The sequence below is a fragment of the Delphinus delphis genome, chromosome 7, assembly GCF_949987515.2.
Source record: "Delphinus delphis chromosome 7, mDelDel1.2, whole genome shotgun sequence".
NCBI classification, from domain to species: domain Eukaryota; kingdom Metazoa; phylum Chordata; class Mammalia; order Artiodactyla; family Delphinidae; genus Delphinus; species Delphinus delphis.
In genome coordinates this window covers 38,425,280-38,564,464 of record NC_082689.1, presented here as the reverse complement: position 1 = coordinate 38,564,464, position 139,185 = coordinate 38,425,280, and the positions used below count along the sequence as shown (strand labels likewise).

The 139,185-nt window shown below is 38.2% G+C and overlaps 1 protein-coding gene across 1 annotated transcript; it reads left to right on the top strand.

Moving 5' to 3' along the window:
* Positions 1–27,983: 27,983 nt before the first annotated feature.
* On the top strand, positions 27,984–118,599 carry CCDC150 (coiled-coil domain containing 150). Its single transcript, XM_060015401.1, is given in 28 exon segments — positions 27,984–28,138; positions 35,411–35,574; positions 36,929–37,107; positions 37,110–37,148; positions 37,270–37,448; positions 39,273–39,341; positions 44,733–44,849; positions 46,187–46,219; positions 46,221–46,317; positions 49,093–49,134; positions 50,628–50,722; positions 52,849–52,956; positions 54,979–55,103; positions 55,354–55,531; positions 56,088–56,156; positions 78,767–78,850; positions 96,123–96,359; positions 99,747–99,875; positions 100,771–100,940; positions 101,992–102,085; positions 102,900–103,069; positions 103,982–104,108; positions 107,383–107,577; positions 108,013–108,081; positions 108,174–108,335; positions 109,044–109,130; positions 117,855–117,965; positions 118,250–118,599. Coding segments are annotated over 27 exon segments (3,240 nt in total). The 5' UTR covers positions 27,984–28,138; positions 35,411–35,416; the 3' UTR covers positions 118,367–118,599.
* The last annotated feature ends 20,586 nt before the right edge of the window (positions 118,600–139,185 follow it).

The following is a 139,185-nucleotide window of genomic DNA, read 5'->3' as shown; positions in this document are numbered from 1 at the left end:
GGCCAGAGCCTGAAGAGGGCATATATTTTGAGAGACACATCTGGGTTGCTCTCATCTCTGTCTGCCTTCTTTTCCTATGACCTGCTGGCACTGGAAGAGACATTTTTCTTTTACTTCTCCTTCCTTGTTTCTTACTTTCTTATTGTTTTCATCTTTTCAGCATCTTCCTTAATACCACCACTCCTTATAGTATTTTTAATAATATTCATATAGGAAGAGCCCCAATTTGCTTTCTTTATGAATATATCTTCACAATTTCTTGAGATGAGAGGCCAAAATGAACTTAATGATACAGAAAGAGATCTATCCCCCAGAAGGATAATATTTTGATTATGTAAGAAATGTGATGAATGCTTTAAAAATCCAAAATGTATACTATAGTTGGCATATTTCTCTTGTTGATGAACAAACATTTATCTTGGATAAACCCAGCCTTTCCACTTGGCTCAAAATTCCAACCCAAAACATGATTCTGTTGGGATAGAAGACTATGAGTGATGCTGTAGCTTTTGGCCAAAGAAAATACATCTTTCCCAGAAGCTGTAACATTGTTGAAACTTGTGCCAAGGAGCTTATATTGTGATTTAGTTCAAGGTCATGCAGAGGTAGCAGGTGATGCAGCAATTAATCAAAGAAGACTTAAAGTGAAACAGAAACATAGAAAATACATTGTGAAATTAAAATCAAGGGTGAGGTCCTAGAAAAATAATGTAAGTTTTGGGGCTTCCCTGGTGGCGCAGTGGTTGAGAGGCCGCCTGCCGATGCAAGGGACGTGGGTTCGTGCCCCGGTCCGAGAGGATCCCACATGCCGCGGAGAGGCTGGGCCCATGAGCCATGGCCGCTGGGGCTGTGCGTCCAGAGCCTGTGCTCCGCAACGGGAGAGGCCACAACAGTGAGAGGCCTGCGTACCGCAAAAAAAAAATAAAAATAATATAAATTTTATGAAAACTTTGATTATAGTGTCTTTTTTTAGTGTTATTCTTTCCCCATGTCCTGGAGTCAGTTATATACCACATACAGCTTATCCATTTATACTGGTTTTCTTTGTATGCCAAGCCACTTCCTCTGGAGACCCATGCTCCACCCTTCTCCACCCCGCTTTGTGTCCTGGAAGACTGACCCATACAGACTGCACAACAGGCTCGCTCCCTTGCTCCCTGGCATTGGAGGAGATTGGATGGTAGGACAACAGAGGGGTTGGAGTGTTTTCTCCCCAGCTCCCTCCTGGACTTGGTGATGGAGTTCCAGAGTCCCCCATTAGACAGTCCGCTTTCTACTCCTCCAGCCCTCACTGGACTACGGGACACCGTTGCCCTTTCTGCCTATGGATAAGAGCAGCTTCCCACTGTTCCTGGTCCCTAGCTGCCTCAACATTCCTGCTAGGTTTCTTAACTCTGCCGAAGCCTCTGTGAACAGAGTTTTTGTGACATTCTGTACTCCAGTCCAACTCAGCATGCGTTCTATTTTCTGCTGGGCTCTCAACTGGCATCCGTTCCCAGGATATTTATACTTTGAGAAATGATAGATTTAGACACGGTTAGAAGTACATTTAAAGTAGATGGTCTTTACAGTTCAGATCAATAGGGTTCAGGTCAATAGAGCTCAGATCAATTGCCATCAGGTAATTTCATAAGGAACTTTTGTTTTCAATTAAAAAAATTATTTTGTTTATTTATTTTTGGTTGTGTTGTGTCTTTGTTGCTGGGCGTGCGCTTTCTCTAGTTGCGGCGAGCAGGGGCTATTCTTCATTGTGGTGCACGTGCTTCTCATCGCGGTGGCTTCTCTTGTTGCGGAGCACGGGCTCTAGGCACACGGGCTTCAGTAGTTGCGGCACATGGGCTCAGTAGTTGTGGCTCACAGGTTTAGTTGCTCCGCCGCATGTAGGATCTTCCCGGACCAGGGATCGAACCGGTGTCCCCTACATTGGCAGGCAGATTCTTAACCGCTGCGCCACCAGAGAAGTCCTGCTATCAGGTTATTTCAGACCTAGATTCATTGAGAGTTTATATCTCAGTTTTGAAGGTTCAAAAACTTCAATTTTATCAACTCACCTAGAGATGACAGAACCATAGGGAATCTGTTCATGCCAAATAAACTCATAGGATACAGAGTTCTATTTCTAGACTTCTGTTTATTAACTTACAGAAGGGAATCTCTGGCACCAGAACTGTTAGACCATCAGCTCAGGGTTCTCCTTTTAGGTGGATAATATCATGTAGAGTCTCAAATTAAAAATCAGAGTTTTGCATCATGGTGAGCACAGAGTTAGAATTAGAGGCATTAGATATTTCTAAGGTCTTTTCCCATGTATTTACATCAACACAGTGAATTGCTCTTATACACTTCCGGCATTTGCCTACATGAACACAACAAAAAACAAACAGTACTCACATGGAATACTATAAAGTAATGAGAATGAACAAGTTACAACCAAATAACGATATGGATGACTCTCACAAGCATGAAGTTGAGTGAAAGAAGGCAGACACAGAAGAGCATAGATTGTATAATACATTAATTAATGCCATTTAGAAGTCAGGACAGTGGTTACCTTGGGGTGGGGTGGGAGGTTATGACAGGAAGAGAGCCTCGAGGGGGATTCTGGGAAGCTGGTGATGTACTCTTTTTTTTTTTTTTTTTTCTGTACGCGGGCCTCTCACTGTTGTGGCCTCTCCCGTTGCAGAGCACAGGCTCCGGATGCGCAGGCTCAGCAGCCATGGCTCACGGGCCCAGCCGCTCCACGGCATGTGGGATCTTCCCAGACCGGAGCACGAACCCGCGTCCCCTGCATCGGCAGGCGGAGTCTCAACCACTGCGCCACCAGGGAAGCCCTGATGTTCTCTTTTTTAATCCGGGTACTAGTGACACAACGGGATCCATTTGTGAAAATTTATCAAGTTATACATTTATAATAGGGGTGCACCTTTTTGTATTTATATTATACTTCAATAAAGTTTTTCAAAATTATCAGTACCACTCCTAGAAACGGAGCTTGCCGTCTATTGGACAATACTCTAGATCCACTGACCAACTACCACCAATTTTGCTTTTCTGATGGGGTAGTCATTGTCAGTACTAAAGCTTCTATCATGACATTATCTCAAATAATAATGTCTAACATCACAACTATTTTACATTAGCACCTCATACTTTCTGGATGTCTTCCAGATGAAACATAATGATAACTCTTTGGTTCTAGTCACAAAAAATTCTTGGAAATAATATCTTAGATTAGGCTATTTCTGGAGAGAGTTCCATTGACCTCTTTTAAAACTTTAATCTCAATTTTTATGTGCCTTCTTGATACACCAGAGCAGTGATTTGTAATCAGATGTATGCCTTGGAATCTCAACCCACACCTGTTGAATCAAAGCCTCTATAGTCTCCCACTTTCTTGTCATATGTAGTTTGAAAATGTGTCCAGGATGAATCAGATGCACTTCTCTATTTAAAAACTGCTCTCTTATTTGAACAGATATTGGCTACATCAATGTTCATAGCTACATTATTCACAATAGCCAAAAGGCAGAAACAACAAATTTCTGTGACCAGATGATTGGATAAACAAAATCTGGTATATACATGCCATGAAATATTATTCAGACTTAAAAAAGAATGGAATTCTGACACATGCTACAACGTGGATGAATCTTGAAGACATTATGCTAAGTCAGACACCAAAGGACAAATCTTGTATCATTCCACTTATATGAGGTACTTAGAGTAGTCAAATTCATAGAAACAGAAAGTGGAATGGTGATTTCCAGGAACTAGGGAGAGGCAGGATGGACAGTCAGTGTATTGGGTACAGAGTTTGTCTGGGAAGATGAAGAAGTTCTGGAGATGAATGGTGGTGATGGTTGCACAACACTGTGAATGCATTTAATGCCACTAAACTGTACACTCAAAAATGGTTAATATGGTAAATTTTATGTTACATATATTTTACCACACAAATAAAAACACTCTCCTGGAGGCTTATTTAACTTATTTTATGCCAAAACAAACTAAGGGTTCACACTATTGGAGGAAGATAATAAAATCAAACTCAAGGGCCATCTAATGGCACCAGCAGCCCCCTACTTGAAGGCCAGAGTGACCCACAGCCTTGCATGTAGATAGAGCTTTGTACGGTGCCATTTTTGTTCTTGCTTATTTGATCTGGACGTTGACTAGTGGGAGGAAGCATTAGGTGCTCAGCCTACAGACTACATATGGTTCCTCTGGCTTGTTGATTAAAAGCAGCCTCTTATCTCATTGATCTCCTTAGGAAGCTAAGCCCTACCTGGCAACAGTTGCCATGCCAGAGGGACTTTGTTTAAACAGCATTCAGAAACGTCATTCATGAGCATTAAAGAAACCCTGCAATAAAGAATTTCATTCCATTTTGCCTTGACTCCTCTAAAGAAAATATCATTTTTCTTTGAGCACTGTCATATAATTGTTTCTAATAACAATAATAGTTTATTACTTTAGGCATTTGATAATTATTTTGGTTTAGTTGTTTATAACAAGATTTATCTCACTGACCTAGCTGTCAAAAGAAACAGGATACCTTCATGGCCTTCATAAGAAGTCCCTGGCTCATGACAGCCAGACTTCCAGTGGGAGGTTTTCTAATACAATTATAGGGGCTCTAATCCACTTTTTGAAATCCAGTGGCAAATATGCTCTTTTTTGGCTAACTAAAGCTGTGGCAAATATAGGTGCTATTACTCCCCCACCCACCGTCCCACTACCAAAACCAAAACCAAAACCAAACAAAAAAAACCCTTACTTTTTACGAACTAAAGATCTGATGAAATGACAATGTGGGGACTTCTTTTCAGCTAACTATGGTTCCAAATTAAAGTACATCGACTAAGGCACTCTCTTTAGATGAGTCTGCTTTTATGATTAGAAGAATGTAACGGTAATTGTCTTGTAAACTGGCTGTACCCAAGCAGCGACAGGTTTGGGGATGCACAACTGTCCATGCGTATATTACCTCCCACTCCGGCAGAAACTGATAGAGCACATTTCCTTGGTAACAGAACACTGACTTCATCTGGAGTAGTGTATTAGTTTCTTATCATTGCTATGACAAATCACCACAAATTTAGTGCCTTAAAAAATACAAATGTATTATTTCGCAGTTCTGGAGGTCAGAAGTTTGGAATCAGTCTCACTGGACAAAAAGTCAAGGTATCATCAGGCCTACCTTCTGGAGGCTCTCGGGAAAAATCTATGTCCTTGCCTTTTCCAGCTTCTAGAGGCTGCCCGTACTCCCTGTTTTGTGACTCCCTGTTTTGTGACTCCCTCGTCCATTTTCAAGGCTCATCACTCCAACCTCTCCTTCCATTGTCCCATCTCCTTCTTCTACCTTGAACCCTCTTGCCTCCCTCTTATAAGGATCCTTGTGAATACATTAGACCCACCTGGAAAATTCAGGATAATCCTCCTGTCTCAAGATCCTTAACTTAGTCATATCAGCAAAGTACCTTTTGCAATGTAAGGCAACATGTTCACAGATTTGAGGGATTAAGGGGGCCATGATTCAGTCTACCATGGGAACCTATAGCTCCAGATAAAATATTATACTTACCAGCTTCTTTTCCAGATACAATTATAAGATTAAAATTTGGCCAATGAAATGTAATAAGTGGGCCTTCCAGAAAGAACGGTTAAAGAAAGTTGATTTAACTGGAAGGTGTACCCTTCCTTTTGTTCTTCCTCTTTTCTTCCTATCTTCTGCCTCAAATACAGATATGTTGGCTGGAGTTCAGCAGCTTCTATGGACTCCAGGGTTAACACTGGAAGCGGAATCCATGACTAGGGCAGTGAAGCAAAAAAGGTAGAATAAGCCTGAGCCTTTGCAGGGTCACTGTACCAGCTTGAAATGCCAAACTCTGGACGTATTGTCCATGAGATAATAAACTCTTGGGTACCCAAGTCACTATTTGTGTCTGTTGCTATCATCCAAATACAATTCTTGCCTGATGTGGCTCCCTGTATAATTCAGCAAATCTACCTTTTCAGTTGATCAGAGGGTATTTGTTAAGAGTCACACTGTACTATGTGCCTCTACATTAGTAGGGCTTTCAAACTAAATGTAGAAGAAAGAAAGAAAGAAAGAAAGAAACGAAGGAAGGAAGGAAGGAAGGAAGGAAGGAAGGAAGGAAGGGAGAGAGAGAGAGAGAGAAAGAAAGAAAGAAAGAAAGAAAGAAAGAAAGAAAGAAAGAAAGAAAGAAAGGAAGGAAGGAAGGAAGGAAGAGGGAGGGGGGAAGGAAGGAAAGAAGGGAGGGAGGGAGGGAAGGAGGAAGGAAAGAAAAATGTGTCAGCCCCCATAGCTTCAGTGAGGGCTGGCACCAGGCACAGCCTGACTTCAGGCCAAACTAGAACCCTAGGATCCATGTTGGCTTTGCCCCCTCAGGGCTTCATCATCAATCTGGTTCCTCTCCTGATGGTACAATGGCTGCAGCAATCCCATCTTCCTCATATCCTTAATTCCCTAAACCCAGAGGAAGAGTGAAAGCCTCTCTGTTCTTGAAGTCCCTTCAAGGTCTTATTAGGCCTCATTACTTCTGTTTAGATTACGTGCATATTCCTGAGCCAGTCGCTGTGGGGACTGAGGGTTGGGATAATCTGACTGAATTGGTTTACACCAATCAGGACCTGCCATTATGGCTGCGAGTGGGGTCCATCCCCCACATACAATATGGCTGAGAACAAGGGAGGGTATATGTTATAGAGACAATGAGTATTCAGAGGCAGTCTAGAAGACTTAATGTGTCAGCCCATCAGTTTCATCAGAGACTTCTCCAAGGCCCTAGAAGAAGAATTTGAGCCATATAGTAATTAGCAAAAAATGTTTCTAGGTTAGAAAGTGAGGATTTAAAGCAAACACCTTTAATTCCTAGTCCCCAACCATCCTCACAGTCTTCCATTCTGCTTATACTGTTGCTCATGGACTCTTTTCCTCCCCAAACCAGAAGCTGCCAGGGCCAGTAAAGATTTCTCTTTGCAGTAGCCTCAAGGTTAAATCTACTCCAAGTTTATCTGTATATACATTTTTCAGGAGATTATGTGGCCCTGAGATACTGTTTCCATGAGAACTCTAAGATGGGTAATGTCATCACTTCTCCTGGGAACAACAGGAATTTATCTTTGTTACTATGTGTATAGACTCAGCTAAGTTTTTGTGTGCAATTCAACCAGTCTAGGACCTTAAATGTTCAGGCATGGTTTTCCCTTTCCTTAGTCCATGAACACAAATCTGCATTCATGTGTACATCCAACCTGTCATACAGACTAGATTCTTTTACAAACAGGTTAAATTTAAAATAAGGTAAATTTTATTTCATTTCTTATTTTTCAAAAATACAGAAAAAAGACATCCAAGTGCCCATGACTGAGATTAAACAAGCATTAATTAATTGCCATATTTATTTTACTTTTTTGTTGTTATTGTTAAGTGTTAGCTTCAGAACTAAGACAGTTTAGAAATAGCTTAAAAACAAACAAAAACAAACAAATAAAACCCCTAACTCTCACTTTCCTCCTTCCCTCTCTTCCTCAGAAACAACCACTACCCTGAAGCTGATGTACATCATTCCCATTCTGTTTTGTTTTAAGGGGGTTGGCAACATTTTTCTCCCTGTGTATATGTCCAGAAATAAGATACGCTATGGTTAAATCAGTTAGGGTACCAGCAAGAAGGTGATGGCACATTCAAAGGAGTAATTAGAGAGAGGTTATGGAGGGTAAAAAGGGACTGTTCACGGAGGGATGGGCACTTATAAAGAAAAGCAAGACGTGGTGAAGCAACCAGGAAGTAGCAACGGTGGGAAGTCCCGACCACCTGTGCATTTGAAAGGGCAAGGGGAGGGAGTCATGTTTCCAGAACCTGGTGTGAGGTGCAGTTTGGGACAGGGGTCTGATGGGGCTTTGACCTGCAGTAGAGGAATTAGAGGATCTCAGTTGTTGCCTAAACCAAGGCCTTCTAGAGAAAATCAATACCAGGCTCTCTTTCCTCCCTCCTCTGATCACTTGCCTGTGCCTTCCATTGGCCACAATCAACTAAAAGCCAAGATAGCTTGTCTGATGCTCTCCATAAAGGTCAGTTTCCTGTGGCACAGAACAGGGAATAGAGGGGTGAAAATGCGATGTGGAAAGTCAAACAGATAACACAATGGTTCTGTATTTTAAAAGTTAACATAAAGCTATCATAAAGTACATAAATCTAATTTTTAAATGATATATAAACTGTTTCCTTCAACCATAAGTTAAAAAACCAAGTTACTAAACTACAAGTTTTATCTCTGAGCACTACAGTTATTCATCAATATGCATTTGATAATCAAAGAAAAGAAAAGAGAAAAAGAGGTTGAGGTGGAGGGAGGGAAGAGAGGGAGGATGAGAGGCGGGTAGGGAGGAGGGGTGGGACACAGAGAGGTTGGTTGATTCCAGAGTTCGTTGAAGAAAGGGGTAGATTTATTTTTCCTCTATGATGGCTTAGAGAAGCAGCAAGAGCACAGAAGTTTCTTATTTCCTGTCAACTGAGCATCTTCAGAATCACTACGGGTTCCACACTTCACCTTGGCCTAGTGAAGAATAGAGATATAGCATCTGAAAAAAGGCCATAAGCAAATAAGCACCATTGTCCCATCTTAAAAACAAAACAAACAAACAAAAAATGTTGAGATATAATACAAATACTATACAATTCACCCATTAAAATTGTGCAATTCAATTATTTTTGTATATTCACAGAGTTGTGTATCCATCATCACAACCAGGTTTAGAACATTTTCATTATCCCAAATAGAAAGTCCACACCCCTTAGCCATCACCCCAATACTTTCTCTTTTTCAACTCTTTGGTCACTTGCTGTAACACTGCAAAAAGTAATATTGTTATCTAATTTATGCAACTCCCTAACTTACACAATATACAATTTTCCTGTAAATTCTGACTCCAAATATCTAAAGAACTAGACCAGATATATTATAGTAACCTATTGAATGTACTGGAAACATCGTTAACATTCTTCCCTTGTTTATTACCTTTCAACACAGATGCCCAAATTAATTCGTCAAACCTGTCAATAACTATATGTTCCTTCTCACTCTTTAAATTACGATTAGATACGCTCTGAGGTTTTTAATTACTTTGAGGAGACTTCAATTATTTTTTGCTTCTTTCAGTATTGTCTTTGGTAAGTGAAATACCTTTTAGGATACAATAAATTATTTAAAATCTTTGAATTATATTAACGAGGACAAACAAAAAAGACATTGAAATTCCTTGGAGGTAGTTCTGCTTTGTTGGGGATTAATCATAAACTTTATTAATGCACCGCCTCTTATTTTAGTTCCTTCATTTAAGCATAACGTACAAAAACAAGTGAATGTCCAGAGGGGAACAAAGAAAATAAAGGATTATAAAAATGAGTAGGTACAGAGAAATTAGAAATGGGTGTTTGGCATTGTTTCACTCTGAAAAGAAGAAGGCTGAGGAACAACTTGGCCGTCCTCAAGTTTAGAGGATATTAATTCATCTCCATCTCCACAGACCCTTACATATACACTCTTCCTGGACAACATCATCTACTTCCATCATTTCACCTGCCATTTATATTCAACATGGATTGTGGGTTTAGAGCTCCAGCCCTAAGCTTCTCCTTTGGTTCTAGACTCACATATCCCACTGGACATCTTTACTTAGATGTTACATGAAACTCAACATGTCCAAAGTGAACTCATCTTTCCCTTCTGTGGCCCTTGATTCCAGCCTCATAGTGTTCACACCTTTGTGTAACCCTTTCCCCCTGACAGTGGGTGGGGCCTGAGACTTGCTTCTAACCAGTAGAATACGGCAAAGTTGGCGGGATGGCACTCCTGTGGCGTTAAGTTATGCTAGATTCTGTCTTGCTAGCAGACTTCCTCTAGGGACTCCTTGTTGGCTAAACAAAGTTAGTAGTCATGTTGGGAGAGTCCAAGTGGTGAGGATCTGTGGCCAGCCTCTAGAAACTGCAAGTGGCCTCAAGGAGCTGAGGGCAGCCTCCAGCTGTCATCATCAATAAGCTGGGGCCCTCAGTTGTACAATCACAGGACATGAATTTTACCAACAATCTGAGTGAGCTTAGAAGCATATACTTTCCCAGTTGACCCTCCAGATGAGAATGCAAACTTGGCCAATACCTTGACTACAGCATTGTGAGACATTAAGCAGAGGACCCAACTAAGTCATGCCCAGATTTCTGGCTCACAGAAACTGTGAGATAATGTGTTGTTTTAAGCTACTAAGTTTGTGGAAATTTGTTACACAGCAGCGATAACTAATATACCCCAGAATCTCATCCACTTCTGCTTTTCTCTGTCTCCTTATGGCTATATATTCTACCCTGTTGACCAAGCCATCCTGAAATCTTCCTTCTTCACCTCTACATTCAACCAGTCTCTGTGGGCCACCATTTCTGCCTCCTGAATAGCTTCTTAATTTAACAATTCTAAAACTCTGTTCCACGGACTGTAAGTAGATACTGCACACACAAAAATTTTTCAGTGGTATATCAAGTATGCCATATATAAATTCAGATCTTCAGAATCATTTGCCTGGATATTGCTATAGCCTTTTTTTTTTTTTTTTTTTTTTTTTTTTTTTTTTTTGCGGTACGCGGGCCTCTCACTGTTGTGGCCTCTGCTGTTGCGAAGCACAGGCTCCAGACGTGCAGGCTCAGCCACCATGGCTCACGGGCCTAGCCGCTCCATGGCATGTGGGATCCTCCCGGACCGGGGCACAAACCTGTGTCTCCTGCATCAGCAGGCGGACTCTCAACCACTGTGCCACAAGAGAAGCCCTGCTATAGCCTTTTAATAAGTTTCTCTATATCCATCCTTTCCTGTTTCCAATCTGTTCTCATAGGACTACAAATCTATCTTTCTAAAGTGTAAATCTAACCATTTCACTCCCTAGGCAAACAACTTCATATTTACTGACCAAATTCCTTAGCATAACTTTGATCCAACTACCCTTGTCTAGTTTCATTTCTCACCATTTCTGCTCTACTCACCTGCACTTTCAGTTCCCATATACATCTTACTTATTACCACAAACACACTTGCACAGACTGTTCTTCCATCCTGGAGTTCCCTTTCTGTCCTTAAGTCAACAGAACAACTCCTACTCATCTCTTTTCACTTAATCTTGGCATTATTTCCTCCAGAAAATTTTCTCAGACCTCACTACCTGGATCCATGTGAGATGTCCTCCTGAGATGCCTTTCTTATGTACTCTCTGGGCCTTATTAGGCTTGATCACAGCAGATGGGTTGTTTGCCTTTCAGTCTCTTTTATGAGATAGTGATCCCTTTGTCTTCTGGATTCTTGTCTTATTAATTTCTGTTCCCCCTGTAGTTAGCATTGTGTCTGACCCAAGCAATAAATGGTTGTTTAATTAATGAATCAATACGCTTGCACTTTTAAGATACATGAAAGTTGGCAGAGAATGCAGTTAACTACACAGTGAGAAGGTATTGACTCTTGGAGCAAGATGTGAAAGAGAAAAGTAGCCTTTCCTCTGCCCTCAGCTCAAGGTTAAGTTCCCATTTCTAAGGCATGTGCTTCACAGGCACTTCATCTTTGCAGAGAGAGCTGGCGGGGGATTGCACATGGTTCTTTAAGCTTCAGTCTTGGCTCAACACATTTCTAAGATCTTTGAGGCACTGATGGAAATAGTAGAAATCTGGAGATAGAGCAAAATGTCATCTCAGAGCTACAATCAGTCTTTGAGTATTGGAAGATATAGAGAATTGAATGCAGCTTTGATACGAGTTATTTTTAATTTGAAAAAAAGCCACGCAAGTAGAACATTTAAATATACAAAAGAAAACTGGAGCCCACATAAAACGGTATAGAATTGGAGTTCTGTGATTTTTAGTTCCGGTTTTCCCAATACCTGAAACAGAATCAGGACTTGAGTGCACGTTGTTTATTTAGGAGGTGATCCCAGGAAGCTGAAATAAAAGGGTGGAAAGACTGAAATAGAGAAAGGAGAAGAGCCAACGAAGAGTGCCTCATTGACCTGTGGGCAATTGGGGTTTGATTCCCCCTGGGAACCCTCTGAAGAACCATGTAGAATGTGCTCCAGAATCATTTTACTAAAGAACTGGAGGGCGGCTGGTTATTCTCTGACCTCCCTCCACCATTGGTTGATGGTTGCCCATAGGGCTGTTAACTGTCCCCTCCCCCAACTTTCCAGCTGAGCCTGCTTGTTCTGAGTGGCCTTCTGTGGCTTCAGAGAAAACCTTGAGCTAGAAAGTTGGAGAGATTTCACTGCCCACATTGAGACTAGGCACTGGCACTGTGCTTGGAATTGTCCACCACCTCTGTGCTGGAATCACATGAGCTAACGGGATATGACATGGGGCACCCAAGTGTCTGCTCTGTGTGTTCTGAGAAGCTGAACTGAATTTGTGATCATGGATTTGTCTCTTTGCTTGAGCCAGAACTGAATCTCTGCAATCTGTGTCCTCTTTGGAGAAAAGTTTACTGTGAGTAGATTTAAACTGCACTGTGCCTGTAGAATGTTGCTGGGTTCTGATGAGATGGCTGTGTTCTCACTTGAGTGGTTATCACAGATAAGACCCCGTAATCCTAAGAATGGCAGGAGCGTGTGCATACATTTTCATCTCACACTGGAGAAGAGGTCATAAAAGGAACTAGACTGGGTTTGACAAAGCTCATCTCAGACTGAATTGCTGCTGTCTCACGTATATTATTTAAAATATAATAACACAGGGTTGAGAAATGTTTTTAAAAATCTGTCTCTCTGCTATTTGGAAGTGGGGAATTTAAGGTTGCAATTTCTCTGCTGCTGGGAGTGCATCTCCCGTACTCATATCAGATACTGTGCATTGAGCTGTCATGTCAGGGAGGGTATTCGAGCTGTTATGAACGGTGTGATTATTGTCACTGTCAATCATCTTCAGAAGATAAAGACCTTAAATAGGGTGAGAAGGGAATTTTCCCCCCTTTTCCAGGCCTGGGTTCCAAGTACATGAAGCTATTCATAAGAGGTGAAGGAAACCAGTCTCTGCCACAGAAGCAATGTGGTAACTAGGCAGAAGAGAGGCTGTATGGATGAACCAGGGTTACAATAACAGACACACCAAGTAGCCAGTAGTCTGTACTGGGTTTCCCTTCCATACCCTCTGAGACTTCAGTCAAGTTTTTTTTTACAGCACAGAGTCTGTTCCAGAGCCATCTGGAACCATAACGTGGAGGTCCCTTTTAAGGATGGTAGTCAAGAAATGTCTAGAACCCTGGCACCAAGGAGCATCTGCCAGCCCTGAACTGTCCACCTCCTGATTTCATTTACATGACAGAGAAACAATCCCTCCCCCAACACCATCTTATTTAAGCCACTGTTATTTTCAGTTTACTGTCACTTAACGCAAAATCTAACATTAACTGAGCATCTGGGGATGTGAGCAAGTGAGTGCAGCCACGTTGATAGAAAAGGAGATGGACTGTGGTCTTAGTTGGTAACCTCAATGGAAATTCAGGTTTATGTGTTGACATTATCCTTGCTGCGTCTAGCTAGTAAAATGACTAGTTGTTGTGGACATTTGTTCACTTTGTCTGAATGCACCCCTTTCTCCTTCGGAGAATTTGTTACTTTTTCCACGTGCTTCTAGTGGGACTGCCATTTCATTACCTTCCACATAGCTGCGGGGGAGGGGTCTGCAGGTGACTCAGGCAGTTCTGGCTTACCATCATTCCCTCTTCCATTTATTGGGATAATTGGTTCAATGGTTGGGCGCCTGACCCTAGCCAAGCCAATTAAAGTCCTCCTCTGAGATCGTTCTAAATGGCTCTAGGGCATAAAGTCCCATTTGACACAGGGCTAGAAAGAGGTGAAATTGGTGCTGCTTACAGCCATGTTCCTTACCATGTGGGAAAAGCCTGTATCTGCAATAGAAATGAGGTCAAGTAGAGATAAACAGAAGGAAGAGTAAGTTGGTGGAAGTTGGGGGGGAGGGAGGGAGAGAGAGGGAGGAGTTGGGCCCTAGCCTTGCTAATAATAATTTAAGTCAATGGATCCATTTTGTGGCTGAGGTAACTGTATTAGTTTCCTATTGCTGCCATAACAAATTGCTACAAATTTAGCAGCTTAAAACAATATAATTTATTACCTTACAGTTCTGGAGGGCAGAAATCCAAAATCAGTCTCACTGGGCTAAAGTCAAGTTATTGACAGGACTTATTCCTTCTGGAGACTCTAGAGGAGAATCTGGTTCCTTGCTTTCTCCAGATTCTAGAGGCTACCTGAATTCTTTGGCTCATGGCCCTTTCCTCCATCTTCAAAGCTCTCTCTCTCTCTCTCTGACCCCCTGCTTCCATTACATCATCTTCTTCTATAATTCTGACATTCCTGCCTTCCTCTTTCCCTTATAAAGTCCCTTGTGATTACTTGGACCCAGAAAATCCAGGAGAATCTCTTCATGACAAGATCTTCGTCTGTGAAGTCCCTTTTGCCATGCAAGGTAACATACCACAGGTGCTGGGGATTAGGATGTGGACATCTTTGGGGGGGCCATTAAATCCCCCCTGGACTTGTAAAAAATTATTTTCTTCTTCTCTTCCTCTTGTCACTTGGAAATAAGAGTCCTGGCCTCACTGACTGACCACAAAACTCCTCATATTAAATCTTACAGAATAAATAGTTTGAGCCCACTTGGATTTATCATGGTCTGTAAACCTCTTCACCCAGGTCAATGAGGATTCATCATAGGAATTCATTCACCTGTTACATTCTAGTATAAATTCTCAGGATTCATGAGGATTGATGGTCTCGGGTAAATCAAACATGATATTGCCTTTTGCATATTCTGAATCCCAAGAAGTCCAAAATTTTAGAGCAAAATTATTACCAAATAGTGCTATATGGATTATTAAGATATTGCTTAGGATGTGTTTATGCCCTGGAAATCTCAACCCCTTAATTCCATGCAGGAGCTAAAACCTTATACAAATATAAACCATGGACAGTATATGAATAGCAACTACCTGGGGACTTCAGGGAGAAAAATAACAGGTGGACCATGGAGAGGACTCAAAACTTGAAGAATGGCCTGTGCAGGGGTTAATTTCCCTTTTTTCTTCTTTTTCTCTTTTATCTGCTGGTATTAACCGAAGGAAAACTCCCGTTGTGTGTAACTGTGCAGTACCATGGGCAACTATAACTCTGAGAGAAATACCATCTTTCCAGCCAGAAGACTGGGAAAAGGGGCCCTAAAAAGTTGGAGAAAATGATGGAAATATCAGAGAGGAGAGAGCTAAAGGAGATCCTTTGGTTCTGTGTATGAACCAACATAAGTCACAAGCTCACCACCGAGCTGTACACACACGGAATAGATGTAAAGTAGCATAGAAAAGCCTTCAAAAATTGAAATGATATTGGAGCCACTCCCACAGAAGTTGAGACAGAGCTTAAAGTGTGAACCTAACTAGGTTGATTTCTGTTAAATCAAAAAGTAATCAACATTCTCCAGAGGACTTTAACAGGTCCCAGAGTCTCACTATATATTATTCAAAATGTCCAGGGGCTTCCCTGGTGGCGCAGTGGTTGAGAGTCTGCCTGCCAATGCAGTTCGTGCCCTGGTCCGGGAAGATCCCACATACCGTGGAGTGGCTGGGCCCGCGAGCCATGGCCACTGAGCCTGCGCATCCGGAGCCTGTGCTCCGCAACGGGAGAGGCCACAACAGTGAGAGGCCCGCGTACCACCAAAAAAAAAAATTGTCCAGAATACAATCCAAAATTACTCAACATACAATAAACTAGGAACTTGTGGCCAATTCTTAACGGAAAAGACACTCAACAGATGCAAGCCTGAGATAACCCAGATCAGGTGCAAACTTTTTATGTAAACAGCTAAATGGAAGGAATATTTTCGGTTATTTGGGCCATATGATCTGTGTCACAACAACTCAGCTCTGTCACTGTAGTACAAAAGCAGTCACATACAATATGTAGATGAATAAGCATGGCTGTGTTCCAATAAATTTGTATTTATGGAAAGTGAAATTTTAATTTCTTGTAATTTTCACATCACAAAATATTAGCCTTTTTTTTTATTTCTTCCCCAACCATTTAAAAGTTTAGCTTTGGTTAAAACTGTAGTGTGAAAACAATTCTTTGCTCATGAACCAAACAATACCAGACAATAGGTTGGATTTGGTTTACAGGCTTTAACTTGCTGGCTCTTGATACAGATGGTGGAAACATCAGACAAAGATTCTAAAGTAGCTAGTTTAACAATACGCCATGAGGTAAAGGTAAACACTTGAAATGGATGAAAAGATAGAGATCTTCTCAACTAAGAACAGAAACTAGGGCTTCCCTGGTGGCGCAGTGGTTAAGAATCCTCCTGCCAATGCAGGGGACACGGGTTCGGGCCCTGGTCCGGGAAGATCCCACATGCCACGGGGCAACTAAGCCCGTGCGCCACAGCTACTGAGCCTGAGCTCTAGAGCCCGCGAGCCACAAGTACTGAGGCCACATGCCACAACTACTGAAGCACGTGCGCCTAGAGCCCATGCTCTGCAATGGAGAGTAGCCACTGCAACGAGAAGCCCGTGCACTGCAACGAAGAGTAGCCCCCCGCTCACCACAGCTAGAGAAAGCCTGGGTGCAGCAACGAAGACCCACTGCAGCCAAAAATAAAGAAAGAAATAAAGAAATTTATTTAAAAAAATAGAAACTATAGTAATAATAAGAAAGAACCAAATGGGAATTTTAAAACAGAAAAATTACGTATCTGAAATAAATGTCAAGAAACTCAGAAAATCCTTAAATATTATTAGGAATTCTCTGCTCTACCGAGAGACCCAACAGGATCAAAATGTATCACATAATTCTAACGGTGATTATGTGGAATGGAACAAATCATTTCTGAAGCAGAATGAAGTTTTGTAGGGGCAGGATCTAAGACCTAAATCTTCTAGGTATTAGAATTATTTTATTCTTATGTATACTGGGGAAAGGGAATGGAAAATGAGTCATCAACTAAAAAATACCTAGAAGATAAAAACATTTTTGTCATTTTCTTTTAGTATTTTTTATCTTATCTTTATCAGGTTTTTTATTACAAAAGTAATACATATTGATAAAACATTTTTTCTAATAATACAAAAGTACATAAAGCATAAAGTGGAAGGAATTTATCCCTCATCTCCCAATTCCAATCCTGAAGATACATACTAACGGTTTGTGTATCTATTCAAGCTCTTTATTGTCCATATAAAAGAAATACATGTATTCAAAGGTTTTTCTTTAAGTGAAAATAGGATCGTATGCATATCTCACAATTTGCTCTTTTCATTCAGTACTGTATTGTGTACATTTTCCATTTTAGAACATTCAGATTCACTTATCCTTTCTGATGGCTGCTTAGTATGAATACACTGTATTTAGTTAACCACTTTCCTATTGATTGTGGTAAAGTAAATTGTGGCTTCCAATTCTTCACTCTTCTATAGTACATTGAACATCCTTACCATGGCTTTGTGGTGGTCTTGGTATAATTTCCCATGTCTTGACTTCCGGCTTGGCTGTGTTACTTGCTTTGACCATTAGGATATTATCAGATGTGATACAAGCAGAGGCTAGAAACATGCTTGTGCAATTGGGCTTGCCCTCTTGTTCTTCCATCATTCCCAAGAAGAGTATGGCCAGATAGTCACTGTCCCCTTTTGCCTGGGCCCCAGAAGGGGACACATGGAGCAGAGTTTTCCCAGCCAACTTGTAGACATCACAAGTGTGAAAATAAATGCTTGACTTTATGACACTGAGTTTTAGAATGGCTGTGTTTAATGGTATTACTGTGGTGATAGCATTTTTATAGGATGGTCATTTATGTTTATTCCAATTTTTATTAAAAATTTACAATTAATATCTAGCACTTTACACATATCTCACAACTTTCAGCCTGACAGATTCCCCGAAGTATAATTGCTAGGTCAAATCTTAGTATTTTTGATGCTAAATAATGTTGATGGTGATAAATATTAATATTTGTTGAACATTTTCTACATTCCAGACTCCAAGACTGTCATATGTGTCAAAAACTGTAAAGGGTCTCAGATTTCACCCTACTTTCAAGCTAACAAGTTATCCTGCCACAGTTTCATGGATGCTGACAGAGACACGAGACTCCTGGGTAAGAGACAAAGGACTTTGTTACTCTGGAAACAGCAAGCAGCATAAGGTTCAGCATGTTTGCATTAGTTCCCTTTTCCTCAAATTACCAGAGGGGCCTCATTGCATATGAAGTGGATGGTGTTACAGGAGGGGATCCCTGAGCTTTGGGAATCCAAGTCTTTTATAATGGATGTTAAGCAAGCCTTCCCTTTGCTCCAGAGGCAGACTCTATCTCTATTTTCCCTCTAAAAATATTCTTGAAAAGAGAGTCCAGAGAAAGAGCAATCAGTGCCTTTCTTCACAAGTCATAGAGAAATGTGAGAGACCTATAGACAATTGTCTCCTGGTGGTATTATTAACTTACTTAATCCTCTCAACTTTACAAATATGGAAACTAAAGTACGGAGAGTCTAGTAACTTTCCCAAGATCATACAGCTAAAGAGTCAGGCATATTGGTTAATATTTCTAGAACAAAGATAGATTTCTGTTTAAGAAAAATCTTTAATACTGTAATTCTAGAATAAGGAATATATGAACTAAATTTCTTCATTATCATATTAAATAGTAGTCCTTTTGACTTTATTAAGCTGTTGAGTTTATATAAGGAAAAATATTATATCTTCATAGCACTGTATCTAGAGAGAATGTTTTCCACGAACAGTTATTTTAAGAAGCCAGGACGCTTTCCAGGAAGAGAATACACGGGGGTAGAAAACGAAATCAGCCAAGTTGTCAAAGGTTTCAAGAGACAGTATGCACTTCAGAGCTAATATAGAAGCTTGATTTTATCAACAATATGTTTGACTGAATTTACTATCTTCGTGGGTTTTCAGTACTGATTGTTATGGAGGAAACAAAGAAGAAAGCAATGTGAATATGGATTTTTCTATTTGTTGAGTGCCAGAGGAGAAACAGTTCTACTTTGTCACATAGTCTTATTAAATATTGTAGGGTTTTTTTTTTTTTTTTTTTTTTTTGCGGTACGCGGGCCTCCTACTGCTGTGGCCTCTCCCGTTGCGGAGTACAGGCTCCGGATGCGCAGGCTCAGCGGCCATAGTTCACGGGCCCAGCCGCTCCGCAGCACGTGGGATCCTCCCAGACCGGGGTACGAACCCGTGTCCCCTGCATCGGCAGGCAGACTCTCAACCACTGCGCCACCAGGGAAGCCCTAAATAATGTTTTATAAAGACTTAACCTTTTATCATTTGATCATTGTTTCACTGAGATATCCAAGTGATACCTTGATCTCAATTTGAATGTTTTTAGTGGAATACATATATTTATATTCTGTGGGGATTATCACTATTGTAACAAGGTGTCATCTCTGTCCAAATATAATTATGAGAGGTCTATAAAGGAATCATAGAACCTTAGCAATAATGGAACAGATTCTGAGAAATAAGATCTATAAATTGGCTGCTTAGAATTCAATGTCTGGGTAAAACATTATTTTGATTTCCACCTTTTTCACCCACCTGAAATTTCCTATATTTTAGGTGAGACACATTCCTGTTGTAATACTGACCTGTAGCTTATTCCAGAGCCTTGTGTTTTGAAGGGCTGAGTTAATCTTTGATTATTAAAAATAGGAGCATTCTTATTATTTATAGGAACACTTATCTGAATTCATTACTTACATTTAACTTATCAGATCAGTTCTTTAAGAACCTTTTTTCATTCCATAAATAAAAATTTTATCCTAGTCATATGATTTATTGACTCATGGAATTCAAGGATATACTGAATACACAATAATGCAGCTAAATTTCAGAAACAACTGAACTAAGGTCCTTGCTGCAGTTATAACATTTCACCCATTGAATTCTAAACAACCACTTTATAAATTTTATTTCTCATCAATTTTGCCATTACTGTGCAGTTTCTCTTGGCCAAAAATTATGTGGAAAAGACTCTGGCTGTGCTGGAGACATATATACGGAACAATGTATGAAAATGGAAATCCCCACAGTAACCATGGAGATGAGGCACAGGTTCTGAGGAAAAGGAACAGCGCTGAGGAAACCCTCAATGATGCCCTCTACAGGACCTCAATGACGTCCCTTTCTTTTCTCCCGATTTTCTACAGTAAGTTGCAGTTTACTCTTTCTTCATATGTAAGATGCTTCAAATAAATCAAAAAACAGGCAAAGAGGGGCTTCCTTGGTGGTGCAGTGGTTGAGAGTCCGCCTGCCGATGCAGGGAACGCAGGTTCGTGCCCCGGTCTGGGAAGATCCCGCGTGCCGCGGAGCGGCTGGGCCCGTGAGCCAAGGCTGCTGGGCCTGTGCGTCTGGAGCCTGTGCTCCGCAGCGGGAGAGGCCGCAGCGGTGAGAGGCCCGTGTACTGCAAAAAAAAAAAAAAAAAACAGGCAAAGAAAGATATAAATAATGAGAACAATATAACCAAGTCTGAGATAATAATATTCATGTCACCAAACCTGCAGGTTAGGACAGAACAAACTAATCATTCAATTCTGATACATATGTTGTAGACTTTCAGAGTTGGATATATAATTATTATCCTATTTTCTCCAATGAAACTCAGGTAATCACCAATGCTAACTAATCGACTGATTCATTCATTTATTCAACAGCATACACTGAGATCTTACTTATGCCAGATATTTAAAGAAGTACATTTATTTTTTTAATAGGTTATACATTCAAATGATTAAAAATGAAAATAATACTAAAAGGTATACACTGTAAAGTTTTATTCCCACAGAGGTTCCCAGCTACCATTTTCCCCATCCCATATATCCTATAGGTAGGGTGACCACACACCCTGGTTTTCCTGGAACATTTCCAGTTTGTGCTTTTTGTCTTGGTTTAATTATTAATAGTGCCCCCTTTTTATTCTTGAAAATGTTCTGGTTTAAATAATAAACATGAGAGAAAAAAGTCAATAAATTTGAAAACAGAAAATCAATAGAGAGAATCAATGAAACCAAAAGCTTGTTCTTTGAAAAAAAATCAATAAAATTGATAAACCTCTAGCCATATTGACCAAGAAAACAAAGACAGAAGACAAAAATTGCCAATATTAGGAATGAAAGAGGAACTATCACAACAGATCCTATAGAGAATAAAAGGATAATAAAAGAAGACTATAAACTCTATGCCTATAAATCAACTCAGATAAGAGACCAATTATTAAAAGACAAAAATTACTTAAACTCACTAAAGAACACTGCAATACCAAAAACAAAACAAAACAAAACAAAAAACCTAGTCCTATAGCTATTAAAGAAACTGAATTTGTAGTTCAAAACCTTTCAACAGAGAAAACTCCAGGCCCAAATGTTCACTGGCAAATTCTAAAAAACACTTAAGGAAGAAATAATATCAATTCTAGATAATCCATTTCAGAAAATATAAGAAGAGGAAACACTTCTCATGTATTTTATACTGCTAGGATTATCCTAATATCACAACCAAACACATTATAATAAACTGAAAATAAATACCAGTATCCCCCCACAAACATAGATACAAAAATCCTCAATAAACTATTAGCGATGAGATATGGTACATATATAAATGGAATATTACTCAGCCATAAAAACGAATGAAATAATGTCATTTGCAGCAACCTGCATGGGCTTAAAGATTATCATACTAAGTGAAGTAAGTCATACAGAGAAAGACAAATATCGTATGATATCACTTATATGTGGAATCAATCTGAAAAGATGATACAAATGAAATTATTTGCAAAACAGAAACACTCACAGACTTAGAAAACAAACTTATGGTTACCAAAGGGAAGGGGTTGCAGGGAGGGATAAATTAGGAGGCTGGTATTAACATATACACACTACTATATATAAAATAGATAATCAATAAGGACCTACTGTATAGCACAGGGAACTCTACTCAATATTCTGTAATAACCTATATGGGAAAAGAATCTGAAAAAGAATAAATATATGTATATGTATAACTGAATCACTTTGTGTACACCTGAAAGTAACACAACATTGTAAATCAACTATAGTCCAATATAAAATAAAAATTAAAAGAAAAACTATTAGCAAATCAAATCTAGGCATATGTAACAAAAATAATACAGAATGACCAAGTCGGGCAAAACCTAGGAATACAAGGTTGGTTCAACTTTTGAAAACTCAGTGTAATTCACCAGATTACCAGACTAAAGAAGAAAAAAAACAAAACAAAACATGATTATCTCAATAGCATTTGACAAAATTCAACACCTCTTCATAACAAAAACTCTCAACAAACTAGAAATGGAAGGAAAATTCCTTAACCTGATAAAGGATAACCATAAAAAACCTACAACTAATATCAAACTTAATGGGAACATGGTAAAGATAATCTCCTTTCACCACTCCTACTCAACACCACAGTGAAAGTCCTAGCCAGTGCAACAAGGTGAGAAAAATAAAGTCATTTCAGATTGTAAGGGGGGAAAATATTTACAGATGACAGGATTTTTACATAGAAAATCCCCCCAAATATAGCAAAAACAGTTCCTAAAACTAGTAAGTGAATTTACCAAAGTCACAGGATAAGAGATAAATACAAAAGTCAATTACATTTCTATAAACTAACTTGGATTAAAAAATTTTTAAAACAATATTTACAATAGCACCAAAAAAAAAAGAAAACATAGATATAAATCAACCTATGAATAGGACCTATATGCTGAAAACTACAAAATACTGATAAAATAAATCAAAGAAGACTTAAATAAGTAGAGAGGTATATCATGTTTGTGGATTGATAGACTCAATAATATTAATCCTAAATTCTCCCCAACTTGATATACAGATTCAGCATATTCCCCATCAAAACCTTAGCAGAATTTTTTGTAGGTATCAACAAGTTGATTTTTAAATTTCTAGGGAAAGGCAAAAGAATTAGAATAGCCAAAATGAAGTTGAAAAAGAAGAACAAAGTTGGAAGACTACGCTTTCTGATTTCAAGAAATACTGTAACCTACACTAACCAAAGACAGTGTTGCACTAGAAGAAAGGATGGATAATCTTTCCAACAATAGTGCTAGAATAATTGGATGCCCATAACCAAAAACAAAACAACTTATACCTCATACCTTATTTTAAAAAATAACTCTAGATCATAGACCTAAAGGTAAAACACAAAATGGTACAACTTCCAGAAGAAATAATAAGAAAAAATCTGCATGACCTAGGGTTAGGCAAGGAACTTTTAGGTATGACACCTAAAGAGCAATACATAAAAGAAAAAAAACTGGTAAGTTGGTTCTATCAAAATTAAAAACTTTTGCTCTGCAAAACACTGTTCAGAGAATGAAAAGACAAGCCACAGACTAAGAGAAAATGTTGTCAAATCACATTTTGATAAAGGACTTGTATCTCAAAAAATTTATCAGGAAAAAACCACCCCATTTTTAAAATGGGCAAAAGGTATGAACAGACACTTTATTATAAAAGATACATTCACGTCAAATAAGCAATATGAAAATATGTTCAACATCATTAGTCACTGAGGAGATGTGAATTAAGCCACAAGATATCACTACACACTTACTAGAATGGCTAAAGAAAAAAAAATACTGACACTATCAAGTGTGGACAAGGATGAGAAGCAACTGGGAACGCCATACATTGTTGATGTATATGCAAGATGGTAGAGCCACTGTGGAAAGCAGTTTGGCAGTGTCGTACAAATTTAAACATATAACTACTATATAATCCAGCAATCCCACTCCTAAGTGCTTAATCCAAGAGAAATGAAAAATTTATTTTTACACAAAAACTTCTATGCAAATATTTATAGAAGCTTTATTAACAACCACCCCCTCAAACTGGAAACAACTGAGATGTCCTTCAACTAGTGAATGAATAAGCAAACTGATATATCAATACAGTGGAATGCTAGTCAGCTATAAAAATGAATTATTGATTCATGCAACAACATGGATAAATCTTAAATGCATTTGCTAAATGAAAAATGCATTTTTCATTTAATGCATAATTATGCATTAAATGCATTTGCTAAATGAAAAAGGTCAGACCCAAAGGGTATGACTGCATTAACATGACATTTTGGAAAAGCAAAATTATGGGTATGGAAAACATGTCAGTTGTCAGAGGCTGGGAGGTGCGGGGGAGGGACTGACTATTAAGGGGTAGAATGATGGAATTTTGAGGGTGAGGAAACTTCTGTATACAACTGTGGTGGGAGATAGAAAACTCTAATAATTTGTTGAAACTCATTGAACTGTACACCACAAATAGTACATTTTACCATATGGAAATTAGATAAAACCAACAAGGATTTGGACAGAACACAAGCTGGAATGCAGACTGGGACATATAAATCTAACTGTATTACAAATAAATCAAATAGCCACCCTGAAGCAGGTGGAGAAGAAAGGAGTGACCCAAGTAACTTTGGAAAATGGTGTTTGGACTGGGTGCTATAAGGCTAAAGACAAAAAGATCTGTGCCCAAGCAACACGCTCTAGTTTTAAATGTGTTTCTTATCTGGTATGGATTAGCAATTTTTAAAACTGCTTTATATGTGTACTAGGGTTGAACAAACAAGTAGATGTACTGTGGATAATGAGAGCCAGGCTTCCCACAGTCACAGAAAGAAGTTAAAAGAAAAGGGCAAAAGTTAGAATAAACTGTGGTGCTGGATTTGAGTGGGAATATCAGTATGAACTCATGTCTTGTTTATATGTCCACACATTTACATACATGTAAAACATATATATACACAGATAGATACAGAAATATAGATATATTAAGGTATATTCATGGGGCGGTATTTATACATATATTTCCTATGTCTTCTGAGAGGAACTAGAAGCAGTGATAGCCTAGCATTCAGATTTTAAATACCATTCTTTAATTAAAAGAAACAGGGCTCCTTGCAGAAGTGGTTGAATCTAGGGCTGGGCCAGGAAAATACAAGATGAGCCTGGAAATCTTGCAATGTTAGAAAGTAGGGTAGTGCTTAAAGAAAAAAAAAATGAGACACAGTGGCTCCTTAATGGTCTCTGAATGGCCAAAGCTGGAACGATTTCAGCAATAAAAGAATAATGGTATTGAATTATAACCCAAAGAATAAAATAAATATCCATAAGCTCATACTGATGTAAATAACTGAATAAATAAATAAATGGGAGAAAACATACAACTCCTCTCTACAAAAGAACTCCAACTAGTAAATGAGGAAAATAGAAAGCCACCATTAACACACCATAAAAGCTGTTAGCAAGAAAAACCAGCTAAATTTAGTGGGTGAAAGTTTAAGGAGAAACAGGATATTTGCACAGGCTTGAAGTGTCTCTCCCCAAATACTTATTAGTTACAGAGAAGAACACAGTAAGATTACTGGAGAAATCTAACAGGCATCACCATAAGCAAGAGATGAATATTAACTGAAACAGTAATAAGGCAGGCATACCATGTACCCCCGAATATGAGGCACCAAGAAGTACACAATATCACTTCTGTGGTATTTTTCCCAAATTGCATAACCTCGATCTAGTCATAAGAAATCATGACAAACCCAAATTTAGGGACATTTTACAAAATGACTGACCAGTAGTCTTCAAAGATCCTAAGGTCATGAAAGACAAAGGCTGAGGAAGGAGACAGGACAAGTAAATGCAATGTAGGATCCTGGATTGCATCCTGAAACAGAAAAAAGACATTAGTGGGTAAACTGATGAAATCTAAATGAAGTTTGTTGTTTCATTAACTGTATCATACCAGTACTAATTTCTTAGTTTTGATCACTGTACCATGATTATATAAGATTAGTCAGGGGAGTGAGACATAGCCTCTGTAGAAGCATTCAAAATGTATTCATTAATTCATTCACTAAACAAGGACTTGCCAAGCCTCTACTGTCTGCCAGGCCTTGTGCTTGCTGCTGAAAATTTAAAAATCAAAATAAAGAGAACAAAGGTCCTGTCCTCAAGTAGCTTACAGCCTAATCAAGGGGAGGTAAGGCACACTGACAATTATGCTGTACAATAAATACTTTGGGAGGGAACAGAATGGCTCTACAGAAGAGGTTACATTTCCGTTGAATTCACCAGACTGATAAGAGGGAGGGCATCCCTGGCGGAGGGTGCAGAGCCTGCAAGCACAAAGACGTGCCTGTAGGCTTGAATTCAAGGTTCCCTTGGGGGGCCAGATGCAGATGAGGCTGGTGGATTAGGCTGAAGCCATTAGAAATTTGGGCTTCATACTGTTCAATGGAAAACTGAAAGTTCAAGTGGGGAACTATTAAATGTTTTTAAGCAAAGGAATAAGATAATCAGATTTACTCTCTCAAAAGATCATTTTAGTAGCTATATGAAGGATGCTGTGGGAAGAGTGATCAGAAAACCAGTTAGAAGGCTATCATAGTAGTCATGAGAGAGGATGGTCCTTATGGAATCCCTAGGATTTCCATGGCTGAAAAGACCTTGTTTTTGAGTGGGGTCAACAACTGTGAAACTATTTATCAATTGAAAATCAAGAGGGAAATCAGAAAAAAAAAATCAATACGTTCAGGCACTTAGAATAAAAACAGACTTTTAATATAGTAAATTCTCAGGTGTCCAGAAACCCCTTCTCTAACAGATGAATTAGTTTATTGGCGACTTCAGATTCTTTAACTCTGTAATTGCCTGACTTAAGTTCTAATGTGGTTTACCAAATGGTAGACAGAGGAAAATAAATTAAAAACACTAAATTTAATCAATTTGGCTCCCTGACTGCTGTTTAATATGGAGAGTCAAGGAGAAGGTGAAAACTCTCATTACACTGAAGTGTGCAGATTATCTACCGAGTGCATACACATATCCCCCATCTTCATCCATAAATCAGAGGTCACTGCAAGAGAAAACCTACGAGTAATTGGCTCTTTGTATTGACGCTCTAAAATACTCTCCCACTTTTCATATTAAAAGTTTATTTGGCCCCTTCACCCGAATAACGTTTGCGGTGCTCATTTCTCCTTCACCGGATGGCCCTACAGTTTGATGAATATGCCTTACAGCTGTGGTTTGGGCAGTCTCTCCATCTCACGTGAGTCTATCAGAATAAGAATTGCCAGATCAATTCAGCCAGCCACTCGCTAAGCAAAGGAGGACTCATCTCGGATCTGACTGCGTTCACTTGAGGGCTAAAGTTATTCTCAGCTGCAACCCCAGAGAGACGAGAAGAATACATTAATTGCCCTGGTGCTGGTAAAAGGTGTTCTGTCCAGCTACCTAAAGCAAAGCCGTGTTGCCTTTTCACTGTAGAAGACTTCCCGGTAAGGGCGAATTCCCGGTCTTACGGCAAAACTCAGAAACGACTGCAGTTTTATTCTCGGTGCTCTCTCTCGTTTCGCAGCTACTTACAGTCAAACGGAGAAATACCTACTCACCTGTAGACAAAGCAAGAAATAAATTATGCTGAAGAGACAAAAAATCAGGGAGCAGACATGTGTTTTACTCTCGGTCTGGCCATGATGAACGAGGATGAAGAGGGGCTTGTTTTTTTCTTCAATGAGAAGAATGTTTGAGCTCGGTATTTTTACCATTTTTTATGCTCATTAACAAAATCTTATTTTCCTGTCGTTCATAAGTTACTTGATATTTCCATCCTTCTAAAACTAAAAACATTTTCTTCTCTTGGACTCTGACCGGCTGCAGGGTATGTGTCAAATGACCCAAACGCTGCACGCTCACCGGCATGGGATGGGTAATTCCGCAAAGCGGACGCCGCAGGACCTCCGGGACGTGAGTGGGCTGAAACTACCTATCCCGGCGTGCCCCGCTCGCGAGCTCAATGGAGATCTCTAGTCGTCCGGGTCACGGGGCTGCGCGCTCAGTGCGCGCCTCCGGATAGCGGTCTGGGTCCCGCCCGGGGCGGAGGGCCCTCAAGGGCCGGGAAAACTGCGATTCCCGGCATGCCCTGCCACGGGTGCGCCTACGTACGGGAGCTACCGCGCCGGAGAGCGGGTAGGTTTAAAACGCTGTCTTAGTTCCGTAGAAACCAGCCCACCTGCTGCCGGACAGAGTCACAGGCGGACAGACGGACTGTGGGGTGAGGCTGCGGGACCCTGGGAGGTACGGAGTCCGCGGGGGCGGGTCGGCGGTTCAGATAAGGTCCCAGTCAGCTCTCCCTGCCGCCCTCTCCCCTAGCTGGCGGAGTTTACTCTTGCCCTCTGGACCTCAGGACCCTGAATTATGGCGCTTCTGCGCTGGATGCCGGTGAAAACCGTTTAGGAGCGAGGTTTGCATTGACTTGGCCCCAGCGGGGGAAGGATAGCCACCAGACAGGGCCGCGCATAAGCCCCAGTCCGACTTTTCTTTATTTATATGTTAGGTTGGCGTTATAGGTTCCTGCGAAAGCCGTTTCGTTTTCTGGTTTTGCCACCGGTTATCTTCCCTGGCCCACTCGTTAGAATGCAGGTGTCAGGAATTTACATTCGTTCATTGCTGTTTCCCCAGCTCCTACCAATTAGGCTGGAACAAAGTTAAATTTTTGTTGAACTGTACCGCTATTTGCCACCCACAAATGTCCCATATACTGTCTGGGCTCTGAAGATAGAAAATGATTAAGAATCTGACCTTACTGAGGCGAAGCTCGGGTTAGTCTGGCTTGAATGCTCCACACTGATCTTGGAGCGCCCAGGACTAGGTCCTTGAATCTTTTCTGTTCTCTGTTATCCAGTCTCCGCGGCTTTAAAAGCCATGTATATATTGACAACTTCAGAATTTATATCCCTTATTTGGAGTCAGGGGAGAAAGGTCCACTGAGTACAAATGGAGTACAAGTTTCCCACATATTTTTAATAAGATGCAGATTCCCACCTAAAATTTTTTCGTGTAATTGTCGAAATGTCATAGTTTTGCTGTTATTTCCCCAAGGTACCCAAAATGGATATAAAATGCTTACATAACCTTACAGGGTATGTGTGCGCATTCAGCCATAAAAACAAGATGGAAAACAACACAAATTAAATTGCTTCATTTTCTCAGAAAAGAGAAAGTAAGTCTATATATGTTTAGGTAAGAATTTGATTGGCATCATCACTCACACCCACCTGAACCTCATCTATACTGGAGCGTCTCAGGCTTCTGGAGAGAAAAAATACTCTCAAACAAAAAGGAATAAACTTGGCCCCCAGCCTCTGCGGGAGAGGAGGTTTATAGAAAATTCATCCTAAGGAGGGAGAGATCGAGGTGCCTGGGACACTGACTGACGGTGGGCAGAGGATAAAGCTTTTGAGTGAAATACATGGTGTTGTCCTTGAAATATCCTCTTAGTCAATCACTGAGGTTCAGGTCATCAAAGAAGTGGATTCAAAAACTAAACAAGACAATCTACCCTTTGAGGATTTATTACAAACAGGTCTCAGGGTTAGTTGAAAATTCTTCTCTACCCCCTCTCCACGTGAGGAGAAAAACAATGTCAAGGTCAGGAGAGCCCTCAGAAACAAAAATGGAAACAATGGTGACCCAGTAGCAAGAGGAGGACAGCCTTAATATCCACCAGGAAGTCCCTGAGTACCTGCGAGCCTGTTAAAGGAAGAGTAAAGTAAGAACTTGGGATCCAGTGAATCCGTTGAGTTGAGGTTTAGAGTCAGGAGAGATTCTCATTTTCGCTGCAGTTGCTCATACTCCTGCCTCTCCTCCCTTATCCGGCATGTCCAAGCAAGGGTAACAGAAACACCATGCCTCCACACACAATCCGCAGGCCACCTGGAGGCCAGTGGCCGTAACTCTATGACTTCCATGCTCAGTAGACTTACAACTCTATATGTTATTAAGAAGTTACAGGGCTTCCCTGGTGGCGCAGTGGTTGAGAGTCCGCCTGCCGATGCAGGGAACACGGGTTCGTGCCCCGGTCCGGGAAGATCCCAAGTGCTGCGGAGCGGCTGGGCCCGTGAGCCATGGCCTCTGGGCCTGCACGTCCAGAGCCTGTGCTCCGCAAAGGGAGAGGCCACAACAGTGAGAGGCCCGCGTATCGCAAAAAAAAAAAAAAAAAAGAATTTCAGACTTTCAATTCTATCTGTAACTTATGGGGATAGAAGCCATAACTCTTCTTACAAGAAGAAAACTTAGCTCTAATTGCTAATATTCCAGCAAAGAGACTATAGCTTGAACATATCTGTGCTTTGCTGTTTTTGAAAAGGAGTAAATATCATTGAATGCAGCCTTGAACCTAAGCCCTGATGCTTGATAGCAACGATAATAAAAATACTAAGATACAAGCTTTTTTTTTTTTGCAGTACGTGGGCCTCTCACTGTTGTGGCCTCTCCCTTTGCGGAGCACAGGCTCCAGACGCGCAGGCTCAGCGGCCATGGCTCACGGGCCCAGCCGCTCCGCGGCATGTGGGATCCTCCCAGACCGGGGCACAAACCCGTGTCCCCTGCATTGGCAGGCGGACTCTCAACCACTGCGCCACCAGGGAAGCCCTAAGCTTTTATTTTTAAAAAAGTTAATTCATAATACTTTCATAAATATATCATTATCAAATTAATACAGTGCTGTCTCTATGTTTAGGGAAAGTATTTCCAGAGAGCTCAGGTTACCTCACTGAAAGCATGGCATGAATAAGACAAATGTCATAAGTAATATACTAGTAAAAGCCAGGTGGCTTTGAAAAGGCAACACTTGCTTCTGTAGACACAGGCTCCATTCTTATATCTGGCAATAGCTACAACTATATGCTGTTGGTTCCAAAGTAACAGGCCAGGAACTCAGTGTTGCTTACCACAACCACTGGAAAATAATTTGGTCAGTAATATTTTCTTCATTTACTCATATGTCCAATAAACATTTCCTGAATGCCTACCATGAGCCAGAAACTGTTTTGACACCAGGGAATGCAGCAATGATCGAAAGAGACAAACTCCCTGCCCTCCTGGAGCTTATATTCCAGTTGAGGAAATAAGTAAAATATATAGTTTGTTCACTGGTGATAAGTACAATGGAGAAAAAGTAGGAAAGAGGATGGGAGGGAGGCTGTGGTGCAGGCTTCCATTTTAAACAGAGCGGTCAAAGGAAACCTCACTGAGATGATATTTAAGCAAAGACCTGTGAAGGAGGTACAGGAGTGACATCTGGATGGGACAGAAAGGTCCAGAAAGAGTGAACAGAGAGTGCAAAGACCCTAAGTCAGAAGGCCTGATGGGTCCACAAACAGTAAGGAGGTCAGTTTGGGAAGCACAAAGTGAAGGAGAGAATAGTGGGAGATAAGGTCAGAGAGTAATAACAGGACAGGTTGCTTAGAGCCTTAAATGCTATTGTAAAGGTCTGCCTTTACTTTCAGAGCTATTGGAAGGTTTAGAGTGGAGAAGTGTTGTGATCTACCTTAACTTTTAACTGGATCAGTCTGCCTAGATGGTAGCCAGGCAGAGATGGTAGAAAGACAACAGCAAAGTAGGAAGACCAGTTGTAAAGCTACTACGATAACCCAGGGGAGATGCTGCTGGCTAGCACCAGGGTACTAGCAACGGAACAGTAAGAAGTGGTCAGTCCAGACATATTTTAAAGATAGGTTTGGTTGATAGATTAGATGAGAAAGGATGCACTGGAAGCATGGTGTTGCCATTAACTGAGACAATGAAAGCCTATTAGGAAGAACAAGTTTCAGGGGGAAAGATCAAGAGTTGTTTTGGAAATGTTAAATTTAAAACAGGAAAGATGCCCAATACCTGACTGAACTTGCCCACCAAAAATGAACTTTTATATTTGTGTTAGTATTATGTGTCTGACTTGTGACATAAATTAATTAGACAGTCCTTTATATTATAACCAGCTCCCTGGGCCTAACAAGTTGCCACAGAAATTGCCCACCCCTCCCACCTCCAGCACCGCTTGTCATTTTCTTTACCTCCTCCTTCTTCCCATCTCTCTACCAACTATTATCTGGGACTACGATGTATTCCAGGACTGCTTTTGTTGCAAGCAACAGGAAAGCGTGACTAAACAAAAGTTTATATTTCTCACATAAGCAAAGTTTGGAGGTTACTAGTAAGTCAGGTTAATCTGAGCTTCTCTGGCCTTTTCCTTGTTTCTCAGATGCTGGTGATCCCAGACTCTTTGTTTACATTTAACAGTGAGGTACTGCATGGCTGACTTAAAGAGAGCGCTCAGAGCTCCGGGCATCATACAGGGGAAGGAAAGGACAGGTGCCATCATTTCTGTTCTTTTTATCAGGAAAAAAAAAGTCTTCCCAGAAGCTTCTTGCAAACTTCTGCCTAAAGTCTCACTGGCCAGGATATGTCACATGGATGTGCCAGCTGTAAGGGAGGGTGGAGACATGAACTTTTCAACTTCTTTTGGCGGGAGGACAAAGGAGCCAACTGCCTGTCACAAACCCCATTAAACACCCTTTCCGTACTTTTTCTCCCAACCCCAGGCCTGGTTTATTTCTATGTTGGCAGTAGCCAGACAGCAGGTGACAGAAAATGGAATGGAGGGTAAACCCATCTGGTGTTTCTTCACTGTTACCTCTCTGTTTTCTTCCCACCCCACACTATTGGTGGTTCCCCCAACCCTAGCCCTGCTTTCATGGCAGTAGAACAGGCCCTAAGGTTTGTCTTTGAGGTTCTTCTTTCTTTTACCTGAGGGACACTATCCTGGCCCATGTGGTAACTTGAGCAGGAAACTCCAAACCTGGCTTTTTTCAGAAATGTAGGTGAACCTTACTTCATATCTTTGTGTATCCAGAGACTCTATTAATATCTGTGTCTACTTTTGTCATTCCCTTCAAGAATGAATTGAAAGCATGAAAAGCAGTTAATAGAAGAGAACTTCTTTACCCCCGTCCTGAAGCTGATTGTTAACAGAAAATCTAAAGAATTCAAAAAGGTTATGTGTGTCAGAAGTGCATTCTGTTTTATAGAGGAGCACAAAGGAGAGAAATCTTGGTCAGGAGCATAAAATAAGAATAAAAAGAAAATTTGTACCCTTTGACCTAATCATTCCGTTTCCCCTATCTTCCAGCCCCTGGCAACCACCATTCTATTCTCTGTTTCTGTGAAATCAGATTTATTTGTTTGTTTGGTTTTTAGTGTCCATATATAAGTGATACCACACACTATTTTTTCTCTGTCCAGCTTATTTCACTTAGCATAATGCCCTCCAGGTTCATCCTGCAAATGGCAGAATTTCCTCTCATGTGGCTGAATAACATTCCATATATATATATCACATCTTTATCTGTTCATCCACTGAAGGACGTTTAGCTTGTTTCCATCTCTTGGCTATTGTGAATAACGGTGCAGTGAACATGGATATGTGGATATCTCAAGATACTGATTTTAGTTCCTTCAGGTATATACCCAGGAGTGGGGTTGCTGGATCATATGGTAGTTCAAGTTTTAATTTTTTGAGGAACCTCCATACTGTTTTCCATTATGGCTGTACCAGTTTACATTCCCACCAACAGTACATAAGGTTCCCTTTTCTCCGCATCCTTGCCAACGTTTGTTATCTCTTGTCTTTTTAAAACTAGCCATTCTAACAGGTGTGAGCTGCTATCTTGTGATTTCGATTTGCATTTCCCTGATGATTTGTGATGTTGAGCATCTTTTCATGTACCTGTTGGCCACCTGTATATTTTCTTTAGAAAAATGTCTATTCAGGCCCTCTGCCCATTTTTTAATTAGATTATTTCTTCCTTTGCTACTGAGTTGTATGAGTTCTTTATATATTTTGGATATTAATCCTTTATCAGATATATGGTTTGCAAATATTTTCTCCCATTCTGTAGGTTGCCTTTTCAAATAAGACATTCTGAGGATCAAATGTATAACATGGTGACTATAGTTAATAATATGGTATTGTATACTTGAAAGTTGCTGAGAATAGATCTTTAAGTATTCTTACCACAAAGAAAAAAAGTTACTTATGTTAACTGTGTGAGGTTGTTAATTATGTGGATGTGTTAATTATTTTGATCTTGGTAACCATTCTGCAAGGTATATGTATATAAAATCATCATGTTACACTTTAAATGTATACATTTATATTTGTCAACTATTCCTCAGTAAAGTATTTGTTTGTTTGTTTGGGGTTTGTTTTGTTTTGTTTTAAGTAAAAAGAGAGAAACAGGCCATATTCTGGGACCTGTGGGGGAAAAATAGAAGATGGTTAAAGAGCTGTCCTCAGTGGCTGTAACAGTGTTACATTGTCAAGAAGCTCAGCCTTTACGCTGGTGCCCCCTTAAATCCTGCCACCAGTTTTAAGACTTCTTTAATTCCTTCCCTGGGTCCTGGGGGCCACCTTCAGTGATTTGAACCTGAGGGAGTCCCCACTTCCATTGCCTGGGATACCTCAGGGAGGTATCTAATCACACAGCAAGTGGGAGAGGAAGGTGTATTACGAATATCCCAGGTGGGGCCTTTGTGAACACATTCCCACAGATACACTATTGCTAGTGATGCTTAAGGTTTATGGTTTGATTAGTACAGAAATGTTTGCACAGGATAGAGTTGCAGGAAAATGTCCTAAAAGTTTCCACCAATGATCTTGTCATTGAACTTTGGGCACATGATTCGTTTAAATGTTGGGACTGCTTATAAGCTGATTCTGCTTCTGTCACTAATACCTGAAAGAGTAGTCTCACTACTCCCATTTACTCTCATGTGGTCTTGCGGGAGGAGTCTGGAAATTTGATGTCAGTAGGTGTAAAAGAGTCTTTGCTATGAAGTTATGTTTGCAAGTTATTTTTAAAAGTCACTGCTTCAACTGCTCGGAGATCCAAGTACTGTAGAGTGTTGTTTTGTTTTGTTTTCAGAAAGGTTGGATGGGAATGTGTTAAAATGAAAATGGCTGGCAATGAAAAGAGGTAATAACTCCTTCAGCCAAGTCATAGGTCCTAGTGTATGTCTAATAGTAGCAGACAGGGTAGACTAGATTGTGCTGCAGTAACAAACTACCTAAGTCTGCGGCTTGTAACAACATTAGTTTCTTGCTCACTCACACTGTATGTCATGGATGGGCCATGGCTCTGCTCATGTAATCTTTACTCTGGGATCTTGGCACATGGAGCAGGCCCTATCTGGGTTGTTGCTCATCGCATGGAGAAGGGAAAAGAGATGATGAATGACAAGTTGGCTCTTAAAGCTTCTACCCACATTTAATTGACCAAAGCAGGACACATGCCATTTCCAAGCTCAACAGGACAGGGATGTATAATCCTCCACAGGAAGGGGCAGTGGCTATTTTGAACAATAATAGAACCAACTACACTAATATTGTGACTTTAATCTCAGGTGCATATGGAAACTACAATGTCCAGACCAGTCCTCTGTCCAGCCTGCATCAATGCTACAGCTTCTGAAACATTCATGGTACTTCAGCAAAGGATGAGAATAGTTGAGGAACAGACCAGTCCTCTGAGGAATGACCTAATAATGTTGGACTTTGGTGAAAAAAGGTAACAAATTAAAAAATTGTGTCACAATATCTTTGTAGGTTGAAGAATTTTGCCTCACTGGTTACTCATAAGGAGTCACAGTGTGGGTGGTTTGGCAGGTGAAATAGGTACTTAGAAAAGAATTGAGAAATAACATTAGAATATTAATTAGAAAATATTTGCAAGATAAAGAGTTGTCCTGCGGTAATGGAGCTACTACCACTATTCTAAACAGATTTTTAAAGTGTGTTAATTAGGTGCACAAACTTCGATATCCTATTCTCCCTCAATACTTGATTAAAAACAAATGTAATTTTTTATATAATTAGAAAAAAAAATTTGGTCCTTTTTTAAAAATAAGAATAGACTTTGATGTTAGTTAAGGTGAACATCTACAATTTGATTCATGCATTTATATGGTCTGTATTTTCTTTCTCCAGATTTATTGTAAATTAAAAGAGAGGTTATAAGTCTTACAAAAAATTCATAGTTTAGAATGAAGTACTCAAAAGAAGAACTGTGTTTTTCCTTTGTACTCCTGGAGAAGTTATTGCCATTAAAAGTTAGATTGTCAAAGGCCTTGAGGAATCTGGGTGCTTAAGTGGCCAATGCTGAATTTACTGGTGTGATTTTCTTTAAAATTACGTATGTATTTCCTGAATGTCTCTTATGAAGACCTAAAATTAGTATAGTTGGTATAGCACACATAGAATAAATAACTCTTCAGCAAAGATTAAATTTGTACCAGTGTTGAGTATGTTAGAACAAAATGGGAATGTTTATTATCACCTTGTTTAAAACTTTTCGAAAAAGGATGTGAAATACTGCCTCCACGCTAACTTTAATTCTTAGTTTACCATTATAGAATTAGCATTTAACATGTTTTATATATCACTTGCTTTCACATACAAAATAAGTTTACAAAATATTCCAATTAAAATAACCATTAAAAAATCAGTGGTCTTGGGCTTCCCTGGTGGCACAGTGGTTGAGAGTCCGCCTGCTGATGCAGGGGACGTGGGTTCGTGCCCCGGTCCGGGAAGATCCCACGTGCCGTGGAGGGGCTGGGCCCGTGAGCCATGGCCGTTGAGCCTGCGCGTCTGGAGCCTGTGCTCCGCAACGGGAGAGGCCAAAACAGTGAGAGGCCCGCGTACCACAAAAAAAAAAAAAAAAAAAAAAAAAAAATCAGTGGTCTTTACCCATCCCACATTGGTCTCATCCTCTTTACCTAATAGTGCTCTCTATGTTTAAATTTGCAGAGGCTATCAGATACTGGTTAACTAAAGAATATAGTTTTTATACTCAGTAGAAATGTTACATTGATTCGATGGTTGGGATTACCCTATAATATTGTTATATTGGGATCTTTGTCCAGAGGCCACTTGCAAACTCCAAAATGTTTAGAGGAGCCTGTGAGCCAGAACATCATTAGCCCTATCCAGAATGAAATAATTTGTTCAGGAAAAACAGATATTTTATGGAAGAACTGTGAGTTTCTGGTAAATCAAATGTGCCGTCTGGAAAGCCTCATCCAGTCCTTGAAGATGAACATCTTCGTCTGCAAACTGAAAAAGATTTGAACCCACAGAAAACAGGTATAGAGAGAAGAGAATCATCAGAAATTCGGTCCTATGTGGGTGCTTGATGAGTTCATGATTCCTTTCCTTTCCTGACCTTCTTTAATCTGCTTGATGACCCTCCTGTCCTGTCTGATAGATTTTCTGAAGGAAAAACTGAATACAATACAGGAGGAGCATTCCAGGGACCTGAAGCTGTTGCAACTGGAAGTGATGAATTTGCGCCAGCAACTAAGAGATGTAAAAGAGAAAGAAGACAAGGCACAAGATGAGGTGCAAAGGTTGACTGTGACTCTGCAGCTTGCCTCAGAGACAAAGGTTTGAGTCCAGAGTTCTGGAATACAAACTCACTGTTAAAGTGTTAGCTGGAGGAGGCAACAGACCCATAAAACTGACTTTTAAAAATAGGTGATGTTGGTGTGAGGATTCTTGACATCTGTAATTTATCTACATCGATAGCCTATAACATTGTGTGCTGTCAGTAATTGAGTATTTATAGATTCCTACCCTCTACATGTGACTGTGCGGATCCGAGATATGAGGGAGTCTGTGCTCTTCAAGAGCTTATATGCTATCTAGGAGAACAAGGCATAGCAGGAGAAACTAAAGAGAGAAAATAAGGGTATAAGAAATATTAAAGGACCGTATAGGACAATAAGCAAATATTGCCAACTAAGTGTTCTATTTTCAGGTGGGTTTGGGAAGGTGTGCATGTCCTGTCTAGAATAGATTAGGCTAGGCTTCAAGGAAGAGACGGGAGTTGAGATGAACCTTTAGAAGGCAAAGCAGTGAGGTGAGGACATTTAAAAGACCACACACAGAGGCAGCAAAAAATAAGACTAGGGAAAAAAACTAATGATTTTGTTTTCCCTTCACAGGCCAGGCAGTGTAACAGATGTTATTTTGTTTAAAACATGTTTTGTTTAATCTCTGCAAAACCTCAAGATGTAGGATATTGTTGTCTCTCTCTTTTTTTTTTTTTGCGGTACACGGGCCTCTCACTGTTGTGGCCTCTCCCGTTGTAGAGCACAGGCTCCGGACGCGCAGGCTCAGCGGCCATAGCTCACGGGCCCAGCCGCTCTGCGGCATGTGGGATCTTCCCGGACCGGGGCACGAACCCGTGTCCCCTGCATCGGCAGACGGACTCTCAACCACTGCGCCACCAGGGAAGCCCTATTGTCTCTATTTTACTGATAAGTGTACTGGGGATCAGAGAGAAGTCACCTCTCCGAGATCACATTTGCCTGTTTTCTTCGTGTAACTCAGATTTGAGCCTAGATCTTTCCCTTGGGTGCAGTTAGGAGGAAATGCATAAACTAGCTGGACAGGAGTGAGGATTTGTTTGTGTAAAATAAGTTGGAAATTGGCTAGGGATAACATCATAGAGGATCTCAAAATCAAGAATAATCAAGTAGTTGGGCTTGATCCTATGGGGAGTGATTAAATTTTTGATAAGAAAGTGACATAATGAAAACAAGAAAACTAATCTAGCAGTAGTGTAGAGTATCAATTATAGGAGAAGAGATTGGAGATAGGAAAACCAATTAGGAATCCATTGCCTTATTTGAGACATAGACTTTATTAGGTCTGAACTACGGTTGTGGCATTTTGAGAGGAAAGATATGTTAGAATGTGGTATTGGATAGGGGCTGAAGGTAGAGAATAAGGCAAAGACAGCTTTGAGTTTTTACATCTTAGATTGTAGTGCCATTAGTAATAATATAAAAGAATGAATAGTGAAAGCTGTGTTTTTCATCCTCAACTCCTAAGCATAGGTAATATTTGAGGCTAGAAAAAATGGAGTACTTAAAAAAATAGGAATATACCCTGTAAGAAAAACGTCTAGCAATTACTAGGTTTTCCTCTGATTATTGAATTTTACATAGGAGGTACATGTGACTAATCAATTTTTAATTATCTGAAAGGGAAAATGATAGAAGTCATGAATCAAAGTAATAAAATAACTTTAAATATCTCATTGTAATAATTACTTTAGACTCATAATAAGAAGTGTTTATAACTGTATTCAGAATAGCATTTATAGGTTGCCCCCAAAAAGTCTAGATTTGAACTGTGATATACCATAGACAGTTTCTTCTTATCATTTCAGATTATTTAGAACCTTTTCTCCTTCTATTTTAGAAGAATGCAGCCATTATTGAAGAGGAACTGAACACCACAAAATGTAAAATGAACCTTAAAATTCAGGAGGTAAGATAAAAAGGAAGCTGGGGGCTTCCCTGGTGGCGCAGTGGTTGAGAGTCCGCCTGCCGATGCAGGGGACGCGGGTTCGTGCCCCGGTCTGGGAAGATCCCACATGCCGCGGAGCGGCTGGGCCCTTGAGCCATGGCCGCTGAGCCTGCGCGTCCAGAGCCTGTGCTCCGCAACGGGAGAGGCCACAACAGTGAGAGGCCCACATACCGCAAAAAAAAAAAGAAAAAAAAAAAAAAAAAAGGAAGGTGAAGGGAACGTTGGAATTGCAGAGGGGGAAGTCAAGGAAGTGGATAGAATGAAAAGAAACCATTGAAGAAGAAAATATGTGGCTGTTTATTAGGAAGATTTTAAAAGTATGCCACATGAAGTTATACCTGCCCATATGTGACATTAAGACTTCCTTTCACCTCAATACTGCCACAAACCCAGAAATAAAAAATAAATGCTCTCTGAGCCGGGAGGGAAACAGTTACCATGAAACTCATGCAGTTGCCCATATACTAGAGTTAAGTGGACATACAAAGACCTTTTACACTAAAGTTGTGTTTAAAATAAAAAGCTTTTAATAAGTCTGCTCATCTAATTTTACCTTAAAACTTTCATTTCAGTCTAAATTTAAGTAGATAACAGATTGGAATTATGGAGTAGGTGGCTGCTAAAAGTTGTTGGACTAAAAATTTGCAGCTGAAAACAGTGGAAGAGTCAGAAGAATTACCAATTCAATACACCTTGACAGTGGCCTAAAAACCTCAATATTTCCTGACAGAATAATAGTTGACATTAGTCCAAATCAAAAGGATCAAGTTATATTTAAAATATCCTGTTATACAAAACAGAGAAATAGATATACTATTTTAAAAATTATGAATTTCAGTGTGTTTAGGGTGGTGAGTGTAGCTATCTGGGACATTCTCTCATGTAGAGTATTTTATTTGCCAATAGTTACTGATAAAAGCATGATTGTTCATTGTTAGTTGGAGTATATTGTTTCATACTTTAAAAAAATATTTTGGCTATTTTAATAGATTCTTTTTAGAGCAGTTTTAAGTTTTTATAAAAATTGCACAGAAACAGAGTTCCCATATATCCTTTCTCCCCACCCCCAGAGCTTCCTCCATTATTCACATTCTGTATTAGTCTGTGATGAACCAGTTTTGATACATGATTACTAAATTCACAGTTTAGATTAAGTTTTACTTTTTGGTCATCACAGTATACAGAATAGTTTCACTGCCCTAAAAATGCCCTGTGCTCTACATACACATCACCCCGCGCCTCCCTCCCCCACCCCTGTCTTTCCCCAAGCCCCTGGCAACCACTGATCTTTTCACTGTCTCTCTAGTTGGAATCATACAGCATGTAGCCTTTTTGGACTGGCTTCTTTCGCTTAGCATATGCATTTAATCCTCCATGTCTTTTCATGGTTTGATAGCTCATTTCTTTTTATCAATGAACAATAATCCACTGTCTGGATGTACTGTAGTTTATCCATTCACCTACTGAAGGACATCTTAGTTGCTTCCAAGTTTGGCAGTTATGAATAAAGCTGCTGTAAACATTCATATGCAGTTTTTTGTATGGACATAAGTTTTCAACTCCTTTGGATAAATACCTAGCAGTATGATTCATACTTATGATAAGCTTATGTTTAGCTTTCTAAGAAATTGCCAGCCTATTGCAGTGGCTATGCCATGTTGTGTTCCCACCAGCAGTGAATTAGAGTTCCTGTTGTTCCACATCCTCACCAGCATTTTGTGTTGTCAGTGTTTCGAATTTTTGCCAATTTTATAGGCGTGTGTATAGTATCTTGTTTTAATTTGCAGTTTTCTACAGAGTTGATGTTGAACATCTTTTCATATGCTTATTTGCCATCTGTCTATCTTCTTTCATGAGGTATCTTAGATCATTTGCCCACTTTGCAGCTGGGTTTTTTTCTTATTGTTGAGTTTTTAGAGTTCTTTTTATATTTTGGATACCAATCCTTTATCCAGTTTGTGTTTTACAAATATTTTCTCCCAATCTGTAGCTTATCTTTTCATTCTCTTAACAGTGTCTTTTGCAGAGCAGACGCTTTTAATTTTTTTTTTTTTTTTTTTTTTGCGGTACGCGGGCCTCTCACTGCTGTGGCCTCTTCCATTGCAGAGCACAGGCTCCGGACGCGCAGGCTCGGCAGCCATGGCTCATGGGCCCAGCCACTCCGCGGCATGTGGAATCTTCCCGGACTGGGGCATGAACCCGTGTCCCCTGCCTCGGCAGGTGGACTCTCAACCACTGCGCCACCAGGGAAGCCCCAGACGCTTTTAATTTTAATGAAGTACAACTTATCCATTTTTTTCATGGATTGTACTTTTGGTATTATATCTATTAATAAAATATCATTGCCAAACCCAAGGTCACCTAGATTTTTCTATGTTATGTTTTAGAAGTTTTATAGCTTTGCATTTTACATTTAGGTTTTGACTTATTTTTTGTGAAAGGTGTGAGGTCTGTATCTAGATTCTTTGGGTGAGTTTGTGTATGTGTATGTCTAGTTGTTCCAGCACCATTTGTTGAAAAGACTATCCTTTGGATTGCCACTTAACATTATTTTTTTATTGGGGAAGTCTTAATTCTTGGTGCTGTAGTAAAATATTGAATTTTTATTGAACTTGTCAAGGACCTGAAGAAGGACTGTGCTAGTCAAATAGGGACATTTTGAGGGTATGTGAAGCAGGAAGGATGTGTTAGTCTGCTGGGGCTGCCATAACAAAGTACCACAGACTGGTGGCTTAAACAACAGAAATTTATGTGTCACCATTCTGGAGGTGAAAAGTTCAAGATCAAGATATCATCAGCAGGTTTGGTTTTTTCCTGAGTCCTTTCTCCTTGGCTTGCAGATGGCTGTCTTTTTTCTGTGTCCTCACATGGTCTTTTCTCTGTGTACACATCCCTGGTGTCTCTTTGTGTACAAATTTCTTCTTATAAGGACAACAGTCATGTTGGATTAGGGCCCACCCCAGTGGCCTCATAACTTAAACAACTCTTTAAAGGCCCTATCTCCAAACACAGTCATATTTTGAGATACTGGGGTTTAGGCCTTCAACATATGGATTTCAGAGGGATGCAATTCAGCCCATAATAAAGGACTATACAGAAATAAAGTAAATGCAGTATATATCTTTCTAAGAGATAAATATATATATATATATATATATATATAAAATCTGGTTCTGATGAACATGAAATAGATTAACTGATAGCCCTTCATAATGCTTTAGGGATGAATATCTTAGTAGTATAATTATCAAATAAAGATTCCCTTTATAAGGCACTTAAATTATATCTTGAGCAAATTATACTATATAATTCGATGTAGAGTTTAGAAAAGTATATTATGCTACTCTAAATTATAAAGTGATTATAATCTGATACTAAAATAAAACCTGAAAAATATAGCCCAAAGCAAAAACTATAGCTCATTCTTAAATAAGATTCTAATATTAATATTTAACTGATTATTGGATAAGGAAGGAATTTCTAATCTTGAAAAGAAGGAACAAGATTATAAAAAGCTCGATAAGTTTGACCATATAAAAATTAAAATCTTATACATGTATAAAACAAAACTAATGAAATATAACAAAACTAGACAGTTAATAATCTTCCCTTTTAAAGAACTTAAATTGACTAAAAAAAACAGAGGGCAAAGGATAAGAACAGTTCAGAAAATATATAAAGAACTAATAACCATATTAGAAAATGTTTAATCTCACTAGGAACCAAAGAAATGAAAAAAATATTAAGGGGTTGTTTTCATTTATTAGCAAAGATTTAAGAAAGTGATAATCTGTAGTGCTGATGATATTTATTCAAATACTACTGATAAGGTAAAATTGGAAAGAGAATTACAAAATGTATCAAAAGTCTAAAAAATGTTTATACCTTTAACCTAGTGATTCCTTTTGTAGGATTTATCCCAAGGAAATAATCAGAAATTCAATGAAAGATTTATTCACAAGCATGTTCAGCAGAACAGTATTTAGAATAGCAAAACACTGGAAATATCCAAATGTTCAGTGTTAGGTGTATGGTTAAGAAAATCATAGAACATTTCCAAAACGGGCTATCTTGTAACTATTTCATGTCAACATATTTTTCATCTCATTTCACTTTTTAAAAACTTCTGAAATTGTTAAATATATCATCCTTCAAGAAAACACATAAAGTACATATGTACAATGTAGAGAAGAGTTATAAAGTGTACTCTTACATCATGTTTACTGGGGTTTAAAAATAGAATTTCTGGAACTTCCCTCATGGTGCAGTGGTTAAGAATCCACCTGCCAATGCAGGGGACATGGGTTCAAGCCCTGGTCCGGGAAGATCCCACATGCTGTGGAGCAACTAAGCCCATGCGCTACAACTACTGAAGCCCGCTCACCTAGAGCCCGTGCTCCACAACAAGAGAAGCCACCACAGCAAGAAACCCGTGCACTGCAATGAAGAATAGCCCCCACTCACCGCAACTAGAAAAAGCCCACGCACAGCAACGAAGACCCAACGCAGCCAAAAATAAATAAATAAGTAAATAAATTAAAAAAAATTCTTTCAATTTAACGTCACTTCATAAAAGGAACAGCATTTTTCAGTTCCCATTTAAATTAGAAAGGATTTCTTTACTTCATGATAAAAGAGACTCTTAACCTTCTTTTTATCTTTATCTGACTCATTTTATAGTCATTTATTGATAGAAATAAGGTCAGTGTACCCAAATTCTTGAGTGTTGTTTTTGTCTGCTGCTTGACAACTACTTCATTATTTGTTTTGATCTTTAAGTTCCAATATGGGATAAATATATATATATATATATATATATATATATGTGAATAAATCACAATACAGGAAAATAAAGAGTTAAAAAATAAAGTTAGAAAATAGAGAAATACAGAAAATACATATACTAAGACATATTAGTGTTTTTCAAACTTGACAGCAATACATTGTAAGACATATTTTACACTGCAACACCATACATACATGCATATACACAAACATTTCATGAAGCAGTACTTACCCTTCCTTACCACTTGCTATGTGCTCTGATATTTTCTTTCTATTCTTTTCTCCCCCGCCTTTTCAAGTGCTTCTTGCAACTTACTAATGCGTCTTGACCCACAGTTTGGAAAACAGACTTAACACAGTAGGAAGATGAGGGTAACAAATTTGACTCTGCATTTCCTAGAAGGTTATCCGTTAGGGAGAAACAAAAGCACGTTTCTGAGTAATCATAAATGAACGAAGAATGGGGGTGAGTTGGCATGTCTGGTAAACTTTTCATGGTGACTTTGATCTTTGTTAAACTGCTATGAAGTTCCCTTGGTCTTGCCTAACTGCAGTGTTGCTCTATAGCTAAGGAGACAACTGTCTCAAGAGAAGCACCTAAGGGAATCTGTTGAGAAACCTGGATCAGCCATGCTACTCAAAATACAAGAAATGGGATCAACAGTGGAGGTGGAACGGAAACAGGTAGAGAGATTTTCTCTCCTTGTTTATGTTGGGAAAGTGAAACCAAAAGGGAAAAGCTAATGTTTTACCTACAAACCTGTAGTTTTGCTTATTTCCTCTAGATTTATTAAATTCTTCTCTCTCTTTTTTTTTTTTTTTTTTTTTTTTGTGGTTCGTGGGCCTCTCACTGCTGTGGCCTCTCCTGTTGCGGAGCACAGGCTCCAGACGCGCAGGCTCAGCGGCCATGGCTCACGGGCCCAGCCGCTCCGCGGCATGTGGGATCTTCCTGGACCGGGGCATGAACCCATGTCCCCTGCATCGGCAGGCGGACTCAACCACTGTGCCACTAGGGAAGCCCTAAATTCTTTTCTTTAGTATTCCTTTATTAACATTCTTACTACAATTTTTAAAATTTTAGTGCAAAATAAGAAAGGACTCAGACACCATTTAGTCCAGCGCTCTTAATTTATGAATGAGGGAGCTAAGGACAGAGAGGTTATTTTGTCTCAGGCTTTACAGAAGTGAACTCTTAGTTCCTGGGAGGGAATCCTTCCCTCTACACCATATAATCTCTGTTATAAGAATTGATTTTAGAAGGCACTGACCTAGTCTCATGTTATATGTATTGTATATGATGTGCATAGAAAAGAAAGATTAAACTGAGCTGACATTTGAAGCAAGGAATAAGTCAAATAATCAGGAATGTGTTTACATTGCTGTTTTCAAGGCTCATTATTTATTTTAGCATAATATTTTTGCTTTCATCAAAGTTGTTATTTGAAATATCTATATGTAATTTAGAATATTTTAAATTCTAAGTACCAAGGCAATTAGTAGTTTCAAATCATAATACCTATTATTAGATTACATAATTTTTATTATTTTAATGAGTGCTGTCCTTCACAATGGAATTATAAAGAGGTTTCTACTTAAAGAATTTGCAAATGATCCTTTATTACTATACTTTAGAGTGCGAATATAGTAGGCACTAGCCACATGTGGCTATTTAAATAAAAATTAATTTTATTTGTTAAAATTAAACAAAATTAAAGATTCAATTCCTCACTCACTCTGGCCACATTTTGAGTGCTATTGAAGAGTGCACAGAAAGTTCTCCTGGACAGCACTGCTGTAAGACACTGCTGTAAGACACTGTTGAAGAGTGCACGGAAAGTTCTTCTGGACAGCACTGCTGTAAGACACTGCACTCTGTTGAGATCTTTAACTGTAACACATAAACACCGCTTCTTCCTCCAGGAACATTAAGATCAGAAAAATCTGCCTTACGCCTGTGCTATAAGTTAGCTTAGTAGAAATCTTTACCTTACAGAAAAGGAGTTTTTCTTATACGATTTCAGGTGCAAATTTTGCAGCAAAACTGCATTGCCCTAACGCATTTCTATTCAGACCAACCAAGAACTACTGGCACAGGAGCGACAACAGAAAGGGGAGTTGGAGACTGCTACCTCACAGCTCAAGTCTGATCTAGGTATGAAAACAGATGCTAGAAATTACACTTTTGTTAGTTTTTTGAGATTTCATGTGAAAACTCTTTAAGATTCCAAATTCTCGAAGTGGCCAGTGTTACTGGTATTTCCCACAGACCTGAATGTAAAAAGTTGCTGATTTCCTTTTTATCTGTGGCACTGAGAAAGACAGAGAATGTTGGTAATAAAATAGAATTTGACCATCTTAATTGTAAACTTATGTGGATTTTTTTCAGGTTTATTTAACTGTGGACTTGGGAACATTTGGCTTCTATAAATCTAGATTGAATATTGGATAATAGAATGCTAATAAGGAAATGAGGTCATTAATCCTTGCTCTCCTACTGATTCTAATGATTTATCATGTCAAACTCTCCATTCTTCAGGTTATCAACCTATTGTGGTCAACTTGTATTTGTAGAAATGGCTAGTTGTAAGGTACCATAAAGAGAGGTTAGATTAACTACTCGTTTGAGGAGGAAAAAACCATCTGTTTTTAAAAAAAAGAGTCCTAAAAGGTGACAGAGCTAGGAAATGGAAGTGTCTAGACTTGATCCCAGGTCGCTCAGAGACATGCTTCTTCCAGCCCAACAGCCCTTATCAGACTACTGTTTGTTAATATATAATTGTAACAGCAGTTTTCAGGTAGATCTCACTATAGAGATCACACAGAGTTCCAGTGCAGTGCTTTACGCATGAATAACACTTCATGATTTACACAGGGCTTTCACGTACATTATCTCATGTAATACACAAAACGATCTGTAATTCCTAAAGTTACAAAATGAATAAATGGTGAGGTGAGGCTCAACCTAGATCTTCTAACTCCAAACCCAATGTTCTTGCCACTGTGGCTTCCCTGCTCTGTGGCTGTAATGAGGACAGGGAATACCAAAAGGGAAATGAAAATTAAAGAAAAAAAAAAGGGTAATCCATTCAATGCTTTTACTTATTGCTTTTAGCAGAAAGTATTCTTTTTCCATATAGTTGTTGAGTAATGAATTATTCTGTGAAGTTCCCACTGATAATGCCCCTAAATAATTTTCTGCCTTCCTGTGATGGCATGCCTACAAAAATACGTTACATTTTATTGTACTACCACATTATCCCATTTGAGCCTTACAGCAAACTTGTGAGAAAGATAAGAAAATATACGCCATTCTACAAAAGGATAAAAAGATCTATAGTGAAGGACCCACAGTAAACAGAATAGCTGGGACTAAAACACAGCTCTTTCTATTATATTAGTTGTCCTTCTGATTAAGTGATTTTTTAAAATATGACTTTCTTAATGGATTAATGCTTTATTTTGGAATTTTGTAAGAATATATGGAAGACCATTAAAAACATTGAGATTAGAATAACAGTAATTCAAATTAACATTTAAAAAGGAAGCCTGTCTGAATACCAGCTATATGCTTCATATTGAATAATAGATGCTTTACATGCATGCAATTTTATTACTTTAAGGTACAACTAGTTATTCTAACTAGATTAATCAAAGGAATGCCTTTAGCTATTTGCTTCAATGAATTTTAAAGTGTACTTATTTATTAATAATTGTTTATTTTATTTATTAGCAATAAACATTATATATATATGTGTGTATATGTGTGTGTATTACACACACATTAATTAAAGTGATTAAATTGTTCTCCGAAGTAGGATAAACATTCCCCTTTTAGTCTTTCTTTGATTAGTGGAATTTTCAAAATAGATCATGTAGTTTATCTTTTTGATCCTTCATATATGTTAAATTAGAATTTATTTAAAACGAGTCTTGGACTCATTTTCAAGAAGTACAGTTTTTCTGAGTATATCATAAATAAAATGGGTTTTTATGTGTTTTATAATTTTCTGGCTTTACAATTTTTAAGTGAAACAAAACTAATAGATCTTTATGAATTTTTTATGAAGCCAAACATTAACCTCAGAAAAGTTTATATCTCTTGGCTACTAGTATACAGTGCCAAACTGTTCTCCTATTTCTGCCTTTGGTTTTATTTTCACTGTATATACGTACTCTGAGTGGTTTCAAATCTTTTTTTTTCCCACACCAAATCATCCTCCTGAGCTCCAGATGGTATTTTACTGCCAACTAATCATCTATATTTAGATGCTTTGCAGATACCTCAAAACACATGATGAAAGCTTAAGTGTTGCAGTCATTTTTACTTATTATATCCTCCAAACCTGCTCCTTGCCCTGAATTCCCTGTTAGAATCCACCAACCACCCCCACTGTCCAGGTCTGTACACTAGATATTTTCCTTGACTCTTCTACTGCCTTTACCCCACCGGTCAGTCACCAAGTCCTGACAGTTCTCCCTGCTTGCTTTTCACAAGTCTTTTCCTTCTGCATCATTACCTCAGAGCCAGCTCTCATTGTTTTACACTTGGGTTACTGCAACAGCTACTAAACTGATCTCCCTGTCTTTATTGAGCCTTGGTCAGAGTAATCTAACAAAAGGCCTTTTGATCTTTTTGACTGTGTGCCTCTCTGTCTTGAAATCCCTCAGACTCGTCATCATCTGTGCATTGAGTAAAATGTGACCTCATTTACCATTGTACGTGACTGTGGACTAGTTTCTTGATAATTTCAGGATTTAGTTTCCAGTCTATAAAAATATGATAGAAATACTTGCGTTCTCCTTATTTCTGCAAAATACAGACTAAAACAAATTTTTTTTAAATCAAAGTTTCTCAGGGAAAATACCATGTGATTTCAATGTAGTTGTAAGTTATCATCATAGTTATGTGGACTTTTTTTGTTTTTAGTTTCTAGAGATGACCTCATTTCCAAGTTGGTTGAAGAAAATAAGGGAGATTTTGAGTACAGAGGTTTTCTTTCATCTCTTCACTAAATAGTATTTCCTCACTCGTGTTGGTTTACAGTCCTTCTGATTCTCCTAAAATCTTTATTAAAAAAAGTTTCAGTGTAAATGAGTGTATATACAGAACTGTTGTCAACTGGGTATTAGGAAGTATTTCATGCAGATTATTATAGTTTGAAAAAAGGTGAATTGGCAAAACTAATGAGACTTATTTGCATTTTATACCTATTGCAAATGAATTGTTGTGAAGCTTTTTTTATGAAATGTAAGAAATAGTAACTATTTTTGGTGATGGCTTATCAACAACATGAATGTAGGTACTTACTACCACTGAATTTAACACTTAACACTTAAATAGTTTTAAGTGAACTTACTCTTAGAAATAGTTAAAATGAGTATAGTGCTATACAGTAGGCCCTTGCTGGTTATCTGTTTTATATATAGTAGTGTGTATATGTTAATCCCAACCTCCTAATTTATCCTTCCCCGCCCCTTTCCCCTACAGGGGAAAAGAATCTGAAAAAGAATACATATTATTATATGTAATTATATAATAATATAATTATATTTGTATATAATATTAATATTATTATTATATATAACTGAATCGCTGTGCTGTACACCTGAAGCTAACGCAATATTGTAAATCAACTATACTTCAATAAAAAAGACATTTCATTAAAAAGACTTAAAAATGGTTAAAATGATAAATTTTGTTATGTGTATTTTACCACAATAAAAAATAAAAAATAGAATAAATGTTACTACTTTTATATCAAGACATTTCTAAATCAATCTCATGGTGTAGATGTTATATGATGCTAACTTTTCTTGAGATGCTTCTTCTGGAAAGCTAGAAAAGTGGTTCTCTCTCTGAAGGGAGAGGACTTAGACTTTGTTCTTCCCCATTTGACTAAGTACCTATTAGGTAAAACCCAGCCCACAACTCACATCCCTATCGCCTTTCCCTCATCTCAAAGAGAACATTTTTTTTCACAGAACAAAGGTGCTTTCTTCTGCTCCACCCTCAGGTATTCTTTGATGAAAATCTCTTCCCCTACTTATAATTTTAAAAGATCCTTGCATGTGTTTCTTTGAAATAATAAGCTCATGCTGCTAATAGGAAGAAATGTGTATGTAACATAAACTAAAAATATTTCATCTTAGAGAGTAGAATTTTTTTGACATAAGGATACTAGGTAAATATCAAGGTTTGTTTTTAGGCAAATTCTTTCTAATTGGAGTCCCAGTATGAGAATATTTTTAATAAATAGTTTTGATAAATAATTTATAAGTTAAGAGAAGTTTGGGAGATGCATATATCAAGATTTTAAAAAATCCTTTATAAGACACTTATCTATGTATATTAGAACTTGAACTGGTATTAGCCACAATACAGAACAGGTATTTTGATAGAGATACATGTTAATAGCTTTTACATGTAGAAAAAGAGAAATTCTTTTTTATTTTTTTTCCTGTAGAATATACATATGTCTTTCAACAAGGAACATGAAGAAAATGCATATTTGAGGTCTGAAATAATATCCCTTCATGAAGCATCAGAAAAAGCACAGGTAAATCTTCCCATTTCTCTAGTGTTTAGATGTTAATTTTGTTCAGTTAAAGAACCAAGAACCAAGATTAATTCTGGTTGCATGAATTCATACCATTGCCATCATCCAAAATTTTTATTTCCATAAGGTTTACTTCATTTGTGAAACATCATCAAATTAACTACATTTCCCATTTCACCCTCTAAATTCCTATGATACGTAGGTATTTGAGATATACTGCTAAAACATGCACTAGTTTAAACTTTGCGTTGTTTGCTTTCTAATTTACTCACTAAATATATGCCTTTTATTTCCCCCTATGAAACTCTAAGCAGTTCAATGCCAAGGGCTATCTTATACTTTCTTTGTATCTTCTATGGCAAAGCACAGTAGGAACCTAATAAATACTTGCTGATTTTGGAGTTATGTGTAATCATTTTATGTGGGATAGTGGTTCCCAAATTCAGCTGATGTTTTCTGTATATGCATGTACATGGAGAGGAGTCACCACATATGCAAGCAACTGAGTTATTTCTCATAGGGCCCAAAGAAATAGTATCGATCGTTTAAAAGAATTTTTTGTTAGTACAATTTGATTATTTCAATGTTAGGATCATAGTGTTGTTATGCTCTCTTTATGATAAAGAAAATACAAAATGTGATCTTTCATAAAATAATAACAGTTACTACTACTCTTACTATAAATGATAGTTAACATTCACTGAATCCATACTACAGTCATGGCACAATTCTAAGCACTTTATGTTACTAACAAATTGTAATCCTCTCAATAGCACTTCTTTAGAACTATTATTATTCCCATTTTAAAGATAAGAAAGTTGATATACAGAGAGGTTTAATAATATAGCTAGGGCTTCCCTGGTGGCACAGTGGTTAAGAATCCGCCTGCCAATGCAAGGAACAGGGTTCAAGCCCTGGTCCGAGAGGATCCCACATGCTGCAGAGCAGCTAAGCCCGTGTGCCACAGCTACCGAGCCTGCTCTCTAGAGCCTGCAAGCCACAACTACTGAAGCCCTTGAGCCTAGAGCCCGTGCTCTGCAACAAGAGAAGCCACCGCAATGAGAGGCCCACGCACTGCAATGAAGAGTAGCCCCTGCTCACTGCAACTAGAGAAAACCAGCATGCAACAAAGAAGACCCAACACAGCCAAAAATAAATTTAAAAAAAAATATATATATATAGCTAGTAAGTGACACAGTTGGAATTTGAGCCCAGCAATCTAGCTGTAAAGAAAATTAGCTATTTCTTTTCAAGGAGCAAGAGTTCTCCTCTGTCTTACCTCCAAGTATTGCTTGATAAGTAGTTTGTGCATCTGGTTATAACTTTAAAATGCCCATGAATGTATTTCTGTCTTATGATGCTGTCCCACTTATGATGCTGTCCAGATAATCTTTATCTCTCCTTTCTTGTTACTGTTTTTTTGAGTGTTTTTTCTATTAACCCTTCAGAGTTATTTGCCCCATCCTTAAAGAGTTTATACATTAAAACATAAGATCCTTACCAAATATACTTTGCAAAAATAACTGAGAATTAAGATAAATATTTTCCACAGGAATACAAATTTCAAAATACCAAAAGGGCAAGAGAATTATAAACTAACTACATGTATGATAGATGTGTTACAGAAAAGATTTTTGTTTTATTTTGGAAGGTTAATCTTGTGAAATGGCACAGTGATCTGTATTTTGCTTTTTTGAATACTGTAATTGGTGATGAAGGAGCTTAGATATTTTGTTATCAGCTAAACAATTCTGAAAGCTCATCATCCAGTTTTGAGAATGAAACATTGGCCATGCATCTACATTGTAAATTCCATTCTGTAGATGTCTTGCTGTAATTGACCAGCATTCAAAATTATGAAGAATGGAAGACTGGTAAACTGCCAAATGCTTCAGTTGTTCCACTGTATCAACAAATTTCCCCTTTTAATTTACAGTTGTTTAGGATGATGACTGCAAATATTTGAAAGTATTTTATAATCTAGTGAAATATCAATTGGGATTAGGTTAAATAAATTAGGTTCACATGTATGGTGAAATACTATGCCATTGTTAAAAATGATGATACGTAAGTAAAAAGACTTATTTATTGGAGAGATCTGTGATTTGCTGTATATGTTGTCTTAGGTTTTGAATGACCAACTGACTAGAAAGTGTTCAGAGCTGAACAGAATGCTTCAGACTGTTAGAATGGAAAATACCAGAATCATTGCTGACCACCAAGCCATTCTGCAGGTATTCATTTTTAACACTAGTTAATTTCTGGTAGAGTCATCAGGAAGCCTCCTTGGCTAAGAGATTAGGAAATACAAATAGCCAACTGGATACATAAAATATTTTAGCAATTAGTTTCAAGGATTTTTTGAATTATTTTATTTTTTAATTGTTTTCTGTTTTCATCAGAGGGGTCATTTGGCCTTACACTCAATGCTTTCTTAATGGTTTCTTCTCAAATATCATTACTTTAGGAAAAGTAATTACCTGTCCCAGTATTGATAGAATCATGGAGAATACTTATGACTGACCCTAAAGTATTTACCTTTTCCCCAAAGACCTGTGCTTTCCCATTTTGCTTATGCCATTCCCTCTGCTGAGAATGGTCTTTACTTCATTTTCAACTGTTTGAGATTGTGTTCATTCTTTGAGACTCACTTTCACCCAGAAGCGTGATCACACCAATCAGAAAGAATCAGTTTTGTCTTTTAATTTCTACTTCTAGGACACTAAACAGCCTGTAATAATAAGGCTCTCTCTCTTTTTTTTTTTTTTGAGCATACTTACTACATACCAAGCATTGTGCTAAGGATTTTACATATATTACCTTCTTTAATCCTAGCAGTTACGTAAAGGGATATTTGTCATCCTTGTTTTACAGATAATAAGATTTAGAGAAGTTAATCAACTTGCCCAAAATCACCCAGCTAGTATAGGGTGGAGCCACATTTAAATCTAGATTTGACTCCAGACTCTGTTTTTAATCATTTATGTTATGTTGCTTCTCTTGTTCTGCATCCTATAGTAGTAGTTTATGTGCCTGGCTCATTTCCTGTACTACATTCCTAGGACATTGTCTTACATATCTTTGTTATTACCCATAGGGCTAAGCGTGTTTTGCACATAACAGGTACTCAATAAGTATTTTTTATTCAGCAAGCATTTAGTGTTTATCTCATGCAAGTATGTTGCTAGATCTAGATAGAATTATGGCAGTGAACAAGACAAGTCCCTACTTTCATGGAACTTACAATTTAGTAGACTGAATAATGTGACTTATGTATGTAACACTTTCACAAACATTTTAATACTTTGGAATGTGACACAAGTGAGATCCCATTTTACCAAGTATGAAGGTGTGAAGGTTTACCTTGCAATCAAATATTGTTCAAAAAGAAGTGTTTTAAAATATGTTTACAAATATAATTATTAATATGTACTATATTTACAAAAGCTTTATAAATTGTAGGTAGAGGAGGTGTGCATAAAAATGCTGTTTTGATAATTGAAAATAGTAAGCCAGAGAAAATTGTGCAAAACAGTTATAGACTTTTGCTGTAGCAGTATCTGAGTGCAATTTCAGATACTGTCAAAAGAATTTACACTAAACTATGAAACATGATTTTCCCTGGAGAATGGAATTATTTGGAAGAGATGTGGGGGAGATAGAGGTGGAGCGATCATTTCACTTTATATACGTTGATATTGTTTTACTTTTTAAAATATAGTATCATGTTGAAATTTTGAAGTACCAAAATATACTTAATATAGTTTTTAAAAAATCTTTTTTGGAGTATGCTTTCTTTACAATGTTGTGTCAGCCTCCACTGCACAACAAAATGAATCAGCCATACACATACAGATATCCCCTCCCTCTTGGACTTCCCTCCCATTTAGGTTACCACAGTGCATTAGGTAGAGTTCCCTGTGCTATACAGTATGTTCCTATCCGTTGTCTATTTTATACATGGTATCTAAAAATTTGTTCATGTTAGGAGTTTTATAAATTTTGCAGCAAGCTGGATAAATAATGCATCTTGATTATTGGCTAGAAGAGCTATAAAATGATAGAATTGTGGTCAGGTTAGGGTAGGTACAAAGAGCAAGCTGGACATTAAGATAAATTCTTTTAAAAAGGAGTTTTATTTATATAAATTAAATTTGTCTTTTGTAAGTATCAGTATCTTTGATCAGTTGTTTAGAGTGATACCCTATCAAATGACTTCTGGCATCTCAACTTTTAATATTGCTTCTAACACTCAGGAAGAACAGAAAATGATGACACAGACATTTCAAGAACAAAACTTACTGCTGGATGCAGCCCATGCCAGTATCACAAATGAGCTACAGACTGTTCAGAATGAGAAAACACAACTCCAAATGCATCTGTAAGTAAACTGTGGGCAACTTTTGCATCTTTTGTTTTTGCATTTGTATTTCTTATCTTTAATGAAAATGTTTAATTCTGCATTTGCTGGGCCAGTCACAAAAATAAAGACTGCCCTAAAGCAACTAGTTTTGTTAGAACATTTCGGTAACTGCTCTCAGGCAGGAGATATGTTCTGTAAGAACATTTAGTCTTTCTGTTAAAGAAGAACTCTCGTTCAGCTTTCATATCTCCTTGTTCTCTTCCTGCAGGGACCATTTAATCCTTGAGCATAACCAGTGTATCCAGAAAGCACAGGATGCTGAGAAGAGGGCAGCTGTACAAAAAGAGCTGCTAGAATCAACTATTGCAAGATTGCGAAGTGAACTGGAAGCATCAATACAAGAGAAGACCTCTCTGCTAGAGGAGAAAGAAGGACTTCAGAGAGAGGTAGGTAGAGGCAGATTTATGTTACCTCCTGGTTGTGGTGGTAATCTTGTTTTAAAATTTTATTGTAAGTGCAAAAGACAAGAAATACAACCTAGATGCAGTTTGTCTGAGTTGCCCATGAAAGAGATCTTTGGGTGGCTAATCTGTGTCTTTTAGCATGTGAGCGCACTGTGCCAAATAGTTACCCTTATATAGCATGAGTGAATGTTAACTAACCATTCACACATCCTCATGTTAGTTAAGGAGTCAGATTTAAAACTCGATTTTCCCAGTAGGAGTGGGACAGTGTAGCGGAAACAATGTAAGGGGAAACAGCCCTGTCTTCCTAGTTAGGAAAGAACCAGCAGAGTCTGACATGTAGACGTGTCTCTCTAATTTCAGGACTATTTGTGAAGTCTGCTCTGCCTCAGAGACTCCCCGAGTGGCCCCTTTTCTGAGTGGATGTGCTATCTCTGCAGGGTAGGTATTAATTGACATGCAGGGTGTATCTGCTATAGTAGAGCCTGTCAGCTGTTTTTAAAATGACCCATTTCTTTTTTTCCCTTCTCTTGGGCAGGTTAATAAAACCGAGAAAGAAATAGCAGAAGAAAAATGCAACTTGGAAAAGGAATTAGCTAAAAGCAAGGTATTCCACATTTTATTTGTTGTTATGTCATTATATTTAATTCCTTCTGTATTGCTGCCTCCTGTATCAGCTTATCTTAATGAGAAGATGGGTTATTTTGTTGAATACCAAAACATGGGGGAAATAGAGAAGCCACGAAGCTGGATGCACTTGGAGCACTCCAGTCACTTCAGCATAAGGCTGCGTCTGGGGAATGTTTGCTTGTTGAGCATCTCGTGTTTGCCAGTGAGTCATCACTGCCTCGGACCCTAGTGTTCACCGAGTAGCTTAGCCAGGGAGTCCCCTGAGAGTGAGCTAATGGGCCTGTGGGCTGCAAAGGGATGATTGCTGACGATGCTGGTGTTTTTCTTTGTTTGTTTTTTGTTTTTTTTTAAAAAAAACTAAGCTTCCTAACTTGTTAGCACTTGCCACTTTATTTGTGAGATACCCCTTTCTGGGTTCTATGAAGGTAGAATGGCCAGAGAAACAAATACAATCCTTATTCAAACAAAAAAAATCTTTAAGACATTGCTCTTTGCATTTCAAAATTTGAAGAGGGTAAAGATTATGTATCACTATCATCTAGAGAATATATCTGGAGCATCAAGGACTATCAGCCCATCCCCATTCAATAAACCCAGCAACAGGTGTCGGATCTAGTCATCAAGCCTTGACTGTTTCTTGACTCAACTAAATAGCATTCTTAGTACCATATATGTGAACTTTTAGTTTAAGAACTGGGGAGAGAAGAAAAGCTAAATTCTGAGCTGGAGCTCAAAGACAGTTCACTAAGCTGGCAGGTACCTTCTGTGGTTTAGTCACTCATATCTAGTGATTTGAAAACAGTCCACCCAAAAAATCTTTTAAATAAAGCTGACTTCCTGTGGAAGGACTTTGCTGGTGTCAATGTGGCCTCAAATATGTTTTTTAAAATTTGGGAATTTGGTGGATACTATTAAGTTCATTAATACTTTTAGCTTTAAAATGCTAGTGAATATTTCATGGCTAAGGCAAATGCTATTTGTGATTAAAACATGGTATTATTATTTTGCTTGTCTGATTTCATTTGTTTTAATGTAGACTAAGTGTACATGGGGCTGAAAGATACTTGCTCGTTAGAGAGGTTCTATTAAGCCAAATGACAGTGCTTCTACAGAGTTCCGTTTTTTGGCCTAACTTGATATTTTTTACATGTGTACTCATTGTAAAGCTATGTTTTCTTAAAGTCAGGCTTATTGAGTTATAAATTAGAGTGAAATTCACCCTTTTTTTACTGTACAGTTCTGTGAGCTTTGACAAACACAATCATGTAACCACCACCACAACAATCGAAATATAGAACATTTCTATCACCCCGGAAAGTTCCCTTGTGCCTTTTAGTAGTCAGCCTCTTCCTCCATCCCCATCCCCTGGCAACCACTGATCTGTTTTTCTATCCCTGTAGTTATATCTTTTCCAGAATATCATATAAATGGTATCATACAATATGTAACATTATAAGTCTGGCTTCTTTTATTTAGTATAAAACATTTGAGATTTGAGATTCATGCATGTTACTGTATGTATCAGTAGTTTATGTTCTGTTATATCACAGTTTCTTTACCCATTTGCCAATTGAAGAACATTTGGGTTGTTTCCAGATGTTGGCAGTTATGAAAAAACCTGTATAAATATTCATATGTGAACATGTATTTTTATTTCTCTTGGATACATATCAGGAATTGGACTTCTAGATCCTACAGTAAATATATGTTCAACTGTCTTCCAAAGGATGTGTGCCATCTTGCATTCCTACCAGGAATATATGAGTTCCAGTTTCTCTGCACTCTCACGAGCACTTGGCATTGTCAGTTCTTTTAGTTTCAGCCATTCTGATTGGTGTGTAGGGGTATGTCATTGTGGTGTACTTTGCTTTTCTCCAGTGACTAGTAATATTGAGTACCTTTTCATCTGCTTATTTGCCATCAGCAACTTAAAGTGTCTCTTCAAATCTTTTAACCATTTTTAATTCAGTTGTTTGTTTTCTTATAATTTATTTTTCAGAGCTTTAAAAATAGTGTCATATTATTTCTCATGTAATAGTTATTACTATTTGTATATAAACAAATTTTATATGTGCTTTACCTACTTTTCTTCTATATTATGCCTTTTCATGCTCTTTTAAAGAGCAGAAGTTTTATATTTTGATTAAGTCCAGTTTATCAATTTTTCAAATTTTATGGATGATACTTTTTGTGTTGTAGCTAAGAAATTTTTGCCTAATCTAAGTTTACATAGATTTTCTCCTTTGTTCTCTAGAACTTTTTTGTTCAATATTAGGTGTATGATCCACTTCAAGTTAATTTTTGTATATCATGCAAGATGTAGTCCAAGGTTCATTTATTTTTAGGTGGATCATCTGATTGTTTCAGTACCTTTTATTATTGAGATATAATTAATATACCATAAATTCACCTTCTTCAAATATACAAGTTAGTGATTTCTTAGTATATTCACAAGTTTGCACAAATACCACTACTATCTTATTCTAGAACCTTTTTTATCATCCTAAAAAGAAACCTAGTACCCATTAGGAGTCACTCCCTATTTACCCCTGCCCACCTCTGGCAACTACTGTTCTACTTTCTACCTCAATGGATTTGTCAGTTCTGGACACGTCATGTAAATAGAATCAAACAGTATGTGGCCTTTTGGGTCTGGCTTCCTAGCATGATGATTTCAAAGTTTGTCCATATTGTAGTGTATATAAGTACTTCATTTCTTTTATGGCTGAATAATATTGCATGAATATAACACACTTCATTTATCCATTCATCAGTTGATAGACATTTAAGCCGTTTCCATTTTTTGGCTATTAAGAATAATGCTATGAACATTTGTGTACAATTCTTTTTGTGAGCATATGTTTTCAGTTCTCCAGGAACAAAACTACTGGGTCATGTGATAACTCTGTTTATCATTTTGAGAAACTGCCAAACTGTTTTACAAGTAAGGTAGTTGCACCATTTTACAATCCCACTAGCAACGTATGAGCATTCCATTATCTACGTCCTCACCTAAACTTGTTTAAAAAAACTTAAAAAAAATTACACCCATCCTAGTAGGTGTGAAGTATCTCATTGCGGTTCTTTTTTTTAACTGAGGTGAAATTCACACACTATAAAATCAACCATTTAAAAGTGAACAGTTCAGTGGCATTTAGTACAATATTCACAATATTTTGCAACCACCACCTCTGTCTAGTTCCAAAACATTTCAATACCCGAAAAGGAAACCCCATACCCATTAAGCAATCACTCCTTATTCCCTCCTTCCCCCAGCCCCTGACAGCCACTCTGCGTTCTGTCTCTGTGGATTTACCTATTATGGATATTTCATATGAAGATAATCATACAATATGTGATCTTTTGTATGTGGCTTCTTAGCATAATGTTTTTGAGGGTCATCCATGTTTTTGTATCAGTACTTCATTCCTTTTTATGGTTGAGTAATATTCATTTTGTGTGTGTGTGTGTGTTGAGTTGGCTAAAAAGTTCGTTTGGGTTTTTGGTAAGATCTTATAGAAAACCCAAACGAATTTTTTGGCCAAGCCAATATACGTATGTGTGTGTGTATACACGCACACACACACGTATATATATGTACACACACACATACCACAATTTCTTTATCTGTTTATCTGTTGATGGATGTTTGCATTGTTTCTCCCTTTTGGCTGTTGTGATTAGTGCTGCTATAAACACTTGTATGTGTATTTGTAAGTACCTGTTTTCATATCTTTGAGATATATAGCTATGAGTGGAATTGCAGGGTCATATGGTAATTTTATGTTTAACTTTCTGAAGAACCGCCAGACTGTTTTCCACGGTGCTGAACCACTTTTTCTTCCCACCAGCAGTGTACAAGGGCTCCAGTTTCTCCACATCCTCACCAACACGTTATTTATTTATTTATTTAATTTATTTTATTTTTGGCTGTGTTGGGTCTTTGTTGCTGCACGTGGGCTCTCTCTAGTTGCATCGTGCGGGGGCTACTCTTCCTTGTGGTGCGCGGGCTTCTCATTGCAGTGGCCTCCCTTGTTGTGGAGTGCGGGCTCTAGGCTTGCAGGCTTTAGTAGTTGTGGCACGTGGGATCTAGAGCGCAGGCTCAGTAGTTGTGGCGCACAGGCCCAGTTGCTCCGTGGCATGTGAGATCTTCCTGGACCAGGGCTCGAACCCATGTCCCCTGCATCAGCAGGCAGATTCTTAACCACTGCATCATCAGGGAAGGCCCTATTTTTTGTTTTTTGATAATAGCCATCCTAGTAAGTGTGAAAGTGGTACCTCATTTTGGTTTTGATTTGCATTTCCTTAATGGCTAATAATGTTTAGCATCTTATTATGTGTTTATTGGCCATTTGTATATCTTCTTTGGAGAGCTGTCTACTCAGATCCTTTACCAATTTTTAAAGTGGGTTATTTAATGTCTTTTAATTGTTGAGTTGTAAGAGTTCTTTATATATTTTGGATGGTAGACCCTTATCAGATATGTGACTTGCAGATATTTTTCTCCCATTCTGTGGGTTCTTTTTAAAGTTTTTGATTTTTATAAAGTCCAGTTTATCAATTTATTCTTTGGTTGCCTATGCTTTAAGTGTCACATCTGAGAAACTGTTGCCTAATCCAAGGTCACAAAGACTTACACCTTTTTGTTTTGTTTTGTTTTTATATTGGAGTATAGTTGATTAACAATGTTGTGTTAGTTTCAGGTGTACAGCAAAGTGATTGAGTTATACATGTACCTATTCTTTTTCAAATTCTTTTTCCATTTAGGTTATTACAGAATATTGAGCAGTTTCCTGTGCTATACCGTAGGTCCTTGTTGGTTATCTATTTTAAATATAACAGTGTGTACATGTCAGTCCCAAACTCCCAATCCATCCCCTCCCCCACCCTTCCCCCCATAACTGTAAGATCATTCTCTAAGTCTGTTTCTGTTTTGTAAATAAGTTCATTTGCATCTTTTTTTTTTTTTTTACATTCCACATATAAGCGATATCATGATATTTGTCTTTCTCTGTCTGACTTACTTCACTTAGTATAATAATCTCCAGGTCCATCCATGTTGCTGAAAATGGCATTATTTCATTCTTTTCAATGGCTGAATAATATTCCATTATATTTATGTACCACATCTTCTTTATCCACTCCTCTGTCGATGGACATTTAGGTTGCTTCCATGTCTTGGCTCTTGTAGACAGCGCTGCAATGAACATTGGGGTGCATGTATCCTGTCAAACCATGTTTTTTTCCGGATATGTGCCCACGAGTGGGATTGCTAGATCATATAGTAGTTCTAATTTTAGTTTTTTAAGGAACCTCCATATTGTTCTCCACAGTGGCTGCACCAATTTACATTTCCACCAGCAGTGTAGGAGGGTTCCCTTTTCTCCACACCCTCTTCAGCATTTATTGTTTGTAGACTTTTTGATAATGGCCATTCTGACTGATGTGAGGAGATATTTCATTGTAGTTTTGAGTTGCATTTCTCTAATAATTAACAGTGTTGAGCATCTTTTCGTGTACCTCTTGGCGATCTGTATGTCTTCTTTGGAGAAATGTCTATTTAGGTCTTCTGCCCATTTTTTGATTGGGTCGTTTTTTTGGTATTGAGCCACATGAGCTGTTTGTATGTTTTGAAGACTAATCCCTTGTCGGTTGCATTGTTTACAAATATTTTCTCCCATTCTGTGGGTTGTCTTCATTTTGTTTATGGTTTCTTTTGCTGTTCAAAAGCTTTTGAGTTTAATTTGGTCCCATTTGTTTATTTTTGTTTTTATTTTCAGTACTCTAGGAGGTGGGTCAAAAAAGATCTTGCTGTGGTTTATGTCAAAGAGTGTTTTTCCTATGTTTTCCTCTAAGAGTTTTATAGTGTCCAGTATTACATTTAGGTCTTTAATCCTTTTTGAGTTTATTTTTCTGTATGGTGTTAGGGAGTGTTCTGATTTCATTCTTTTACATGTAGCTATACAGTTTTCCCAGTGCCACTTATTGAAGAGGCTGTGTTTCCTCCATTGTATAGTCTTGCCTCCTTTATTGCAGATTAATTGATGATAGGTGTGTGGTTTATTTCTGGGCTTTCTATCCTGTTCCATTGAATTATATTTCCGTTTTTGTGCCAGTATGATACTGTTTTGATTATCTAGCTTTGTAGTATGGTCTGAAATCAGGGAGCCTGATTCCTCCAGCTTCATTTTTCTTTCTCAAGAGTTCTTTGGCTATTCAGGGTCTTTTGTGTCTCCATACAGATTTTAAGATTTTTTGTTCTAGTTCTGTGAAAAATGCCATTGGTAATTTGGTAGGGATTTCATCGAATCTGTAGATTGTCTTGGGTAGTATAGTCATTTTGACAATGTTGATTCTTCCAATCCAAGAACATGGTATATCTTTCCATCTGTGTCATCTTTGATTTCTTTCATCAGCATCTTACAGTTTTCAGAATAATGGTCTTTTGCTTCCTTAGGTAAGTTTATTCCTAGGTGTTTTATTCTTTTAATACGATGGTAATTGGGATTGTTTCCTTAATTTCTCCTTCTGATCTCTCATTGTTAGTGTATAGAAATGCAACAGATTTCTGTGTATTAATTTTGTATCCTGAAACTTGACTGAATTCATTGATGAGCTCTAGTAGTTTTCTGGTAGCATCTTTAGGATTTTCTATGTATAGTATCATGTCACCTGCAAACAGTGACAGTTTTACTACTTCTTTTCCAGTTTGGGTTCCTTTATTTCTTTTTCTTCTCTGATTGCCATGACTAGGACTTCCAAAACTGTGTTGAATGAAAGTGGTGAGAGTGGACATCCTTGTCTTGTTCCTGATCTTAGGGGAGGTGCTTTCAGCTATTCACAGTTGAGTATGACGTTAGCTGTAGGTTTGTCATATACAGCCTTTATTATGTTGAGGTAGGTTCTCTCTATGCCCACTTTCTGTAGAGTTTTTATCATAAATGGGTGTTGAATTTTGTCAAAAGCTTTTTCTGCATCTATTGAGAGGATCATATGGTTTTTATTCTTCAATTTGTTGATGTGGTGTATCACACTGATTAATTTGTAGATACTGAAAAATCCTTGCATTCCTGGGATAAATTCCACTTGATCGTAGTGTATGATCCTTTTAATGTATTGTTGGATTTGGTTTGCTAGTATTTTGTTGAGGATTTTTGCATCTGTGTTCATCAATGATATTGGCCTGTAATTTTCCTTTTTTGTGGTATCTTTGTCTGGTTTTGGTATCAGGGTGATGGTGGCCTCATAGAATGAGTTTGGGAGTGTTCCCTCCTCTGCAGTGTTTTGGAATAGTTTCAGAAGGATAAGTGTTAACACTTCTCTAAACGTTTGAAAGAAGTCGCCTGTGAAGCCATCTGGTCCTGGACTTCTGTTTGTTGGGAGTTTATAAAGCACAGTTTTAATTTCAGTGCTTGTGGTTGGCCTGTTCATATTTTCTATGTCTTTCTGGTTCAGTCTTGGGAGATTATATTTTTCTAAGAACTTGTCCATTTTTTCTAGGTTTTCTATTTTATTGGCATATAGTTGCTTGTAGCAGTCTCTTATGATCCTTTGTATTTCTATGGTGATTGTTGTAACTTCTCCTTTTTTGTATCTAATTTTACTGATTTGAGCCCTCTCCCTCTTTTTCTCGATGAGTCTGGCTAAAGGTTTATCAATTTTGTTTATCTTCTCAAAGAACCAGCTTTTAGTTTCATTGATCTTTTGTGTTGTTTTCTTTGTCTCTATTTCATTTCTTTCCTCTCTGATCTTTATAATTTTTTTCCTTCTACTAACTTTGGGTTTTGTTTGTTCTTTCTCTAGTTGCTTTAGGTGTAAGGTTAGGTTGTTTATATGTGATTTTTCTTGTTTCCTAAGGTAAGATTTTATTGCTAGAAACTTCCCTGTTAGAACTGCTTTTGCAGATTTTGGATCATTGTGGTTTGGTTTTCATTTGTCTGTTAGTATTGTTTTATTTCCTCTTTGATTTCTTCAGTGATCCATCGGTTGTTTAGTAACATATTGTTTAGCCTCCACATGTTTGTGTTTTTTACAGTTTTTTCTTGTAGTTGATTTCTAATCTCATAGCATTGTGGTTGGAAAAAATGCTTGATATGATTTCAGTTTCCTTAAAGTTACCAAGACTCGCTTTGTGATCAGTCCTGGAGAATGTTCCATGTGCACTTCAGAAAAATGTGTACTCTGCTGCTTTTGAATGAAATGCTCTATAAATATCAGTTAAGTCCATCTGGTCTAATGTGTCATTTAAGGCTTTTGTTTCCTTATTGATTTTCTGTCTGGATGATCTGTTCTTGGAGGAAAGTGGGGTGTTAAAGTCCCCCACTATTATTGTATTACTGTCAATTTCTCTTTTTATGGCTGTTAGTATTTGCCTTATATATTGGAGTGCTCCTATATTGGGTACATATATGTTTTCAATTGTTATAGCTTCTTCTTAGATCGATCTCTTGATCATTATGTAGTGTCCTTCTTTATCTCTTGTAACAGTCTTTATTTTAAAGTCTATTTTGTCTGATATGATTATGGCTACCCCAGCTTTCTTTTGATTTCTATTTGCATGGAATATCTTTTTCCATCCTCTCACTTTCAGTCTGTTTGTGTCCCTAGATCTGAGGTGGGTCTCTTATAGACAACATATATACAGATCTTGTTTTTGTATCCATTCAGCCATTCCGTGTCTTTTGGTTGGAGCATTTATTCCATTTACATTTAAGGTAATTATCAATATGTGTGTTCCTCTTGCCATTTTCATAATTGTTTTGGATTTTGGTTTTTTTGTGGGTGTTTTTGGCTGCACCCCTTGTTTTGTGAAATCTTAGTAACCTGACCAGGGATTGAACTTGGGACATGGCAGTGAAAGTGCCAAGTCCTAACCACTGGGCCACCAGGGAATTCCCTGGATTTGTTTTTGTAGATCTTTCTTCTTTCCTTCCTCTTTTGTTTTCTTATTTTGTGATTTGATGACTAACTTTAATGTTGTGTTTCGATTCCTTTTTCTTTTTTGTGTGTATCTATTGCAGATTTTCGGCTTATGGTTCCCATGAGCTTTTGATATAGCAGCCTATATATAAAGAAGATTGCTTTAAGTTACTAGTCTTTTAATTTCAAATGCAATTCCAATATCCTGCATTTGTGCTCTCCTCTTCTCACAGTTACTGGTTTTGATATTATATTTGTGTGCAGATGATTTCCTACATTAACTGTATGTTTGCCTTTACTGGTGAGCTTTCCATTCATAATTTTCTTGTTTCTAGTTGTGGCCTTTTCTTTTCCACCTAGAGAAGTTCCTTTAGCGTTTGTTGCAAAGCTGGTCTGGTGGTGCTGAATTCTCTTGGCTTTTGCTTGTCTATAAAGCTTTTGATTTCTCCTTCAAATCTGAATGAGAGCCTTGCTGGGTAGAGTATTCCTGGTTTTAGGTTCTTTCCTTTCATCACTTTAAATATATCTTGCCACTGCCTCTGGCCTGCAGAGTTTCTGCTGAGAAATCACTTGATAACCTTACGGGAATTCCTTTGTATGTTATTTGTTGCTTTTCCCTTGTTGCTTTTAATATCTTTTCTTTGTCTTTAATTTTTGTCAGTTTGATTACTGTGTGTCCTGGCATATTCCTCCTTGGGTTCATCCTACCTGGGAGTCTCTTTGCTTCCTGGACTTGGGTTACTGTTTCCTTTTCCATGTTAGGGAAGTTTTCAGCTGTTATCTCTTCAAATATTTTCAAAGGTCCTTTCTCTCTCTGTTTTCATTCTGGGAGGCCTATAATGTGAATGTTGGTGCATTTAATGTTGTCCCAGAAGTCTCTTAGACTGTCTTCATTTCTTTTCATTCTTTTTTCTTTATTCTGCTCCATGGCAGTGATTTCCACCATTCTGTCTTCCAGCTCATTTATCCATTCTTCTGCCTCAGTTATTCTGCTATTGATTCCTTCTAGTGTATTTTTCGTTTCAGTTATTGTATTGTACATCTCTGTTTGGTCTTTAGTTCTTCGATGTCTTTTTTAAACATTTCTTGTATCTTCTCAGTCTGTGCCTCCATTCTTTTCCTGAGATCTTGGAACATCTTCGATATCATTACTCTGAATTCTTTTTCCGGTAGATGGCCTATCTCCACTTCACTTAGTTGTTCTTCTGGTGTTTTATCTTGTTCTTTCATCTGGGACGTATTCCTTTGCCGTCTCATTTTGTCTAACTTTCTGTGATTGCGGTTTCCATTCCACAAGCTGCAGGATTGTAGTTCTTCTTGCTTCTGCTGTCTGCCCTCTGGTGGATGAGGCTGTCTAAGAGGCTTATGCAGGCTTCCTGCCCACTGGTGGGTAGAGCTGGTTCTTGTCCCTCTGGGCAGGGCCATGCTCAGGAAGACTTTAAGCAGCCTGTCTGCTGATGGGTGGGACTGTATTCCCGCCCTGTTCGTTGTTTGGCCTGAGGCGTCCCAGCACTGGAGCCTACAGACTGTTGGGTGGGGCTAGGTCATTGGGAGGAAATGGCAGCCTCCCTCCAGGAGTGCTCATGCTAATGATTACTCCCCACAACTACTGCTGCCAGTGTCTTTGTACCTGCAGTGAGCCACATCTCCTCCCCTGCCTCTCCAGGAGACCCTCCAATACTAGCAGGTAGGTCTGGCCCAGTCTCTTATGAGGTCACTGCTTTTTTTCCCTGGGTCCTGGTGCACATGAGACCTTGTCTGTGCCCTCCAAGAGTGGAGCTTCTGTTTCCCCAGTCCTGTGGAATTCCTGCGATCAAACCCCGCTGGCCTTCAAAACCAGATTCTCTGGGGGCTCCTCCTCCTCTTACCAGGCCCCCACGCTGGGAAGGCTGACATGGGGCTCTGGACTTTCAGTCCTGTGGGAGAACTTTTCAGGTATAATTACTTTCTAGTTTGTGGGTCACCCACCCAGTGGGTATGGGATTTGATTTTATTGCAGTTGTGCCCCTCCTACCATCTTGTTGTGGCTTCCTCTTTGTCTTTGGATGTAGGGTATCTCTTTAGGTAGGTTCTAGTGTTTTATTGTCTATGGTTGTTCAGCAGTTAGTTGTGATTTTGGTGTTTTTGTATGAAGGAGTGAGCTCATGTCCTTCTACTCCCCCATCTTGCAACTGTCATCCTGCACCCATTTTTTATTCTAAAAATTTTATAGTTTTACAGACTACATTTTGATCTTTGATCCATTTTGTGTTAAATTTTATATATGGTATGAGGTAGAGGTTTAACTTCATTATTTTGCCTGTGGATATCCAGTTATCCCAGGACGATTTGTTGGAAGACTGTTCTTTCTATTGAATGATCTTGGCTCCCTTGTCAAAATCTAGTTAACCATAGATGCATGGGCTTATTTCTGGACTCTCAATTCCATTGCATTGGTATATATGACCGTACATATGCCAGTACCACATGGTCTTGATTACTGTAGCTTTGTAATAAGTTTTAAAACTGAGATGTGTGAGTCCTCCAACTTTAGTTTTTTTTGAGATTGTTCTGGCTATTCTGGATCCTTGCATTTCTATATGAATTTCAGGATCAGATTTCCCATTTCTGCAAAAAAAGAGGAGCTGGAATTTTGATAGGGTTTGTATTGATCCTGTAGATCAATTTGGAGAGTATTGTGATCTTAACAATAGAGTATATATTTTCTCTATATAAGATTGTGCCATTTGCAAATGGAGATAGTTTTATTTTTCCTTTCCAATTTGTTGCCATTTGTTTCTTTTTCTTGTGTAATTGCTTTGGCTAGAACCTCCAGCCATGAGAGGTTGAATAGAAGTGATGAGAGCAGACATCCTTGTTTTGTTCCTGAGTTTAGAGGGTTAGCTTTCAGTTTGGCACCATTAAGTATGATGTTAGCTGTGTGCTTTTCCTAAATGCCCATGATCAGGATGAGGAAATTCCCTTCTATTCCTAGTTTGTTGGGAATTTTTATCATGAAAATACGTTGAACTTGTTCAGTTGCTTTTTCTATATCTGTTGGAATAATCTTGTGGATTTTGTCCTTTATTCTATTACTAAGGTGTATTACATTGATTGATTTCAAATGTTGAACCAAGTTTTCCTTTGGGGGATAAATTTCACTTGATCATGGTGTATAAACCTTTTCATATGTTGTTTGATTTGGCTTGCTATTATTTTGCTGAGGATTTAAAAATCTATATTAATAAGGGTTATCCCATAGTTTTTTTGGGTTTTTTTCTTGTGACGTCTTTGGTTTTGGTATCAGGGTATTCAGTAATATTGGCCTCTTAAAATGATTTGATAGTGTTCCCTCTCCTTCTATTTTGAGAAGACTTTGTGAGGGATTGGTGTTAATTCTTTCAGTGTTTCGTAGAATTCAACAGTGAAACCGTCTGGTTCTAGGTTTTTCTTTGTGGGGAGTGTTTTGTTTTTAATTATTATTATTATTGATCCAGTCTCTTTATTTGTTATAGTTCAATTCATATTTCTACGTGTTTTTTTTTTTTGAGTTTCAGTCATTTGGGTCTTTCTAGGAATTCGTCCATTTCATCTAGGCTATGTAATTTATTGGCATGCAGTTGTTCATAGTAGCCCCTTTTTTATTTCTGGAAGTTCAATATAATGTCTCTTCTTTCATTTCTAATTTTAGCAATTTGTGTATTCTTTATTTTTTTTTCTTGGTTAATACCACAGTGGTTTGTCAGTTTTGTTGATCTTGTCAAAGAACTAACTTCTGGTTTTACTGATTTTCTCTATTGTTTTTCTAGCCTGTTTTATTTCTGCTATAATCCTTATTATTTTCTTCCTTTTGCTTGCTTTGAGTTTGCTTTTCTTTTTCTAGGTTCTTTTTTTTTTTTTTTTTTTTTTTTTTTTGCGGTACACGGGCCTCTCACTGTTGTGGCCTCTCCCGTTGCGGAGCACAGGCTCCAGATGCGTAGGCTCAGCGGCCATGGCTCAAGGGCCCAGCCGCTCCGCGGCATGTGGGACCTTCCCGGACCAGGGCATGAACCCATGTCCCTTGCATCGGCAGGCGGACTCTCAACCACTGCGCCACCAGGGAAGCCCCTTTTTCTAGGTTCTTAAGATGGATGCTTAGGTTATTGATATGAGATATTTCTCTTTTTTTAAATATAAGTTTATACAGCTACAGATTGCCCTCTAAGCACCACCTTAGCTGCATACCATACATTTTGTTTATCATGTTATATGTTCATTTTCATTCATCTCAAAATATTCTTTAATTTCCTTTGTAATTTCCTCTTTGACCCATTGGTTATTTAGAAATATGTTGTTGAATTTCCCCATATATGTGAATTTTCCAAATTTCCTTCTTTTATTCATTTAATTTTATTTCATTGTTGCTGGAGAACATACTTTATATAATTTCAGTCCTTTCAAATTTATTGAGAGTTGTTTTATGGTTTAACATGTGGTATATCCTAGAGCATGCTTCATGTGCACTTGAGAAAAATGTGTATTCTATTATTGTTTGGAGGAGTGTTCTAAAGATGTCTGTTAGGTCCAGTTGCTTTATAGTGTTGTTCAAGTCATCAGTTGTTTCTTCATTGATCATCTAACTGTTCCACCTATTATTGAAAGAGGGATATTAAGTCTTTGACTGTTAGTGTTGAATTGTTATTTCTCCCTTCAATTCTGTCAGTTATTGCTGTATTGTTTTTGCTTCATTGGGGTTGTGTTGTTAGATGCAAATGCATTCATAAATGTTATCTTCTTAATGGGTTGATCCTTTTTTCAGTATATAATGTCCTTCTTTATCTCACAGATTTTTGTCTTAATATCTACTTTGTCTCATGTTAGTGTAGCCACTCCAGCTCTTTTCAGATTACTGTTTACATCATATATCTTTTTCCATCCTTTTATTTTCAACCCATTTGTGTCTTTGGATCTAAAGTGTGTCTCTTATAAACAGCATACAGTTGGGTCTTTAAAAAAATTTATTCTGCCTGTCTCTGCTTCTTAGTTGGAGTGTTTAATCCATTAATATTTAACATAATTACCCATAAGGTAGGATTTACATCTGCTACTTTACTATTTTTTTGTATGTTTTATGTGATATTTGTTCCTCTGTTTCTCCAGTACTGCCTTCCTTTGTGTTAAGTAGATATTTCTGGTGCACCATTTTAATTCCCTTAACCTTTCTTTTACTATATATTTTTGATTTATACATAACAGAGTTACAAACAAAAACTACATATTTATATGTCTTCTACATGTACCTATGTTGCTACATTTTCTGGTACCGTTTATTTCTTTATGTGGATTCCAGTTATTATCTAATCCCCTTTTATTTCAGCCTGAAGAGCTCCCTTTAGCATTTCTTACAGGGCATTTTTTTTTAACCTCACAGTCTAGACCCCACCAAAGGGTGGACACTGGTAAATTATCCCACACAATTTAAATTGGGATTAAAGAGAATTGACATCTTAGCAATATTGTATCTTCCTAATACAGGGACACAGTAAGTCTCACCATTTTATTTAGGCTTTTGATTTATCTTGTCAGCATACTGTAATTTTCAGCATGTCAAATATTGGACATATTTTTTCCTTAGATTTGTACCTAAGAATTTCATGGGTTTTGGTACTGTTATAAATGGAACTTTTAAGAAATATCAGTTTCCAATTGTTTGTTGCTAATATATAGAAATACAATTGATTTGACCTTGTATCCTTCAACCTTACTAAACTCACTTATTCTAGGATTTCTTTTGTAGATTCTTTGGGATTTCCTATGTAGACTATCATGTCTGTTGTAAGTAGAGACAGTTTTATTTCTCCCTTTCCAATTTCTATGCTTTTTATTACTTTTTCTTACCTTGTTGCACCAGCTAAGGCCTCCCGTATGATACTGAATAGGAATGGCAAAAGCAGATATCCTTGCCTTTTTCCCAGTCTTAGGGGAAAACATTCAGTCTTCCACCAATACTGATACTAGTTGTAGGTTTTTACAGACATAATTTATCACATAGAGATCGTTCCCTTTCATTTCTAGGTTACTGGGTTTTTATCATAAATTAATTTGAATTTTGTGAAATGCTTTTTCTGTGTGTGTCTATTGAGATGGTCATATGGTTTTTCTTGTATAGCCTATTGATGTGGTGAATTATAGTAATTAATTTTGAATGTTGAACAAGCCTTGTATTACTGGAATAAACTACACTTAGTCCTGATTTGTTATCCTTTTATATATTGCTGGATTCATTTTGCTAATATTTTTTGGAGTATTTTTGCATCTATATTTATATGCTTGAGTTAATATATAAATAAGTACCAAGTACCAGAAGGACTTTCACTTCTAGTAAATGTACACTATGCAATTTGTAATAACTCTCCGGCTAAAGACAACTAAAAAGCAGTGAAACATATTCATAAGATGCCATTTATTTTACAGTTAAAAATGTCATTTTAAAAACAATATAATATTTTTGGATCTGGCATAGAATTCTTTTCTCTTTTTTCGTCTAAAGGTAGACATAAATGCATTAACCTGCAACCTGCAGACTCTAGAGGAAAAGAATAAGCAACTGGCAGATCAAATTGCTTCCCTAGAACTTGAGCAAGCAACTTCTGATTACCATTGGGGGTATTAAAAGTCAGTCTAAAGTAGCAATTAATGACTGTGAGTTTTAAAAAACAATCAGAAATCAGGAGATGGGTTTCCTTCTTTTTTTTTTTTTTGATAATTATCACAAGTCTGAATAATGCAGGCTAAATATGTCAGAGAGCCCTATGGTATTCAGACAATAGAGGATTTAGGAAAACAAGAGTTTAAGACAGCCTTTAAATGTCTGCCTACACAGAGGATCTATAATGCTGAAAAGCACCAATATTTCTAACGTTTTAAAATATTTTCTTTTCCATAAATTGTGAGGAACAAACTTGTATTTTTTTTCTCTTTCTGACAGTTCCATCCATTAGGAAATCAATAGTAAGTTGGATTCCTAAAAGCTATTTGACAAGGTCAATCCATTACAAATAAATGGTAGGATTCTTAAAACATCTCCAGGTGAAGGAGATTTAAAGAGATGATTGTTATGTTAAACAGCTAATAAGTTTCCCATGTGCTTCTGAATACTTGAGAAAGAATTAGCCATTGCTTCTATAACATGCAAATCATCTTTCAAAATTCCAAAGAAGGCGCTGATGTGAAGTCTGCCTTAATTGGAACTAAATTCTTTCAAACTCTGTCATAAGCTGCTCATTACTTCAACTATAAAAAATTACAGAGACTAAATCTAAATCCTGGGACTTCCCTGGTGGTGCAGTGGTTAAGAATCTGCCTGCCAATGCAGGAGACACGGGTTCGAGCCCTGGTCCAGGAAGATCCCACATGCCACAGAGCAACTAAGCCCGTGCGCCACAACTACTGAGCCTGCGTTCTAGAGCCCGCGAGCCACAACTGCTGAGCCCTCTTGCCACAACTACTGAAGCCCACATGCCTAGAGCCTGTGCTCTGCAACAAAGAGAAGCCACCGCAGTGAGAAGCTCATGCACCCCGATGAAGAGTAGACCCCGCTCACTGCAACTAGAGAAAGCCCGTGTGTAGCAACGAAGACCCCATACAGCCAAAAATAAATAAATAAAAATTAAAAATATATGTATAAATACTCTTAAATTTTTGTGGCTTTAGAGCCAGACTATCTATGTTTCAATTTTGGCTGTGACCTTGGGTGTGATCCTTAACCTCTCGGAGCCTGAGTTTCTTAATCTGTCAAAATGGGGATAATCATACTACTATTAGGAGGTTGTTGAGGTTAAGTAAGTTAATACATGTAAAGCACATAGAGCATTGCTAACGTTTATTGAATTCCTAGTATCTCAACTGTCTGTCTCAGAAGAAAGCTTATAAGTTCCTATCAGAGCAGCAAGGTGCATTAGCTCTAATTCCTGGTACTGTCTCAAACCATGCCTCCCTCCACCAAGATTAAAGATTCATCCATGTCCTTTCCTGTTGGTCAGGCCTCAGCTGGGCTTATCCACCCACCTGGTTTGGGTCTTTCTGGAAGACCATATCTCAGTCTGCATGATTCTTTCATGTCTCTACTGCCAGTGAGCAGGACTGTGGCCTTATCCTATTAGTGACTTTGACGGGTCTTGCAAGTGATTTGCTCAATGTTGATTCTTGCCTGTCCACAGCACCTCTTGATTAAGGTCTCCCAGTGATATCCCATACCTCAATTCCAGCTTATATGTCTATGCATAGAACCTTCTCTGACCAAGCCTGCCTGGAAGTGCTTCACTTGGCTGTATGAGTCTTGAGAGGTTAAAAACTTTTTTTTTTTCTTTTTTCAGTCCGAGCAACGTTATTAAACCTATTGCCATTCAATGCCGGCAGTATATTTTTGTTCTTTGAGAATTAACACTTGAAATTCTCAATAAAAACTACCCTCCAGTATAACCTCTTACTGATTTTTAGAGATATACATATGAGTGGGTTGTGTATGCCACACCACAGATTTAAATTCAGACCTGGTTACAATACTTGGCTCCATTTACTGTGTGACCTGGGCAAGTTCTTAACCTCTATGGCCTTCAGCGCCAAGGGGATCTCCCCTAACTGTGGGGTTCTACTGTGCATACCCATATCAAAATAGTTACTGCATTTCTAACTACTAAGTTAGAAATTGACCTGCTTATGTATCTGCCTTCACTCTCTTCTAATGCAAGAAGAGTAGTTACTCATCTGTATACTCTCTTGCCTACCATAGCGCCTAATACATAATAGGTGTTTAAGAAATGTTGATTCGGTAGAGCACAAAGAGGGTCATGTCTGTCTTACCAGGCTGTGAGGATTAAATGTCATACTGTGAGTAAAGTGCCCCTCACAGGGCCAGCATATACAGTATACTTGTATAAATATCATTTCTTCTTTTTCTCACACTTCCTAATTTTAGGTTTATGTTTGCCATTTCAGACTTTAATGACTGTGTAATTTTTAAAATTTTTTATTGAAATATAGTTGATTTACAATGTTGTGTTAATGTTTGCTGTGCAGCAAAGTGACTCGGTTATACTTTTATATTTTTAAATATTCTTTTCCACTGTGGTGTATCACAGGATATTGAATATAGTTCCCTGTGCTATACAGTAGGACCTTGTTGTTTATATATTCTATATATAATAGTTTGCATCTGCTAACCCCAAACTCCCACTCCCTCCCTCCCCCATTCTCCCCTCCCCCTTGGCAACCACAAGTCTGTTTGCTATGAATGATGGTGTAGTTTAAGTCCGTTACCACAGGCAGTCATGCAGGGAAATGCAATGAGAAAAGATCCAAATGTGAAAAAGTTATTATTCCTGGATTCAAGTTAAATGACTATTTGCCCCACTTCTCATTTGTATTTTAAACACACATTTTCAAATGATAGCACCAGACAGAAGTAGAATTAGTTGCATACACAACTAGGATTATAATGACTTGAAATTAAACAATGTATTAAATGTAGTATTTCTCAAAACTAGGGTGGCATTCAGTCAGTGTATACTTGTGAGGGTGACAGAGTTGGTTCCATTTGCGGGGGCCTATGTCATACTGGTTGTTAAACATTTTGAATAAAATTCCTACTTAACAATCTACTTATAAAACAGCTTTACCAAGATGCTACTATCTCTTGGTTTTATGTATCCTTCTAACAGCTTCTGCTAACTTTTAGAGCTTACCCAGATGTTTAAAATTATTTTAGAAATCACTTTGTGGCTTACTGTTGATCCTTATCAACCTACCTTTCATATCTTAAGATAATTCTTTCTGTGTTAGCTTCCTGCTTTTCCAAGGAGTGATGTTTTTGTGCTTGAGTTAAAATGTATATTCTAACCATTAGCATTTTTCTTTGTATGCTGTTTCTCAGGTGATACTCCAGTTTCTGTTTTGCTCTGTATATTAATAATCCTTATAGTATATTGCCAAGATTATTTAAGCAAAGGTTACATTGAGTTCTGCATTCCACAACTCAGAATCTGAGATATTCACTCATTTAAGTGGTCTCCCTCTAATTTCTGGTGTTCCATCAATTTTCTTAAGTACAGGGCCTATTTAAATAATCTGAAAACAGTAATTTAAGTTACTGCCTTACCATCTACTTTCCTTTAGCAACTGGAACAATTTATTTTTGTTTGTCATAAATTTAAATAAGTGACTTTGTGTCAAACAGTATCACATTTTGATTTTTCTTAGTTTTCATTTATCAGTGCATTAGTGTTTTCTTTGGTGGCAAAAATGGGAAATTATTTTAAAAGTGTATTTGAAAGAGTAATAGAATTCTTTATGCCTTTGCCTAAAAGAGGGAATTTTATTGAGGAAAAAAGTGCCATTATTTGAAAAAATTTTGGACACATTTTATAAGAGACCCAGACTATCCAAGTTATTTAAAAAAATAAAAAGCCTTCCACATTCCAAGAAGGCAAGCAAAGTTATTTTTGAGTGTTTTTATTTGTAATAGCTAGCATATTTTTGGTTAAATCTGGCTCTTGACTTTTTGTAAGCTATACCTACATTTTGCAACACATTGGGCACTTTGATTTATAGGACTTGGAACTGAATTTTAAGTTTCAAATAATTCAGCTTTTATGGTTATGGTGTAGCTTTGTTTTTGTAGCATTATTGGCCATCCTTGTGATATATTTTCCGCTGAAGGCTTGATCAAAACATAATCCCAAATGTTGCATCATGGGATGATTTTACATCATAGTTTCCAAAATGAAAAATATTGTGGTAAAGGAGGACTGTATGTCTTCCACAGACAGAAAATTGATGACTAATGTTATGATAATATATTATTACTAGCCTCCTATTTATTGATAGCAGTCTACATTTTCCTTAGGTTATTTTGAAACCAATACTTTATTGGTCTGAATGCTTTAAAAAAATATTTTCCTTTGCTTTAGTGGGAGCAACACACAACGATTAAAAGTGAATGGACCTAGCGTCTGTCATACAGAGTGAAGTAAGTCAGGAAGAGAAAGACAAATACCATATGCTAACACATATATATGGAATCTAAAAAAAAAAAAAAATGGTACTGAGGAACCTAGTTGCAAGACAGGAATAAAGATGTAGACATAGAGGGACTTCCCTGGTGGCTCAGTGGTTGAGAATCTGCCTGCCAATGCGGGGAACACAGGTTCGAGCTCTGGTCTGGGAAGATCCCACATGCCGCGGAGCAGCTGGGCCCTGTTCTGGAGCCTGCAAGCCACAACTACTGAGGCCGTGTGCCACAGCTGCTGAGGCCTGCGTGCCTGGAGCCTGTGCTCTGCAACGGGAGAGACCACCACAATGAGAGGCCCGCGCACCGCAAGGAAGAGTGGCCCCCACTCAGCGCAACTAGAGAAAGCCCGCGCGCAGCAGTGAAGAGCCAGCACAGCCTAAATAAATAAATAAATAAATAAATTAGTTCCTTTAAAGAAAAATGCAGACATAGAGAATGGACTTGAGGACACAGGGTGGGAGAGGGAAGCTGGGGCAAAGTGAGAGTAGCATCGACGTATATACACTACCAAATGTAAAATAGCTAGTGGGAAAACAGCAGCATAGCACAGGGAGATCAGCTCGGTGGTTTGCGATGACCTAGAGGGGTGGAATAGGGAGGGTGGGAGGGAGGCTCAAGAGGGTGGGGATATGGGGACATATGTATGCATATGGCTGATTCAGTTTGTTGTACTAACACAGAAACGAACACAGTATTGTGAAGCAATTATACCCCAATAAAGATCTATTTAAAAAACTTTTTGAAAAAGTGAAACTTTAAAAAACCGGAAGTATGAATATGTATAAGTAGGTATGAAATAAATATTGATCTGATAGGACAAATGCCTAGATAGCCATAATAGTTAATTACCCACTGATCTAATATTGGGTATAAATTTTAAAATGAATGTGCATAATTTTACAGTGGGACTGATCACTACTTATAATTTTTCCATAGGTTTTTATCAAGTCTAGAATGTCTAAAATGGCTTAATTCTTCTAGCCAAGACAACTACCAAGGAGAAAACAATGCTCCAGATTAATGTGACCTCTTAACAGAATATATGCTATCATGAAAATATTTTGAACAGAGGAAGAAATGAGTTACATGTTATACAGTAATCTAGTTTGGAATGTGTTTTTACTTTTATTTGGAAAATATTCACAATATTTAAAATGAAATAAAGTGCACTACAAAGAGATGAGTAAAGAATAGCTGTAACAATGTTGGAGATAGTGAGGAATGTCTCTTGTGTAAATTAATATCCCAATATACATGGTTTCATCTTTACAGACTAGCCCAAAGTTGAATATAAAACAAACATCTAAATTCTTTGGCTTTAAATGCTGAAAAGGCCCTTTTGTTCTGTTATTCACAAATTAAGCAAATGTAAAGCAGAAATAGTGATTATGTCAACTTAGGATATTTACCAACATTATTAAGACTTTGAACTTAAAATTTACTGGAAATGACCCATAGTGCAGCTGGTTGGCCTACGTGATTAAGAATTCGTGTTCTTAGTCACATCTGCTTGTATGTGTATTATTCCTACAATGGACTTATGAAGATGATTTTGACATATGGCAAATATCAGTATTTCCTGTTATTAAGATGTAACACTGAAATTGATTATGGAAAGTGAAAACTTCTATATTCAGTCACTAATAGTGTTCCTGAAGTACCAGTAAGGTTCAAAATTTAATCAAGAGAAAACTATAGTTACTTCCTCTGACAAAGTCTGAGGAAAAAAAAATAACTCATTATTAAAGGCTGTTTGAATGTTTAAATACGTAATTTCATGAAATATAGAGACTTCAGTAATGTTTGTCCTAGATAACATTGTGTTGAGTACTTGATCAAACAATGTTGGAGTTTCCGACAAACATTTCTTTTGTTTTTTTCTTTTTTTTACTGCCTTTTACTATGGTAACTGAGGTGTCTGCTATTGACCAAATGGTTGTGATCATTTGTCGCTCCCATTGTCTTAAATAAGTACAATCATCCCTCAGTAACTGTGGGGGATTGGTTCCAGGACCCTCCAGATACCAAAATCTGTGGATGCAAGTCCCTTATATAAAATGGTGTGATATTTGCATATAATCTATGCACATCCTTCCATACACTTTAAATCATCTCTGGATTACTTATAATACCTAACACAATGTAATGCTATTTAAATAGTTGTCAGTTGTCCATGTGTGGCAAATTCAAGTTTTGCTTTTTGGAACTTACTGGAAATTTATTTTTCCTGAATATTTTTGATCCACAGTTGGTTTAACCAGTGGATGTGGAACCTGTGGATACAGAGGGCCGACCGCATATAATCCACAAATTGCATATCTGCAACCACTGATAAAACCACCCCACATCTGGTTTAGGTTGCAACTACAAGGGAATACTTGACATAGCAAAAAGAGAATTAGGAAACAAAGAACAACTGTGAGTCCTAAGGCACTCGTATTTTCATTAGCAGTCTCTCTACATGTTTCATATTACACTATGATCAGCTATCTAAAGACAGACCAAGAGGTAGCAATAGCAAATAAATATGAATCCTGGATTCATTACTTTAGAAATAGTAAGGGTATAAATACTTGTTTAAGAAAGAAAATGATTATTCATTCTATGCCTAGAGGTACTGATACCTGTGTTTGCTTTATCAGCTTGCCCAACAGCAGGTGGAAAATGTCTTGGGAAAAATTACTGAGAGTAAAAATAAACTGGCCTATGAAAAGGGAAGACTACAGGTATGAGATTTCATTTTTTGATTTTTGTTTTCTAATTTTTTAATGCCAGTTGTCAAGCTAAATTTTGCTGGATTTTGAGAGGACTTAGCTCTGTCATTTACTAATTCTATAACTTTGGACAAGTTTTTAAGCCTCCCTAAGTTTGGTCCCTCATTCAAATCCAGGTGACTTCTATCTACACACCTATAATATAATACTGAAACCTAAAATTGTGAAGCCAAGGCTCATTCTGTGACAGTATAAAACTTTATTATAATTATTTTATGCATGGTCATTTGCTGCCAATGTAGAAAGCCTATGTTCTCTCTCTCTTTATTGAAGTATAGATGATTTACAGTATTACATTAGTTTCAGGTGTACAACAGAGTGACTCAATACTTTATAGATCATATTCCATTTAAAGTTATTATAAAATATTGGCTATATTCCCTGTACTGAACAATCAGTCCTTGTAGCTTATTTATTTTATACATAGTAGTTTGTACCTCTTAATCCCCTACCCCTGTTTTGCCCCTCCCACCTTCCTTCCCCCAACTGATAACCAGTAGTTTATTCTCTATTTCTGTGGGTCTGTCTGTGTTTTGTTATTTTCATTGCTTTGTTTTATTCTTTAGATTCCACATATAAGTGTTAACATATAATATTTGTCTTTCTTTGTCTGACTTATTTCACTAAGTACAATACCTTTCAGGTCCATCCATGTTGTTGCAAATGGCAAGATTTCATTCCTTTTTATGGCTGAATAATATTCTCTGTCTCTCTTTCTCTCTCTGTCTCTCTATATATATATCTGTGTGTGTGTATATATATACATACACATATGTATATATATAGAGAGAGAGAGAATATATATGTATATTCTCACATCTTCTTTATCCAGTCATCTGTTGATAGACTCTTAGGTTGATTCCATATCTTGGCTATTGTAAATAATGCTGCTATGAACGTTGGTTTTTTTCCCCCCCTAAAATAATGGGTTTATTGAGATATAATTCACGTTTAAAGTGTACAATTTAGTGGTTTATAGTACATTCACAAAGTTGTGGAATCATTACCACTATCTAATGCCAGAACATTTTCATCATGACAACAAGAAACCCTGTACCCACTAGCAGTCATTCCCCATTCTTGCCTTCCCCTAGCATCTGCCAACCACTAATTTACTCTCTGTCTCTGTCTGTAGATTTTCCTATTCAGGACGATGTTCAACTTTTTGAAGGGTAAAAAAGAATTCTTTTTTTTTTTTAACCACCCCCCCCAGCTGCTTTCCCCCCTTGGTGTCCATATGTTTGTTCTCTACATCTCTGTCTCTATTCCTGCCCTGCAAACTGGTTCATCTGTACCTTGTTTTTTTTTTTTTTTTTGAGGGCTTTCTCTAGTTATGGCAAGCAGGGGCTACTCTTCATCGCAGTGCGCGGGCCTCTCACTATCGTGGCCTCTCTTGTTGTGGGGCACAGGCTCCAGACGCACAGGCTCAGTAGTTGTGGCTTACAGACCTAGTTGCTCCACAGCACGCGGGATCTTCCCAGATCAGGGCTCGAACCCATGTCCCCTGCATTAGCAGGGAGACTCTCAACCACTGCGCCACCAGGGAAGCCCATCTCTACCATTTTTCTAGGTTCCACATATATGTGTTAATATACGGTATTTGCTTTTCTCTTTCTGACTTACTTCACTCTGTATGATAGTCTCCAAGTCCATCCACGTCTCTACAAATGACCCAATTTCGTTCCTTTTTATGGCTGAGTAATATTCCATTGTATATATGTGCCACATCTTTATCCATTCGTCTGTCGATGGGCATTTAGGTTGCTTCCATGACCTGGCTATTGTAAATAGTGCTGCAGTGAATATTGGGGTGCATGTGTCTTTTTGAATTATGGTTTTCTCTGGGTATATGCCCAGTACTGGGATTGCTCGATCATATGGTAATTCTATTTTTAGTTTTTTAAGGAACCGCCGTACTGTTCTCCACAGTGGCTGTATCAATTTACATTCCCACCAACAGTGCAAGAGGGTTCCCTTTTACCACACCCTCTCCAGCATTTGTTGTTTGTAGATTTTATGATGATGCCCATTCTAACTGGTGTGAGGTGATACCTCATTGTAGTTTTGATTTGTTATTTCTCTAATAATTAGTGATGTTGAGCAGCTTTTCATGTGCTTCTTGGCCATCTATATGTCTTCTTTGTAGAAATGTCTATTTAGGTCTTCTGCCCATTTTTGGATTTGGTTGTTTGTTTTTTTAATATTGAGCTGCATGAGCTATTTATATATTTTGGAGATTAGTCCTTTGTTGATTTGTTCTCCCATTTTGAGGGTTGTCTTCTTTATGGTTTCCTTTGCAGTGCAAAAGCTTTTAAGTTTCATTAGGTCCCATTTGTTTATTTTTGTTTTTATTTCCATTTCTCTAGGAGGTGGGTCAAAAAAGATCTTGCTGTGATTTATGTCAAAGAGTGTTCTGCCTAGGTTTTCCTCTAAGAGTTTTATAGTGTCCGGTCTTACATTTAGGTCTCGAATCCGTTTTGAGTTTATTTTTGTGTATGGTGTTAGGGAGTGTTCTAAGTTCATTCTTTTACATATAGCTGTCCAGTTTTACCAGCAACACTTATTGAAGAGACTGTCTTTTCTCCATTGTATATCTTTGCCTCCTTTGTGATAGATTAGTTGACCATAGGTGCATGGGTTTATCTCTGGGCTTTCTATCTTGTTCCATTGATCTATGTTTCTGTTTTTGTGCCAGTACCATATTGTCTTGATTACCATAGCTTTGTAGTATAGTCTGAAGTCAGGGAGTCTGATTCCTCCAGCTCCGTTTTTTTCCCTCAAGACTGCTTTGGCTATTCGGGGTCTTTTGTGTCTCCATACAAATTTTAAGATTTTTTGTTCTAGTTCTGTAAAAAATGCCATTGGTAATTTGATAGGGATTGCATTGAATCTGTAGGTTGCTTTGGGTAGTATAGTCATTTTCACAATATTGATTCTTCCAATCCAAGAACATGGTATATCTCTCCATCTGTTGGTATCATCTTTCATTTCTTTCATCAGTGTCTTAATAGTTTTCTGCATACAGGTCTTTTGTCTCCCTAGGTAGGTTTATTCCTAGGTATTTTATTCTTTTTGTTGCAGTGGTAAACGGGAGTGTTTCCTTAATTTCTCTTTCAGATTTTTCATCATTAGTATATAGGAATGCAAGAGATTTCTGTGCATTAATTTTGTATCCTGCAACTTCACTGAATTCATTGATTAGCTCTAGTAGTTTTCTGGTGGCATCTTTAGGATTCTCTATATATAGTATCATGTCATCTGCAAATAATGACAGCTTTACTTCTTCTTTTCCAATTTGTATTCCTTTTATTTCTTTTTCTTCTCTGATTGCTGTGGCTAGGACTTCCAAAACTACATTGAATAATAATGGTGAGGGTGGATATCCTTGTTCCTGATCTTAGAGGAAATGCTTTCAGTTTTTCACCATTGAGAATGATGTTTGCTGTGGGTTTGTCATATATGGCTTTTATTTTGTTGAGGTAGGTTCCCTCTCTGCCCACTTTCTGAAGAGTTTTTATCATAAATAGGTGTTGAATTTTGTGAGAAGCTTTTTCTGCATCTATTGAGATGATCATATGGTTTTTATTCTTCAAACTTTTACTATGGTGTATCACGTTGATTGATTTGCATATATTGAAGAATCCTTGGCATCCCTGGGATCAATCCCACTTGATCATGGTGTATGATCCTTTTAATGTGCTGCTGGATTCTGTTAGTATTTAGTTGAGGATTTTTGCATCTATATTCATCAGTGATATTGGTCTGTAATTTTCTTTTTTCGTAGTGTCTTTGTCTGGTTTTGATATCAGGGTGATGGTGGCCTCACAGAATGAGTTTGGAAGTGTTCCTTCCTCTGCAATTTTTGGAAGAGTTTGAGAAGGATGGACGTTAGCTCTTCTCTACATGTTTGATAGAATTCACCTGTTAAGCCATCTGGTCCTGGACTTTTGTTTGTTGGAAGATTTTTAATCACAGTTTCAATTTCACTACTTGTGATTTGTCTGTTCATATTTTCTATTTCTTCCTGGTTTGGACTTGGAAGGTTATACCTTTCGAAGAATGTGTCTATTTCTTCCAGGTTGTCCATTTTATTGGCATAGAGTTGCTTGTAGTAGTCTCTTAGGATACTTTGTATTTCTGCGGTGTCTGTTGTAGCTTCTCCTTTTTCATTTCTAATCTTATTGATTTGAGTCCTCTCCCTCCTTTTCTTGATGAGTCTCACTAATGGTTTATCAATTTTGTTTATCTTCTCAAAGAACCAGCTTTTAGTTTTATTGATCTTTGCTGTTGTTTTCTTTGTTTCTATTTCATTTATTTCTGCTCTGGATCTTCATGATTTCTTTCCTTCTGCTAACTTTGGGTTTTGTTTGTTGTTCTTTCTGTAGTTCCTTTAGGTGTAAGGTTACATTGTTTATTTGAGATGTTTCTTGTTTCTTGAGGTAGGATTGTATTACTATAAACTTCCCTCTTACAACTGCTTTTGCTGCATCCCATAGGTTTTGGATCGTTGTGTTTTCATTGTCATTTTCTCTAGGTATTTTTTGATTTCCTCTTTGATTTCTTCAGTGATCTCTCTTGGCTATTTCATAATGTATTGTTTAGCCTCCATGTGTTTGTGTTTTTTATGTATTTTTCCCTGTAATTGATGTGTAACCTCATAGCGTTTTGCTCAGAAAAGATGCTTGATATGATTTCAATTTTCTTAAATTTACTGAAGCTTGATTTGTGAACCAAGATGTGATCTATCCTGAAGAATGTTCCATGCGCATTTGAGAAGAAAGTGTAATCTGCTGTTTTTGGATCGAATGTCCTATAAATATCAATTAAATCTATCTGGTCTATTGTGTCATTTAATGCTTGTGTTTCCTTATTAATTTTCTGTTTGGATGATCTGTCCATTGGTGTAAGTGAGGTGTTAAAGTCCCCCACTATTATTGAACATTGGGGTTTTTGAATTAGTATTTTCATTTTCTCCAGATACATACTTGGGAGAAATTGCTGGATTATATGGTAGTTCTGTTTTTAGTTTTTTGAGCAGCCTCCATACTGTTTTCCACATGGCTGCAACAATTTACATTCCCACCAACATTGCACTAGGGTTCTCTTTTCTCCATATCCTTGCCAACATTTGTTATTTGTGGTCTTTTTGATGATAGCCATTCTGACAGGTGTGAGTCGATATCTCATTGTGGTTTTGATTTGCATTTCCCTGATGATAAGCAATGTTGAGCATCTTTTCATGTGCATGTTGGCCCTCTGTACATCTTCTTTGAAGAAATGTGTATTCAGGTTTTCTGACCATTTTTTTAATTGGGGTGTTTGGGTTTTTTGATATTGAGTTGTATGAGCTGTTTATATAGTGTGGATATTAAACCCTTATCAGTCATTACATTTGCAAACATTTTCTTCCACTCAGTAGGTTGTCTTTTCATTTTGCCAATGGTTTTCTTTGCTGTGCAAAAGCTTTTAAGCTTAATTAGGTCCCATTTGTTTTATTTTTGCTTTTGTTTCCTTTGCCTTAGGAGACAGAACCAAAGAAAGATTGCTACAATGTATGTCAAAGAGTGTTCTGTGTTTTCTTCTAGGAGTTTTGTGGTTTCAGGTCTTACATTCAAGTCTTTAATCCATTTCAAGTTAATTTTTGTAAATGGTATAAGTTAGTGGTCCATTTTCTTTCTTTGGCAACTGCCTGTCCAATTTCCCCAACACAGTTTATTGAAGAGACTACCTTTTTCCCATTGTATATTCTTGGTTCCTTTGTTGTAAAATAATTGACCATATATGTGTGGTTTTCTTTCTGGACTCTGTTTTTTTTCCATTGATCTATGTGTCTCTTTTTATTCCAGTACCATACTATTTTGATTACTGTAGCTTTGTAATATAGTCAGAAGTCAGGGAGAATATGTTAATTCCAACTTTGTTCATTTTTCTCAGGATTGCTTTGGCTATTCAGGATCTGTTGTGGTTCAATATAAATTTTATGATTATTCTAGTTCTGTGAAAAATGTCATGGGTATTTTGATAGGGATTGCATTAAATCTGTAGATTGCTTTGTGTAGTATGGACATTTTACCAAAATTTCTGTGAACATGGGATATTTTTCCATTTCCTTATATCATCTTTAATTTCCTTCACCAGTGTTTTATAGTTTTGGAGAGTATAGGTCTTTCACCTTCTTGGTTAAGATCATTCCTAGGAATTTTATTCTTTTGGTGTGATTTTAAACAGGATTGTTTTGCTTTCTCTTTTTGATTGTTCATCATAAGAGTATAGAAAAGCAACAGATTTCTGTATATTAATCTTGTATCCTACAACTTTACCAAATTAATTTATTCTAATAGTTCTTTGGTGGAGATTTTAGGGTTTTATATATAAGTATAATGTCATCTGCAAATAGTGACAGATTTACCTTTTCCCTTCCAGTTTGATGCCTTTTGTTTCTTTTTCTTGTCTGATTCCTGTGTCTAGGACTTCCAATACTGTGTTAAATATAAATGGGAAGAGTAGGCATCCTTGTCTTGTTCCTGATTTTAGAGGAAAAGCTTTCAGCTTTCCAACATTGAGTATGATGTTAGCTGTGGGTTTGTCATAAATGGCCTTTATTTATGTTGAGATATGTTTCATCTATACCAACTTTGATGAAAGTTGGTATCATGAATGGTTGTTGAATTTTGTCAAATGCTTTTTCTACATCTGTTGAGATGATCATGTGATTTTTATCCTTTCTTTTGTTAATGTGGTGTTTCACATTTATCAATTTGTAGGTATTAAACCATCCTTGCATCCCTGGAATAAATCCCGCTTGATCACGGTATATAATCCTTTTTATAATTGTTGAATTCAGTTTTCTAATATTTTGTTGAGGATTTTTGCAACTATATTCATCAGAGATGTTGGCCTGTAATTTTCTCTTTTTTTGTGGTGTCTTTGTCTGATTTTGGTATCAGGGTAATCGTGGGCTCATAGAATGAATTTGGGAGTGTTCCCTCCTCTTCAGTTTTTTGGAGTAGTTTGAGAAGGATAGGTATCAGCTCTTCTTTATATGTTTGTTATTGATAGAATTTCCCTGTGAAGCTGTCAGGTCCTGGACTTTTGTTTGCTGGGAGTTTTTTGATTACTAATTCAGTTCCACTACTAGTGATCAGTCTATTCAGATTATCTCTTTCTTCCTCATTCAGTCTTGGAAGATTGTATGTTTCTAGAAATTTATCCATTTCTTCTAGGTTGTCCAGTTTGTTGGCATATAGCTGTTCATAGTATTCTCTTCTGATGTTTTTTTGTACCTCTGTGATATCAGTTGCAATTTCTCCTCTTTCAGTTATTATTTTGTTCATTTGTGTCCTCTGTCATTTTTTCTTAAAGAGCCTGGCTAAAGGCTTATTGATTTTATTTATCTTTTCCAAAAACCAGCTCTTAGTTTCATTGATCTTTTCTATTGGTGTTTTTTTTTTTTAGTCTCCTTTTCATTTATTTCCTCTCTGATCTTTATTATTTCCTTCCTTTAGCTGACTTTGGGCTTTATTCTTTTTCTAATTCCTTTAGATGGCGTGTTAGGTTGTTCATTTGAAATTTCTCTTTTTTCTTGAGGTAGTCCTGTGTCGCCATAAACTTCCCTCTTAGGACTGTTTTTGCTGCATCTTGTAGATTTTGGCAAGTTGTGTTTTTATTTTCATTTGTTTCAAGGTATTTTCTGATTTCCTCTTTGATTTCTTTACCTACCCATAGGTTTTAATATCATGTTGTGTAGTCTCCACGTTTGTGGTTTTCCCATTTTTCTTCCTGTAGTTGATTTCTAGTTACATACCATTGTGTTCAGGAAAAATGCTTGATATAATTTCTGTTCTCTTAAATTTGTTGAGACTTGTTTTATGGCCTAGCATGTGGTCTATCCTGGAGAACATTCCATATGCATTTAAACTTTATTTATTTTTTTTTTCAATTTTTGGCTGCATTGGGTCTTCATTGCTGTGTGCAGGCTTTCTCTGGTTGTGGCACATGGGGGCTTTTCTTCACTGCGGTGCGCAGGCTTCTCATTGCAGTGGCTTCTCTTGTTGTGGAGCAGGGCTCTAGGCGCACGGCCTTCAGTAGTTGTGGCACGCGAGCTCCAGAGCACAAGCTCAGCAGTTGTGGCGCATGAGCTTAGTTGCTCCGTAGCATGTGGGATCTTCCCAGGCCAGGGCTCGAACCTGTGTCCCCTGCATTGGCAGGTGGACTCCCAACCACTGTGCCACCAGGGAAACCCCCATATGCATTTAAAAAGAATGTGTATTCTTCTGTTTTGGGATGTAAAGTCCAGTAGATATCTATTAAGTCCAACTGGTCTAATGTGCCATTTAAGACCACTGTTTCCTTATTGATTTTCTGTCCATTGATGCAAGTGGAGTGTTAAAGTCCTGTACTATTATTGTATTGTTGTCATTTTCTCCCTTTATGTCTGTTAATATTTGCTCTATATGTTTAGATGCTCCTGATTAGGTTCACCTATATTATGTACATATATGTTAATGAAAGTTAATCCTATTGTTGTACAGATCCCTTTATTATTATATAATGCTGTTTGTTGTCTTTTGTTATAGACTTTATTTTAAAGTCTACTTTGTCTGATACGAGTATTGCTACCCCAGCATTTTTTTCCTCTTCCATTTACATGAACTGTCTTTTTCCATCCCGTCACTTTCAGGCTGTGTGTGTGTCTCTGAGATGAGTCTCTTGCAGGCAGCATATAGATGGGTCTTCATTTTTATCCAGTCAGCCACCCTATGTCTTTTGACTGGAGCATTTAATCCATTGATATTTAAAGTGATTATTGATAAGTGTGTACTTATTGCCATTTTGTCACTAGTTTTCTGGTTGTTTTTATAGTTCTTCTCTGTTATCTTCTTTTACTTCCTTCCCTTGTGGTTTGATGATTTTCTTTAGTGGTGTGCTTGTATTCTTTTCCTAGTTTCTGTGTATCTATTGTAGGTTTTTTACTTGTGGTTACTGTGGAGTTCATATATATTGACCTAGAGCTTATTTTAAACCAATAGTCATTTAAGTTCAGATACATTTATACACTTTTAAAAAGCTACATTTTTTATTCCCCTCCCCCACATTTTGTGTTTTCAATGTCATATTTTACATATTCATGTCTATCCCTTAACTGTTTATTGTAGTTATAGTTGATTTTATAATTTTTGTCTCTTAATCTTGTACTAGCTTATTTAAGTAGTTGATCCACAACCTTTACCTTATATTTGCCTTTACTAGTGGGATTTTCCTTTCCTATAAATTCTTCTTGTTGTAGCCTTTTCCACTTAGAGAAGACCCTTTAACACTTGTAACATCAGTTAGATGAACTCTCTTAATTTTTGCTTCTCTGAGAAGTCCTTCATCTCTCTTTCAATTCTGAATAATAATTTTGCTGGGTAGAGTATTCTGACTTGTAGGTTTTTCCCTTTCAATACTTTAAATATATCATGCCACTCCCTTCTGACCTGCCAAGTTTCTATGGAAAAAATCAGCTGATAGCCTTACGGAGGTTCCGTTGTATGTTACTCTTTATTTTTTTTTCTTGCTGCCTCTAAAATTCTCTCGTTAACTTTTGCCATTTTAATTATGATATGTCTTGGTGTGGGTCTTTTTAGGTTCATCTTATTTGGAACTCTTTGTACTTCCTATACTTAGAAATCTGTTTCTTCATCCTCAGGAATAAATTTTTTCAGCCATAATTTCATCAAATACATTTTTAACCTTCTTCTCTTGCTTTTCTCCTTCTAGGACCCCTAAAATGGGAATGTTGTCCCAGAGGTTCCTTCAACTATCCTCATTTTTTAAAATTTGTTTTAAAATTTGTTTTTGCTCTTCTGAATTGGTGATTTCCAATATTGTATCTTCCTGATGACTTATGCATTCTTCTGTATCTCCTAGTCTGTTATTAATTCCTTTTAGTGTACTTTTCATTTCAGTTATTATGATCTTCAGCTCCAACTGGTTCTTTTTTATATTTTCTAGTCCCTTGTAAAAAATCTTACTCTGTTCATCTATTCTTTTCCCAAGTTCAGTTAGCATTCTTATTACTAATGCTTTGACCTCTATATCTGGTAAATTATTTATCTCTATTTCATTAGTTGTTTTTTCAGGAGTGTTTTTTGTTCTTTTGTTTGAAATAAATTCTTTTATCTTCTCATTTTGTTTAACTTTCTGTATCTCTAGGTAAAAGTTACTTATCCCAAACTTAAAGGGGTGTCCTTGTGTGGGAGTGTCCCTGTGCACTCTCCTCTGCACTCAGTGGCTTTGCTGGGAGAGCTGAATCTGAAGTGAGCACAGGTTACATCTTCCCCCAGGGTGTGCTGGCAGTTACCACCTTGGTGGGAGGTAGGGAGGGTCTCCTCCTACCCTCCAAAGACGGAGGGGCTAGAGCCAGAGCCAGGTGTGAGCTGGCACTTCTCCTATGCTCAATGGCTATAGCCACCCTATCAGGTGTAGGACCAGGTATCAAGGTGCTGGAGCAGAAGCCCTAAGGGTCAGGTCCAGGCTGGTTTTGTTCCCTCTTAAGTGTGCACTCCCTCTCCCCTCCAGCAGTGGCAGCCTTCGCCCTAGTGAGCAGCTGCATCGGAGCAAAAGGGTCCAGAGTAGGTGCCTGGTGTGGGCTGGGGTGTGCACTGGGATGGTCCCAGCACATCAGTAGGAGTTCCAAGTAACTCCTGCCCCACCACTTCTGCACACACTGGTAATGATTGCCCCCACCCTATTCAGATGCAGGGCCCAGTCTGAACCACTCCATCTCCCCCAAGTGCTTATCCTCCTTGACAGTGGCAGCCTTTATCTAGTGGGGAGCTGCTCCAGAGCAAGAGGGGCTGGAGCTGGCATCCGCGCAGACTAGGGCAGCTGTTGGGGTGGTCTTGGGACACCGGCCAGAGCCCCAGGCCATTTTTAATTTGTTTCCTCTACCTTGTTCCTGGGAGTAAGCAAGCGTGTGTGCGCTCTTCAGGAGCAGAGTCTCAGTTTCTTACAGCTCTCTGGTATGTCCCACTGATTTTCAAACCAGCTAGTGGGATTCATCTTTCCATTGTTGGTCCCCAGGACTGGGGTTCCTAATACGTGGTTCAAGCCCCAAAATCCCCAGGGAGGATCTCTGAACCTGTGACATCCCCTCCTCTTCTGTATCCCTACTAGGGACATAGGTCCCGACCTGATCACTTCTCCCTTCCTAGCAAACTCTGTGGATCTTTCTTTGCAGCCTTGGTTGTAGACATCTTTCTGCCAGTCTCCAGTTTGTTTTCACTGAGAGCTGCTGCACATATAGATGTATTTTTGATTTGTTTGTAGGGGTAGGTGAGCTCAGCATCATCCTACTCCACCATCTTGATTCCCTCCATTGCATATGTTCTCCTTTTTGCAGAATTTTTATAACATTCCTAAAAAGAAATAACCTGGAAATTGAGATGCAAGGAAATAGAATTGACTTGTGCATGAGATGATACTGTTCTTTCACTCCATGTGAGTTTTGTCCCTAAAGTGTCCTCAGAGCAGGAAGCTTGCCACTAATAAGGCTAGACCTGCCTTAAACCAACTTCAGTAGAAACACTGACGTCTAAATTAGTGGTTCTCAGCCTTAGCTACACAGTAGGCTCCCCTGGGGAATTTAAAAAACTCTTCATGCTAGGAAGTATATGATATCTGCCATTTACTTTGAAATGAATCATTGAAAAAAGTAAATAGTTTGATAGATCGATAGAGAAAATGATGGATGAATATATGATAAGTAAGTATAAAAATGTTAATGGTTGAATTTGAATGGCAGGTGTATGCACATTTCAATTTTTATGTATATTTAAATTTTTTCATAATAAAATAAATATAAAGGGAAAACTCCCCATGACCAGGCTTGCACCCCAGAGCAATTAAATCAGAATCTCAGGGAGTAAGTCGTAGGCTTCAATACTTTTTAAATCCCTGGTGATTCCAATGTGCAACCATAGTTGAGCACCAGTGGACTGAATGGTATGAAATGAAGTCTGGTTAGGCTTGGCAGCTATAGAGCTGACTGAATAAGTAATCTCCCTAGAGATTTGCCGAACACCTCAGTGTTAATCTTATCTCATCTGCCCAAGGGACTTACCATAGGGTTAGCAGACAAGCTCCAGCCCAGAAATGGCAGGTGATCTGAAAGGCAGTTGATAAACCATGGTTGTGAAACAGTATGTTGTCCAATAAAAAGATAAAGCTATTTGGCCACTATTTGTGTGCTTTTAATTAATATTTTCCAGAGGCAGCGATGCAGTTAAGTATAATCATCTATACTTGTGTAACCTTGCACAAGTCTTAATTTTCTTGTTTCATCTTATTCACCTATGAAATGAGCTGGGGAAGTACACCTCTCTTATTTACTTCTCACTGGGAAAGGTGATCAGTGTAATAGGCTGGGTATATACTTTCTCCTTTGTGACACTAATCATCTCGTAGAAGCTGTGGCCCATGATTTTGACCTGCTTTTAGCTTTCCCAAGAGAAATGAAGTACATTTTTAAGTGTGTGAGAAAAATCTTAAATACTCATAGCCGAATCTTAAACCCTTGAAGCCAAATTTTAGCTGGGAGTGGAATACATTTTAAGATTTATTAGTGAGTTTGATGTTACCTATCTATCCTTTTAAACCTTGATTACATGTTAGAGATCATCCTTATAATCTTAAGGAAAATACATGCCTTTTTTTCTGCCCATATTCCTGTAATAAGGGCTGAAGCTTTTTGATAGCCTTTGAAAGGTGAAACACTTTTGAAACTATTGATTCACTGGTGTTTTTATGTCATGCCTTGGATTGGCACATTCCAAAAGGCACTGACCTCACCAGCCCAAGGGAAAGTGCTCTTATATAGCACGTTATTCTTTTTTTTTTTTTAATTGACAATCTTGTGTTAGTTGCTGGTGTACAGCAGACTGGTTCAGTTTTATATATATGTGTGTGTGTGTATATGTTCTTTTGTTTTGTTTTTGTTTTTTTTTTTTGCGGTATGCGGGCCTCTCACTGTTGTGGCCTCTTGCGTTGCGGAGCACAGGCTCCGGACGCGCAGGCTCAGCGGCCATGGCTCACGGGCCCAGCCGCTCCGTAGCATGTGGGATCTTCCCGGACCAGGACACGAACCCGTGTCCCCTGCATTGGCAGGCGGACTCTCAACCACTGCGCCACCAGGGAAGCCCCAGTTCATTCTTTTTTATGGCTGAGTAATAGACCAGTGTGAGAGTGTGTGTGTGTGTGTGGTGTGTGTGTGTGTGTGTGTGTGTGTGTGTGTGTGTATATATATATATATATATACACACACACACACACACACACACACACACCTTCTTTATCCATTCATCTGTCGATGGATATCTTGGTTGCTTCTATGTCTTGACTATTGTAAATGTATAGCATATTACTCTCGTAAGATAATCTAAAAGAAGAGCTACATATTAAATGTAATCAAAACAATAGTCTGCTGTGTGTTCTCTCAATTGGATTATAATCGATTAAAATATTACATATGAACCATATTAGATAAAATATTGCATTGTCAAAATTGACTTAATGATGTAAATACCGGGTTTTAGGTGTTAATGCAGACTGTCAGAAACTGTCGCCTCACACTCAAACATGATTTTAGTTTCATATATGGTGCTGTATACTATTGCATTATCTAAATATGCCCAAATGTATTTATCCTTTTTTTTTTTTTTTTTTTTTGCGGTACGTGGGCCTCTCACCGTTGTGGCTATCCTTTCTTATGTCGATGGATATTTAGACAGTTTTCAGTTGTTTGCAAATAATGCTGATATGATGAATTTTTGCACGTGTCTTTGTACTCATCCAAAATATTCTCTATTCTAGGTATAATTCTTAGGATGAGAATTGCTGGGTTGTATGATGTACATAAATTGAAATTTACTAGAGTTTGTCAAATTTCTCCTAAAAGTAATTATACCAGTTTAGAAAGCAGTCTATATAAGAAGATGTAGAGTGACATGTGTTAACATGGATGAATCTTATAAAATAATACCACATGGGCTTCCCTGGTGGCGCAGTGGTTGAGAGTCTGCCTGCCGATGCAGGGGACACAGGTTTATGCCCCAGTCCAGGAGGATCCCACATGCCGCGGAGCGGCTGGGCCTGTGAGCCATGGCTGTTGAGCCTGCGCGTCTGGAGCCTGTGCTCCATAACAGGAGAGGCCACAACAGTGAGAGGCCCGCATACCGCAAAAAAAAATAATAATAATAATACATACTGTTTAGGGATACATTTAGAGTAAAATTATTAAAAAGGAATAAGCATGATAAAACATCAAATTCAGGATAGTAGTTAACTCCAGGATGGAAGAGATTTAGTTGGATTAGGCTACACAGCGGGTTTCAACTATATTAGTAATGTTTTATTCTTTTTAAGTTGAGTGATGAATAGAAGGGATGTTGCTATATATGCCTGAAAGATTTCCAACATTTTTTTTTATAAATTTATTTTATTTATTTGTTTATTTTTGGCTGCATTGGGTCTTCTTGGCTGCATGCAGGCTGTCTCTAGTTGCGGTGAGCTGAGGCTACTCTTCATTGCAGTGCGTGGGCTTCTCATTGCGGTGGCTTCTCTTGTTGCGGAGCACGGGCTCTAGGCCCGCGGGCTTCAGTAGTTGTGGCTCGCGGGTTCTAGAGCACAGGCTCAGTAGTTGTGGCGCACAGGCTTAGTTGCTCCGCAGCATAGGGGATCTTCCTAGACCAGGGATCGAACCCATGTCCCCTGAATTGGCAGGAGGATTCTTAACCACTGCACCACCAGGGAAGCCCAACACCTTTTTCTTGTCTTTAAACATGTTAGTTAGTGCTTTATGTTCACTTTAATCTACCACTGGCCTCATCACTCTTATACCAACTGGATTCAAATATTATGTTAGCTACCTAGCCCCTTAGGAGCAGCTGCATTTGTGACCTTAATTTAGAGATTATTTAAAGGTTTTGTTTGTTTTGTTTTAGTAAATTTTTATTGAGCTATAACATATTATACAGAAAAGTACACAGGGTACAGTTAATGGATTTTCACAAAGTAGAGGTAACCATGTGACCAGCACACAGAATATTCCCAGCACCCAGAGCCCATTTCATAGCCTTTTTCAGTCACCATCCCCCATGATGTTACTATCCATCATCCTGACTTCTAATACCCCAGATTAATTTTTGAACTTTGTATAATAATACAGTATATACTTTTTGTGTGTCTTGTTTCTTTCACCCAGCATTATAATTGAGAGATTCATCAATGTTGTTTGTTGTTGTACTTCTTTGGTTTGAATTGCTTCATGGAATTATATGAATATTATTAAGGGTGCTGTGCTGAAATTATCAGTTTTATGAATGTATTTTCATACTTCTAGTCAAAATACATAACTCTGGCAGTTTAGGTTGTTTCAACTCTGTAGCTCATTTCAAACTTTGGGGTAACGTTGTAGGCTTGTCCTACTTTATTTCCAACTTATATGTATCGAAGAAGAAAAAACCTAGGAAATTTATTAATAGCATTAATTTAGAATACTTGAATTATAAAACACATAAAAATAAGTTCCTTTTCATCCATTTCTTAGGTGTCTCACAGTTTCTATAGTGTTATATTTTATATTAGAAAATATATATAAGGGGCAATATTAGGGTAGGAGATTAAGAAGTACAGACCACTGTGTATAAAATAAGCTACAAGGATATATTGTACATCACATGGAATATAGCCAGTATTTTATAATAACTATAAATGGAGTATAATCTTTAAAAATTGTGAATCACTATGTTGTACAGTTGAAACTTACATAATATTATAAATCAACTATACCTCAATTTTTAAAAATATGTATCTATATATATTTAGATAATTTGAAACAATAGGAGGATATGACCTTGACCGAAATACTGGTATTTCCCGAGACTGCCTGGTAAGCTAGCTATGGAAACTACTTGGATTTTAATGACACAGAAACATCAGATCTCTGAGGGCAGCAGGATTTATTTGCTTTTGTGTTCTTCCCCATTTCAGTGTCCTGAATTAGAAATCCTTCCAAAAAATAAACCCAGTATAAAAATTAAAGTGCTTCATAGATGAGAACATGCCATCTGACAAGTTTCAGGGCATTTTATTGAGTACTCTGAGGCTGGGGGTAGCGTAAATTACCTGAGAAATATTGTGGAATAAGGATATCCTGTGTTTTGTTTGAAGAGAGGCAAATCTAAAATTCTTGAGTGTTCATCAGTATTTTCCACTGAGTTCTAAGGTTAACAGCAGTTTGCTTACGTTTATTTTGGTTTTGTTCTTGTTTTTTTTTGCGGTACGCGGGCCTCTCACTGTTGTGGCCTCTCCCGTTGCGGAGCACAGGCTCCGGACGTGCAGGCCCAGCGGCCATGGCTCATGGGCCCAGCCACTCCGCAGCACGCGGGATCCTCCCGGACTGGGGCACGAACCCGTGTCCCCTGCATCAGCAGGCGGACTCTCAACCACTGTGCCACCAGGGAAGCCCTCTTTGGGTTTTTAATTACAGGCAAACGCAGAACTCATTGCCAACAAGATATACCTGCAATAGCGCACTTGAAAGAGGTATTAGTAGTGAAGGTGCTTACTTGTTAGCATGGTGGCTATTGAGACTGAAAACCGTTCATAGGTCACATAACAATTTAACATATGAACAGAGAAAATTAGACAAAGAAGATATGTAAAACATTTAGTGAAGAAAATAATCCAGGAATATGTTACTAAAAGAAAGTGATTCATTTCAATGATTTACAAATTTATCACATTATTTATTTTTAATTTTTAACACTGTAAGCATGTGTAACTTCTTTAACTATAATGTTTGTGTATGTATATCCTTGGTAACCAAGCAACTAGAATGTGTCTTCAAATGGAAGGCTGCTAGGGTTCTAACAATCTGACTCTACTGGTAAAGGGGACCTCATTAGATACGCTTTGTTTCTTCACTAGGACATACTTTACACTAGTATTTTCTTCATTCTGAAAGCAAACGAACACATTTTTAAGTATATTTTCCATCCCAGCTTCATTTAGAACGTTGTGTTGTTTCTCATAGTAAAGGGGGCACTCACTGAAAAATAATTCTAGGTTTAGTTGATTTTGTCTTTTTAAATTGGTGATGCCTCCAAGAAGAAGGAAGTCTCCAGAGAGGCCTGCATCTTCAAAATTCCTTGAAAGCTATAGGCCCTATGTCAACAATGTAAAGGAACGAACTTCATCAGCTGGTTTGCCCAGTGTTAGGCCAAACCCTACACGCCACGTGACCTTTGCACCTACCCTGACTTCTGTGAGGTCTTCTCAGGAGATCGGAGACTCTAGGATCTCTCTAAAGACTCTTTTGAATGCCATTAAAACCATGGAGGGAAGACTGGAAGGTAAAATAGACATTCTTGCCTCAAGACCATTAAATGATGAGTCACCAAATTTTCTTTACCGGGATTCGGTAAGTGAAGGCCACAAATTAAATCATAAGGAAATTTCAGATTTATACAACAATGAAGAAAAGTAGTAACATATAGAAAGATAACATTTGGAGGTGTGAGTAACAACAAGGAAAGAACTTCTTCACAAACAGGAAAAACTGATGATGTAGATCAAAACCGTCCTTCTGGCTATTGCATACTTAATTTTTGTCTTGGACACAGAACTGTCATATTTGGCTTAAGAGTAACCATTGAGATTTTTACTCTAATTTTCACTTTAAAAATTAATGCTAATAGTCTTAACATTTATAGTAAAATGGGTAAAGCCTGATTTTAAAGTAGAAATACATAAATAGAAGCCCTGAGAACTTGAACATTGGAAAATACTTTCCAAAGAAAACTTACTAGAGCATCCATCTTCGTTTGATATTTAAAAATAGAAAGTACTATAGATTGTCTTCTAGAGTTAACTACTATTTAGACCCTTTTTGTAAGCACTTTTGCTAGTGGCCTTTTCATATTTATAAATATTTTATACACACTGGTAAAATTATAAAAACTATATTCTTCCTAATGTACTTTTCTAGAACAAAATCCAATAGGTTTTCAAAACCTTATAAGTTAGCATATTTTGTACTATTCTTGAATCCTTATAGAAGAAATTATTTTTAATGTTACAGGTTAAAAGTTATAAGGAAGTATAATATTGAGGAAGATGTGGGTGAAAGGCGTTCTTTGCTGCTGTTTGGAGTGCCCTTTTCCTGTGGAGGGCAATTTGGCTTTGTTTATCACTTTACGCCCACAGTTGTATTTTTTCCTACAGATACACTAGTATTGTTTGTTATTAGCAAAAGACTAGAAACAACCAAAATTCCATCAGTAAGAGGCTGGCTAAATAAACCATGGTATACCCATAGTTTGGAATACTGTTTGAAGATATATTTATCTTAATCATAACATATCTATTATTAGGTTAAAACAGTCAAGGCTCAGAAGAGTATACAGAGTATTTTAATATTTGTGTGCAGAAGGATTGGGGCGATGAAGTATACATATGTATTCACTTTTGAATAGAGTCTCTCTAAAATGAATCGTAATAAATTGGCAACATTATTTTCGAGGAAGGAAACTGGGTGGCTGGGAGATTTTTCACTTTATCCTTTTGCACCTTAAGAGTAATGTGAATGTGCTACCCATCCAGAATAATTTTATGAACACTTTATTTTCAACAGAAGCAAAAGTAGAGAAAGGATGGTCTTTTCATCAAATGTGCTAAGGCAATTGGGTATCATATGCAAAAACAAAAAAACAAAATACCTTTGATCCATACCTCTTACCATATACAAAAATTAACTCAAAATGGATGAAAGCCCTAAAGGTAAAACCTAAAACTGTAAAACTTCTGAAACATAGGATGAAACCACTGTGATCTTGGATTACACAAAGATTTCTTAGATTTGACATCAAAAGCATGATCCATAAAGGAAAAAATGTAACATTGACAACGTATGCTCTTCAAAGACATTGTTAAGAAAATGAAGAGAAAAGCTACAGGCTGGGGGAAAAACATTTGCAAATCACATATCTGATAAAGGTCTTGTCTCCACAGTTTATTAAAAACTCTCAAAACTCACTAAGAAGGAAAGACAATCCGAAAAAAAAAGAAAAAGGCGCAAAGTATTTGAACACACGTTTCACCAAAAAAGATATATGGATGATAAATAAGCACTTGAAAAGATGTTAAACATCAGTTATTAGGGAAATGCAAACTGAAACTGCAGTGAGATACTACCACACACTATTAGAATGTCTAAAATTGAAAAACTGATTACCCCAAGTGTTAGTGAAGATGTGGAGGAACTCTCATACATTGCTGAAGGGAATGTAAAATCACTCAGCCACTCTGGAAAATAGTTTGGTAGTTTCTTTAAAAGTGATACATATTACTACCATACAACCCAGCCGTTCCACTCCTATGCATTTACCAAAGATAAATGAAAGCGTCTGTCTACACAAAGATCTGTATACAACTGCCCAGAGCAGCTCTACTTGTAATAGCTTAAAACTGGAACAACTCAAGTGTTCAGCAGAACACTATTCAGCAACATAAAGAAGATTGAGTGAATCTCAAAATAACTGTGCTGAGTGAAAAATCATTCAAAAATGAGTACATAAAATATGATTTCATTATATAAAATTCTAGGAAATAAAAGTGAATTGATTGTGACAGAAAACAGGTCAGTGGTAGCCCTGGGTGGATGTGTAGGAACAGGGAGAGATAGAAGTGGGGGAAATTACAAAAAGGCACAAGGGAACTTTTGGGATAATGGAAGTGTTCATTATCATGATTATGGTTTATACATATATCAAAATTGTACACTTTAAATATACATAGCTTATTGTATGTCAACTATATCTCAGTAAGGCTGTTTTAAAAAATATGAATGTATTATACTGAAATTAATTATTTTTAAATGTTTAAAATAACATTCTTGAAATGACAAAAACAGTAGCGATAGAGAACAAATTAGTGGTTGCCAGGGGACATGGGATGAGTTTGGGGGAGGGTGTGAACACAGAGAAAGTAGCACAAGTGAGTTCTTTGCGGCAGTGGAGCAGTTCTGTATCTTGATTGTCGTGATCACAGGAATATGTGCATGGGATCAGATTACATAGAGCTGTGTGCATGTGTGCGTACACAGATGAATGCAGATTAAAAAAAATGGTGAAAATTGTAAGTTTTGTAGTCTAGTTAATCTCGTTAAAGTCAGTTTCCTGGTTTTAATGTTGAACTACAATATAAGATGTCATCATTAGAAGCAGGGAAAAGAGTGCATGGGGACTCTGCACTAATTTTGTAACCTCCTGTGAGTCTGTATTTCAAGATAAAGTATTTTTTAAAAGAGTAGTATTTAGAATAGTATGATCATCTGAAATAACTGTAGATATACTAAAAGTATTTCAGAGATGTAAAATTCTAATACTTCTAATTAGGATTAGGACACTATTTAGAACACTTCTGTAACACTATTTTCTTGACACTATTTAGTGCTTCTTCACCTTTGCTTTTATGATATTAATTTATATTGTATTTTCAAATTCTGTGATAATCAGTTTCTCCCCCGTTTTTCATCTTAGCATCATTGTCTTATCTCCCTTACCTTCATTCTGTGCTTTCATAGAGATTGACATATATTAGAGATTTGCCCATGTTTATTAACAGATTTTTTTTTTGCTTTGTAGTTTTAAGGGGAAAAACAGCTACTAAAGCTAGTTTTTATTTACAATAATATATAAGCATATTTAATTAAACATTTTAAATTTGGCTTCTAAATTGCTGTCTTATTCTAATTGCTGATTGATTGTGCTTTGGGAGAATCATTTATCATTTCTTTTTTTCTACTAAGGTGAAATCCATTCTTGAAAAGAATGAAGGGGAGCTCTCACGAGTTGTGAAGGTTCGTGCTGCAGCCCTGAAAGAGACTCAGAAGTTGAAAGGTGACCTCGAAGCTTTGGAGGACAGGGGGAACAAGAAGGCAAGACATCAATCCTTTCTGAAGTCTGTTACTGAAATGAAGCGCTTCTGAAATTTTCATGAGCCATATTCTTTCTTTTCTTGTTACCTTTAGTAAAAAAGAAAGAGGATTGATCAGAGGAGGATTTTTTTTTTCCTAAAAAAGGATAACTTTAGAAGAGCTCTAAAATATTTCCCTTAAAAATACATGATTTAACTCCCAATGGTTTTTTTTTTTCTTCCTGTCTTAAAATAATCAAAAGTCCTATTTTTTTATGTTGAAACACATCTGACCTTGGTATTAATAACCACCTACTTATGTTCTATTAATGTGATATAACACTGTTAAGATTTTATATTAAGTCAAATTACCAAATGCTTTCTGCTTAACCGTGTGTGTACTTAGTGGGAAGAGGGGTAACATCCCAAACTTCTTGACAGCAGGTGCCAGATTTTGCCCCTCTGAAGTGGGCTGTGAGTCACATCATTCTTCAGCAGCTTCCACTTTCTCTTATGGTCCTTTTTCCTCAGATAATTCTGATGGACTTCAAATGTGTTATTTTCTTCTGACTCCATGGTAAGATAGCTGAGGAGGGCTAGCGCAGGCCAGTCTGGGACCCCCTCTACACCCAAGAAGCTGTTGGTCCTTATGTCTCTAGTTAATATATGTGCTGGACACGACAATAGTTAGGATGCACTGCAGAGTTCTTCGTAGGATCCATATGATCTAGGGTCTAGTTTTCTCTTTCTCAAAGTCAGAATAACTTAAGAAACAAAATAAATACAAAATATACTTTAATTATTCCTCTTAGCATTCTACCAGACCTGGTTTCCATACTCTTCTAGAAGTCATGGGACTCAGCAAAAGAATAACCAGAAAGGATCAAATATCTTTGTCTTATTTCATTTTCTATTAGGTGGGAAACTTTCAGCGACAACTGGCAGAAGCTAAAGAAGACAACTGCAAAGTTACAATCATGTTGGAGAATGTGTTGGCTTCTTACAGTAAGATGCAAGGTGCTCTGGAAAAAGTGCAAACAGAGCTTGGGCAGAGGGATTCAGAGATTGCAGGCCTCAAGAAAGAAAGGTACCAGAGATTATTTTTCTGTCTTTGTACTTGTATTTTTCTGCTGCCTTGTAGTAAAGAACAGAGTGCAGTCAAGAAACAGTCACTTTATATTGATTCCCTTGTGAAAATAAAGTAGTAAAATGGTATTTAAAGAACTAGCAAATTCAGGAAAATCTGGAATTATAAATAAAAATGATATCCAAAAATTCTCATATTTTGTAGTGATGTAAATAAGTATGTATTCTAGAAATTCATGTGATATATGCTGTTTTATCCTTGCTGTTTTCTACACCATTTATACCTGCCCTTGGGTCTACAGAACGGTAATTGTCAAGATTAAAGCCAAGTGTCTACTTCTGTTTGAATTAATTATCCATTTATTAGTATCCTATTTATTTTAGATGAATCATTCTGAGAACTACTTTTAGCCATGTTTTATAAGTGAACTCCTTTGAATGTTTCAAAAATTACATAAAAGTTTCCCTTTTAGGTTAATGAACAAATGGTTTGGATTTAATCAGACCTCTAAGACATATTGTAATACATTAGTGGTGCATATTGCCTCTATGTTATGGGAGAACAAGTGAGTTTTATATTCTTCATTGTGCTTGTTTTTTTACATATTATGAATCTGTATTACCTCTGAACTTAAAAAAAGTCAAGGGGATGGTATTAAAAATAGTTTACTATTCACAATAAAATTCTAGGTAAAAAGCAGAAATCTCAACAGCAAGCCAGTCCACATAGAGGTGATATATTTTTGTACTAGTAATATATATAGTATAAAGTTACCAGCCCATAAGTTAGTCATCAACATGTACTGATAGTTTAATATATAAAGCCAAGTTGAATCATAAACGGGACAAGTTTTTAATCCATACGAAAATTAGTTTCTTAACCTGAAGCTGAGGCTACTAATCGTCACCTGCCAACTCTCAGATATTCTGAGCATCTGTAGCCCACTACATGTGCCATTTGGGCTTCCTGGAAGGTGTCCTGTAACTCCCAGTGGTATCATTCCCAGATGGTACTTTTCTGTGGTCACTCTCCCTGTGCCCTTCATTTACAGGGCTCTAAATCAACAGCGGGTACAGAAGCTGGAAGCAGAAGCGGACCAGTGGCAGGCCAGAGTCCTTGTCGTGGAGGCCCAGCACAACAGTGAGGTAGAAGCCAGGTTTTTATAGATGATAATGTTGATATTTTTTATTTTATTGGGATATTGCTATTTTGGAAAAACGGAGTAAAACAATCGGGTAAATTTCCTTTCCATTCAAGTCTGAGTTTTGAACAGTGACATATTTCCAAATGGGAAATGGGTCTGTGATCTTACAGTGAACCATTTATTGGCAAACCAGGACCATAATTATGCCTAACTCTCTTTGTCTTATGTGGTCTGCATTCTTTTCATGTATTAATGCATAAGTGAAGTTAAAGGGCTTAGAAAACAACATAACTTTAGTCAGAAGTAGCTAGAATGATCCCACTAAATAAGGAGGCATACTCACATGTGTTTATAGGTGTGTACGCACATGAATATGTATCTACACGTATGCGCACATATAAAATAGAGATATTGCCTATAAAAAGCTTTTTCTAGAAGGATATACAAGGAACAGTTGCCAGTTCTTATCTCTCTAGGCAGTGAGACCAGAGGGTCATAGGATCAGGAAGGGAGGAGTTTAACTGGTTTAAAACTTTAGAAATTAGGATAAATAAGTTGGCTGTATTTTCCAAAACTCTCTAGTGACCAGTGGAGCATACCCTTCCTATCACCTTCTAAGAGTCTCCTAAGGACTGTCTGTAATAAGTTCTCACATATATATTCTAGGCATCTGGAGTCTTTGGTTCTGGTTCCAAACAATTATTGTTTCAAAGTTTAAAGAGTGAATATACAGTGTTATGGACTTCTTGTGTCTGTTACAGTGGAATTGAAAACAATCTTGCGAAATCGAAAACAATCATTCTTCTCTCTTTCAGATGGAGCCTCTACAAAAAGCTCTAGATGTAGCTAGAGAAGACAACAGGACACTGGCTATGAGCCTGGAGCAAGCTCTCCAGACAAATCATCATCTGCAAACAAAGCTTGATCACGTTCAAGAGAAACTGGAAAGCAAAGAACTTGAGCGACAGACTTTGGAAACCTTCAAGTAAGGGCAGTACAGTCGCAGTGAAATTAGGGAAGAGCCTCTGGGAGAGTAAGCTTGGCTAATTCACATAAACCAGTTAAAGCCTTTTTCCCTTTTGAGCTAGTACTCCCAGCAGAGCCATGTGAAGGAAGCAGGCATAGTTGAGCAGAGCAGATATTAGCTGGCTGGGGTACGCTCCTTTTCAGCTCTTCCCTCATCTACTGTCGGTCTTCTTCCGTACATGAAGGTTTAAACCAAGTTGGAAGGGACACTTACCTGTTTCTGCCAAACCTTTTCTATCAGAAGCTTATGTGTCCTTTAAAAGTATGATCTGGAAAAGGAGAAACAGAAGCATGGATGGGAATAACCCCTCCAGGAGTGGGATAATTCCATTTAAGCAGCTGCTAAACCATTCATTGTTTTCAATTTTGTCCTGAGATTAGTTAGGTCAAACCCATCAAGTTCAGGTCAAGCCACTGAAGTTTTTTGTTAAACTATCTAGGCAAATAGGATTTAGATATTAATAACATCCCATGAAAGTTTATACCCAAGGGAAGTGCATTGTGCACGTGGATCTTTAGTCCTTTCATGCAGTGAACATACTGATACAGCAGGCAAGTATCAGCTAAAGCAAAGAGGGCATTTTTCATATTTGTAATCTGTACAAATTTTATATTCTGGTGAAATGCTGCTGGCTCAGGACTACTCAGTATTGGTTAAAACAAGAGTATGTGTTTCACTCTTTTGGGTGGATCTCTTTCTATTGAATGACTTTTTGTATTTTAATGCTGTAGGTAAATGCTTATTTCTTCTTCTGTTAATGAGTTCCAGATCAGTGATTTCTACCTGGTGACTTATCTACTTCTCATTGGTAAATGACATCTACTAAGATGTTTTCTAAAGGTGATTTATCATCTCTCTTTTTCAAAACAGAGAACAGATGAGTGAAGAATCCAAAATAGAAGCAGAACTGCATGCTGAACGCATAGATGCTCTAAGAAAGCAGTTTCAAATTGAGAGAGAAACTGCAAAGAAAGCAGCACAACGGGAAGTGACTGAGGTATGGAGGCAAGTGACAAAAGTCTCCCTCTAGGTGAATGCCTTTGAAGAGGAGAACCAGCTACAGGATTTCCCAGAATGGCTACAGTTGTTCTTTGGCTCTTCTAATCCCCCTGTCGCCAGCAAGCCAGCTACATCTCTATGCTGTTTGTAAAATTAACACACAAAAAGTTTCTGATATACAGTTATCTGCCCAATGAAGGAATGCCTTGATGACAGCCTTCCCACTGGAGAATAATAACTGAGTGGGAAAGAGGAAGGAGGAGACCGCCATCTGCTAGACAGATGGCAAGTCACCTGTCTCCTCAATTCACTTAACTAGCATCCATCATGCACCTACCTCCTCCTGAGAGGCACAAGTAAAAACAGCAGAAGATGTGGTCTGTGCTAAATGACCCCTTATTTAATTGTCATCTCCACTCTTTACATGAGACAACTAGGAAGACATCAGATGTTTCTTGGATAGCTAGAAGCTGTGTACAATTTTAAAGGAATTCAGAAGTAAGGGAAAGTTTGTTTTAGGCTGGTTGGGTGATCGAAGAAGAAGGGAAGCTTGTGAAATTATACAGGGTTGAGACTGGCAGAGCTGACAGGGCTGTGACACTCTCTATGTAAGAGGATGAACAAAGCTTAGTTACAAAAATAAATAGGACATGTGAGCAAAGAAAAAGGATTTGCCTCTCTTGATCAGAGCAGAGACTTTAGGAAATTTCTGAGAAAAAGGGGTTAGCTTAGATGAGACCAGCTGGTAGACGGCCTTGACTACCAGAATGTTGGATGGAAAGTATTAGGTAAAAGTAGAGCACTGTAGGTTTCTGAGAAGGCTGTGAGCACAATTTTAGGTAGGTTAGTCTATTAGCAGTGGAGAGTAGGTAAGAATGAAGAGAAACTGGAAACATGGAGGCTCAAGGGAACTAGAGCAGTTACTTTGGGCTTCAGATGATTAGAGCCAAGCAAAGTGTTTCTGTTGAAAAAGAGAACAATCAAATCAAAAATCCATTTTAATTAATAGAAAAATCAGACACTAAATGTATCATAAGCAAAGGGGAGGGAGTAATTAAAATAATTCCAAGACTTGTTTGGGGTGGCCGGTCTGTATTTTGCCAAATTTAGCGCAGTTAGCAATTGCACTTGACAGTGCACAGTCACAAAATCAGATTCAACTATTTACATGGTGCTTTGTAAATTGAAAAAGCACTGTATATAAGTGTTAAATGGGCACTGAAATTAAAAGTACCTTTATTCAGAGAGAGTTGTTCAGAATACTTAAAAGTTTAAATCCTTTTAACAGGGATCAGTAAAGACGGTGAACTTGCGCAGGAGAGACCAAGGAACAGTATGAGTGTGATGTCTTGAGCAGTTAGTGGCAGGGGTGGGCTCAGGGTGCACTGTTTAAGACTCCCAGCTCTGCCTCTTATTAGCAATGTGTAAATTTACTATCTGTGCAGATGACTTCACTTCTGAGTCTGTTTCCTCAGTCAAAATGGAAATCATCACAACTGCTTTCCAGGGTGGTTTTGAGGGTTAGTTTTTAGGGCTTACCCAGTTTTGACAAAGCTGTGATTGAGGTAATGGTGGAATATCTAACAGAAATTTAGTTGGGTGATAATAAAAGACTAACACTGTAGTGTGAGGTTAGGATCTGAGAGAATGAGCTAGTATAAAAGAAAAGGTACCAAATAATTTTGACTTTTTTCTTTGACATGAGTTAAATACTTACCAGCCACAGAGAATACCACCCTCCTCCTATCTTCTCCCTTCTCAGCTGCCGTCTCTTCTTCCTAAAAATCAAGTGGTACTCATTTAAGGGCATATGAGGAGGAGGGGGAACTCTGTAAAATGATTTAAGTAATGTTAAAAGATAAATTGAAGAAGAATAAAATTAAGAGTTTATTTGAACAAAAATCAATTTGAATCAGGCAGTATGCAATCAATTGCAATAGAAAGGTGCTCTGAGGAGTTGTATAAAATGAAAGACTTTTATAGGCAGAGGGGAGCAGGAACAAGGAAGTTAACTAGGCAAAAAAGTAGATTAGTTACTAGTAGCAGAGTTACTTCCTTTAAGGGGTGGCAGGGGTCTGTCAGGCAGATTACTCAACTAATGCTGATTGGGCGATTCCTGATTGACTGGTTTAAGAGTCCTTTTCTGGAAGAGCCAAAACTAATTAAGTCTCAGTTTGGTGACATAAGGCTTAGCATAAGTGACTTCATTGTGGGCCTGTTGTCTTGTTTTTAATAGTAATCACTATGTTATTTTTCCACTAGACAAGTTTATTAAAATTTCTAAACAAAAAGCAATATTCATAAGAACTATAAACTATGTAAATAAGCTACAAGGATATATTGTACAGCACAGGGAATATAGCCAGTATTTTATAATAACTGGAGTAGAATCTATAAGAATTTTTAATCACTATGTCATACACCTAAAACTAATATAATATCGTAAATCAACTATACCTCAATAGAAAAAAAGCAATGTTATAAAAATACATGCAAGGATAGTCAATAACTGATAGGTGTATTTACATAAACTGCCATATAATTTATTTCCACTTCTCCATACATGAGGTCGCAAGTGACTGAAAGAGACGCGCTTAAGCTTTTTTAAAAAAAAAACAAAACAAAACCTTTAAAGCATAGCAATGAGCACTGAGCAATTAGTGTGTGCCAGGCTCTATATTCCTTCTCTGCCTCATCTTGTTTAACTGTTACATGAATCCTATGAAGTAGGCTATTCACATACTTTTCCAATGATGAACCTGGGGCTTAGGGAAGTTAATTATCGGAAATTACTTGACTAGTGTGTGGTGAAGCTGAGATTTTAACTTCTGTCTGATTCCAAAGCCATGCTCTTACAAAGCAAATGATGAACATACATTTACATTATCTGTTCTAAGAAAAATTGTGTTCTTTAGTGTTAAAAATTATGAAAATCACTGAGAGTGTTTCTCCACAAATCTACTTATTATTGCCTCACTTACTCTCCTTTTTAAAATATCTATTTATTTGGCTGTGCCAGGTCTTAGTTGCAGCACACAGGATCTTTAGTTGTGGCACACAGGATCTAGTTCCCTGACCAGGGATCAAACCCGGCCCCCCTGCATTGGGAGCACAGAGTCTTAGCCACTGGACCACCAGGGAAGTCCCATCACTTAACCTCCTTTTTAAAAGAAAGGTCCAAAGAGAACAAAATATAGGGACACAGCTAAACATAAGCTTCTCTTACTGAATGGAAGGTTAAAACGTTCTAATTTTCCCTTTGTATCCCACAGCTGAAGAAAGCCCTTGATGAAGCCAACTTCAGATCAGTGGAGGTATCCCGGACCAACCGAGAGCTGCGGCAGAAACTTACAGAGTTGGAAAAGACACTGAACAGCAGCAAGGAGAAAATAAAGAGTCAAAAGGCCCAAATTAAGCTCCACTTGTCAGCTAAGACGAATAATGCTCAGAATACAGAGAGGATGAAGGTTGTATGAGAAACCCTAACTCTCCTCTCACCTCCTTAGTATCTGATGAGGATCCAGGCAGGCAGTGGTGTCTGGGGAAGATGGTTTCAGAGCACTACCACCACCATGGGTTCTCTGGGAATTACAGCTACACCTGGGAAGTGGGCAGATTGCCTGGGGGGCGGTGGGGGGAGACTTTTCCCGCAGAGATACTGCTGCATCAGTGTTTGGTTTCTCATTAGCTGCCAGTGTCACGTTCTAGCTCCCCGGCTGTCTCTTCCACAGTGATTGTACAAGACTTTGCTCTTTCGGGGTCAGGGGGCTGGATGGGAAGGAGAGCAGGAACTGGTAACTGTGGATCTCATGTGGGATTCTTTCTGTTAGCCTATAGGCAAAAAGAGCAAGCCAGTTTTTCCACTAATCATCTTTCTATGTTATTTCCACATTTACTTTCAGCAAATAGAAACAGAATTGAGGCAAATGGAGATAATTAAGGATCAATATCAGAAAAAAAACTATGAACAGGTAGATGATTTCCACACACTCTGTTTACCATTCACATGAAATCCTAAACTTGGACAGGTTCACCAACCGTCTCCCTCTTTGTGCCCTACCAGTCACTGAGTATCCAGAAATTTGTATCTGAAATGACTAACCTACAGAAGGAGATGCAGCTGTTGGCCAAGAGCCAATATGATCTGTCAGCTCGGAATAAACAGCAAGAGCTGCGACTCGAGGCAGAGTGGAAGAGGAGGCGGGAGCTGGAGCGTCGGTGCCAGGTAAAAGGGTTCCTAAGATTCATCTCAAAGATTACCAGCAAAGGCCATGTGCAAAGCCCAGCATGGGGGCACCTGGCTTTTCTAGGCTGTGTAGAAGACAAGCTTACAAGTCGTTCATCTTAGCTAAGTCCTTAGAATCATATCTAGGAATGAAGCCTGGAGCTCTGACTGTGGTACCTCGTCTTCATGTTCAACTTAATAAAAATGATACTCATTTTTAAAGAACGGCTAAAGCTCACATATGCAAAGTACTAGTTACTAAGTAAGACTTCTGAACTTAATAGTGTTTCAGGAACCCCTTGGTTCTTCCCCGTAGCTCAGATGCATCTGTTGCCATTACAGGACTTTTATCTACTCCCAACCTAATGAAAAGCACACTTTATTACGGAAAAGGGACTTCAAGAGACCATCAAGCTCTTGCTTTCCAACAGAGATTGTCTGCTATGAAAAGTATTCCCCAGTTCTGGAAAGAGATGTTAATCACCTTTTCTCAGGAGAATCTGTAAATCAAAATCCGTAATCATATACACAAATGTAGGTTAAACTGAAAATAATAGTTTTTATCTTATAGTCTGGTAGCACCTGGAGTTAGAAAGTACTCCATCATACTTTCATAATTTGGTTGCTCATTTACTACAATATTGAAGCTTTTTCTTCCATATATAGTACATTGGGAGTTTGTAAAAAGTCTTTGTATCACATTTTCAGGAATTGGAAGAAACTATTAGACATCTGAAGAAATGTAAAGAGGCAACAGAGAATAAACTGAAAGAAGCTAGTGTGGAATCAGAACAGGTGAGCCAGACCCACAAACATGAAGACTTAGACAAGCTTCCTCAGACACGATGGCCCTGAAACACAAGTCAGTGTAATATCCTTCAGTAACATAGTTGTCAGGAATGCAAAAGGCAAGAACCAATACCTTGCTCAGTATAGCTTCTGTTATAAAGAATAGTTTTAGATTAAGATTCTGTGTCTTGATGAGACATCATAGAATGCTAAAATATTGATTGATATTGACAAATATTAACTTGGTAGTCCAAGTCCCTGAAATTCCAGAAATCCCTGGAATTGGGATTGACATATATACACTAATATGTATAAAATAGATAACCAATAAGAACCTGCTGTATAATAAAATTCAAAAAAGAAGAGATTCTTAAGCTAAAGGTATCACAGTGACATTGCTGCCAGTTTATCCCTTTTGTAGCCATTAAATTACATGATAATATGACTGTCAGAATGGTATATTGAAAGGAATATGGAGGGGGCGGAGTGAAGATGGTGTACTAGGAGGACGCAGAATTCGCGTCTCCTCACAACTAGGGCACCTAACAGGCACCAGTGGGGGACCACTGACACCTAAGGGGATGGGAGGAACCCCCAGAGACCAGGTAGGACATGGGGCATGGGGGGGAGTGAAGGAGAAGCAGAGGTGGGATGGGACTGGCACCCGAGAGGCGGCTGGGGGAAGGGAAGGGATTCCATGCCTGAAGGGGGAAATTTGGGGACCACTGGGAGGGCAGAGGATCAAAAGGGAGCAGGGCCAGGTTTCCCCTGCCCAGTTGGGCCCCTGGGAACCTGCTGAGATCCCAGGCCTGACCCTCTGCCCACTGAGGCCCCCTCCAGCTGTGCGGGTCCTGAGGGAGTGGGAGGGAAGAGGGGGAGCAAAAGTAAAGGCTGGACCTGTGGGACCAGCACTCCTGAGGGGTGGCTGGGGGAGGGGAGAAGTTCCTACACCCAGTGGGACCCACCCATGGTAGGGGTCCAGCAGCAAAGGGGGAGACCCTGGAGGAGACAGTGGGGGAGGGCACAGAGGAATGGAAGGAAACAGGGCCAGCACTTTCCCTGTTGGGCTCCTGGGCCCAATCCTTGGAGCCTCCCTCCTACTGTGCAGAGCCCAAGCCCTGCCCCTACACCCCCACCCAGGGCCTCACCTCGACACTCAGAGACCCCCTCTGAGACCCCCTCCAAGGCACTGGGCCTAAACCCCACCCACACACCCTCACTCAGGGCCTTACCTCCACACTCCAGAACTCCACACTCCAGAGGCCCTCCTTTCCTTCCACCCAGGTCCTAAGCAGAGGCCCTGCCCCACACTTGAACATCACCCCACCTAGGCCCCACCCCCAGGGCCTTTTCCTGCTATGGGGCTCCTGAGCCTAGGTCCTGCCCCACCTTAAACCCTGCCCCTGCTTAAGTTCCACCCCTGCCTAAACCCCACCCCGTAGCCAAGGCTTTTTTTTCTTTTTTCCTCTTAGATTGGGGTTCTGTTTTACCTTGTTGACTCATTGTTGATTCTCTTATATTTTTACATTTCCTAATCTTATTTTTCTAATTTTATTTTATTCTTTATACTTTGTTGTTCTCTCCTTTTGGCTTGTACCCTCCCCCCTTTTTTTTCTTTTTTCTGTTGTAGTTTTATTTTACCTTGTTGCAATTGTTTCAATTACAGTTTTATATTTCCTAATATATTTATCTTTCTAATTTTATTTCTTTTTTATTCTTTGATACTGTGCTGCTCTGCTCTGCTCCTTTTTTTCCTTTTTCTTTTTTACAATGCTACAAAGCTTGCAAGATCTAGGTTCCCAGGACAGAGGTCAGGCCCAAGCTCCTGTAGTGGGAGCTCCAAGTCTGCTGGACTAACAGAGAAACTCAAACCCCAGGGAATATTAATGGGAGTGAGGCATCCTGGAGGTCCTCATCTCTGCACCAAGACCTGGCTCTATCCAACTGCCTGCAAACTCCAGTGCTGGACGTCTCAGGCCAAACAACCAGTAAGATAGGAATACAGCACCACCCATCAAAAAAAAAAAATGAAACAACAACAAAAAATGTTACAGATGAAGGAACAAGGTAAAAACCTACAAGACAAATAAGTGAAGATGAAATAGGCAAGCCACCTGAAAAAGAATTCAGAGTAATGATAGTAAAGATGATCCAAAATCTCAGAAACAGAATGGAGAAATTACAAGAAACATTTAACAAGGATCTAGAAGGTTACTGAAATTAAAAATACTCTAGAAGAAATCAGTAGCAGAATAACTGAGGCAAAAGAACGGATAAGTGAGCTGGAAGATAAGATGGTGGAAATAACTGCTAGGGAGCAGAATAAAGAAAAAAGAATGAAAAGAATTGAGGGCAGTCTCAGAGACCTCTGGGACAACATTAAACACACAAACATTCGAAATATAGGGGTCCCAGAGAAAGAAGAGGAAAAGAAAGGGACTCAGAAAATATTTGAAGAGATTATAGTTGAAAACTTCCCTAACATGGGAAATGAAATAGTCAATCAAGTCCAGGAAGCACAGAGAGTACCACACAGGATAAACCCAAAGAGAAACACACCGAGACACATTAATCAAACTATCAAAAATTAAATACAAGGAAAAAATATTAAAAGCAGCAAAGGAAAAGCAACAAATAACATAGAAGGGAATCCCCATAAGGTTAAGAGCTGATTTTTCAGCAGAAACTCTGCAATGCAGAAGGGAGTGCAGAACATAATTAACGTGGTGAAAGGGAAAAACCCACAAACAATATTACTCTATGCAGCAAGGATCTCATTCAGATTCAACAGAGAAATTAAAATTTTAACAGACAAGCAAAAGCGAAGAGAATTCAGCACCACCAAACCAGCTTTACAACAAATGCTAAAGGAACTGCTGTAGGCAGGAAACACAAGAGGAGACGGAAAAGACCTACAAAAACAAACCCAAAACAATTTAGAAAATGGTAATAGGAACATACATATCAATAATTACCTTAAATGTAAATGGATTAAATGCGCCAACCAAAAGACAGACACTGGCTGAATGGATACAAAGACAATACCCATATATATGCTGTCTACAAGAGACCCACTTCAGACCTAGGGACACATACAGACTGAAAGTGAGAGGATGGAAAAAGATATTCCATGCAAATGGAAATCAAAAGAAAGCTGGAGTAGCAGTTCCCATATCAGACAAAATAGACTTTAAAATCAAGACTATTACAAGAGACAAAGAAGGACACTACATAATGATCAAGGGATTGATCCAAGAAGAAGATACAACAATTGTAAATATTTATGCACCCAGCATAGGAGCACCGCAAAACATAAGGCAAATGCTAACAGCCATAAAAGGGGAAATCAACAGCAACAAAGTCACAGTAGGGAACTTTAACACCCCACTTTCACCAATGGACAGATCATCCAAACTGGAAAGAAATAAGGAAACACAAGCTTCAAATGATATATTAAACAAGATGGACTTAATTGATATTTATAGGACATTCCATCCAAAAACAACAGAATACACTTTCTTCTCAAGTGCTCATGGAACACTCAGAATAGATCATATCTTGGGTCACAAGTCAAGCCTCAGTAAATTTAAGAAAATTGAAATTGTATGAAGCATCTGTTCTGACCAAAATGCTATGAGACTAGATATCAATTAACTACAGGAAAAAATCTGTAGGAAATACAAATACATGGAGGCTAAACAATACACAGCTAAATAACCAAGAGATCACTGAAGAAATCAAAGAGGAAATCAAAAAATACCTAGAAACAAATGACAATGAAAACATGACGACCCAAAACCTATGGGATGCAGCAGAAGCAGTTCTAAGAGGGAAGTTTATAGCAATACAATCCTACCTCAAGAAACAAGAAACATCTCAAATAAACAACCTAACCTTACACCTAAAGCAATTAGAGAAGGAAGAACAAAATAACCCCAAAGTTAGCAGAAGGAAAGAAATCATAAAGATCAGAAATAAATGAAAAAGAAATGAAGGAAACAATAGCAAAGATCAATAAAACTAAAAGGTGGTTCTTTGAGAAGGTAAACAAAATTGATAAACCATTAGCTGGACTCATCATGAAAAACAGGGAGAAGACGCAAATCAATAGAACTAGAAATGAAAAAGGAGAAGTAACAACTGACACTGCAGAAATACAAAGGATCATGAGAGATTACTACAAGCAACTCTATGCCAATAAAATGGACAACCTGGAGGAAATGGACAAATTCTTAGAAATGCACAACCTTCCGAGACTGAACCAGGAAGAAATAGAAATATGAACAGTCCAATCACAAGCACTGAAAGTGAAACCATGATTAAAAATCTTCCAACAAACAAAAGGCCAGGACCAGATGGATTCACAGGTGAATTCTATCAAACATTTATAGAGAAGAGCTAACACCTGTCCTTCTCAAACTCTTCCAAAATATAGCAGAGGGAGGAACACGCCCAAACTCATTCTAGGAGGCCACCATCACCCTGATACCAAAGCCAAAGATGTCACAAAGAAAGAAAACTACAGGCCAATATCGCTGATGAACATAGATGCAAAAATCCTCAACTAAATACTAACAGAATCCAGCAGCACATTAAAAGGATCATACACCATGATCAAGTGGGGTTTATTCCAGGAATGCAAGGATTCTTCAATATGCAAATCAATCAATCAATGTGATACACCATATTAACAAATTGAAGGAGAAAAACCATATGACCATCTCAATAGATGCAGAGAAAGCTTTTGACAAAATTCAACACCAATTTATGATAAAAACTCTCCAGAAAGTAGGCATATCGTCCTCAATGGTGAAAAACTGAAACCATTTCCTCTAAGATCAGGAACAAGACAAGGTTGCCCACTCTTACCACTGTTATTCAGCATAGTTTTGTAAGTTTTAGCCACAGCAGTCAGAGAAGAAAAAGAAATAAAGGGAATGTAAATCAGAAAAAAAGAAGTAAAAGTGTCACTGTTTGCAGATGACATGATATTATACATAGAGAATCCTAAAGATGCTACCAGAAAACTACTAGAGCTAATCAGTGAATTTGGTAGAGTAGCAGGATACAAAATTAATGCACATAAATCTCTTGCATGCCTATACACTAATGATGAAAAATCTGAAAGTGAAATTAAGGAAACACTCCCATTTACCATTGCAACGAAAAGAATAAAATACCTAGGAAGAAACCTACCTAAGGAGACAAAAGACCTGTATGCAGAAAACTATAAGACACTGATGAAAGTTAAAGATGATACAAACAGATCCATGTTCTTGGATTGGAAGAATCAACATTTGTGAATATGACTATACTACCCAAAGCAACTTACAAATTTCACAATTTGTATGGAAACACAAAAGACCCCGAATAGCCAAAGCAATCTTGAGAAGGAAAGACGGAGCTGGAGGAATCAGGCTCCCAGACTTCAGACTATACTACAAAGCTACAGTTATCAAGACAGTATGGTACTGGCACAAAAACAGAAATATAGATCAATGGAACAGGATAGGAAGCCCAGAGATAAATCCACTCACATATGGTCACCTTATCTTTGATAAAGGAGGCAAGAATATACAATGGATAAAAGACAGCCTCTTCGATAAGTGGTGCTGGGAAAACTGGACAGCTACATGTAAAAGAATGAAATTAGAACATTCCCTAACACCATACACAAAAATAAACTCAAAATGTATTAAAGACCTAAATGTAAGGCCAGACACTATCAAACTCTTAGAGGATACTCTATAACATAAATCACAGCAAGATCCTTTTGACCCACCTCCTAGAGAAATGGAAATAAAAACAAAAAGAAACCAATGGGACCTAATGAAACTTAAAAGCTTTTGCACAGCAAAGGAAACCATAAACAAGATGAAAAGACAACCCTCAGAATGGGAGAAAATATTTGCAAATGAAGCAACTCACAAAGGATTAATCTCCAAAATTTACAAGCAGCTTATGCAGCTCAATATCAAAAAAACATAAAACCCAATCCAAAAATGGGCAGAAGACCTAAAGAGACATTTCTCCAAAGAAGATACAGATGGCCAACAAACACATGAAAAGATGCTCACCATCACTAATCGTTAGAGAAATGCAAATCAAAACTACAATGAGGTATCACCTCACACCAGTCTGAATGGCCATCATCAAAAAATCTACAAACAATAAATGCTGGAGAGGGTGTGGAGAAAAGGGAACCCTCTTGCACTGTTGTTGGGAATGTAAACTGATACAGCCACTATAGAGAACAGTATGGAGGTTCCTTAAAAAACCAAAAATAGAACTACCATACGACCCAGCAATCCCACTACTGGGCATATACCCTGAGAAAACCATAATTCAAAAAGAGTCATGTACCACAATGTTCATTGCAGCTCTATATACAATAGCCAGGACATGGAAGCAACCTAAGTGTCCATCGACAGATGAATGGATAAAGAAGATGTGGCACATATATACAATGGAATATTGCTCAGACATAAAAAGGAACAAAATTGAGTTATTTGTAGTGAGGTGGATGGATCTAGAGTCTGTCATACAGAGTGAAGTCAGAAAGAGAAAATCAAATACCGTATGCTAACACATACATATGGGATCTATAAAAAAAAAAAGGTCATGAAGAACCTAGGGGCAAGACGGGAATAAAGACACAGACCTACTAGATAATGGACTTGAGGATACAGGGAGGGGGAAGGGTAAGCTGGGACGAAGTGAGAGAGTGGCATGGACATATATACACTACCGAATGTGAAACAGATAGCTAGTGGGAAGCGGCCACATAGCACAGGGAGATCAGCTCAGTGCTCTGTGACCACCTAGAGGGGTGGGATAGGGAGGGTGGGAGGGAGGGAGACGCAAGAGGGAAGAGATATGGGAACATATGTATATGTATAACTGATTCACTTTGTTATAAATCAGAACCTAACACACCATTGTAAAGCAAGTATACTCCAATAAAGATGTTTTAAAAAAATAATTAATTAAAAGGAATATGGACTCCTCTCTTGTGAGTTTTCCAACAATGACACTTACTGGGCCCTTAAGGAAGTTACATTTACTTTCTGTAACTCATCAGTTACCACTTCTATAGTAGTCAGGAAGTTATTACCTACCACTGTTACTCTGATAGATGGCTTGGAGTAAGTTTCAATAAATGTTGGCTCCATTCTCATTCGCCATACAAGAGGAGACATGATGTACAATGAATGTCATTTCAAGCATCTTTCCCTCAACTTCTGATAAAGAGAAAAGTGGGGTTTGGTTTGGGGGTGGATGGGAGTGTGTCTGTCATCAGTATGCACAAACAGACCTGGAAAATACTTTAGCTTTGTAGCTTTCTAAAAGTTAAATGACAAGCAGAGCTCTGTTTTCTTGTCTCACTATTTTGTACCCACACTGTGACCTGGTTAATATGGGACAAGTACATAGTAGCACAAATTTATAAAGGACCTATTATATGGCTGGTGCCGTGTTAGGTGATGGAGATACAGAGTGAATAAGCCAGACAAAGCCCCTGCTCTCATCGAACTTGCCTTCTCCCAAGCAAGAGAGAAATACAGTAGTCTCTGAGACCTCAGAGTCAAAACGTGAAAATGCTGTCCATGAAACATAAATAATCGAAGGGGGAAAACCAGTCATTTTACTTTTTATTCTAGAGGATATGTTCTACAGCTATTTTGAAGCAACCTTTATATATAATAAAAACCTGTTGGCTCTACCTTCAAAATAACAAAATATCCCAAATACATAGAAAGGTGCCAGGCACATATAGGCTCTCAATAAACATCTGTCAAGTAAATGAATACTGATTCTAGATCATCTTCAAAGGCAGACTATTAGAGGGACTGTTTTCAAGTCTAACAGATCGTTTGGAAATTTATGCTTAGGAGCTAAAGTATAAAATATTTTGATAAAGGAAATAAAAAATACCATTTACACTAAGCTGGTCCAGTGTTTTTACTAATTCATTGTATTACCTTTATAAAGCACAGCAGGAAAATCTAGGCTTTACAGTTCAGGGACTTTGGAGAAGTGTTTAGTCTCAGAGAACAGAACTCAAAGTGTGGTTTGAACTACCACATGAATTTTCAATGCCATCTTGTACTTTCACTCCTATCGTAACTTTCTCCCAAGCCCTCTCATCTCAGTTCACATCCAGGAAATATTAACAAATGCATGAAAATCAGGTTTGCATTCATTGTTTAACTCCATATTCAGAAATTATTCTCTCATCTATAGGAGGATGTGTATTATGCAAACAGGTTGCAAAGACTATGCAGTTAGAATTTGAGTCTTTTAATATCTAAGTAAAGTCTCTTGAACTGGCAACCATAGGAAGAAAACTTCCAGTTTAACTAATATGAAGCCCATTTGCTAATTGTGGGGGGAAATAAAGCTTTTAAATTATACAGTGTAAAAAGAAAAAGTCTTGGGCTTCCCTGGTGGTGCAGGGGTTGAGAGTCCGCCTGCCGATGCAGGGGACACGGGTTCGTGCCCCAGTCTGGGAATATCCCACACGCTCTGCTGCGGAGCGGCTAGGCCCGTGAGCCATGGCCACTGAGCCTGCGTGTCCGGAGCCTGTGCTCCGCAACAGGAGAGGCCACAACAGTGAGAGGCCCGCGTACCGAAAAAAAAAAAAAAAAAAAAAGAGTCTCTTGAACTAATACACAAAAAGATTAAGTGTTCCTTTGTTGTAAATTTTAATGAGAACATTTGTATGTGCAGATAACAGCTAACCTGGAAGAAGCTCAGCGCTGGTTTAACTGCAGACTCGATGGCCTACAACTTGAGCTGACCAAAAACCGGTTGCAGAGGGAAGACAGGTGGCGGGAAAAGGTGGAATATTCGGCTGTCTTAAGCAATTCTGGATTTGTTCCTACTCAGATTTCTAATTAAACAAGTTCTCTCTTCATCCAGCTACTCTCCACTAATCTGTAGATTTCTTTTAACTACTGTTTGGAAAACCAATGAACTGAATTTCTTTCTTAAAAGTTCTACCTCTCCCAAGCTGTCTAGTTTAGAACCACTTATCTTGAAAAATGACATCCATAAAGACAAAATAGGTCCTCAGCTCTGCAGTTAGTTTCTAACAGTTTTGGGGTGTGTGTTCTTTCCAACAGGACCAAGATAAAAGGCACAACGGCGTATCCAATCAGTCTGCTCTACATCGATGGGAGAATAAACAGAATCTTAGACTTGTGCCCAAGAAGTGTCATTCTGAACTAAAGAGAAAGTGATGTCCTTGACAGAGGAGCTTCTTCACTTAGAACAGCTACATCACCCTGATTCCCTGAGCCCAGCAACTAGGGCTGGGCTGTTTCCAACGTCATCAGAATATGAAGTCTTTGATGTGGACTGAAGATTTTGGACCTGAGTTTATCCTTTTATGAACTCTTTGATATCAATATAGAACCACCCCATCTTTTTTGTCCCTTTCCCCCCAATAAATTTATATTAATGTGTTGTATGATAGGAGATGCTGTTGCATGATACTTGGCTATTGTTTTAAGTAAATTTTATCAAAAAGCATTTAATGAGGTACTAGATGATTTGGCAACTAAATGATATGATACTTTATTTCAGTGAAATGTCCTAGTCTAACATCTAGTAGATAATCCCTGGAAATACGATCACCTGAAAAGTAGTAAAAACTCTCCCACTGTCTAGTAAACATACACCCTTCTATGCTGGGTAATTACTAGCACACCTTTTATAAGACCATATCTCTATTTGTATATAAGATATCTCAGAGGTTGTATTTGCAGCTTCCTTGGACATTTACAAAGAAGTTTATTCAACTCTGTTCCAGGAGATTATGCCTGACCAATGTAGTTCTCCCTTACTATAGTAAGCAATAAATTCAGCTTTATCTTCTCATTTCAGGTTAAGTAATCCAGATTTAAAGTGTGTAAACAGCTGACATAATATCTGGCTTAACTGATGCTCAAGTAATGGTAGCTGCTGGTAATAGTATTAGGACCTAAATCAAGTGAGCAATTATAAAATTAGAATATCAAATATAAGACTCTCAGAGGTTGATGAGCCCACCACTCAATATCTAATATAAAAAAAAAACACAGCTGGGGGCTTCCCTGGTGGCGCAGTGGTTAAGAATCCACCTGCCAATGCAGGGGACATGGGTTCAATCCCTGGTCCAGGAATATCCCACATGCCGCAGAGCAACTAAGCCCATGTGCCACAACTACTGAAGCCTGTGCTCTAGGGCCTGCGTGCTGCAACTACTGAGCCCACATGCTGCAACTACTGAAGCCCACGCGCCTAGAGCCCATGCTCCGCAACAAGAGAAGCCACCACAACGAGAAGCCCACGCACTGCAACGAAGAGTAGCCCTGCTCTCCGCAACCAGAGAAAGCCCACACGCAGCAACGAATACCCAATGCAGCCCAAAATAAATAAATATAATAAAATAGAACAAAATACTAAAAAGTAAAAAAACACAGCTGAATTTATTGCTTACTGTGGTAGGGGAGAGATAAGTTAGTCAGACCGTGGCCTCCCTGATCAGAGCAAACTGCTGATCTTATATAGGGTTTTGAGGAAGCATGGAGTTCAAGCACTGGAAGAGTTTCAGAGGTTTAAGTAGGTTGACATCATCTGTAGATGTGTAGTACTTGAGTGAGACTATTGTTGATTAGACATTCAGAGGCAAGTTTCCTGGAGGGCGTCCATTTCTGTGTCTGACTTTCAAGAGTGAGGGACCCACTGATTGGCAGGCTGGTAAAAGCCTCCTTAGGTTGTCTAACTCCTATAGTATTTATCCCTTTGGAGGTAAGGAGGTATTGTCAATTTGATGGTATGGGGGAGTCAGAATCTTGAAACAGCCTAACTAAGAGCCCTATAGAACAATTAACCTTGGTCCTGGGGTGGCACTGAAAACCTTGGTCCTGAATTATGCATAGTAACAAAGATCCCAATTGCTGCACAGGAGAGATGATCAATCTTAATGGGATGCAAATGAGTGTTGTCGCGACAGTCACATGCCAAGAATATTAATGTCCTCATCCAGAACAAGAGGAGAATTATAGAGTTAGATTGGTGATCAATTCTAGTCAAGATTATAGTTAAAACTGCCTGTTTAGTGTGATGATTTGTTAAAGTATTTCTATGATACTTTAGAAGTGTTTCTATAGTACGTTTAGAGTGTCTATCATATATACTAGCTTCTATTGTGACCCTCTTTCATTTGAAATAACAAAAAAACAGACAAAATATGAAACAATGGTTTTTAAGAGACTGGACATCAAGCAACAAAGCACTCTCATCCCTGAGAGAAAGGGAACAAGTGAGGTGAGCCCTATTGTTGCCTCAACTTACAGCCTTGAGGGGGTTCAGGCTATGATGCAAGGAGTGGAAATTAGGATGGGTTCCCTGGGTTAAGGAACGAGAATTGAAAGTCCAGGGAGACACAGGCTGCAAGCGTTCCAGGACAGAGTATGGGAGAGGAGAGAGCTGCACAGAGGGAGCATCTCAGAGACGTCCACAAGGTCCTCTCTGAGTATTGAGCTGAGTACTGGTTAGCACATGCCTTTGAGGAATCTACCTAAGGCTGGAGAAAAAACCATCCAAAAGGGTTAGAAGTGACGGCGCCCAGCATGCAGGTGCACGCACATGTACACGCACGCGTGTGCGCATGCACACGCACACACACATACAGTACCAGTTCTCACCAGCCAGTATTGGAAACCTTGTGACTTACGGGCACTGGGTAGTATACAACAGGGCCTTGCCTCAGTAGTAGCGAATAGTGAGCCCTGGAGTCAACACAGCTCTGCTCCGAACACATCTTAACAGCATGGCCCCAAATGACCCACTTCCAAGTAACTGTGTTCCAAAACAGAGCTTAAGAATATTTGGAAAAATACAAAAAAATGGTACCCATCAAGGTAGAATCACGATTTCTGGCAAAATTATCAGGCATGCAAAGAAGCAGGAACATAATGAGAAAATCAAAATTGACCCAGAACTAACACAAACATTAGAGTTGACAGACAAGGACATTAAAACAATTATTGTAACTATTCTGTATACTCAAAGAATATTATACCAGTAGATGGTAATATGAGAAAAAGAAAGTGGCAATAGTTTATAATTATTTAGTTAACTAGTAGGAAAATGATGAGTGATTTCCTTTAGCAATAGAGATTTACTGCATGTGGTAACATCAGATTTAAAGGTGAGCCTAACACAAGATCTGAAGATGCTTTGACTAATTTCTTGAAGACTGTCATTGTTCTGAAGCAAGGAGACTAAGCCATGGCTTCTACTGATTTAAGGGACAGGCAGTGCCATGTTTTTAACACCCCTAGAGCACGGCCTACCCTTTTCATGTCAGTACAAAAAGAGATTTATGAAAATCTAGGAAGAATCAATCTGAACTCTAATTGACTTTGTTCCAGTTAGCCTGTCTGTAAAGTCTTTTACCCTTGGGGATTCTGAGACCATAACTATTTCTTTGGTAATTTTTTGATCAGCTTTATTGAGGTATAACTGACATTAAATTATAAGATATTTAAAGTATACATTGTAATAATTTGATATTCACTGTGAAAGATTCTTCTCATCTTGCTAATTAACACATCCATCACCTCACATCTTTAAAAAAAAAAAACTTTGGTGAGAGCACTTAATTTCTACTCTGTTAGTAAATTTTAGTTATACAAGACAGTATTTTCAACCACAATCATCATGTTATACATTATCTTATAACTGAAAGTTTGCACCCTTTTCCCAACTGCTTCCTATTTCCTCTACCTCCCAACCCCTGGAAATCACTTTTCTAATCTCTGTTTCTATGAGTTTGACCTTTTTTGGGGGGATTCCACATGTAAGTATCTTTGGTAATTCCTTGAGTCATTTCTTTAGGCTAGTGTAGGTATTCTAATATCACATCAGCTATAATCTGGTAATATGAAAGGGCTGCAGTATATTTTCTCTGGAAGTAGATCCTGCCTATTAAATCTGTAGGTGCCACAAAGAATAAAGGAATATTTCTCCAACAGAGATCCCAAAGTATCAGATATGGGTTGAGACTTATTGTAAATTCTCAGTTTTTAGAGTGGTTCTAGTAGACCAAATCAAATACAGTTTATTTCTTCTCAAGCTTCTATGATTACTATACATGTTCAAATTCTTCATCATCTTTTATCATGTCAGTCATTTTTACATTAAGACAAAATTCTTCCCTCTCTCTCTCACTCTCACTGTAAGTCATTTTGCTTTTTAGACAACTTCAAAACTCCTCTGAGGATCTGATGTTCCAGAGTAGCAGGATTAAGGGTAGAGATCACTAATATCCATAAGAATGCTATATTGTTCCACTTGGGAGTTTAGAGAAAGGACGAGGAACTGTTGTGGACTCAGGTCTCCCTCAGAGCGGCCATGATGAGACAGATTTTGGACTGTCCTTCAGCTTGTTAGCCAGTATTGAACCATTGTTATTTCAGTGCTCCTTTCACTTGCACTGTTCTCCTGGCTTCTTTACCTACAGGCTTCCAATTCTTAACAGAAGACATTTTGGTCTAGTTTTTATCTCAGGGGTCAATTTTATCTACAGAGCCATAGTTTGTTTACTCTCTAAGCCTCTCTAAAAACATCTGGCCACATATTATATATTTTCTAAAAATAGTTTCACATTTCAATTTTTCTTCTTAATAAGTTCCCTAGTTTCTATTCGAGCCTGTTAACAAAAAGGGAGAACTAGTCCTCCTTTACTTCAGCTGTGGGGTCTACCCCAGAATACTTTCGAAAAAAGAGGAGATTTTCTAAGAAATTTGACTATTTGATAATATTTGACATCTCTCCTCTCAAGAGTGTTTATTCTGCGCTTTTGTCCCTGGTGATCTCTCACTTCATTGAGCGAGGTGGCTCTGTGGTGGTACCACACTATGATATTTTCTCCACCTTGGATTTCCTTGGGCAATAGGGACTCTGTAAACCATTTGCTAATGTAATCCCTTTTCTAAATGGTCAGAAACGATGAACAATATATAGAAGACTAAAACAGACTGGAATATTTCCTGATTACCAACCCCAGCAGAGTGTTTTTCTTTTCTTATATAGTTCTAATAAGAGATCAGGATTGAGTCTCATTGGAAGGATTGGTTCAACGCCACCCTCAACCAATCACTGTGACTTGAAAGATGAATTATCTACTGACTGGTTAGATCTCTATGTGAGATGTGTCTATCTCTGCAACTGAGGGTGGTCCCCAAAGGAAATCTAAGTGATATTTCCAGAAGAAAGGGGAAATGGAGGTGGACCAGATCAAAACCACAGATGTCAAAAGTTTGTAAGTGGAGAAAATACACCAAGGTCACTAGTGAACTTCATTTACACTGCAGCCAGAGAGCTTTGAGTAGCGGATAGGGTCCTCATACTGACACTTGTTTTCCTCTAGAGCACTAATGGACAGCCACGAGCTGTCAAGTTCTTCCTGAAGCTTTTAAAACTATTTCGTTAGTAACCTATGTATAGGGGCTTTCAGGTAACTAAAGACGTGGCGGCTACTTAGCTGTCTGCCTCCTAATATTCCCTTCACAAGCAATATGAAACAAGAAAGAAAAAGTAAATTCTACACAAAACCATACTCTATATAACTCGAAGGCAGATAATGTCAAATCTTCAAAATAATTAAGTAAAATGAGGAGGCTCTGTGGCAGACAAAGGTAGACCAAAATAACTGCAGTGAAGACAGAAAAAGGAAACTAGGGAAGGAGTCTGAGGTTGATCTGGAACTGCCACCACAAAGACTAAATGCACCCTAAATCTAGACATACTAAAAAGTGTCCAGGCAGATCAGAGCATGAACTACAGGAAAGGAACTTCAAAGTACATACATGATTTAAAAGGTACAGGCATGATTTAAGGGGGCAGTCATCAAAATGCATAGATTCTGGAGGAGTAAAAAAGGCAAAAGGGAGAAGCCCTCTTTTGAAATTGTTAAGGGGAAAGAGAAAAAAGGAAAATTTTAGGGCCAGTAAGAAAAAAGAGAAGCATAAAATACCATACCTGTGAACAAGAGGAAAGTTAAGTCCGTACAGAGCTACTGCAGAAAGTCAGGAAGTGAAATTCCCTACATTTCAACTGAGGAAAATTTCCAATAAGCATTCGTGAAGGAGGACACAAAAAGTGAACATTCCAAACAAATGTATTTCAGACAAACTTTTGAGGACACGATAAACCACTGGGAAACAAATTCAAAAACTGAGACCAGAAATGGACAAAAATCAGAAGTAAAAGGAGAGTTGTTTAAACTCAGGAAAGAAATGGAAGAAAAAGACAAATTGTCTCAGAAATGAGGAATAAGTTACAAGATGCTCAAGGGAGAACAGATTCAGATGAAAATAACAGTCATTGAAGAAAGGCAGGAAAACAACCAAGAAAATGAAAATTGTATAAAGAAGTTCAGAGAAAATGTAAATGGAATGGAAAATAGGCAAAGAAGGAATAATAATCGTGTTATTGGAGGCCCTGAGGAAGAGAAAACAGTAGAATAGAAGAAATATTTTAACCTACATCCCAAGCACACTTTCCAAAAATAGAAAAAATAAATGTATATCTGAATCTACATTAATAAGGATGCTGCGGGTACCCTGGGAAAACTGATCAACTTTGAGACATATTCTAATAAAACTATTAGATTTCAAAGACAAAATGTTATCAAAGTCTACAGGCAAAAAGATCAAATAACTTAAAAGGCAAAAGAAACTGGCAATAGACATTTAAAAACAAACACACCAAGCAAAGCAACAGTGCAGCAGTGTGGTAGGCAGAATTCTAAGGCCCTGAGATTTTCTACACTCCGATATGCATGCCTACACCATCCCTGGGACTGTGAAAATGGTGATTTTACTCATGATTCAATTATATGTTACAATTGACTTTAAGAAAGTCCTGGTCTAATCACGTGAGTCTTTTAAAAACTGTTTTCCCCACCTGGTTACAAAAGGGGAAGTCAGAGATTTGAAGCACAAGATTTCACGTGCCCTTTCTGGCTTGAAGATGGAGAAGGCCACATGGCAAAGAATGCAGGTGTCCTCTAGGAGCTGAGAGCAGCCCCTGGCTGAAAATCAGCAAGGAAATGTTGACCTCACTCCTAAAACTGCAAAAAAAACTGAATTCTGCCAACAACCAGGTTGAGCTTCAAAGCAAATTCTTCCCTAGACGTCCAGAGAGAAGCACAGCCTTGCTGATACCTTGCTTTCAGCCTGTGAAACCCTGAGTGAGACTCTAGCCTCGCTGTGTCTGTATTCCTGATGCACAGAAACTATGAAATAATGAGTGTGTATTATTTTAAGGGTTTAAGGTAGCAGCAATAAAAAGTTAATACAAGTAGCGTTTTTTTAAAACTCTAAGAATGTGTTAAAAAAAAAAAAAACTCAAAGAATGTGTGTGAACCAAGGATCCAGCAACACTGTCCTTCAAATAGCAAGACTAAGAAAATTGGTTAGAAACATACAAAAACTTAGAGAATTCTGTACCCATCAGCCCTTCTTAAGAAATTTGCAAGAGCAGAGGTCAGCAAACTTTTTCTGTAACGGGCCTGATGGTAGATATTATGGGCTTTGAGGGTCATATATGGTTTCTGTCACTCATTATTCTTTGGTTTGTGTGTGTGTTTTATACAACCCTTTAAAAATAAGGAGAAAAATTCTTAGCTCATAAACCATATAAAAATGGGCTATGGGCCATATTTGGCCTGTGGGCCTTATTTGCACAACCTCTGTATTAAGGATGAGCCTCATCCAACCAAGTGATAACTGGGAAAATTTCAGGCAAAGGACTGATGGTGTGAGCATTTAAAAATATATAAAGCAGGGCTTCCCTGGTGACGCAGTGGTTGAGAGTCCGCCTGCTGATGCAGGGGACACGGGTTTGTGCCCCGGTCCGGGAAGATCCCACATGCCGCGGAGCGGCTGGGCCCGTGCGTCCGGAGCCTGTGCTCTGCAACGGGAGAGGCCACAACACTGAGAGGCCTGTGTACCACCAAAAAAAAAAATATATATATATATATATATATATATATATATATATATAAAGCAATATATGAAGCAAAGGTCAGAATAACAATGGAAAACTGATGTACAAATGTTGCACATTATGACAAAGCAGAAATGCAACTACAAAAAATGGCAAAAAGAAGAAGGAAATACAAAAATAGAATAATACTATTGCTATGTAGGCCACAGGAGGGCATTAAAGGATAAACAAAAACTTGATAAACCAGATAGCCAAAGGTTAAATAAGGAAACTGGACTAACAGCTTTTTAAAAAGTACAAGCAAGGGAGGCAGTTCAAGACGATGATGTAAGAAGATTCTGGACCCACCTCCTCCTACGGACACACTGAATCTACAGCTATATATGGGACAATTTCCTCTGAAAACTAGCTGAGCATCTCCTTTACATGGGGAAAATGAGCAAAAGGCCACATCAAAGCGGTAGGAGAGGCTGAGATCCAATTTCATCACAAACCCCATCCCTGGCATGGCAACCCACAATCAGGAGGAAACTTATAAACCCAGAGCTGCTCCCTGAGGAGTGACGGGTTTGTACCCCAAAAAAGGCACCTCAACTTTTAAGATTTGCACATGAGAGACAAGCCTCCAAAACATCTGGCTTTGAAATCCAACAGGGCTCATGTCCATGAGACCCAAAGGGCCGCAGCAATCTGAGAAATGGCCCTTGAAGGGCTTGCATGAACTCACTCACCACAGGGCCCAGCACAGAAGCAGCCATTTGAAAAGCACTTCAACTTTACAAGAGATTCAACTGCCAATCTTAAAGCATCCACCAGAAGGTGGGATGTGCTGCAATACTCTCCAGGGACGGAGGATGGTGGGCACCATTTGCACACTCTCCCTCTGCATTGCTAAAGCCAGTGGGTGCCTTTTTTTCTCACCCCTTGGCAGGTGTCATCTCTACCCTCCAACCAGGGAGTGCCATCCTCACTAAAACTTCAATTTTGCTAAACCTAGAGGTACCATCTTTTCTCTCCACTCTAGACCTTTGTTTTCTTTTCGCTCTCTCTCTCTCCACTGTGCTCCAGTGTCAGTATCTCCCAGAGGGGAGGTTTTATATGCATCTGGTGCCTGGTTTTTGTGGGTGCTGCCCACAGGATGCCCCTTGATCACTTTGCTCTGGAGGCCTGGGGGCTTACACTCCTGGGTGCCAGAGGACTGTAACAATCAGAGACAGTTCTTGGCAGACTACTACTCCCAGGGCACTGCAAAGGTAGGCTACTGAAACATACTCACAGTGTTTCTGAGAAAGAGGCCTATTTGCTCGTCCAGGAGCTCTGACCTGAGCAGCAGGCTTTACTGGTCTGGCACATTTCTAGGAGGTGATCTTGGGTAAGAGAGGCTGGTGGGCACAATCTTTGTGCTCTCCCCCTGCTTCACTCCAGCTTGCTGGTATATTCCAGAAAGGAGCTTATACCCTTGTTTGGTGCCCCAATTTTTGCAGCTGCCACCAGGGAACACCTCTACATTTTCTGGCTCTGGTGGCTTATACTATGGGTCCCACAGAACTATAGCCAGGAGAAAGAATTCTTAAACTGCTACCACCCTTAGCAAGAGGCAAGGAGCTTAAACTGCTACCACCCACAGCAAGAGGCAAGGAGCTCAGGAGAGCCAGGAGCTCATTCTTCTTATGAAAGAGGCCTAAAAGTTTAGCATCACTGATGCAGCATAGGGGCAAGGCTTCTAATTAAAAACACACCAAGGGCTGACTGTAAACCTTTCTAGAGACTGCAGAGGGCAGGCACTACCTTCATGCTCTCTCTCCAGAGCATGTACTGGCACTCCAGAATGCCAGTATTGCTCGGGCAGGAGCTCTTACACATGTCTAGTGCCCCAGTTTTTACCTCTGGTGCCCTGGTATCTGTGGCTGCCACCCAGGAAACATCCCTTTATCACCTGGCTCTGGTAGCCACAGGGGCTCACATTCCTGGGTTCCACAGGACTGTAACAATAGAAGAGAGAATTCTTGGCAGACTGCCACCCCCAGGGCACTGCACAGACAGAAGACTGAAACACACCCTTGGTCTTTCTGTGAAAGAGGTATTTACTTGTCCTGGAGCTTTGGCCTAAGGGACAGGATTCAGGTATAGCATGCATTTAGAGGCACGTGGAGGTGCTCTCAAGAAATATGGGCAAGAGGACACCATCTACACTCTCTCCCTCTGCCTCACCCCCAGAAAAGGAACTTATACACTCCTCTGGAGCCTTGATTTTTGCAGCTGTTGCCCAGGGGACACCTCCAGATCACCTGGCTCTAGGGGCCAGCAGGACTTATGCTTGCAGTTCCACAGGACTGTATATATTTGCATGCTTTAAAAGCTGCTGCCTGAAGGTCTGGCTTCTAGATCTGCCTGAATCAAGGTGCTGACTGAAATACCCCTCTTTGGAACACTGACAGGTCTTGGCACACCCTCAACTACTGGGAACTATTAAAAATAAAATAGGCCGTGTGGACAGTCACAAAGGATTGAGAGACAACAAAGAGCTGGGGCAGGGCTGAATGAGAATGTTCATCTCCTACACAAGGTCACTCCTTCAAGACTGAGAGAGGTAGTTGTTTCGTCTACTATATAGAAACCAACAAAGAGTCATGTAAAATGAAGAAATTGAGGAATGTGTTCCAAATAAAGGAAGAAGATAAAACCTATGAAACAGAGATAAGTAATTTAGCTGATAAAGAGTTCAATAATGGTCATAAAAATGCTCACCAAACTGGGGAGAACAATGGATGAACCTAGTGAGAACTTTAATAAAGAGAGGAAAAATATAAGAAAGTACCAAATAGAAGTCACAGAACTGAAGAACACAGTACCAGAACTGAAAAATATACTAAAGGGGTTCAACAGCAGAGTAGATGAAGCAGAAGAAAGGATCAGTCAACTCAAAGGCCAGGCAGTGGAACTCACCCAATCAGAGCAGCAAAAAGAAAAAGAATGAAAAAAAGTTAAGATAGCCTAAGCGACTTATGGGACATCAAGCATATTAACATTCACATTAAAGGGGTCCCAGAAGGAGAAGAGAGAGAAAAAAGGGCAGGAAAATTATTTGCAGAAATAATGGCTTAAAACTTCCCTAACATGGGGAAGGAAATAGATATCCAGATCCAGAAAGCCTAGGGAGTTCCAAAAAAGATGAACCCAAAGAGATCCACACTGAAACACATTACAATTAAAATTTCAAAAGTGAAAGACAATGAAAAAATCTTAAAAACAGCAAGAGAAAAACAGTTTGTTACATACAAGGGAACCCTCCCATAAGACTCTGAACAGATTTTTCAGCAGAAACTTCACAGGCTAGAAGGTAGTAACACAATATATTTAAAGTGTTAAAAGAAAAAAAATGTTCCAACCAAGAATACTCAACCTGGAAAAATTATTATTCAGAATTGAAGGAGAGATGAAGAGTTTTCCAAGCAAGCAAAAACTAAAGGAATCCATTACCATGAAGCCAACCTTAAAAGAAATGCTTACTGACAATAAATCTTTGAAAGTATTTGCCAGTCAAAAAAAGAAAAAAAAAAAGAAAGAAATGTTAAAGGGATTTCTTTAAGCTGAAAAGGAAGGGCACCAATTAGTAACAGAAAAACATATAAAAGTATAAATATCACTGGTAAATGTAGTGGATCATTCACTTATAAAACTAAAAAGAAAAAAGTAGTAAAAATAACTATAATTAGTTAAGGGATACATAAGATTAAAAGATGTAAAATGTGACATCAAAAATATAAAACTTTGGGGGTGCATAAAAACGTAGAACTTCAAAATATGTTCAAACTTGTTTTCAACTTATTGACTGTTACAAGTTGTTATATATAAGCCTCATGGTAGCCACAAAGCAAAAACCTATGGTAGATACACAAAAGATAATGAGAAAGGAATCTAATTATACCAATAAAGGAAGTCACTAATCCACAAAGGAAGAGATCAAAGAAGAAAGGAACAGAGAAGAAGTATAAAACAGCCAGAAAACAATTAACAAAATGGCAATAAATACATATCTATCAATAATTACTTTAAATGTAAATGAACTAAATTTTCCAATCAAAAGACAAAGAGTGGCTAAATGGATTAAAAAAGACACAAAAACTAAGACCCAACTATGCTGCTCACAAGACACTCCATCTGTAAGAACACAGACTGAAAGTGAAGGGATAAAAAAAGATATTCCATGCAACAGAAATGAAAAGAAAGCTGAGTTACCTATACTTATATCAGACAAAATATTATAGTCTTTAAAACAAAGACTGTAATAAGAGACAAAGAAGGAGATAATGATAAAGGGGTCAGTCCAGCAAAAGGATATACCAGGTATAAATATTTACGTTCCCAACATAACAGCCACCTAAATATATATAGCAAATATTAACAGACTAAAAAGAAGGAGAAATAGACAGCAATACAATAATAGTAGGGGACTATAATACTTCACCTACATCAATGTATAGATCATCCAGACAGAAAAATAAATAAGGAAACATAGACCTTAAATGACACATTAGATCAAATAGACTTAACAGATACACACAAAACATTCCATCCAAAAGCAGCAGAATACACCTTCTTCTCAAGTGCACTTGGAATACTCTCTAGGATAGATCATATGTTAGGCCACAAAACAAGTCTTAATAAATTTAAGAAGACTGAAATCATATCAAGCATCTTTTCTAACAACAGTGGTACAAAAGTAGAAATTACTTACAAGAAGAAAACTGGAAAACTCACATATATGTGGAGAATAAACAACATGCTACAGAACAACCAGTGGGTCAAAGAAGGAATCACAAGAGAAATAAAAACTACCTAAGACAAATGAAAATGGGAATAAGACACACCAAAATTTATGGAATACAGCAAAAGCAGTTCTAAGAAGGAAGTTTATAGAAATAAACACCTACCTCAAGACATGAGAAAAATCACAAATAAAAAACCTAACACTACACCTCGAGGAATTAGGAAAAGTAAAAAATGAAGCCCAAGTTAGTAGAAGGAAAGAAATAAAGAACAGAGCAGAAATGAATGAAATAGAGACTAAAAAGATAGCATAAAAGATTAATGAAACTAAGAGATGGTTCTTTGAAAAGATAAACAAAACTGACAAATTTTAAGCTAGACCCACCAAGAAAAAAAGAGATACCACAGAAATACAAAAGATCATAACAGACTACTATGAAGAATTACACACCAAGAAATTTGACAACCTAGAATAAATTCTTAGAAATATACAACCCTTGATACTGAATCATGAAAAACAGAACATCTGAATATACTGAAGACTAATAAGGAGATTGAATCAGTAATCAAAACCCTCCCAACAAAATAAAGTCCAGGACCAGATGGCCTCACTGGTGAATTCTACCAAACATTCAAAGAATAATTAATACCAATCCTTGTCAAACTCTCCCAAAAATTATAAGAGGAAGGCACACTTCCAAAACTCATTTTATGAGTCAAGCATTACCCTGATACCAAACTAGACAAGGATACCATAAGAAAACTACAAGCCAATATCCCTGATGAATAGAGATGCAAAAATCCTTACCAAAATATTAGCTGTGATCAGAAGAAAATTCATAGCACTAAACATTTTTATCAATAAAAATGAAAAACTGAAAACCAATAAATCAAGTTTCAAGCTCATAGAAACTAGTGAAAGAACAAAGTAAACTGAAAGAAAATACAAAGAAGGGAATAATAAAGATAAAAGCAGAAATTGATGATAGAAAATTTAAAAAATAGATCTAGTAAATAAATTAAAATCCTATTTTAAAAAATTAACAAAATAGACAAAACCACTAGTTAATCTGATCATTAAAAAGGGAAAAGGCATAAATACTGAAAAATGACAAGGTGGAAATAACCATTGAAACAGAAGAAATTTTAAGTCATGAGAGACTACTTTGCACATCTTGCTGCAAATAAATTTGAAAACTTAGATGAAAGGGATAATTTCCTAGGGAAATACAGATGATCAAAATTGATGCTCTTAATTATAGAAAGCTTAAACAGACTAATTTCTGTAGAAGAAATAGAGAAAGTTATTAAGAAATTACCTAACATAAACGTGGAATTCTACCAAACCTTCGAAGTCTGGTACCCAAAGGCTTCATCATTATTCCAGAGCATTAAAATGAAGGAAAACTTCCTAATACCTTTTTTAAGGCAAGTATAACATTGATACCTAAACCTGATAAAGATGTTAAAAAAAAAAAACTACAGAGCAATATCACTCATGAATATTCATGCAAAAATACTAAAGAATCCACAAACAGAATTCAACACCATACCAAGAAAATAATATATTATAACCAAGGGGGATGTATTCTAGGAATGCAAGGTTGGTTCAATATTAGGATATCTGTTAATATCATATACCATATTAAAAACCCAAAGGGAAAAATATTAAAAATCTATGGGAAAAATAAATTATTTTCATAGATGCTGAAAAAGCCTGCAATAAAAATCAACATCCATCGAAGATAAAAATACTCAAGAAAATAGGAATTGAGAGTTTTTAACAAGAGCAAATATATATAAAAATACAGATTTCACTTTATTTATCTATAATATATGTTTATAAAATATATTATATAAAACTATATATACATATATATGTGTGTGTGTATATATACACATAGGTGATCCTTAAACAATATGGGTTTGAACTGCACAGGTCCAGTTGCAAGCAAATATTTTCAATAAATATAGTACCTGTATTTTCATTTCACAAAACCTTAAATTAACTAAGTGTGGGGAAAAGTTTGTGTTCAATTAGAGATCACAATATGTGGAATCAAAAAAACTAGGATTTGAGTCCTGATTCTATACAAACGGTTTTACCTTCCTGTCCTTGAGTGAGGCATCTATCAATTCCTTTGTCTTTGAGGCAAAGATAGCAGCACATGGATTTTCTAATGTAGTGGGGTGGGGTTAGGGGGAGCAGTCAACTGCACAAACATAAATTACATATATATATACACACACACACACACACACACACACACAAACTCCCCAGGCCAACCTTAACATGGAACCACTCAGAGAAAGGAATTATGGAAAATGTAGTTCCAGCGTAATTAGATTGACACAGTTCAAACCGCACATTCTGACCAGCAATGAGTATAGGTAGCCTGTAGGGGAGCTGGTCACATTCTATTTCTTGATTTGGGTGGTGATTTCATGGTTGTGTTCACTTTGAAATAATTCAATGGCCCCTACACTTATGATCTGAGCCCTTTTCCCTAAGTATATTATACTTTCACTAAATAAGCCATTTTTAAAAAGAAAATAAATGTGTTATAAAGTTATAAATATTAAAATAATTTGGTACTGGCTCAGAAATAGACAAACAGTTCAATGGAATAAAACAGAAGACATACAGATGGCCAAAAAGCACATGAAAAGATACTTAACATCACTAATTATTAGAGAAATGAAAATCAAAACCACAATGAGGTATCAGCTCACATTGGTCAGAATGGCCATCATCAAAACGTCTACAAACAACAAATGCTGGAGAGGGTGTGGAGAAAGGGAACCTTCCTACACTGTGAGTGGGAAGGTAAATTGGTACAACCACTATGGAGAGCAGTATGGAGGTTCTTTAAAAAACTAAAAACAGAACTACCATATGATCCAGCAATCCCACTCCTGGGCAGATATCCAGAGAAAACCATAATTTGAAAAAATACGTGTACCCCAATGTTCATTACAGCACTATTTACAAGACATGGAAGCAACCTAAATGTCCATTGACAGAAGAATGGATAAAGATGTGGTACATATATACAACAATGGAATATTACTCCGGCATAAAAAAGAATGAAATAATGCCATTTGCAGCAACATGGACAGACCTGGAGATTATTATACTAAGTGAAGTAAGTCAGATAGAGAAAGACAAATATCATATGATGTCATTTATATGTGGAATCTAAAAAGATGATACAAATGAACTTATTTACAAAACAGAAACAGACTTACAGACTTTGAAAACCAACTTACGATTACCAAAGGGAACATGTGGAGGGGAGAGATAATTTAGAAAGTTGGGATTAACATATACACACTACTATATATAAAATAATCAACAAGGACCTACTGTATAGCACAGGAGAACTCTACTCAGTATTCTGTAATAACCTATATGGGAAAAGAATCTAAAAAACAATGGATATATGTATATGTATAACTGAACCACTTTGCTGCACACCTGAAACTAACACAGCATTGTACATCAACTATACCCCAATATAAAATAAAAATTAAGTTCAAAAAAAAGAAAATAAATGTGTTGTCAAGTTATAATCATTAAAATAATTTGGTACTGGCTCAGAAACAAACAGTTCAATGGAACAAAACAGAAAGTCCAGAAATAGTCACCATTTGAATTTGCTATGTAATTAAGATGGTGTGAATAAAGAGTTAACAAAACCCTTTCTCCTTTTCCAAAAGGAAAAGACCTTGGATTCACCTTCTCCCAGCATTATTTGCCTAGAAACCTAATAGGGTAGGGTGTCAGCTGTGTTACCAGGCAGCATTGCTTATAGTAAAAATGACCCCCTAATGAGCAAATTGCACCTAGACTGGGAGGCTTATAACACCTGGTGGGAAGCAGGGCCGTGGGGCTTCACTATGAGGTTCACTCTGTGAGCGAGTGCATACTTCCATGCAGGGCCCTGGAAGTGATGTTCATGAGCTTTTACAAACAATATTGGTTCCTATGGTGGTCTTGGTTCTTGTGTGGCTTTGTTCCGTTATACCTGTGCTGTTCCTTGGAGGCCAGAAGTCTAGTTCCTGGACTCTGTAAGGACCCCTGGTGATGACACATCTGATGCTGTTCTGCTGACATGCTGTAATTCCTGTCCTGTATCCTTCTATAGATCTAAATGAGGCTGATGCCAGGTGTGGCCTATTGGTCTTGTGACTGTGAGTGTCCCACTGGACTGAGTCACTGTGCTGGTCAAGCAGACCGGACATTGCAGGTGGCATTTCAAAACAGTGGTAAAAAATTATTCAGTAAAGTCAATCGAGACACAGACTGGTTAGTCAGCCTTTTAGTAAAACAAGGGTGGGTTTCCACCTCATCCTACCTCAGTACCAGCCTTTATATTCAGATGGATTTTACACTTAAAGGGGAAGAATACCACATCTGGGTATATACTGAAAAGAATTGAAAGCAGGACCTTGAACAGAAATTTGTGCACCAATGTTCACTGCATTATTCACAATAGCAAAAGGTAGAAACAACCCAGATGCCTATCAATGGATGAATGGATAAATAAAATTTGGTATATAATAGAATGGAATATTATTTAGCCTTCAAAAGGAAGGAAATTCTGACACATACTACAACGTGAATGAACCTTGAAGACATTATGCTAAGTAAAATAAGCCAGTCACAAAGGACAAAACGGTATGATTCCGCTTATATGAGTAGTCAAATTCAAGTTCATAGAGAGAGAAAGTAGAATGACAGTTGCCAAGGGCTGGGGGAGAGAGAATAGAGAGCTCTCATTTAACGGGTACGGCGTTTCAGTTGAGAAAGATGTAAAAGTTCTGGAGATGATGGTGGTGACGGTTGCACAAAAATGTCAATGTACTTTATGCCACAGAACTATACGCTTAAAAATGGCTAAAATGGTAAATTTCATGTTATGTACATTTAACCACATTTTTAAAAGGTGGGGACAAAACCATAAAAGTACTAGATTATATGAGTGGAAAGTTTTGTCATCTTGTGAAGAGAAATACATTTCTAAGAATGACACCCCAAACAGAAAACCTATAGGGAAAAATAAAGACTAGAGGGCTTCCCTGGTGGCGCACTGGTTAACAATCCACCTGCCAATGCAGGGGACACAGGTTTGATCCCTGGTCCGGGAAGATCCCACATGCCACAGAGCAGCTAAGCCCGTGCACCACAACTACTGAGCCTGTGCTCTAGAGTCTGCGAGCCACAACTACTGAAACCTGTGCGCCTAGAGCCCGTGCTCTGTAACAAGAGAAGCCACCGCAATGAGAAGCCCGCGCACCGCAACGAAGAGTAGCCCCTGCTCGCCGCAACTAGAGAAAGCCCACGCAGCAACAAAGACCCAACGCAACCAAAAATAAAATAAATTAAAAAGAAAAAACAACTAGAAAAAAGAGTCCTTTATTTTATAAACAAAATTGACAAGCCAACAACATACCCACTGAGTTTTCTCCTCCTCATCTACCTGTGTCTTGCACCCGTGGCCCACCTGGTATGGCAATGAGGCCCCCACCTCCGGGCAGTCAGTTGGCACCCACACGGGTCCTGGCTTACAGCTGGGAGAGACCACTTTAGTCTGAACCTCACAGAGGATACACAAGGCCTCCTCACTGTCAGATGAACAACCATGGCAAATGCGACAGGTTTCTTTCCCCCAAATCCTCCTGAAATAAAAAGGTGTGTGATAAGCAAGACTTCGGGGGGTTTGCAAAGCCTCCGGTAGCACTGGGGTTGCTTCTCATCCACAGCCAGGTGCTCTGCCCTATTTCCAGACCCAGAAGAGGTCCTCCTGCTGCCAAGTTACTCTAGTCAAATTGGTGAATGGTGGGTGATTTCAGGACTGTCTCCAACAAACCACCTATCATACCCATTAAACTCAAAACATAGCCTTAGTTCTCAGCAGCTGATGGACCAGGGAAGAAATCTATTCGAATCCGATGCTCATTAAAAGTGATGTGTTTCACATACTTCTCTGAAGTGCAAGAGAAATGATGCTTTTCAAGTGACAGATTTCTTACTTCCTGCAGGAGAGCCACCAGTTCAGGGACCTGTTTCTCATGCTCTTCCAAAGCCCTTTCAACATCATTGAATCGTTACCCACAGTAGCACCACCAACTATTTCATATCCCAACCACTCTCCAGTGACTCCCTGTACCGGCAAATGTGAGCTGTCTTCTCTTTCTTCTCCACCGTGAGCATCTGGGAACCCCTATTCCTGACACGCTAGTTCTGTTTGGCAGTTGAGGGCATCCTGAACTCAGGGCACAATGAACTGATCAATCTAAGTTTGCTTGTTCAGTACCTGTAATTCATACACAGCCTCTACCACTGGGAGACTATTTAAAATGCCTAAGAACTTTAAAATTCAGATAATGGCATTAATTAAGAATGTCTTAAGATGGTCCCTCAAATCTGTACAGTCCAATATGGCAGCCAAAGCTATTTCAATTTTAATTTAAATTACATTTAAATAAATTAAAATTAAGTATAATTTAAAATTCAGCTCCTAGTTGCACTAGCCCCATTTCAACAGCTCAATAGTGTCTAGTGCCCACCAAATTGGACCGCACAGACGTGGAACATTTACATCACAGGAAGTTCTATTGGACAGCACTAACTTAAACTCTGCCCAAACTCTTTCCAACGTTCATTAAATGTCTATGCTTCTATAATTCCCAGGTGTAGTGAGATGACACGCCTGTTCCTAGCCTTCAACTTCCATATTAACCTTCTTTCCATTTCTAGGTTGGGTGCTGGGGGAGCACAAAGCACTACCCTGCTCTTAATACCCTGACCTCACTGCTCCCAGGAAGTCTGGGGAACACTGAAGGGCTGCACCATACAAAGGAGACATAAGCATGTGTATGATACCTTCCTTACCCTATTGCCAACAACAGCGAGTTCTGGGAGCTGGTTATAATCAGCTCCCCTGTTGCTGTGAGCCCAGGGATCCCTGGCACGACAATGCAGCCTGCCTACAACTTCTCTTACCTCCGCAAAGTGCTTGGAAATTAACAAGCGCATCACAGGGTATCCCAAGTATCAGTGACTTTCTATTTTCAAGCCACAGAGACCTTATAAGTATTAGCTCATAGAATGACTAGTAAAAGGCAGTTATTTGGGACCAACAACTCTTGGCATGGCTCCCCTTGTGACAGCTTTTCACCACCCCCCACCCCATCTAGAAGACAGCCAGGAGTTGCTTTATGGCCTGGAGCCAAGTAGAGATTGAGGTAATGCTGGGTCAGTCTGGACCCCCAGTCCATTCCTGGCAGCCTCTCAGCACTTCTGCACCTTTTCCAGTTACCAAGGGAGTGCACCTTTGTGTAGGTAGACTCTGCCACCAGTCAGTCATAAAGGATTCCCGTCAAAGAAAACCCCATGACCTCAAATGGAAGGTCTCTTCTGGACAGGTGAGGCTTATAGGTTTCTGATTCCTACTGCCTTTAATGGATTATTAACATCTCTTCTCACACCTACAAGGCCAATTCTGCCTCACCTGCTCCAAGGGATTCTGCTAGCTGATGGGAGTTGCCCTGTGTGGTTTTCTCTGATTCCCTATAGTATAGTCCCCGCTTTCCCTCCTTCCTTCAGAATTAACAATTAGAAGGATCTCAGGAGTTTCTTTTGCTTCCTGAGATGCCTGAAGTTGGCCCACAGAAGCCAGTAGGCCTCCCCATCTCCACTGCCTTTAAAAACATATATAAGTTCTTGACTCTTCCTAGAGAAGACCTCTGGTTTGTGATGAGACTAGAATCATTTGTATAAGGCAAAGCCAAAGCTTGCTATAAAGCCCTTTAGCAGGCAAGTACCTGGGCCATGTACCCTCTCCATATTTTTAATTCTTACATCTCCAGGAGGGACTAGTAAATCCTTCAAAGTCCACCTCTGTCTCTTAGTCTCTGAGAAGTCTAGCCGTGTTTCTATAGACGCCTCTCCCTCCCCCAGCACCCACTTTCTGCTTCCAGAACCCACCAGCTTTCCACCCAGGCTATTTCAGTGGTCCCACCATTTGTTCGCTACCTCCTGTCAGTCCAGATGGAGGTGGGGTTAGTCTGCCTTCTACTGGGATCTTCCTAAGAACTCCACCTGATGTTCCAGAATCTTCCTGACTTTCATAAACACAGTCCAACTTTCTCCTGAAGCTTCATGTTGGCCATAAAAGGAAAAAATTATAATAAATTTGATTATGCTGAAAACTTAAAACTTCAATTTAAAAAAAAGACACCATAAAGTGAAAAAAAACAAGTGAAAGACAAAGATTTAATT